This window comes from Schistocerca gregaria, chromosome 6 (assembly GCF_023897955.1).
Source record: "Schistocerca gregaria isolate iqSchGreg1 chromosome 6, iqSchGreg1.2, whole genome shotgun sequence".
Classification (NCBI taxonomy): Eukaryota; Metazoa; Arthropoda; class Insecta; order Orthoptera; family Acrididae; genus Schistocerca; species Schistocerca gregaria.
In genome coordinates, this window is record NC_064925.1 from 404,005,632 (window position 1) to 404,149,810 (window position 144,179).

The 144,179-nt window shown below is 39.6% G+C and overlaps 2 protein-coding genes across 6 annotated transcripts; one reads left to right on the forward strand and one right to left on the reverse strand.

Annotated features, from left to right (window-relative positions):
- Positions 1-36,257: 36,257 nt before the first annotated feature.
- Positions 36,258-43,183, reverse strand: LOC126278024 (coiled-coil domain-containing protein 97). Of its 2 annotated transcripts, none has more exons than XM_049977747.1 (4): positions 42,517-43,183; positions 41,861-42,036; positions 41,358-41,738; positions 36,258-37,539 (listed from the first exon to the last, which is right to left on the reverse strand). In XM_049977747.1, exons 1-4 carry the CDS (start codon positions 42,874-42,876, stop codon positions 37,299-37,301), a joined length of 1,158 nt encoding a protein of 385 aa, XP_049833704.1. In that variant the 5' UTR covers positions 42,877-43,183; the 3' UTR covers positions 36,258-37,298. The 2 variants fall into 2 exon arrangements, with proteins under 2 accessions (XP_049833704.1, XP_049833703.1); XM_049977746.1 differs by having other exon boundaries at positions 36,258-37,542; positions 42,517-43,100.
- A 58-nt stretch (positions 43,184-43,241) lies between these two features.
- Positions 43,242-103,646, forward strand: LOC126278025 (uncharacterized). Of its 4 annotated transcripts, none has more exons than XM_049977749.1 (7): positions 43,584-43,669; positions 55,395-55,575; positions 55,659-55,777; positions 84,689-84,932; positions 93,064-93,167; positions 101,739-101,833; positions 102,255-103,646. In XM_049977749.1, the coding sequence occupies exons 2-7, from the start codon at positions 55,459-55,461 to the stop codon at positions 102,329-102,331; spliced, it is 756 nt and encodes a 251-aa protein (XP_049833706.1). In that variant the 5' UTR covers positions 43,584-43,669; positions 55,395-55,458; the 3' UTR covers positions 102,332-103,646. The 4 variants fall into 4 exon arrangements, with proteins under 4 accessions (XP_049833708.1, XP_049833706.1, XP_049833707.1 ...); XM_049977750.1 differs by lacking the exon at positions 43,584-43,669 and adding an exon at positions 46,192-46,295 and having other exon boundaries at positions 101,739-101,844; positions 102,255-102,342; XM_049977748.1 differs by lacking the exon at positions 43,584-43,669 and adding an exon at positions 46,198-46,295.
- Positions 103,647-144,179: the final 40,533 nt, after the last annotated feature.

The following is a 144,179-nucleotide window of genomic DNA, read 5'->3' on the forward strand; positions in this document are numbered from 1 at the left end:
GAACACTCAGAACTGTACTATTACTACAAGTTACTCACATGTACAAAGAAGCTGAGAAGACAACTACTAATCAAATATACTCAGACTATCTCTAAGAATAAGGTAATCAAAGATGAGTCAGTTAAGTAAATAAAATACAGATTTGTACAGATGTACCAAGCATTGGTTCAGTGTTCCAGCCCAGAAATAATAAATTGAAATTAAATAGGATTTATGATTTATGCCTTGAGCATACATTTTCTCTAGTACGTGAGTAACGGTGTTTGGAGCCATTTGTTTATCGATGTTATGACAGTTAAGTAACCGAGAGAGTAAAATTGAAAAAGTTCTGTTAACTTTGTTCCAGTAACATATTGAAAGATAAAATGTATATATCCCCTTTCATTGTGACCCACCCTTAGATTTTAAATGAACAGAGTCTGAGGCGCTCTTTTTGTTTGTTCTACAGGACAAACCAGATAATGGCAGCCTGGTAGCTGTGTGAAAACGTGGAGTGACTTGGACACAACTCACAGTGACCCCACCCCTTTCTCCATGTAATTTAGAGTGAACGTGAAGGACGCACACCATAGCAACTTCCCCTCCTCTACCCTTGTGAATGGAAATGTAGAACGCCAGCCAAAGCTTCTACAACCACGTGTGTAAAAATGAAATTGCCATGATTGTGATATTTTCTTTCACGTTTAGAAAAGACTGCTAAGATATAATTATCTGTTTATGTATCATGAATAACTGTGTTATTTTCTTTGAATTTGTGTATGTAAAAATGTATTTAATGGATTTAAGATTTTCATAATTTTACATATTTTTATGTGTTTGTTTGTCTAAGGCAATATGTATGCCAAAGTATTTCATTGATTTTGCTTAAATTTTGAGTGATAATGTTGCTTAAGAGGCAGTGAATATGCCAGCAATTTAAATAATTGAAGTAGGTAATAAGTTTTCTTTTAATATTTCTACATGTTTACATTTCAATTTTAATGCTTCATAGGGAGTTAAGCTGTACTCTTGCTTCCCTTTTTGTAATTCATTTTTTCATTTAAATTCAAAAAAATTAAGTAGAGGGTGATGTAGGGAAGCAGCCTACTCACGCCGTATAAAATTCACAGCAGTCTTTCCATTGTGTGCCTGCCAGTCCACTGTAACTAGCTCCCCGTCATAAATGTTGCGCAATACTTCACAAATCAAGTAAATAACCTGAAACGTTTCTAGCATGTCAGGAGTAATACTAAATCAATATGTGTTGAATATCAGTTCAATAACTTGAACCATTTTCGAAATTTGGACGTTATTCTGTAAAAATCATTGGCGCAACAGAAACGAGCTAGAAAGTTAAAAATTTATATTTAGATTCCTTTTGCATAATAACTTAGTAGAAACAGTATTCTGCATCTCACAAATTAAAATTTTAGTTGAAATTCGTGATTTTCTGGTTTTTGTCTTAAAAATTAAGGAAGCAAGCTAGATTAAGTAGGCGAATAAATGAAGCTAGGATGTTTAAATTTAAGTAGAAGGGAGATCCGCTATAATCATAAAGATGAGAGAAGTTTCAACTGAATAACCATAAAACTATCGCTATAGCGTATCACCAACGGGCAAGTTCAGAGCTCGTCTACTGCGTGTAGTGTAATTAAATTAATTCTCTCGCTCAAAATATTGGACTTAGCCACGTCAAACTTTAATTATGATTAATTACCTGTGTGCTGATTGCACATTTAAATTGAGAGCTTCATCGGCCATCAGCAGAGGAAGCAATGATTTATGTGATAACTTAAAATGGTGCATTACTAGCCCAGCGGCTAGTCGGGACAGCGGATTTGATCAGGCGTTCCCTTAGCCGTCTGCACCGCAGCTTTATATATAATAACGCTGCGCGAGAAAGAAAGGCCCCAGTTCTCTCGAGACGCTGATCAGCGCACCACCTGCGCCGGGAGTCGCGTCGCGTCGGTATCATTGCTATGAACAGCCTCGAATGCCATAATAAGTTACTCGGGATACGCGTAGCCAAGAAATCATTTTCGAGTGAAGTGTTAATTCTGGGATGACTTTGATGATCTATCTTCAGTTCGCGTATGTCGTATTTTCACGTGCCGTCGCGGGACAGACATTCTACCATTATTTAGCATGGCGTTCGATGAACATTATCATCAAATTATGGCGAGCATTCACTTAAACATTTAATTGGAACAGTTATAGTTGCATGAGCGCATTACACTCTGAACTGCTCTGGTAGTTGGATTGTGTGGATTCTTTTTGGTCTGTGTCTTTCAGAATACAGTGAACCTTTTAGAGTGAATCGTTTTTTATTATGAATCCCAGACAATCTCGTAATTCCTCAGAGCTATAATCTGTAGCCATAAGTGTATTTCTCAGTTGAAGTGGGCACCAGGAATTCTAATTACAGGCTTCACGTTTTGCTAATCACTTTCTGGTTGCCAATATTGTAATTAGAGAGCCAGTGTTGAGAACGGCAAACAACAGCATTAATTAAATCATAGGAACATTTCAATAACAATAAATTCCATATGCCACCCCACAGGATCCAACATGGCGGCGATAGATATGGCAACATTGCAATGACATCATGGAGTGAAGCTCAAATTTAGGTAGGAAGATAGGTCAGTTGGACTACCTCCACTAACCTAACACCTCAATATTACCCTCTCATCCTGTTAATGCAGATGGGGGCTAATCTGGAACCTTTTGCCACTGGAGAAAGCGTCACGACTATTTTTAAATTAGATGCCACATATCCTGTGGCTACACATTGTTTGTCTTTACTGCATTGGATTCAGTCTCCGTTGATCACTGCTGAGTGTTCCTCCTTTCAGGGGCAGATTCTCACCCCAAGGGCAAGAGAGTGTGCTGCATCTCTATCTGCCTTTTCACTCTCTTTGACAAGGCCATTGACAGAATGTGGGTGATTCCTTATACCATCTGTTTTATTCAAATTATAAACAGCTGCTGGGTTCGAACCTGGGAACCAGAATAATTCAGGTTAGTTTCACAGTGAATGACGAAATGTTTTCACATGTTACTAGTAATATCTGTTACTTTCTTCAAATCGATACTGAACTGATATGTCTATCTGCCAGGGCAGTACACGACTTCAGTTTCTGAAGGTTTCCTCGTGATGCGTGAGGGCTGTTGCCCCTCTCTAGGTAAGCCATTGTCTGTGACACTCTCCCATGACTCAAACGTATTAGTGACCACACATGCTGCCCTTCTCTGTATATGTTCAATGTCCACTTTTAGTACTGTTTGCATGGGTTGCACACATTTGAGTAATTTTCTAGGAAGGACCACTAGAATGTTTTGTAAGCAATTTCCTTTGTAAACTGACTGCATTTTCTCTGTATCCCAGCAGTAAATCGAAGTCTGCCATCTGTTTATCCACGACTGCTCCTTTATGGTCAATTCCATTATGCATGCCCACAAATTGTTACACAGGTTTCTGCAGGAGTTGACTGGTTGAATTCGTGACTTATTATAATTACATTGACTCCTTCTACATTTCTGAACGTATAAAGTAAGATGCCAGTTTTTGCAGCATTTCGAATTCTTGTCAAGATGTCGCTGGATGTTTGTGTAGCTTTTTTTTTTAAAGATAGTATTCATTATAAATAACTGTTTCATCTACAAATAGACTGATGTTACAATTAAAATAGTCTGAAAGGTCATAAATATACAATAGCAAGCAGCACTATCCAGAAGCACACATTAAATTACTTCTGTCGCTGACCTTCCACGCAAGTTAACGTGGTGCGTTCTCCCTCAAATAAATGTTCAGTCCATTCTCAAATATTGCCTGACTCTCCATATGATCATAGTATTGTTGCGGTAATGACAAGTTATTTTCAGAGGTCAAGAAATACAGCATATGCCTGACTGCTTTACCTCATGGCAAAGGATATATGTGTGAAAAGCGTAATTCTGGTTTTGCATACCTGAGGTTTAATGAATCTATTAGCTGACAAATCAGGCATTACCCTGGTATTCATTTTGCCAATTTTCTATTACAAATGGAAACGAAACCTAAACTATGTTTGTAGTAAAGTATCGCTAAAAAATTTCATTTCCATGTATTCGTGAGAACACCTTTTGATCAATGAAACAGTCATACAAAGAAATATGCATAATGTACAAATGTTCAAGTACAGTACACAAACGAAGCAACATGATCCCCGACAGTTTCTCTACGCCGGACACAGTTGCTTCGCGTGTGTATCCAAACCAACCGCGCGATTTCTAAACGTCCCTTTGACAGCACCTCTTCGCAACTCAATAGAAGGCAGTTGTTTTCGTCTATAGCCATTTGTGCCAGGCGTTAGAAAGCTATCAGCAGCGCTGCAAGTCGTCAGGGATTTCCTTAAGTTGACTTAACTGTAGGACTCTCTCAGTTCGAAAGAATAAAATTGTATTAAAACTTCATGCACAATGCATCTCAGTGTTTAAGACGTCATATCTCTTGAACAATGTGTCGTACAATGATACATTTGTATAAGTGCATTCAGAGGCATTTGCAGATACAGTCAGAGAAATATGTTGCGAATAGAGTTAGAAGAAAAAAGTAATAAATTCAAACATCATGCATGATGTGGTAGTTTTTTATGCATCTCAGTTTTATGGCGTCATATCTCCTAAGCTATATGTAGTATGATGACGCACGTTTGTATGTGCATTTAAAAGTACACAGGGATACTGCCTTTCGAAACTTATTGCGAATGTAGTTAAAGGGAGGAAGTAATGCAGTTAAACGTCATGCATGATGTGGCAGTTCTTCGCGCAACTCGTTGTTTATAACATCAAATATCCTGAACTGTGATAGATATAGGTGGTTCTTACCCCTACAGCTACTATTGCCTGACAGTAAGGAATACGTGTACCAAATTTGGTTAAAATCGATCCAATGGTTTACAAGAGAATACATACATTTTTATAATATGTAAGGAAAGTGGTTGATATAAAAAATTATGTAACTTTGTTCGATGTACCTCATTACATTTGAGTTGTATTGACTAAGTTCTAAGATTCTACTAGAGATGGGAGTCAGTGACATTGGATGGTAGTTTTATGGATCATTTCTGCTACCCTTCTTGTAGATGGTTGTGCAAGTTCTTTTTCCCTACGGTAATGTACGGTATGTTATAATTAAGAGAGGAGTTACCTCAGTTGCTAATTCTGCATAAAATCTGACAGGGATACCGTCATTCAGTTTTAACGATTTCAGCTATAATTCAACTTTGCTGACATCAATATTATTGCAGTGGGGTTAATTTCGTTATGTTATAGTACGAGTAATAATTCTTCTGATGGCTAATCTGCATATGGAACAGATACGAAGACTGACGTACAGCCTGGTTCATGCCTCATCTCAGCGCTGGTTACGTAGAAATTCCAAGATTTTCGCATACTTGGCACAGGACATGCCATAGAAGTGAAGAATCCGACTGCGACAACCATACGCCTGCGCCTGGGGCTCGTGCGAGGTTCGTGACGTCACAGGGACTTTTCCGTTTCCCCTTTGTATCTGCTTCGCGCCTGCGCTGCACGCTCTCTCTCCCTCCCTCCCTCCCCCCATATCTCTCTCTCTCTCTCTCTCTCTCTCTCTCTCTCTCTCTCTCGACACGACATACACACAGGCAAGCGCGTGCCGTAGAACAAGAGAAGAAGGCTATGTGCAGGCAAAGGCAAATGAGCCCACATGAGTCGTTCGTTACTTGCGTGAATGAATGAGTCACCTCTATGCCAGTGTGGGTCGTTGGGACTTGGGAGCCCTATCAGCTTTAGTCGTTGCGCAACGAAACGATGTTTCATGATGGCGGACTGCGTTTCATGCCACCATTACTTCAACAGCGCGTAGTTGGAAATGAAACCAAATATGTACTACAGCCTGAACAACAATACGAAACAGACGTTTAAATTACACTTATAGACCGTGCTTTGTATATGTTAATTTAGTTATTGCTCACATAAGACAGGCTGAAGAGTACCGTCGGTCTCGTATTGCACACGAAGGTCCCAAGATACATAATAAAGCTATTTTTTTCACGAGTACTTGTTACGTTAAAATATTGAGTTCTACAACAGCCAGTATACGATGCAACTTCCCGCTAAAAGAGAAGTCTGTATTCCGAAATACGGAAGCATTATGTGTTATGATAATGCACAGAAACAATGCTTCTTTATAGGAAATTAATTCCCAGTTATTAGGGCAGATGCTAAGTACTCATTTGGTGAAGGCGGTGTCAGTGTGTGCTGCTCTCTAAGGGAAAGCTATATTAATGTACCTTTCCATTATAACTTTGAATCTAGCAGTTACAGTATGAGGCAGCCACCTAGTTGAGTGTAACATTCCGTCATTCAATCAAAACTCGTGCAAATAAAAATGCAACAACATAAAATCCACCACTGCACTCAATTTACCAGAAAACATGTTTATTGTAGTCCTTATTTCCCTTTTGTAAGATTTTGTTTCAGTGATTCTTGGCTAACAGTTTAATTTTTAATTCTTGTTTTATCCTTTGACAATTTTGCACAGTGGTGTTAGATGATTCAGGCACTTTACAGTTAATATTTGCATGTAATCATATATTATGAATAACATTCAAATTTACATTTACAGATAGTACATTACAACACTACTTCAATTCATTTTCAGCAATTACCTACAAAAGACTATAAGTTGATGGATGACTACCACTTTCATTTATTGCACATTCATTGAACCCAAGTATATAAAAGTTTGTTATAATGAGATTTACTTAAATGAGTACATTTCTAATCTGAATGAATTAATTGCACCCTGAACTTTTTAAACCCACATTAAACTAAAACTTCTTGCAGTCTGGTAAGACAAATTATAGCTATTCAGTCTCAGCATAGATTAATGTGGTTCACAAATTTTCTCTATATATTCGAAAATGTATTTCATAGCAGTCATAACAGCAGTGTTCACACATTATTTCATAAATTACCCACTGTTGCTTAATTATAGTAATGTCACATGAACCAACTTTGCATGAAGATGCTCTAAGAGACAAACAAAAAGGAAATGGAAACTTCACTACTCTTTCTTTGCCAGGCTTCCAACAGCACATTGCTGTGGGTTACATACAAACACATCTGAAATAAACAAACTCTAATGAAGGTATGAACAGTGTTGTGTAGAAACACACAGTTAAAAGTGTTCACTCACTATGTGTACGCAAATACATTTGGCAAAGGTATAGTATTAATCTGAGCTGATGTTTCTCAAGCATGAATATTTTAAATTTTGACCTGAATTTCTTCCCCTCTTATCTACTTATGGACATGCAGGTGAAAAAGACAGCCAACCAGTTGCAATAAATAGTGGTTTTCAATTAACCTTAACCATGGTTTCAATGGCTATAAACCCATCTTCTTCAGAAGGACAAGAAACAAACTTCACATTAACAAACAATCAGTTAGTGAAATGATCTAACATCTCATGAAGTGTGTCGGCAACAGTCTGTGCATCCTTTTGTGAAAGTTAAAGCCCCTAAAATTGAGGGATTGTCACATCAGTAAAATCAGTTACCTAAATTGCCAGAGCATGTTAAGAGCTAGATGCTGATTCATCATGGAAATACATTGTAAAATAAGATTCTGCAACAAATGGATGTCAAGGATATTAGATGGTAGTTTTGTGAATCACTCTGCTAACCCTTTTGTAGATGTGAGTAACCTGTGCTTCCTTCCAAATAATGAGTTTGGTCTTTTGTCCAAGGCATACATAATATATTCTGGTTAAAAGAAGTGCTAACTTAGCTGCAAATTCTGTACAAAATTGATAGGGATTCCATTGGGCCCCGGAGCTATGTTTAGTTTTAGGGATTTCAACTGTTTCTCAAAGCCACTGACACTAACAGCTGTGTCACTCGTCTTTGCAGTGGTCTGAGAATTAAATTGAAGCAATACTCCTGAATTTTATTTTGTAAAGTAACATTCAAAATGGAGGTCAGAATTTGTGCTTTTGCTTTATTATCCTCAGTTTAAGTTCCTCTGTTGTCCAGGAATGTGCAGCCACTAACTTCGGTACAACCAACAGCTTTTAAATATTTTTTTGGGTTGTGGCTTTCATTTCCATGAGTCTGTACAATATTTTTCAGTATATTCTGCTGCAATTATCGTTGAAGGCTTCACATATTGCCCTCCTGACTGTCAAAAAGGTTCATTCAGCACCTCTCTATCTATAGTCGTATACTTCTTTTTTTGCCTATTATGCAGTAGTTCATGTGGCTGAAGTTTCTTTGCAGTGACTGAATATGATGGAGGTTTACTCCCCATCATTAACTATTCTATTAAACACATATTTATCCAGTGCATGGCCAACAACGCTCTTAAACTTCAGCTACACCCCTTTTTGTTTCTATCCAGAGCTAAATATCTGAAATTCTTCATTAAAGATATGATACCACTGCCACTTTATCTAGTTTGCTGAACATATATGCCTTTCTACTTGTTTTAGTTGTTGCCATTTGTACTTTCATAATCATTACTACTACAACCACCTCATGGTCACTAACATCAGTCTCAACTTCAAGAAGGTCTTTCTATTTGTTGCAATTAGAACCAATATGTTTCCATCATTAGCGGGCTTCCAAATCATCTGCTCTAGTTACACACACTGACTGCATATGGTGATCCTTGCTATCCCTTGTTGACATTCCCCTATAATGGTAAGATAAGAGATTAAGGAACCGGATTTTAAACTGCAAAACATTTCTGAAAGAAGAATGGATGGTGGCCATAATTTATTATTTATGCAGTGCAAATGATAGCTGATGAAACTGCAGGAAGGTGAGAAATTAATACGATAATGTCTGGAGAGGTTGAAAGAATCAGCTTGTTATGTGTTTCAAAGAAAGTGTTAGAGAATGACTGACTGAAGTAAGTGAAATAAATACAATTGAAGATGACTGGGTAGCCTTGAGAGATGAAATAGTAAATGCAGTGAAGGAACATCTTGGCAAAAAGACAAGGCACAGTAAGCACCAGGGCATGACAAGAGGTATTAAATGTATCTTGAAGAAATGAGAAAATATAAAAATGCAGAAAATGAATTAGATGAAAGGGAATACAAGCTCCTGATAAATAAGACTGACAGAATATACAGAATGCAAAACAGGAATCACCAGAGCAGAAAGCTGTATAAGCATGAATGACTATGGGAAATATACATGCCACCTACAGAAGTATTAAATAAACCTTTGCAGAAAAGAGAAGCTGGTATTTGAGTATCAAGATCTCTGAAGTCAAGCAAGTATTAAGCAAAGAAGGGAAGGCTGAAAGATGGAAGGAATATATAGAATGATTATATAAAGGTAAGAAATGTTTAGACAGTATTGTGGAAAGAGAAGAACAAGTGGACAAAGAAGAGAGCTTAACATGATTCTTCAAGAACAAAGGACTGAAAGACTAAGTTTTAACAAGGCACTTGGGATAAACAACAATCACTGAGAGTTATCAAGATCCTTAGGAGTACCTATAAAGACAAAAACCACTTGGTATATAGGACATAAAGACAGGTGAAGTACCCTGAGTCTTCAAGAAGAATATAATTATCACAGTACCAAAGAAGGTAAATGATGATAGGTGTGAGTGTTACTGAACCATCATTTTAATGAGTCAAGGTTGCAAAAGACTAACAAAAACTATTTATAGAAATATGGTATGATGTAGAAGCTGATGTAGGGAAGGCGAGTTTGATTTCTGGAGAAATGTATGAACTTACAAAGTAATACAGAACCTATGAAATTTGAAACACACAGGGTTGCCATTTCAATGGCTGATGCCTTTGGAATGGAATGATTACCCAGGTGTTACATCACTACCAGGAAATGTGGTCTAGATCAGATATTCACACCCTGCAGGGAGGCTCCTTCCATGTCCCCTGTGTTTCAAAATTGCCTATATCAGGGCCAGCTTTGACTATAGTCTCTGTCAATATAGAGGGCTTAAGCAACCAGAAGGAGGAACTCCTTAAGGAGCTGTGCCAGTGCAGTAGTTGTGCCATACTCTGCATCCAGGAGGCACATCGGGGCATTCAAGACAGGTGCCCCAAAGTACTTGGCACGACATTTGTCACAGAAGAACCTCATAGTCAGTATGGCAGTACCATTTTTGCAAAATCCAACTTAGATATTAACTCTACTGGAATTACTGCAAGGAACAATATTAAAATCATAACATAATTTTGGAAACAGAATTAGTGTTCACACAGAAGTTCTAAGGACTATAAGGTTTGATTTTTTAACTCTCAAAGAGACAGCAAAAGACTTGGAAGATCAGTTGAGTGGAATGTATAGTTATAACAAAATATCAGCTTGAAATTAAACTATACATAGGCAATGAATTACTAAAAAAAGGATTCAGTGTAAAATTCCTTGGTTTAACAATTCAAAGCAATCTAAAGTGGGACACACATGTTGACACTCTAGCATGTAAGTTTTTTAAGAATATATTTGCAATTAAGATGATTAGCAAGTTATGCAAAGACACTGTTGTCCTAAAGACTGTATACCATGCACTATTTTTTTCCTCTCACCTGGCTTATGGAATAGAAATACTGGGAGCAACAACAAAAGCAAATCTAAATAATCTATTGCTACTTCAGAAAACGGCTATAAGAATCATCTGTGGAGCAAAATATAAGGAATCATGCCATGGCTTGTTTCCAAAAACTGGTGTACTGACCCCAGTAAACATGTACATTCTAAAAGCCGTATTACTTGTTAAAAGACTGCAACCCAACATTTGTTCCAATTTGTATCAGTACAATACCAAAAATAAAGAAAAAATTTACATTAGCAGCCACAGAACTGTACTCTATAAAAAGGGTGTGCAATATGCAGGTTTAAAGACAGCCAATGCACTGCCCAGTAAAGTTATGACCCTACCCAAGATGAATCTTAAATTTTATCTAAGGAAATTCCTGTCAAAAAATCCATTTTACACATTAGAAAAATACCATACTTACAAGCAGAATAAGAAGTGCTTCAAAAAGATATGTAAATAGTGTTAAGCAAACCATTTTATTTGTAATTTAATTGTTTTGTTAATCAATAATGTAGTCAGAAGAATGTATTATTGTGCTATGTATCTTTATCAATGACCTTCCATTGCATACTAGCTTTAAAACACACTTTACTCTTTTTGCTGGTGACACCTCTATCTTCATTAACAAAACTCCCAACCTCAATCTTGAGGAATCAGCCAATATTGTCTTTAGTGAAGTATGTGATTGGTTTTTAAGTAATGGGTTATCACTAAATGTTAATAAGACTCAGTTTGTGCATTTCCAAGTAAGGAAAAAAGCTGAGTATCAATTAAGTATTACATTGAATGGTAGTGAGTTACTACAAGTTGAGTCAATAAAGTTTATGGGTGTAAACATTGACAACAGTCTAAAATGGCCAGAACATATTTTGCACCTCCACAAAAAACTCAGCTCAACAACATTCGCTGTTGGTATTATTTCCACTGTATGTGACCTGGACACCACAACAACTGCTTATTTTAGTTATTTCCAGGCATTATTGTTGTATGTGCAAAGTTTTCTGTGGTAATCAGCCACTATCCAAAAAAATATTCATTGCCCAAAAGAGAGTTATTAGGATAATGAGCGGAGTCCAGCCTAGACATTCTTGTAGGAATCTTTTCATAAAATTAGGGATACTGACAACTGAATGCCAATACATCTACTCCCTGTTATGTTTCATTCGTAAAAATGAGGAATCATACAAAACCAATTATTCATACCATACCCACAATACCAGGAGGAAGATGGAGCTCCATTATGAATCAAAAACCCTTACTATAGTACAAAAAAGGAGTCCATTACATGAGCTGCAAGGTGTTCAATGCTCTCCCACCATCACTGAAATTACTTATCCACGAGCTTTCCTAATCTAAACAACAGCTGAAAAAGTATTTATTAGATAATTCCTTCTATTCGGTAGAAGAATGTTTCAGTAGAGTTAACTGTAATTGATTATTTCATATACTAAATTGATGTGCTGTTGTGCATTATGAAACACACAATAACTGTTAACATTACTGTGTCTTTCATTTAACTATTAAGATCAACCACATTTTTTAATGTAATTTTTTCTATACCTATTAATGTGCATTTTGTCTTATACTTTGCAAGAGGTACTTTTATGTATTCCTTTTGTATTATTTGTAATAATGCTTGCATGTCCTACGTCCCAGCGAATGCCTCACAGTATTGGATTTATGGGATATAAATAAATAAATAATTGTAACCTGTTTTTGCACATGCAATTAATCATTTGATGTTGCAATGTTGAATAAAGTATTATTATTATTATTATTATTATTATTATTATTATTATCTTTCCTATCTCAGACGTTATGTCTGGTTAAAAATGGAAAGTGAAGCGAACCTTGATCAATCGTGACTTCCTTTTAACTGTGCGGTATATGTTACATTGCATTTAGGAACTTACGGGTAATTGAACATGTATCAATAATTACAGATTTCTGTATCTGTATATGTACGTTTGGATGTAGCTGTATTGCGTTGATGTACTTGTGAATATTGTGTGGTATGACTCCTGTAGTTGATAGTATAATTGGTACAATGTCAACTTTGCCCTGATGCCACATGTCTTTGACTTCCTCAGCCAGTTGGATATATTTTTCAATTTTTTCACCTGTTTTCTTCTGTATATTTGTTGTATTGGGTATGGATATTTCGATTAGATGTGTTAATTTCTTCTTTTTATTGGTGAGTATGATGTCAGGTTTGTTATGTGGTGTTGTTTTATCTGTTATAATCATTCTGTTCCAGTATAATTTGTATTCATCATTCTCCAGTACATTTTGTGGTGCATACTTGTATGTGGGAACATATTGTTTTATTAGTTTATGTTGTATGGCAAGTTGTTGATGTATTATTTTTGCTACATTGTCGAGTCTTCTGGGGTATTCTGTATTTGCTAGTATTGTACATCCGCTTGTGATGTGATATACTGTTTCTATTTGTTGTTTGCAAAGTCTACATTTATCTGTTGTGGTATTGGGATATTTAATAATATGCTTGGTGTAATATCTGGTGTTTATTGTTTGGTCATGTACTGCAATCATGAATCCTTCCATCACACTGTATATATTGCCTTTTCTTAGCCATGTGTTGGATGCGTCTTGATCAATGTATGGCTGTGTTAGATAATACGGGTGCTTGCCATGTAGTGTTTTCTTTTTCCAATTTACTTTCTTTGTATCTGTTGATGTTATGTGATCTAAAGGGTTGTAGAAGTGGTTATGAAATTGCAGTGGTGTAGCCGATGTATTCATATGAGTGATTGCTTAGTGTATTTTGCTAGTTTCTGCTCGTTCTATAAAGAATTTTTTTAAATTATCTACCTGTCCATAATGTAGGTTTTTTATGTCGATAAATTCCCTTCCTCCTTCCTTTCTGCTTAATGTGAACCTCTCTGTTGCTGAATGTATGTGATGTATTCTACATTTGTGGCATTGTGATCATGTAAGCGTATTGAGTGCTTCTAGGTCTGTGTTACTCCATTTCACTACACCAAATGAGTAGGTCAATATTGGTATAGCATAAGTATTTACAGCTTTTGTCTTGTTTCTTGCTGTCAGTTCTGTTTTCAGTATTTTTGTTAGTATTTGTCTATATTTTTCTTTTAGTTCTTCTTTAATATTAGTATTATCTATTCCTATTTTTTGCTGTATCCTGGATATTTATAGGCATCTGTTTTTTCCATCGCTTCTATGCAGTCGCTGTGGTTATCCAATATGTAATCTTCTTGTTTAGTATGTTTTCCCTTGACTATGCTATTTTTCTTACATTTGTCTGTTCCAAAAGCCATATTTATATCATTGCTGAATACTTCTGTTATCTTTAGTAATTGGTTGAGTTGTTGATTTGTTGCTAACAGTAGTTTTAGATCATCCATGTATAGCAAATGTGTGATTTTGTATTGGTATGTTCCAGTAATCTAGTATCCATAATTTGTATTATTTAGCATGTTGGATAGTGGGTTCAGAGGAAGGCAGAACTAGAAAGGACTTAATGAGTCTCCTTGGTATATTGCACGCTTAATTGGTATTGGCTGTGATGTGACATTATTTGAATTTGTTTGGATATTAAGTGTGGTTTTCCAATTTTTCATTACTATGTTTAGGAACTGTATCAATTTAGGATCTACTTTGTATATTTCCAGTATTTGTAGTAACCATGAATGGGGTACACTATCAAAAGCTTTTTGGTAATCAATGTATGCGTAGTGTAGCGACCTTTGTTTAGTTTTAGCTTGATATGTCACCTCTGCATCTATTATCAGTTGCTCTTTACATCCTCGTACTCCTTTGCAACAGGCTTTTTGTTCTTCGTTTATAATTTTGTTCTGTGTTGTATGTGTCATTAATTTTTGTGTAATGACTGAAGTTAACATTTTGTATATTGTTGGTAGGCATGTTATGGGGCGATATTTAGCTGGGTTTGCCGTGTCTGCTTGATCTTCAAGTTTCAGATAAGTTATTCCATGTGTAAGTGTATCAGGGAATGTATATGGGTCTGCAATGTAACTGTTAAATAATTTATTAAAAACAAAGATTCCAAGACTTACCAAGCGGGAAAGCGCTGGTAGATAGGCACAATGAATAAAACACACAAACACACACACAGAATTTCGAGCTTTCGCAACTGGCGGCTGCTTCGTCAGGAAAGAGGGAAGGAAAAGGAAAGATGAAAGGATGTGGGTTTTAAGGGAGAGGGTAAGGAGTCATTCCAATCCCGGGAGCGGGAAAACTTACCTTAGGGGGGAAAAAGGAGACAAGTCTTGGAATCTTTGTTTTTAATATATTTTTCCCATGTGGAAGTTTCTTTCTATTTTATTTACATCATCATTAATTTGAACCCAACAATTACGTTTGTTAAATAATTTAGTTAGATGTGAATGTGTTGAGGTGAACTTCTTTAGCCAGAAATTTGCTATTTTATCTTTTCCAGGGGCTTTCCAATTGTGCGTAGAATTAATTGCTCGGGTGACTTCATGTTGCAAAATTATCACTTCAGGCATTTGTGGTATCATCTTGTATATGTCTGTTTCTGCTTGTATCTACCGTGCATGCCTGTTATGTTGTGCCGGGTTTGACCAAATGTTGCTCCAGAAGTGTTCAATGTCTGTTATGTTTGGTGGATTTTCTATTTTAATGTGTGTGTTATCTAATGTCTGATAAAATTTCTTTTGGTTTGTGTTGAATGTTTGGTTTTATTTACTTCTATTTTCACTTTTTTTTGTATCTTCTAAGTTGTTTGGCCAATGCTTGTAATTTCTGCTTCTTTTTATCTAATTGCTCTATCATTCTTGTTGTGAGATGTTACCTAACCTTTTACTTTTTTTTCCTGATATTTCTTTTCTTATAAATTGTGTAAGCTGTCCGGTGTCTTTTCTCAGCTTTTCTATTCTGATCTGTAGCCTGTGTTGCCATGCTGGTTTTGTGGGTTTCTTCTGTTTGTTGGTTGGTTCTGATCTCTGCCTGGTGTGTATATTTAGTGTAGTGAGTGTTCCTATTTAAACCAGTAGTTATAACCCTTCCATAGTTGTATTTTCTCTATTTTGTTGTGTATGATTGTGTTGATAGTTGTTTTGACTTGTTGGTTATTTGGTGGTCTATGCAAGAATGGTCTAATGTCTGTATTTGTGTCTTTGTATTCTATATATGTCAACTGAAATTTTTCTTCCATATCTAACATGTGTGTCACTTCGTGTTATATTTGTGCTTGTTCTGGTGGCTGTCTTAAGATTTCGTTTTTCTCTGATTGTTTAATTGATGCGTGTTGTTCTTTGTTTGTTTGCTCTGGGATGTTTGAGTCCATTACTGTATTTTCTTCTTCTTCTTCTGATTGCACATTATTTTGTTCCAGTATCTGTTGTACTTGTTGTTTGATATTTTCTAATTCTGACTGGGGTATCCTGTTATTTTTTATTATTACACGGATCTGATCAGCTAGTCATTGTTCTGTTAAAAATTTTAATTCTGGGAATCCCTTAATAAATGTGTATATTTGTGATCTGCATCCAGTTGTGTTGGTTCCTAAGTTTGTTGCTTGGTAATAACAGATCATGAGGTGTCTGTTAACTTCATCTGACCATCTCATCCTCTGTCTTTGTTTTCCTACTAGAGTGGAAACTGTTAACATTACTGTGTCTTTCATTTAACTATTAAGATCAACCACATTTTTTAATGTAATTTTTTCTATACCTATTAATGTGCATTTTGTCTTATACTTTGCAAGAGGTACTTTTATGTATCCCTTTTGTATTATTTGTAATAATGCTTGCATGTCCTACGTCCCAGCGAATGCCTCACAGTATTGGATTTATGGGATATAAATAAATAAATAATTGTAACCTGTTTTTGCACATGCAATTAATCATTTGATGTTGCAATGTTGAATAAAGTATTATTATTATTATTATTATTATTATTATTATCTTTCCTATCTTAGACGTTATGTCTGGTTAAAAATGGAAAGTGAAGCGAACCTTGATCAATCGTGACTTCCTTTTAACTGTGCGGTATATGTTACATTGCATTTAGGAACTTACGGGTAATTGAACATGTATCAATAATTACAGATTTCTGTATCTGTATATGTACGTTTGGATGTAGCTGTATTGCGTTGATGTACTTGTGAATATTGTGTGGTATGACTCCTGTAGTTGATAGTATAATTGGTACAATGTCAACTTTGCCCTGATGCCACATGTCTTTGACTTCCTCAGCCAGTTGGATATATTTTTCAATTTTTTCACCTGTTTTCTTCTGTATATTTGTTGTATTGGGTATGGATATTTCGATTAGATGTGTTAATTTCTTCTTTTTATTGGTGAGTATGATGTCAGGTTTGTTATGTGGTGTTGTTTTATCTGTTATAATCATTCTGTTCCAGTATAATTTGTATTCATCATTCTCCAGTACATTTTGTGGTGCATACTTGTATGTGGGAACATATTGTTTTATTAGTTTATGTTGTATGGCAAGTTGTTGATGTATTATTTTTGCTACATTGTCGAGTCTTCTGGGGTATTCTGTATTTGCTAGTATTGTACATCCGCTTGTGATGTGATATACTGTTTCTATTTGTTGTTTGCAAAGTCTACATTTATCTGTTGTGGTATTGGGATATTTAATAATATGCTTGGTGTAATATCTGGTGTTTATTGTTTGATCATGTACTGCAATCATGAATCCTTCCATCACACTGTATATATTGCCTTTTCTTAGCCATGTGTTGGATGCGTCTTGATCAATGTATGGCTGTGTTAGATAATACGGGTGCTTGCCATGTAGTGTTTTCTTTTCCAATTTACTTTCTTTGTATCTGTTGATGTTATGTGATCTAAAGAGTTGTAGAAGTGGTTATGAAATTGCAGTGGTGTAGCCGATGTATTCATATGAGTGATTGCTTAGTGTATTTTGCTAGTTTCTGCTCGTTCTATAAAGAATTTTTTTAAATTATCTACCTGTCCATAATGTAGGTTTTTTATGTCGATAAATTCCCTTCCTCCTTCCTTTCTGCTTAATGTGAACCTCTCTGTTGCTGAATGTATGTGATGTATTCTACATTTGTGGCATTGTGATCATGTAAGCGTATTGAGTGCTTCTAGGTCTGTGTTACTCCATTTCACTACACCAAATGAGTAGGTCAATATTGGTATAGCATAAGTATTTACAGCTTTTGTCTTGTTTCTTGCTGTCAGTTCTGTTTTCAGTATTTTTGTTAGTATTTGTCTATATTTTTCTTTTAGTTCTTCTTTAATATTAGTATTATCTATTCCTATTTTTTGCTGTATCCTGGATATTTATAGGCATCTGTTTTTTCCATCGCTTCTATGCAGTCGCTGTGGTTATCCAATATGTAATCTTCTTGTTTAGTATGTTTTCCCTTGACTATGCTATTTTTCTTACATTTGTCTGTTCCAAAAGCCATATTTATATCATTGCTGAATACTTCTGTTATCTTTAGTAATTGGTTGAGTTGTTGATTTGTTGCTAACAGTAGTTTTAGATCATCCATGTATAGCAAATGTGTGATTTTGTATTGGTATGTTCCAGTAATCTAGTATCCATAATTTGTATTATTTAGCATGTTGGATAGTGGGTTCAGAGGAAGGCAGAACTAGAAAGGACTTAATGAGTCTCCTTGGTATATTGCACGCTTAATTGGTATTGGCTGTGATGTGACATTATTTGAATTTGTTTGGATATTAAGTGTGGTTTTCCAATTTTTCATTACTATGTTTAGGAACTGTATCAATTTAGGATCTACTTTGTATATTTCCAGTATTTGTAGTAACCATGAATGGGGTACACTATCAAAAGCTTTTTGGTAATCAATGTATGCGTAGTGTAGCGACCTTTGTTTAGTTTTAGCTTGATATGTCACCTCTGCATCTATTATCAGTTGCTCTTTACATCCTCGTACTCCTTTGCAACAGGCTTTTTGTTCTTCGTTTATAATTTTGTTCTGTGTTGTATGTGTCATTAATTTTTGTGTAATGACTGAAGTTAACATTTTGTATATTGTTGGTAGGCATGTTATGGGGCGATATTTAGCTGGGTTTGCCGTGTCTGCTTGATCTTCAAGTTTCAGATAAGTTATTCCATGTGTAAGTGTATCAGGGAATGTATATGGGTCTGCAATGTAACTGTTAAATAATTTATTAAAAACAAAGATTCCAAGACTTACCAAGCGGGAAAGCGCTGGTAGATAGGCACAATGAATAAAACACACAAACACACACACAGAATTTCGAGCTTTCGCAACTGGCGGCTGCTTCGTCAGGAAAGAGGGAAGGAAAAGGAAAGATGAAAGGATGTGGGTTTTAAGGGAGAGGGTAAGGAGTCATTCCAATCCCGGGAGCGGGAAAACTTACCTTAGGGGGGAAAAAGGAGACAAGTCTTGGAATCTTTGTTTTTAATATATTTTTCCCATGTGGAAGTTTCTTTCTATTTTATTTACATCATCATTAATTTGAACCCAACAATTACGTTTGTTAAATAATTTAGTTAGATGTGAATGTGTTGAGGTGAACTTCTTTAGCCAGAAATTTGCTATTTTATCTTTTCCAGGGGCTTTCCAATTGTGCGTAGAATTAATTGCTCGGGTGACTTCATGTTGCAAAATTATCACTTCAGGCATTTGTGGTATCATCTTGTATATGTCTGTTTCTGCTTGTATCTACCGTGCATGCCTGTTATGTTGTGCCGGGTTTGACCAAATGTTGCTCCAGAAGTGTTCAATGTCTGTTATGTTTGGTGGATTTTCTATTTTAATGTGTGTGTTATCTAATGTCTGATAAAATTTCTTTTGGTTTGTGTTGAATGTTTGGTTTTATTTACTTCTATTTTCACTTTTTTTGTATCTTCTAAGTTGTTTGGCCAATGCTTGTAATTTCTGCTTCTTTTTATCTAATTGCTCTATCATTCTTGTTGTGAGATGTTACCTAACCTTTTACTTTTTTTTCCTGATATTTCTTTTCTTATAAATTGTGTAAGCTGTCCGGTGTCTTTTCTCAGCTTTTCTATTCTGATCTGTAGCCTGTGTTGCCATGCTGGTTTTGTGGGTTTCTTCTGTTTGTTGGTTGGTTCTGATCTCTGCCTGGTGTGTATATTTAGTGTAGTGAGTGTTCCTATTTAAACCAGTAGTTATAACCCTTCCATAGTTGTATTTTCTCTATTTTGTTGTGTATGATTGTGTTGATAGTTGTTTTGACTTGTTGGTTATTTGGTGGTCTATGCAAGAATGGTCTAATGTCTGTATTTGTGTCTTTGTATTCTATATATGTCAACTGAAATTTTTCTTCCATATCTAACATGTGTGTCACTTTGTGTTATATTTGTGCTTGTTCTGGTGGCTGTCTTAAGATTTCGTTTTTCTCTGATTGTTTAATTGATGCGTGTTGTTCTTTGTTTGTTTGCTCTGGGATGTTTGAGTCCATTACTGTATTTTCTTCTTCTTCTTCTGATTGCACATTATTTTGTTCCAGTATCTGTTGTACTTGTTGTTTGATATTTTCTAATTCTGACTGGGGTATCCTGTTATTTTTTATTATTACACGGATCTGATCAGCTAGTCATTGTTCTGTTAAAAATTTTAATTCTGGGAATCCCTTAATAAATGTGTATATTTGTGATCTGTATCCAGTTGTGTTGGTTCCTAAGTTTGTTGCTTGGTAATAACAGATCATGAGGTGTCTGTTAACTTCATCTGACCATCTCATCCTCTGTCTTTGTTTTCCTACTAGAGTGGTTGCAGGAAGCATATCCTGCAAAACACCTCTATTTGGATTTCAATCATTTTCCGTGTGGCTAGCAGTTTTATTATTATTATTATTATTATTATTATTATTATTATTATATAGTGCCTTGTAAACAGGTTATAAGGTGAATATCAAAAACAGTAAAATAAGGTCAATTGAATGTAGCCAAATTATATAAGGAACTTGTTAGGAAATTAATTTAGGAAATGAGGCACTAAAAGTAGTAAATGAGTTTTGCTATTTGGGTAGCAAAATAAATGATGATAGTAGCAGTAAAGTAGACATAAAATGTAGACTACTGATAGCAAGAAAAACTTTTCCTAAAAATGAGAAATATCAAACATAAATTTAAGTCTTTTCTGGAGTGCAGCCTTATTTGGAAGTGAATCCTGGACAATCAGCAATGTAGACAAATATAAAATAACATCTTTGGGAATATGAAGCTATACAAGAATGCTACGTAATGGAGTCGGTACGCAATGAAGAAGTTTTCAGTGGAATTGGGAACAAAACACCTTTACAGCACAACTTAAGTGTAACCATGGATGTTGCCATAGGTGGTCTCAGTGATACAGGTAACCATACTGTAGGTGCAACCACAATTGGGGGGGGGGGGGGGGGGGGGTATTGGTAGAGGCTAGACAAATTTGTGGTTCCTGATGACGGGCAGCAGCCTTTTCAGTAGTTGCAGGGGCAACAGTCTGGATTATTGACTGATCTGGCCTTGTAACATTAACCAAAACACCCTTGTTGTGCTAGTACTGCCAACGGCTGAAAGCAAGGGGAAACTACAGCTGTAATTTTTCCCCAGGGCATGCAGCTGTACTGTATGGTTAAATGATGATGGCATCCTCTTGGGTAAAATATTCCACAGGTAAAATAGTGCCCCATTTGGATCTCCAGGCGGGGAGAACTCAGGAGGATGTCGTTATTAGGAGAAACAAAACTGGCATTCCACAGATCGGAGAAAGGAATGTCACATCCGTTAACTGGACAGTTGGGTTAGAAAATATAAAAAAAGGGAAATGAATAGGTTAAAGTTAGATAAATGCACAATTGATCACCCCACAAACCAAACATCATCATCATCATCATCATCATCATAATCATCATCTGCAGGTGATGAAGAAATGTATGATGAGATAAAAGAAATCATTCAGATAGTTTAGGGAGATTTGAATTTAATAGCCATGGGGGGACTGGAAGTCAATGGCAGGAAAAGGAAGAGAAAGAGAAATGTTAGGTGAATGTGGACTGGGGGAAAGGAATGAATGAGGAAAGCACCTGGTAGAATTTTGCACAGAGCATAATTTAATCATTGCTAACTCTTGGTTTAAGAATCATGAAAGATGGTTGTATACATGAAAAAGAGATGGAGACACTAGAAGATTTCAGGCTGATTATACAGGGCTATTACAAATGATTGAAGCGATTTCATAAATTCACTGTAGTTCCATTCATTGACATATGGTCACGATACACAACAGATACATAGAAAAACTCATAAAGTTTTGTTCGGCTGAAGCCACATGTCAGGTTTCTGCCACCAGAGCGCTCGAGAGTGCAGTGAGACAAAATGGTGACAGGAGTCGAGAAAGTGTTTGTCGTGCTCAAGGACTCACATCAGTCAGTCATAACAGTGCAACGACACTTCAGGACGAAGTTCAACAAAGATCCACCAACTGCTAACTCCATTCGGCGATGGTATGCACAGTTTAACACTTCTGGATGCCTCTGTAAGGGGAAATCAATGGGTCGGCCTGCAGTGAGCGAAGAAACGGTTGAACGCGTGCGGGCAAGTTTCACGCGTAGCCTGCGGAAGTCGATGAATAAAGCAAGCAGGGAGCTAAACGTACCACAGCCATGGTTTGGAAAATCTTACGGAAAAGGCTAAAGCAGAAGCCTTACCGTTTACAATTGCTACAAGCCCTGACACCCGATGACAAAGTCAAACGCATTGAATTTTCGGCGCGGTTGCAACAGCTCATGGAAGAGGATGTGTTCAGTGCAAAACTTGTTTTCAGTGATGAAGCAACATTTTTTCTTAATGGTGAAGTGAACAGACACAACGTGTGAATCTGGGCGGTAGAGAAACCTCACGCATTCGTGCAGCAAATTCGCAGTTCACCAAAAGTTAACGTGTTTTGTGCAATCTCACGGTTTAAAGTTTACGGCCCCTTTTTCTTCTGCGAAAAAAACGTTACAGGACAAGTGTATCTGAACATGCTGGAAAAATTGGCTCTTGCTACAACTGCAGACCGACAGCGCCAACTTCATCTTTCGACAGGATGGTGTTCCACCGCACTTCCATCATGATGTTCAGCATTACTTAAACAGGAGATTGGAAAACCGATGGATCGGTCGTGGTGGAGATCATGATGAGCAATACATGTCATGGCCTCAACACTCTCCCGACTTAACCCCATGCAATTTCTTTCTGGGGGGTTATGTGAAAGATTCAGTGTTTAAACCTTCTCTACCAAGAAACGTGCCAGAACTGCGAGCTCGCATCAACGATGCTTTGGAACTCATTGATGGGGACATGCTGCGCCGAGTGTGGGAGGAACTTGATTATCAGTGTGATGTCTGCCGAATCACTAAAGGGGCACATATCGAACATTTGTGAATGCCTAAAACAACTTTTTGAGTTTTTGTATGTGTGTGCAAAGCATTGTGAAAATATCTCAAATAATAAAGTTATTGTAGAGCTGTGCAATTGCTTCAGTCATTTGTAATAACCCTGTATAATAGTAAGAAAGAAATTTCAGAACCAGATTTTAATTTGTAAGACATTTTCAGGAGCAGGTGAGAACACTGACCACAATATATTGGTAATGAACTGCATATCAAAACTGAAGAAACTACAAAAAGTTAGAAGTTCAAGGAGATGGGACCTGGACAAACAGAAAGAACCAGAGGTTGTAGAGAGGGAGCATTAGGAAACAACTGACAAGAACAGGGGAAAGGAATGGGTGGCCTTGGGAGATGAAGTAGTGAAGCAGCCGAGGATCAATGGCTGAAAAGATGGGGGCTAGTAGAAATAATTGATGAAAGATGAAAATATAAAAATGCAGTAAATGAAGCAAGCAAAAGGGGATAAAAACATCTGAATTGAATTTGACTGATGAAAGAAGAAAATATAAAAATGCAGTAAATGAAGTGGGTGAAAGGGGATAAAAACGTCTGAAAAGTGAGACTTACAGGAAGTACAGAATTGCTAAGCTGGAATGGCTAGAGGAGAAATGTAAGGATTTAGAAGCATATATCACTAGAGGAAAGATAGATGCTGCCTACAGAAAAATTAAAGAGATCTTTGGAGAAAAGAGACCCACCTGCATGAATATCAAGAGCTCAGATGCCAAACCAGTCTTAAGCAAAGAAGGAAAAGCAGGAAGGTGGAAAGAGTGTGTAGAGGGTCTGTACAACGGAGATGTACTTGAGGCCAGTATTTTGGAAATGGAAGAGGACGTAGTTGAAAATGAAATGGGAGACATAATACTGCATGAAGAATGTGACAGAGCACTGAAAGACCTAAGTCAAAACAAGGTCCCAGGTGTAGACAGCACTCCATTAGAACTACTGATAGCCTTGGTAGATCCAGCCATAACAAAATTCTTCCATCTGGTAAGTAAGATGTATGATACAGGTGAAATATCCTCAGACTTCAAGAAGAATATAATAGTTCCAATTCCAAAGGAAGCAGATGCTGAGAGGTGTGAAAATTACTGAACTATCAATTCAATAAGTCACAATTTCAAAATACTAACACAAACTCTTTACAGAAGGATGGAAAAACTGGTAGATTTCCTGACCTTGGGAATGATCAGTTTGGATTCCAGAGAAATGTAGGAACATGCAAGGCAATACTTGTATTCTTGTTGAGTCTCCAGCCAGAACACATCATCATCTGAACCCAATATTTTGGTGGTCCACCTGGCCACCATCTTCAGCTGGGTAGGCCATCACACTATCTTGCTGGAACTGAAAAGTTATGCTGGGAAAGTTTATGAAGCCACAACGAGGCAATGCTGACTGTGCGACTTCTCATACAAGTTAGGTTAAGGAAAGGTAGACCTAAGCTTATAGCATTTGTAGTCTTGGAGAAAGCTTTTGACAACTTTGACTGGAATACTGTCTTTGAAGATCTGAAGGTAGCAGGGGTAAAATACAGGGAGTGAAATGTAATTTACAACTTGTACAGAAACTAGATGACAGTTATAAGAGTTGAGGGGCATGAAAGGGAAGCAGTAGTTGAGAAAGACAGGGTTGTAGCCTATCCTCTATGTTATTCAATCTGTACACTGAGCAAGCAGTAAAGGAAACAAAAGAAAAATTTGGAGTAGTAATTAAAGTCCACAAAGAGAGAAATAAAAACTTTGATATTTGCTGATGACATTTTAATTCAGTCAAAGACAGCAAAAGACTTGGAAGAGCAGTTGAATGGGATGGACAGAGTCTTGAAAGGAGCATATAAGACAATAAGATGAACATCAACAAAAGTACCCACATCCTGCGACACCTCACTTTAGTGAATACTAACCCTTATGCAGAGATGGCAGTAGACCTATTGAGTTGGCCAACATACTGGTGTGGGCATGGAAGGGCTCCACCTAATTGGAAAAAAAAAAATAAAAAAATATATAAAAAAATCAACAAAAGCAAAACAAGTATAATGGAAAGTAGTCATATTAATCAGGTGATTCAGAGGGAACTAGATTAGGAAATGAGATACTTGAAATAGTAGATACGTTTTGCTATTTTTGGCCATCTTTAACAGATATTGGTTGGAGTGGAGAGGATATAAAATGTAGACAGACAGTGGTGAGAAAAGTGTTTCTGAAGAACAGAAATTTGTTAACATTGAGTACAGATTTAAGTGTCAGGAAGTCTTTTCTGAAAGTTTTTGTGTGGAGTGTAGCCATGTATGGAAGAGAAACATGGATGATAAACAGTGATATTGTGACAGAGAGGTTCAGCAATTTCCTTAGTGGTTTGCATCAGAATTTTATTTGAGAGGCTGTTTATGTCAGTGGAAACTTTATTTTTTAGTTTCTCTATTATTTTTATAATCTCTTGTTCATTTTCAGAATACAGGCACCATTAGTTTCTGAGTGACATTTGTTTAATTTCAAGTAGTTTTCTGCTTGCAGCGAAGCATTATTGTTACCCTTGTGTAAGCTTATGTCAGAAGCTAGTAAATTTTTCCGCAAAGCACTGTGAACTCCATGGCAGAGGTTACACCCCACTGTACCAGTTAGGACTTTTTCCTGTTCCATTCACATATGGAGTGAAGGAAGAATGATTGTCTGCTGTAATTAGTCCAATCCAGTCATCATCATCCCTAAGCAACCAATATGTAGCAGAGGTTTGTAATATATTCCTAGATTTGAAACTCGAAGGTCAATTCTTTCAGCATCTTTATGAGACCCTTCCACCTGTCAGGCAAACCTGTGATCATTCATACTGCCCTTATTATTATCCTACCATGTTTGGTATGGCCCCCACACATTTGAGCAGTATTCTAGCATGGGTTGCATGCATGTTTTGTATGCAGTCTCCTTGACAGATTGCATTTCCCTATAGGATTCCACAAATGAACAGCTGTCTACCACCTGTTTTGCCTACAACTGAGCCCATGTGATTTTTCCATTCCATATCCCTACAAATGATTACACCCAGGTATTTATATAAACTGAATTATTCCAGTTGTGACTCTTTCATGTTAGTCATACAATACTACTTTTTTTCAGTTTGTGACATTTTACATTTCTCGGCATTTAAATCAAGTCACCAATCTTTGCATCACTCTGAAATATTATAAAGATCTGATTGAATATTTGTGCTTCTTCTTTCAGACAGTGCTTCATTGTAGATAACTGCATCATTTGCAAAAATTCTAAGGTTACCATTAATATTGTCTGCAAGGTCATTAGTACACAACATAAACAGCAAGAGTACCAACAAACTTCCCTGGGGTGCACCTACTTGTATATGTGCCAGTGACTCTCCATCTGAGATAATTTGATGTCTCTTCCATACCAAAAAATCTTCAGTCCAATCACAAATTTTGCTTGATACCCCACACAGTTGTACTTTTGGTAATAAGTATGGATGTGGTATTGAGTCAAAGGTTTTTTTTGGAAATCAAGGAATACTGTGCCTACCTGACTACTGTGATCCATGGCTTTCAGTACCTTATGTTATGTGAGAAAAGACAAAACTGAAGTTCACTTGAACTGTGTTTTTGGAATCTGTGGTGGTTGGGATGAAGTAGGTCATCTTTTCAAGATACTTCATTGGATTTTTAGACATGTATTTTATACAGTAACGGTGTTTAGCTATACCACATGCTCTTCCCATTTTATGTATCCTTTCTTCTAAAGTAGCATTTTAAAACAAAAAAGACATATTTTTGCTTATCTCTATCAGATATTTAAATTTTTAACCTTCTCTATTTGGGCAGTACTTTTTTTCATAAAATTTGGTGCATTTTTAATGTGTTCTAAAAATTTTACTGCAGAAATTATTAAGCTAGTCTTGCTGGCTATTTCCTGTAAAACATTAATTTGTATTACAGCAGATGTCACATTTTCAGAAAGTTTACCGAAGTCACCTGCAAATGCAAGACAGTTTATTCCAATAGTTTTGTTTCCTCCAATTTATTCCAGTATCTTAATTTCCTCTTTCCAACCTTATTGGTGAAATTTTGTATTCATTCTGTTTTTTATGCCAACTGTTTTTTCTAGAACACAATTAAAAAGAATTGGGGACAGGCTATCACCTCATTGTACACCTGTGTTGTTCTTGAAGGACTGAGATATTTTTCCAATAAATTTCATTTTAGATACACTGTCTGCAGTGTTTCATAAATTAGATTTACTAATTTAGACTTTACACAAAATTTTCAGATTATTTGATCTGTAGTTTCTGTCAACAACCATAACTGAAATATCTTTTGAGTTCAGTATTCTGTGGTTAACAATTTACTACAGTTTAAAAATTTGTTCAGAGTGTGATAAAATGTCTTTCAGATTCAGTTAAACGATCATCCATTATTTTATGTATGCTATTTAGTTGAATCTTGACAATATTTTATATGTAACTGGTAGTTCGCCTGGTATTTTTTTTCCCTTCTGTTCTCCAAATTTCTTCAGAGTTAATTTTAGCTCATGTTTTATTTTTTGGTAGAGACCATTTCAAAAGTTTTGCTTTAGCATAGTCGTCTCCACTAGCTTCATTATTTTGTAATGTTTTAATTACTTATTCAATTTCTTGGATAGTTGTTGGGTAAATCTTGTCCTAGATTGCAATAAGTATTTGAGAATTCCAGCTTATGGATTAGTCATGGACAATTAAGAAGCTGATCAAAATATTTTGCAAGTACTTTGTAGTTTTCAGTGTTTTGTAAAACCAAACCTGCCATTTCATTTATGAAAAAGGCATTTGGGGTTTGGTATCCTTCCAGTCTGCCCTTAAATGTCTGATAAAAATCATGAGTAATATATATATTTTAAGATTTCTCAATTTATGCAAGTTCCCTCTTTTCAGAATCTCTTTTAGTTCTTCTAATTATGCTTGCCACGTCCTTTCTTTGCTATTGATATTCATCAGAGTGTTCAATTTTCTGTGAGAATTTCCACTTTTCCCATTCTTTAGATCAGAATGTTATGACAGAATTGTCTTCCAGAATGTGCAAATGTAGATAAGTGGTTTCCACAGGGACTTCAGTATTATGTCTGCCAGATGCCCTTTAACACTACAGAGAAAACATATGCAGGGAAGATATTGTGAGTTGTACATTATCCTTTTCAACACTACTGATTCAATCCAATGAAAAAATAAAAATGATGTTTTCAAACAATACATTTCAAATTTATTTGTGGAATCTCAGGCAGATAATTGCCAGGTTGTCTTCCTTTACAGACTGATAAGTAAAAACAATAGTACCAATTCTCTAGCATCCCAGTGAATGCAGCAAGGTCATATGTACAGCACATAAGATGCTATGAACAGTATGTAACAAATGCCAGAGAAATTGAGAAACTGCCTGGTCCTCTCTTGCGTACAAAGAATGGGGGAAGTTGTTAATTTAGATTGCAGCTGACTGGTAACTGGCAAGGACACTGCACCCAGGAATAAACAACCAAATACAAGTCAGCTATACTTACTTGTGTGAAAATTGCACACACAACCACCAGAGATTACTTTCAAAAATAAAATTCTAAAGAAACTACAGAATTCATTAGTTCATTAAAAAGTAACAATTCTGCTGGCTGTGATAGCTTTTCCAGGAGAATATTTAAATTTTGTGCTGACTTGGTATGATTAGCCTTAAAATATCAATGTAATCAGCCAGTTACTCAAGGCATATTTCACAGAGGCTTTTTTTTAAAAAAAATTTTTATGTTTTCATCAGCCTTCTTATTCGTCTGTTACATGCCATGAACACTTCTCCTGTGGTAGCCTCCTCATCTCATATTAGTCCTTGCACCCAACTTCCTCAATTATTTGTGGTATATATTACAATCTCTGTCCCCCCATCCCACCCCTTTTACAGTTTTTTTTTCTCTACAGCACAGTTCTCTCAAGTCCCTTATTCCTTTATGTCTTAACACATGTCCCATCATCCTGTCCCCTCTTATCAATGTTTTTTTCATGTTCCTCTCCTTGCTGATTTTGCGGAGAACCACCTCATTTCTTAAAGTCCATGTAATTTTCCAATTACTTCCACACTATTACATCTCAAATGCTTTGATTGACTTCTTTTCCACTCTTCCACAGTCCATGATTCATTACAATACAATGTGGTGCTCCAAATGTACATTCTCAAAAATCTCTTCTTCAAATTATGGCCAATGTTTGTTATTAGTAGATTTCTTTGTGTAAATAAAGCCCTCGTTGTTCGTGATAGTCTGCTTCTTATATCCTTCTTGCATCATCTGTCATGCATAATTTAGCTATCAAGGTAGCATAATTTTTAACTTCATCTACTTCATGCTCCCCAATTTTGAGGTCAAGACAGTCTTAAATATGTTGTAGTATCATCCACCTACAAAACTCAAGAAGAGCAAACCACCTCTAATTTCAGACCTATGTCACTTCTTCCAGTCTTTCCAAAAGTGAGAAAGTAGCCTATGATAGAATACAGGCAAATTTAAATGAGTAATACTTATTAACACCCCTTAGTTTGGCATTTGCAAAGTGTTACCCACACAGAAAGCAATACAGAATCTCAAAAATGCAGTGATAGCAAAGCTAAACAAGAAAAATTATCTTGTTGATGTAGTCTGTACGTTGCCAAAGCCTTTGATTGTGTGGATCACATAATCCTACCTAACAAATTGAAGTGTTGTGGAATTAATGGTGTCCTTTGTGCATGGATAATTCCTCCACAATAGAAAGCAGCGGGTCTCATTAATAGAGTCTATCTCAGTCATGAAAATAACATCAAAACATCGGAACATAGCATGTGGAATGTTACAGCAATTGTAGAGGGGCAACTCTTATTTTTGGTCTCTGTAAATGATGTTTCAGTGACTTCAAAGGGCAGCTACAAAACTATATTGTTTGTTGCTGCCACAAGCATACTAACTAAGGGACCCCAGTCAGTCCTAGCAGACACAGCTCAAATGATATTTAGACAGGCCTACAAGTGACTCACAGCGAACAGTTTCTGTCTTAGTCTCACACTCATATTGTGCAATTTCAAAAGCAATGATGACCTTCTGGCACCAGAAGCAGATGTTAACTATCATGTTTTGAAAGTACAGCAGTGTGCAAAATTCGTTGTTGTCCTGCTGAATAACACATTAAAATGGAGTCAGCACAAGGATAAACTAATAAAGAAGCTCAGTTCAATGCATTATGCCCTTAGAAGCATCTCTCATTATGTTTACCTACACACAGGAATGTTGGCTTACTCTGCACGTCTTCGCTATTGTTATCTTATGGACTTACCTACTGAGGTAGTGCACCTATAGTAAATAAAGTGCTTGTGCATCAGAAATGAACAGTAAGGACATGGTGTAAAGTAGATAACATACGCTTGCTGAATACTTTTTAAGGATCTTGGGAATTTTTATACTCATTTCTCAATATATTTACTCCTTAATGGTACTTGTTTCTGACAATAAAAATCAGTTTCAGATGAACTGTTATATATACAATTGCCTTCTTGTCCAGGGTATAGAACAGAGTTATGTACTCTGGTGGTTTGACATTCATTGAGTTCCCATCCGACATAAAGTAAGAAATTCAGGATCCCTACAATCAGACGGCTCCAACAGACCAGACACCTCTCATGATGAAGCAGCTGTGACATATACTGGGTGGTTATACTTAAACTTCCCCTATTTAATAAGTTATAACATGGAAACTAATTATCATACGAGTACCAAACTTGGTAGCATTAATGTCCAAAGCATGGAGTGCATGATTTCCATGCATCACAGCACCACTGTCCAGTTCCAACTATGGCCACCAGGTGCCATGATCAGTCATCGTGATTCATAATCTCACACACCTGACCAGTTACAGTGCACTTGTTGATGTATCAACATGAGCTTGGACAAAAGGAGCAGGGCATTATTGGTGAAGTTCCGTTATCAAGAAAACAGTAATGCTGCAGCTGTACTTCGAGAATATTGCTGACTGAAAGGATTTCAGAAGGGTCCTCTTTCTCCACCTGCTGTGTGGAGCATGATGAAGAAGTTCGAATCAGCTGGAGAACTGAGTGTCGCGACAGGAAGCGACTGATGAGTGGTTGCACCACAGGTGGTTGGTGAAATTGCTGTTGCTATGGCAGACAACGCTGCATGCAATTCCCAATCGTCAGGCAGTGTGCTTGCTGTGTCGCAACAGTTGACATCCCATGGTTCACTGTATGGAAGGTGCTTCGAACCATTCTCAAATGGTATCTATACTAAATGCATATCATACAGCGGCTTCTACCATAGGACACAAAACAATGTGTTGACTTTGCTCTCCACTTTCTCACAAGGAATGAAGTTGATGAGGGCTGGCACTGGACCATCCTATGGACAGATGGAGCTCATTTTTCTCTGGTGGGTGAGGTGAACACACAGAATTGCCATTTGTGTGATCTTCACCTCCAGTCACTGTGCATGAAGTTTCTCTACATGGTAAATGTGTCAGCATATGGTGTGGCTTTACAGCTAGTACATTCATCATTGGCCCATTCTTTTTTGAACAATTTGGCACTCAAGGACCAAAGATGTGCAGTGTGACTGGCCAGCATTACTGTGATATGATTCACCAGCATGTCATACCTGCCCTACGGCAGAGAGATGTTTTGAACTCAGTAGTTTTAATGCAACATAGGGGCCCACCGCACAGCGCTCATAAAGTTCACCTGCTTCTCTGAAACACATCTGGAAATGATAAAATCATCAGCCAACCATTGCCAAATGCTGGGTCAGTACAGTCATCTGATCTCACTCCTTGTGATTTCTGGTTGTGGAGCTACCTGAAAGACAAGTTTACCAGGGGAACATTCACACAAGTTCTGATCTGAAGCACAGCATATTAAGAGAAGTGGACATTACACCTACGGACATGCTTCGTTTTGCTGTGCAGAATGCATTCCTGGGCTTTTAGACTCATCTGGATACTGATGGTTGCAATATTAAGCTCCTTTTGTAGTAGTAATGGTACCGGTATGTTTTGGTATGAGGTACCACAGCAATACATTAAAAGTGTTTCAATTGAATTGAATTATGCATTATTTCTCTTCCCCGTGTTCTTGACATTAATAGTATTAAGTTTGGTACTAATATGGTAATTAGTTTCCATGTTATAATGTGTTAAATAAGGGAAGTTTAATTATTGTTCTTCCCCATGTCCTTGACATTAATGCTACCAAGTTTGGTACTATACGGTAATTAGTTTCCATGTTATAACATGTTAAAGAGGGGAAGTTTAAGTATAACCATACCTAACACAGTGTAGGGAAATTGTATGCATTCGAAACAATTTCCAGTGATCTTGGACTGGATAAATACAAGTCCTGTATGGCTATGAAGGGAATCTCATAACATTCTTCCTGCAAAATAGCAGCAAGTCCAGGTGTCAATGATGGAAGTGGATAGCAATCATGCACCCTTCTTTGCAAAGTAGACCAGAAAGACTCAATAATATTAAGATCTGGTGACTGGTGGCTATGTAAGATGTGGCAATTCACCATCATACTCACAAAACCAGTCTTGGATGATGCAAGCTAAGTGAGCAAGAGCCCTTGTCTGCTTGTGTCTGTGTATGTGCGGATGGATATGTGTGTGTGTGTGTGTGTGTGTGTATGTGCGATGTACACCTGTCCTTTTTTTCCCCTAAGGGAAGTCTTTCCGCTCCCGGGATTGGAATGACTCCTTACCCTCTCCCTTAAAACCCACATCCTTTCGTCTTTCCCTCTCCTTCCTGAAGAAGCAACCATCGGTTGCGAAAGCTAGTAATTCTGTGTGTATGTTTTGTTCATGTGCCTGTCAGCCGGCGCTTTCCCGCTTGGTAAGTCTTGGAATCTTTGTTTCTACAGAAAGAGTTTATAAGATACATTTAAAATGTCGGAGATTTACAGCTTTGTCTCCTTACACAAACTGTTAAAATTAGACAGGACACTTCCTTTTAATGCAAGCATCAAGCTCAAAGGCACAAATAACAATTCTTATAAGCTCTGTGGCATTAGTTGGGGATCATCAGCAGACACTCTTTCAGTATCGGCACTCAGATTCATATACTCGATGGCAGAGTACTGTGTGTCTGTCTGGTTTAATAATCCATTTGTGGAAAAGATAGGTGTACTACTTAAAAAATCCATGCTAGTTGTTAGTGTGTCAATTCAATCTACTTACTGGTTATCTATCTTGAGCCATATTCCACCATAGCAGTCAGAGGAGTTTGCTACTATGTGAATATCAAAAATCTGTTGATAACCCTGACCTTCCAAGACATCCCACTCTTATCAGAGACAGAATTCTTGCTGTTGGCAACATATCTGTCCTGCACAATGCCTGAAATTGTCCTGCATCCAGGAGAAGCCTCTCAGATTTAACCAGCCTCAGGCAATTTGAACTACTCTGAATCATGTTCGAACAAGCTTCTGAAGATGTGCAGACACACTCCAGAAATGGAGCCAATTTTCAGCACCGCCATACGACTCTGGTGCTGAACAACAGACAACTGCTCATGTAGTATGAACATGTCCCACACATGCATTCAAGAGTCCTTCTGAAGATTTCCTGGCGGTGTAATAAACTATATAAAAGAACTTGATATTCCACCATAGCTATTGTCATTTGTCTTGCATTATGCTGGAGAGCTGTGTTGATATGCAGTAATTTAGAAACCTTTGTATAATTATTCTTGCAATTTGAAGACTCTTAACGTATGCCCAACAATAAACACATGAATTAAAATTGTTGTGGTATAACAAAGCTCTTCACTTTTATTAGTTTGCAATCATAAATATAGGTTTTATAATGCTAAAAATATGTGAAACTGTTACGTACTTGTTCAGTTATTATTTTGCTTGTGACTAGTTCAGTCAATCCACAGTTCCTTCTTCAGATAAATAAATAAACCAACAACTTCAAATTACTTTTGAGTCTTTGAAACAATATTATGAAAAGGAAAGTGACCACTCACCATATAGTGGAGATGCTGAGTCGCTGATGTATGGTGAGTGACATCTTTCCTTTTCATAATATTGTTACATTCCATCCTGGATTTTCCACTGTTTGTTTTTTGAGTCTTTGACTTATGCGTCGATCACAAACAGGGACTAACTAAGTGCCAAATCTTGTGAGGTGCCATGCTTATGTTTCATCTACTGTGAGTTAAGTTCTACTCATGCTGTGTGACCCCGGTGAACAGTCTAGTCCTCTGTTTTCTACGCTGGAGGCAATACTACAGTCAGGCAATTATGTAAGTGTTCAAGAGGACACTGAATAAATTTTAAGCCACTTAAATCCAGTACCAGATTATTGTTGTTAGCACCTGGGGGCTCTAAGCTATCATTAGATCAGTCCAACATAATTAATAAAAACTCTGTTGAAATAATGCTGGGTAAATCCTGTGATTTCATTGTTTTAAATTTTTTAGAATATACATGTTTATTTAAGAGTATTTAATGAAACGTGTGACTGATCCACAAGCAGCCCACATCACGTAACAAGCAGTATTTGAGAAAGGCAGTAAACTTGATTTATGGAATAAGGAAATAAACTACACACATGCAAAACCTTCATAGCACCTCACTGACCAATAATAAATGCAATGCTTACATACAATCAGAAGCTCAAAAAAGGTGATTTAGTGACACAACAATCTGACATAAATCTTGTTGCACTAAGTGTGCAATGAGTGGACAATGCCTGCTTAGCTATGGCTTTAATATGAAAATTTTTGTGGTTGGCTTTGTGTCACATATTCTCATACATCTGGTGACAATGATTGTTTTAGGGTACCAAACAGCATTGTTGTCTGCACACTTGCACATATGTGGGAAGAGTACAGCAAACTATGATGTCATTGAGCCAATAATCACAAATTTACCATGACTGACCACTGAACTGTCGATGAGGAAAAATCTCAAAATCTCTCTCTCTCTCTCTCACACACACACACACACACATCATTCTTTATTGGTAAATAATAAAGAACTATAAGAGAACAGCAGCTACTCAAAACCTGGTTTATAGGCATTGTTTTTTAAGTAATTGTGGATGCTTTTGTGACCTACATTTCCATTTCCACATCCAGAAATTTATATTGTAAATCAATTTTTTAAAAATTATAACAGAATATTTCAGGCTTCATTTTTTATTTTTTCACATATCACTACCTATCCATTGATAATCTGTGCCCAGATAATCAGGAGTTTGTTGCATTTGATTTACTTAATTATTAGCAAGCTCAGAACAAAATGTGAATATATGTTGATTTTATGACATACAGTAGCAAAATAACGCTGACACCACTGTCCGCAAAACTTCAGTTTGTCAGATTATTTCGGTACTGCACCTCAATGATTTTGCCATGTGAGTGGCACAGTGATCCGCTTCTGTGATTCGACTTGAGCACTACCACACCTAGAACGTACTACCAGCACAATGCAAAGACAAACATAGTGAATGGAACATAATTCATGAAAGTATGCGTGGTTAGCTGGATGAACAGTATGATCATTGCAACATAACAGCACAAATGTCATATTTGTTTCTCTCCCAGTCGTGCCCCCCCCCCCCCCCCCCCCCCCCCCTCCAATACAAACCCAAAATAGAGGATTCTCATTTCTGGACATTCTGAACAGCCTGATCCGCCCACACCACCACAACATATGCTTAGTAGTCTAAATTTACAATAACCTCTCCTTCAATCCCTCCATCATCTGTTTCTTTCTTTCCAGATTTCCTTCTTTATCCCTTTTACAATCATTTCATAATTATTATGATTATGTATTTTGTTGTTCAGGCAAACTGACACCATGAAAAAACATAAAGGACTTATAAGCCACATCTCTAAAACATCTGAAATCATGTATCATACATATTCACTTTTTATTTCTTTTTCCCCATTTGTGGTCTCTTCCTCTTTTACCCACGTTTTCTAGCCCGCCCTCCGTCTTCGGCCTGGGCCACCTGCTGACTTTTCGCATTCCTGTAGGTCACTTGCAGAGCTGAAATTTCACTGTCAGTTATTCAGTTATTGCACTCCACTGACACTTTTCTGTTTGTCTTGGTACAGAGTCACATCTTTCTTTAAACTTTTATGAGTGTCAGCCTGCCTTTTCTTCCAATATGAGATATACTTAAGAATATTTAAAGATGGGAGCCAACTGATGTAATCTTTTCTTATTTTCTTCTTATACTTATTTTGTATCACCAACTGATAATCAGACAAAAGTATGTAAAATTATTGTTTTATTCATAATTTATTTACAATATTCACATAAAAAAGATTATGTACACTGTACATAGAATAACAGATAAAAAAGTAAATAAATACAGTCCTTTGAAGTGTGGCTAAAATTAGTGAGACTGAACTGAACAAAACATTATATTTCACTGCATTAATCTTTCTCTAAGAAGAAGTTGCAAAATTAAGTTTCTGAGTTACCAACAATCCAGTTAAATACCATTTCAGAAAGTCAAGAGATAGAAGTACATTATGGACAAAATTCATTTGGATTGTGAATTTTTGTGCACCAAATTACTTCTCTGTAGTTATTTGATATTTATCATGGATCTAGTTACAACAGAGACATTACTTATGAATAACTGTAACACCAATTTAAAGGAACACTAAGTGTGGACAATCACGCCATGAATGTCTTATTTATAATACACCTTAATTAACAAATGGTAAAATCGCTAAATAAAAAAGATTAACGCATGATGTGGAGATGTGAGAAAAGTACTCACAGTACTTTCATTTGGCTTTTGAAAAACTATGGTTTTAAATTATAGAAAAAGGGTAAATATGGAAGAGGACACATGTCCACAGTCCAATCTATATCTCAAAATTAGAATTAATCACACAAACATAAATAATTGTATTTTATGGGGAAAAAAAGAATGAAAATGCTATCAATCGAATGGATCTCTGCAGGTATGATTTAAATCATTTAAGTAAATGTGCGCAATTTCGCATGGTCATTGCAAGCCTAATGCCAATGCAAAAACTGAAGACATGCCACTGGGCAATAAATGTATTGAATGAAATCAAATCAGGCGAATGGTTACAGTTGAAACATTTATTGATTTTTCCAAATGTGGAAACAATAACTTTGGAGAACTTGTCAACAACATTAAACCTGTCTTAATAACAGTGCCTCAATCTTTACAGTCTCCATAACTTGCTGCCACACTCCTCCAATAATCTCTTTGTCCAATAGTAAACAATGAACTATTCTATGGTCTACATATATATCACAAAACTTCTGATTTATATTTTCTCCATTTCAGTAGCAAGGTCACTTGGTGTTGCTTCAGGTTTCAAGTTTTTCATGAATAAATCTAGTTCATCTTCTTCATCATCATCGTTGCAGCGATTACCCTGCTGCATGGCACAGGTATTGTCTTCATCTCCTGATAAAATCTCTGGTGATTCGGCATCAAAATACTTTTCTTCCTCATCCTGTGTGCGAACTGCCAGGCACTCATAGTCTGGATTACCATCCACCTTGCTGCTGTGTGGGGAAACATATGTATAGCGAAAGAAACAAAGTCAGTCTCTCTCTCTCTCTCTCTCTCCCTCATGCACCCCCCCCCCCCCCCCCCCATGCACGCACACTAAACGACGAGCCAAAACATTATGACGTCTACTTAACAGCATATCGGTCCACCCTTGGAATGAAGTACAGCAGTGGTTCAGTGTGGCGTGGGTCTGAATAATCCTTGATAGGTTTCTCGAGGTCTGTGGCACCAGAAGTCTACGCATAGGTCTCAGTAAATTAAGAGCTGTTGGTTTGTGAGCACAGAGATGGTGTCCAACAGCATCCCAGGTGTGTTCTGTTGGTTTCAGATCAGGCATTCAAGGCCAAGACATCAATGTGAGCTCACTATCAAGCATGATTCTGGCCTTTTAATATGGGCAGTTTTCCTATTGGAAAAACCACTGCTATGAGGAAGACATCAAGTATGAATTGATCTGCAATAATTTTCATGTAATTTGCAGCTGTATGGCACCTCTGATTACCACCACAGGTCTAATGGCAGCCGAGGTGAATAGCATAACACTGGCCCAAGTGCCCTGTGTCTGTGGCACAGAGCATGTTTCGAGCAACTGTTTCACTGGATGACAGGGTATCCGGACATGACCATCGACCTGGCTTAACAAGAAATGTGAGTCATCTGACCAGGTGACACGATTCCAGTGATCCGTGGTCCAGTCTTGATAATCCCTTGCCCACTACAACTGTAACTACAGTGTGAGAACACACAGGATTGTTTTATACAAAGTTCTATGTACAACAATATGTGTTGAAAGATAAGATGTGTAACACATGTGCCGACACTAACATTGTACTATGTTGTCAGCTTTATTACTGATCATTGTCTATCAAACAGACAAGCCTCTGACCTCCATATTCTGTGATGAGGCATGTGTGTCCAACACCTTGTCTCCTACCTGTGGTTTCAGTGTCTTTCAATCACTTTCCACATATGCACACAGCCGACCAACTTTGACTCTTCCGAGGTGCCCATTCAAAGGTGCCATGCTGTAACAATCCACCCTTTGTCAGCAGATTTCCCCATTTGTGGCCCATAGGGAACTAGAATGATTCCCATTTGTCTCTCCCCTGGTTATATTCTTCCTTTGTGGCATTATGGGGCCATAACACCATCAGGCAGCATTTGATCCTGCAGTGGGTAGTGGTCATAATGTTTTGCCCCTTTAGTTCATATAATATAAAACAGTATAAAAGCTCTAAATCTAACAGAAAAATAATGAAAAATCAAGTATGTTGAAAGAAAAAAACGAAATGCTACTGCTAATAGATGAAGTAGTCCAGAATGCCTCTTAACAAGGAACTTTATCAATTAATAGCAAGTTATCTAACAAGTTTTATGCTAAATGGTTTCCAGTTAAGCAGTTTCCACTACCTAAGGTTTTGGCCAAGTATCTCGAGATACTGTCAGACAGTAACTACTGATTGTGTAGCAGATCACAATATTACCCTGAGATAGCTTTGATGTAAGTGTCATCAAAAGTTCCTAGTCCATTGCCACAAATTGTATTCACACCACTCTCATTCCACCCGCTTCAGCATCCCAATGGCTGGCTCTCACAATTACTCAGTTGCAGGTTGTGAATGTTGTCAACTATTTTCATTTGCATAATGTCTTCTATGACACTACTCCAGTCACCACTTCCTCATATGATGAAATATTCTTCTTTATCCTAGAACCATATTAGATACACTGGTTGCATGGAGATGGACCTATGCAGGACCTCAGGTTACCATAATCTCCATTAATGCTGAAGACAAATCAGACAATAAACCAGGCCATATATCTTCACTTTCTCATGAGCATAAATGTAATCAGTAAAGCTGTACAGCATTGTTGGCTGAGAGACCCCAGTAGGTAAGCTGAGTGGCCTCTTCAAAAAGGGCTTTCTTACACCACACAAAATGGCCCCTTTCCTTGAGATGTGAGAGAGATGTACCTTATGAGTATTTGAGGAGTGTAGGTGAGTCTAATGGATGAGGCTAGAATATGGTGTTATGTTTGGGTTGTATGATGATGACGAGAGAAGAGAGAGGGTGAAATCCAGTACCAGCACATAGCTTACTCCTCTTGAATAGCACATTAGTCAAAGCACATTGAGACTGAAATGCTACACTACACATCTGCACACATACCTAATAGCCGTATGTCACAATTTGTTCCTTGTGCAAATAGCATCTCTAAAGAACCTTTGCCCATCAAGTCACCTTCATGGGAAGGAAATTCAATATGTGATACTAAATATAGGAGCGAGAGGCACAGTAACCTGACGACAATGAGTTTGAAGATCCCCTATGTGTATACAGCTCAATAAATGGAAGGTTATAAGTCTCTGAAGCTTCTTAGCAAGGGTAGTAACCACAACAACAAAGTAAACAGTAATAGCACATGCAGCTGCAAGAGTAATGGCAATAGCGATAACTGTTTTAATACACGTCTGGTTACTACTTGAAAGTCATTATGATTTAAACCGTACCTATCCCCACACCAATACTACCTCAATTTCCTGGATTTTGTGCAGCCAAAGAAAACTGCAAAATATACATAAATAAAATAGTTAACCAGTATTTTCAAGTTAGTCATGTACATGGTGGCTCCTTTCTTAACATACTTAGGCACTACTGAAGAATCCTCTTTACTCTACAAGAGAAGCTACAACAGCATTTTGAGCGAAAGATGATACATTTGGGTGTCCCTCCTGTGCGTCCTGAGGTACATTTTCTCTGATGTTTCAACAGCCATTTCAAAATTCCTCCTTGGAATATGTATATGGAATCAGCCGAAACTATTCATTACTTCTCTCATGAGACACTCAATTTTGATGAAAAGGGTTGCCTTGTTTGCTGTTACAAACACAATCACTTTTAAATTAGAATTTTATTTATCCATTCAACAGAACTGTCCCATATTACTCTAGTGAGACATTTGTTTTATTGACAGGTATTACCAGGGATATTAAACCACAAAGAAGAACCTAGAACTCTTGCTGTTGACAGAGCTGTGCTGCTGCATGGTGGTAGCAGTCAGTGTGGGCCAGGACAGAGTTGTCGCTGCTGGAATACTGGATATTTTTCATGTTTTCAAATGTATTCTCTGAACATTTTGACTTGCCCTCCCAAACGCGCTGTGCAGTCTAAATTTATGCTAGCTTCTTTTCCCATCCTTCCTACAGCTGCTTCTATCTTTCAATATTTCCTTGTTTTTCTCCTTTTATGATTATTTCAAAAGTATTAAGATCATGTGTATTGGGTGCTCAGGTGAAATGTTCCCATGGTTTGGAGTAACAGCGATTAGTATAAATTAACTTAGTATTAAGAAAACAGTCTTAATCCTTTTTTAATTATTATTTGGACTGAAACCAGTCAGCACTAAATAAATAAAAAACATGATTAAGACTGTTTTCTTAATACTAATACTAAATGAAATGATCCCATTAACGAACATAAGCCTATGAAATCGAGATGTCACTAAACACGCCCAGAGATGTAAAGAACAATGCACGAGCAGCACCTATTAGATGGAGGGGGTCTGACAGCCAATCAGTTCCAGTAATTCCACCAGGAAGGAGGTACACAGCTTGTGTTGTCTGACCATAATGGCCAATATTGTGGTTCAATCACACCTGCATTGTTACTTTGTGCCAGGAAGGGCTCTCAAAAAGGAAAGTGTCCTGGCGTCTAGAAATAAACCAAAGCACTGCCTTCCCCCCCCCCCCCCCTTCCCCTACTGATTGACTTAAAAGTATGACAGCCAAAACTGAAGCACACTGTACCTGTAATCAAAATCCTTATCATTCCCATCAAGAAAACTCTGATACATGCTGGTGACAAATTCTTCTCGGAGAAGCTCCTTCTCTTTCCTAGACAATTTCTTTGGCTTTTGAGAGCTATTTCGACTAGTCTCAGCCTCATTATCATCATTCTCTCTGTCACTCTGTGAAGGACTCATCTGATTATCACTCTCATCCTCCTCCTCCTCCTCTTCTTCTTCTTCCTCCCTCACTGGATCTTGTTCATTTATTTCATTATTTTCTTCCGATTCTTCATCACTGGTATCAACTTCCTCCACTGCTGCCTCCTCATCATCTCTTTGTTGTTGTTTCAGACGCTCTATTTCTTCTCTGTCCAGCTGATCCATCAGTACTGACAGAAATCTGCAACATTACACAAGGTGTTGAATAAGAATTCACATATAACAGAAGATATCATTAGAAATTAATTCAATTATTTTACAATTATTAAAAATACATCTCCATATGGATTTGCATAAACTTACGTTTTTGCATTTTCATCACATTTGTCCCTATTTCTTATTTCTTTCTTGGTGAGGAACTGCCCAATTAGCTGTTCATATAAAAGTGGATTTCGTTTCATCATTTCTGTCTCACTGAAGTATGTCCCTTCATCCAATAATTTCTTTAAGGCTTGGTATCTCCTATTTCGTATGTCGATCTACGAACAAAATTATATATATATATATATATATATATATATATATATATATATATATATATATATATATATATATATATATTGGGAGAGGGGGGAGTATCAAAGCATTTTGGAAATGTTTACAAAGACATACCATGAAACTAAATACCAATATTAGTAACTGCATGACATTAACTGTAGTGACCATGTCTCCACTTCTCAAATAATAGAAGAATCGTATCTAACAAGTACTGGACAAAACATCAACAGAAATATCATTATAAACACCGGCAACTGAAAACTTAAAGCAGTATAATATCTGAAAAGCACGAACATATCACCAAAAAAATAATATTCTGTTAACATACGGCATGAACGTTAACCTACTATCGCGAACAGATCGAAAATTCAAGCAGTTGCTTATGCAACGGTACATACATTCACGTTAAAAGTAATGACACTTCTGCGTCAATCAAAACAAACACTAAGCAGAAGACTCACCTGTTTCTTTTTCTTGCTGAGTCCTCTTCGCAACTGTTTGAGATGAAATTGGATTTCGTACGTATCAAATTTTACACCAGAAAAATAGTCTAAATGTTCTTCCTCAAGGTGGTTCCCAAACCTCGCAAGAAACTGTTCTGGGTTCCGTATTAGAAGCTCTTTCGCTATATCCCTCTTCTGTTGCGTGCTTAGTTCTGGTTCTCCCACCTGCTGACTTTTGAAATGCGCAAGCTTGTTAACTGCTACATGGTTTAGCATATTCTCACAGAGAATATTTTCCTTCTCATCGTTGAATGACCGTGTCTTTTCATTAGGTTTGCCATTTATTTCTCGTCCTTTTGAAACTTCATCAACTTCCATTTCAATATGATTTAAACAAAACACACACGTATAGATAGCATTCTGATATTCGTAAAACAGTTAAACAAGAAAAAACATTTACAAGTTGTGTTTACTGCTAACAGTACACCTGTTTGTTTTTGTGAAAGCAGAGATGGAACTATACTGTTTCAAAGACAAGACTGAGTCAAAGATGTTATTTCCGATCTTAACATTACGGCAACAATATCGACGTCAAAACTATTCCCGGGAATCGTTGATGTCCAGTCCTCTTGAAAGTCTGTGTGAATGCTGCCATCTGAAATGCACTGTGGAATGTTTTGAAGTTCTGTTAAGTTCCGTCAATTGTGGATTGACCTCCGCGGAAGCATCCGTCTAACACAAAAAAAAAAACTGTGGGTGGTGGTGTGGACATACTTTGCAGCTGGCGACGATGCATATCTTTGATGTAGTTGTTGTGGGCCATGTGTATTCGTATTATGTAGTTGACTATAAGCCAGATGGGTTTGTTTGTCACTTGCTAAGCTTGTCAACTCTTTGTACCATGTGAGCTCTATAGTAACATCGAGACCACGGTCTGTAACAGGAATGGAATAGTTCAGGTGTAGTTTTCTGAAATTTGAATATACCCTCTGTCATAGTCACGAATTTCTTATGTGAAGGCTTCAGCTCGAACTTTAAATCATTTGATGTGTCCAGTCGTAGAAAACGTGATCGTCACCGTTTATCACAGCCTTCTTTTTTGCTTGGTGAAAAAACTGAAGAATTGTGCCTTGCCTTTTGGAGGAATCAGAGACCCTGTCAATCATAAAAGGTATGGTATTTTATTTTATGTGGCCTAGTAAGTTTTAAGAGTACAATTCACCACATAAAGTATTGGGCAGTTCGTTATTTATACTATACTGAATTGAAATTTCCTAATTACAGTTGACCATCTGCTACATATAAATTATGTGAGTAAATGGTAACATGATATTTTTTTCCGGTAGTAATAATATTCTCCTCGGTTTTTCTCTTTTTGCGTGTGGAGGCTGTCTACCTCTGATGACCTCGATGTCGATGGAACGTTAAACACAATCATCTTGACCACAGGAGCTGTTAGCTTCACTACCTTGTATAAAGTTTGGGGTAGCATACCCTCATTAACAGTGTAGTACAGTTTATTTAGCCTATAAGATAAATTTTTCGTGGCACATGTAACATCTATAAGATATAAATAAGGTAGTGGTAAAATTTGCGAGTTCTTAAATAGTGCCCTCCATGAAATTCTAGAGAGCACCGTACGTTTTCTATAGTCTTTAAAATTCTTTTTTGGACAGTAAACCAACTTCTGCTTGCAGGCGCGCTTTCCAAAGGAATGATGCCACACCTCAACAGTGATTCCAACTGTAGGCCCTACAGAGTATATATTATCAGTTTCATACAGTAGCATGTAGGCCTAGTACTTGTTTTTTGTTGGTGAAGCTTACACGATTGTCCCATTTTACATGTTCTTTGACCCATGTTCAAAGAAATTTAGTGTTGTTTACAGTTTCTGATGTTCACTAGATAATATTACAGTAGGGTGTAAAGGACATATCCTTTGTGCAATATGTAAGTGGATGATTGTCTTTTTTGCATTTGATGACTGGCTCTACAGAACAGTCAGTGATGGTGTGTGACAGTTTGATTTTGTTCTTCAATTATTCTACAGTCTTCCCCCCTATCAGAACATTGTCATTTGCAAATTTTTCCATGTTCGGGAAGGGACTGCTGACATTCTTCAGTTGTTAACAAACAGTAGCCAGAAGACTGGACTTAAAATAGAACCTTTATTTTTTGTTTTTGTATTTACTTGCCTTCAGTAGCACCTGTAGCCTACAGCCAGTCCAAACACACAGTGTCTTAAAAAGTTAGAACAAGAATGGAATTCCTTGGTGAATAATACAGGAATCCATCTTGGATAGCTAAAACAAAATAAGTCAATTTCAAACAGTCCCCCCCCCCCCCTCCGCCACCCCACACATACTTAAACAGTTAAACTAAATTGCCCTGAGGAAAGCCTTAGTAATATGCTCAAAATATTGGTTTTGCATTTTATAATTAAAATCTTTTCTACAGTGACACAATACAACACCCAGAAGAATTTTATTCAGTCAGGCAGTTAAAATTTGATTTCAATCTTTAAAACTGAATCTCTAGTAATTTATATATGTCCAATACACTGCAACCGATTACTCGTGCCAAGGCGTGAGTAAAGTTCAGTATGGTAAATTATTCCGTATCTAACACACTTGGATTCACGCTTTTGCCAAGGAGTAGAACGTGGAACAGAAATCAACAATCAAAGACTAAATCACAGAACAAATGTCGCTTGTGTATAACGTCTCTGTTGTCCAGCAGGAAAGTTTTGCGGCATTGTACTTTCCAACACCCGTGCATCTCATGGTGCTGGGCAAAGACAGAAGACGCCACATCAGCCCCCATGGTGGAAGCAGAGCATCATTCCAAATAGCATGCTGGAAAATTAACATTTTGCCCATATCTTGAGGTGCGTGGTGGTGGGTCAACTGCGGAACCCCTGCTGTGCCTGTGTTGGCGATAACGTTGACGGAGTGGTTGCTGAGTGAGGTGCAAATTTTGGTAGGTCAGGCGTCGTTACTTCCAGAAAGATGTATGCTGGTGTCACGCGATCAATGGGGACTACTCAGGTTCCCATTGATCAAGATTTCCACGGTTTTGATTCCTCTGGTTACGACATGGTGTGAGCCGGAATATGGTGATTGGAGCAAGGGTTTAGTACATTCTGTTCATAACATGACGTGTGCAGGAGGATAGATCACGATGGACAAACGTGGCAGGAGTCCTGTGTCGGTGAGGTTGCTGCAGACAGAGGTGAGCCACATGTTGTCGGAGCAATTCCGGCTGGTTGCCAATAGGGTTTGGCATAGTGTCGGTAGCCATGAATTCACCCAGCAGGTGTAATGCTTCGCTGTAAACCAATTCAACTGAAGAAGCATCCAGGTCTGGCATGAATGTGCTTCAGAGTCCAAGTAATACCACAGGAAGTGCTTTGACCCATCCGGTGTCATGACACATTAGGGCAGCTTTTAGGGTATGGTGTTGTCACTCTATTAAACCATTGCTGGCAGGGTGATAGCTCATCGTCCAGTGGTGAAGTGTACCACAAAGTTTTGTCAACTCTCGAAGCAAATCGGAGTTGACTTTACTTACCCTATGTGTCATAATGTGCACTGAGCAACTGAAACGTGACACCAAGTGTGTGATAAAGGTGAAAGCGATAGTGTCAGCTGTAACATTGCCCACTGGTGCAGCTTCTGGCCATCGAGTATACCGATCAATCATCCTAAGTACGTAATGGTGACTATCGGATGATGACAGTGGGCCAACAATGTCAAGATGGACACGCGTGAATTGTGGTGTTGGAAAGCTTCCTACCGGTGAGTGGACTTGGCGATTTATCTTGCTACGCTGACATTTCAAGCAGCATCTTGCCCATTCGCAGCAGTCCATTTGCATTCCAGGCCATATGTAACACATTGTTACTAAGTGTTGTAGCTCGTGCGCGTGGGTGACACAAGTTGTGCAGCGAATGGAAAGCGTCCTTCCAAAACTCCAGAGGTAGGAAGGGTCTTGGCTTCGATGTGGGCATGTCACAATATAGCTATACGTTGCTTCCAGGAATGTCTACCAGCTGCAGATCCAGCGCTGATTCACCATTTGACAGAATCGCTTGTAATTCCACATCAGCTTGCTGTGCTGCAGCAAGTTTGGTGTAATTGATCGTATTGGCGATGCTATCGACTTTGGACAAACAGTTGGCCACTACAGTGTCGATCCCAAACACATGACATTTATCAGTTGTAAACTGAGAAATAAGTATGAGCTGGTTGTGTTGTCTGGGGGAACAGTTCATGTTGTTCTGGTGGAATGCATATCTTAGTGGCTTGTGATCCGTAAAGATACCAAAGTCACTTGCTTCTAGTTGTGGTCTGAAGTATTTAACAGAATTCTAAATGGCTAGAATTTCTCTGCCATATGCACGCCAAAGTCTTTCTGAGGTTGTCAACTTGTGTGAAAAAAGTAAGAGTGGCAGCCACGTGTCACTATGTTGTTGTTGCAACACAGTGCCGACTGCGGTCTGACTAGTGTCTACTACCAGCGCTAACGTGGCGGTAAGATCTGGATGTGCCAGCAGGGTGGCGTTGGCGATGCTGTTCTTGGCCGCTTGAAATGTGACAGTTATTTTGTGAGTCCAAGTTATGGGCGTGTTACCCTTGGCTTTCAGTCCAGTTAACATTGTGACTAAAGGTTCCTGTAGCTTAACAGAATGTGGCAAATCGCAGAAGAAAAAAATTTAACATCCCGAGGAAGCGCCCTAGTTCCTTGGTTGTAGCGGGCCTAGGAATGCGCGAAATGGCTTCCACCTTATCAGGTAGTGGTAGCGATAATGCCACAAAAATTCTATATCTGTAGTGTTCCAATCACTTGAATACTTATTAGATGGTGGCGATGTTCCTCAGGCAACAACGAAAAATCCAAAATGTCGTCCACGTATGCAAAAGCAAAAGGTAAATCCTGTAGCACAGAATCTATGAAGTGCTGCCATGTCTGTGCTGCATTCCTCAGTCCAAAAGTCATGAACATGCTCTCGAATAAACCAAAAGGAGTGATAATGGCTGTCTTTGAAATGTCATGTTTGGCTACAGGTACCTGTGTGTAGGTCTTTGCACAAGCTAACACAGTGGACACTACTGAACCACTGAATGCGTAATTGTAATCGCGCAACAAGCATACGGGATATCGACCGGGTATTGTCCGGGTGTTGAAGGCTCTATAATCGCTGCACAGCCTCCATGTACCTTCCGTCTTTTGCATTAGATGTAATGGTGAGGACCAAGGGCTGTTCAAAGGCTGGATTACACCTTCATGCTAAATAGTCATATTCTGCTTATGCTATTTTGAAGTGATCTGGTTCTGAACGTTGTGACCTACAAGAGTTAGGAGGTTCATCAGTAGTCTCAATATAATGGACGGTATCATGTCTTTCCTTAGGTGCTCCGGGTGGTCGCATCAGGGCTGGAAATCCTTGCAGCAGCTCCACTATCTGAATTACCTTGGTAGTGGGGACAGCGGCATCTCGATGGGATCCGGAAGTTGTTAGGCCAGTGGTGTTGTCGACCAGGCGAGAGTTCCTTTTGTCAGGCACCAGGTTGTAGTGGGCAAGGAACTTGGCTCCGATGATTGGTTCAGCGACGTCTGCAACGGTAAAGTCCCAAGTGAAAGCCCACCGCAACCCGAGGTCGAGTTCCAAGCGCATCGTGCCATATGTTGTAATCCACAAGTTATTAGCAGCTATGAGACAAATGGGTGTGGGCGGTCGCTCCCGACGTAGCATGGTTGGAGGAAAGATTGACAAATAGGAACAAGTGTCTACTAAGTACTTCCAGGTGGAATGTCGGTCACTCACAAACAGGCACCTGGATGTCGGACAGCAACCAGAGGAGGCACTCACTTCTGATTGCCTTTGCTGTTTGGGTAGGCACAGGGTGTCGTACACTTACGTGCTTGCTTGCCAAACTTGCAGTGGTACCAACAGATTGTTTGTTCAGTCACTGTCTTAGTCGAGGCTGTCGATGATGGGCTGCGTGAGCGACGACGGAATCGTTGTCAGCTCCTGTCGTCTGTGTCACAGCATTGTAACAGCTCACTGATTTGCTGTGATAATAAGTCCACTTTGTCAGTGAAAACATCATAATCCGTGCGTGAGACAGTTGTCGCTTTGCAGGTGCACACTGTGGTGGCGGAGCTAACTATAGACGGCATCATTGCCCCTTGGATCTTATTGGCTAATTTGACCACTGCATCTAAAGACGCATCAGTCTGCGACACCACGATTGCCTTCACTGGTAGTGGTAACTGGCTGCTCCAGATTGTGCGCAGTAAGCTGTCCGGAACTGGAACTGTCTACTTTACTCTGCAGATATCGTAGGTACTGTGAGGGTTTCTTATCACCGATGTCCTCTTCGGGTGAGTACCTGCCAGATTCGTTCTTCTTGCGAAGCGGACACAGGCCAAATTAGTTCAGCTTTCAATTGGTCATAGCTGTTTGTTCCTGGTGGGCTAATTATGATGTCTTGAACCTCAGTGGCGTACTGGTGATCCTGTTAGCTGACCACCAGTGTGAATTTCATGGCGTCAGCTGTGATACCCGTGTAGGAAAAATTTGTTTCGACTTGGGCAAACCACAGGGATGGATTGTGCGGCTAGAAGGATGGTAGTCGCACCGATAGACATGCCATAGAAGTATTTGTTGGCTCTGGTGGATTCACCATCTCAGTTTCTTGCAAGGACTTCTCGTAAATTTAGCGTGTACACGAGATCCTGTCGAGGTCACCACCTCGTCATTACCAGTTTGAATTACCGCGATCGACGGTTTAACATCTGCGTGTGCTTGTATGCTGAATAAGCGAAGTAGGCTTGTCTCAGCTTGATGTAATAATTTATTAATGACACCCTGCGGTCAGAACAGACAATAACACACTGCAACCGATAAGTCGTGTGAAGGTGTGACAAAAGTTCAGTACGGTAAATTATTCCGTATCTAACACACTTGGATTCGCGCCTTCGCCAAGGAGTAGAATGTGGAACAGAAATCCACAATCAAAGAGTAAATCACAGAACAAATGTCACTTGTGTATAGCGTCTCTGGTGTTCAGAGGGAAAGTTTTACGGTACTGTACTTTCAAACACCCGTGAGTGTTACGGCGCTGGACGATGACAGAAGGCGCCACAGTGAATAATACAGAAATCCATCTTGGATTGCTAAAACAAAATAATAGTCAATTTCAAACAGCCCCCCCCCCCCCCCCCCCCCCCCCCCCCCCGCCGCCACTGTTAAACTACATTGACCTGAGGAAGGCCTTAGTAATATGCTCAAAATGTTGGTCTTGCATTTTATAATTAAAACCTTTTCTCCGATGACACAGTACAATACCCAGAATAATTTTATTCAATCAGACAGTTGAAATTTGATTTCAACCTTTAAAACTGAATCTCTAGTAATTTATAAATGTCCAAATTATTTGTAGACAAGAGGATTAACGGATAAGGAGGAAGTGGTTGATACATATGGCTCAACTCTGTAGTCAACCGATCACACTCCCAGCTGTATTGAAGGTAGCCACTGATGATGTGATTAATTTCCTCGAGCTTCCGACAGTCCAATATGGAAATGATATGAGATGGAGTCTATAAAGTTGTTTGGTGCCAATCATGCTGTAATTCAGCTGCATTGATCCTCACAAACTGGATCATTGCGTCCCCACGACTGCTTTGTTTTCCCTCATTTTCAGTCAGTCCGATTTGATCTGTTGAAGGCACTCCAGCACATGGAGGCCTCATGATTCTTCTCCATGATACTCTCCATTATCACCCAATCCCCTTAAACAGTTACTTCCAAGTTGTCGCTGTCCGTCTTTCGCTTCTCTCTTTGTACTGTATACATTCCATCGTCCATACAAATGGCAAGAGCAGATCTTCTTCATCTTCTTGGTCAGCTTCTGCTTCTCTGTTTGCTGGTTGGGGACTTCAATGCCCACCACCTGCTTTGGGGATCTCCACGTCCTTGTCCGCGTGGCTCATTATTGATAGATATCTTCCACCAAGCAGATCTTGTTTGCCTCAACACTGGGTACCCTACATTTTTGTCTGCCTCCACAACAAATTTCTCTCACTTGAACCTCTCGGTCAGTACTGTTCCAATAGCTCGGCGCTTTGAATGGTTCGCTCTTGCTGATACACACTCCAGTGACCACTTCCCATGTGGCCTTAGATTGAAGCCACGACTGCCGTATATGCGTCCGAGATGCTATGAATTTGCCCAAGCCAATTGGACACTCTTTTCGTCTCTAGCGACATTCAATGACCGTCACTTTCCTAGCGTCGACGATGAGGTCACTCATATTACAGAAGTTATTCTTACAGCTGCGGAACGTTCAATACCTCGCACCTCCGAATTGCCCCAGTGCCCCCCAGTTCCTTGGTGGAACGAGGCATACCAAGACCCAATATGTGGGCTGTGGTGTGCTCTTCGCGTTTTCCGCACCATCCTACTTTGGTCAACTGTATCCGCTCTAAGCAGTTCAGTGCGTGATGCCGTCACGTCATCCGCGATAGCAAGAAGGCAAGCTGCAAATTCTTTAGTAGCTTATTTAACACCTTCACTCCCTCCTCGGAAGTTTGGAGTCAGATTCGAATGTTATCTGGCGCACCTAGTTTCTCCCCGGTCTCTGGACTGACTGTCGCGCATGATAAATTAGTGGACCCTGTCGAAATTTCTAACTCATTGGGTCAACACTGTGCTGAGATTCCGAGCTCTTCAAATTACGCACCAGCTTTTCTCCCACAGAAACATGCAGAGGAAGTGCTACCTCTAGCTTTCTCTCCTCAAAATCGCGAAAGCTATGGTACAGTTTTCTCTATGCGGGAACTCCAACACGCACTCTCTTCTTCTCGCCCTTCCGCCCCAGGACCGGATGGTATCCACATCCAAATGTTGCTGCTTGTATCATACCATAGTCTGTGTTACCTCCTTGGCATTTATAATCGTATTTGGACCGACAGTACTTTTCCCAGACGATGGTGGGAAGCTATCATTGTCCCTGTTCTGAAACCTGGGAAGGACAAACATCTCCCCTCTAGCTATCGCGCCATTTCTCTCAGTAGTCGTGTATGTAAGGTTTTGGAGTGTATGGTCAATAGCCGTTTAGCCTGGGGGCTGGAGTCCCGCAGTCTTTTAACGCCTGCCCAATGCGGTTTCCGAAAGCATCATTCTGCAGTTGACCATCTTGTGCTCTCTCCACTTATATCATGAACAATTTTCTCCGGAAACGCCAAACAGTAGCAATATTTTTTGATCTGGAGAGAGCATACGATACCTGTTGGAGGACAGGCATTTTCGCATACTGTTCTCTTGGGGCTTTATAGAGGATGGTTGCCCCTTTTTCTTCGTCAATTTATGGCAGAGCGCACATTTAAAGTGCGGGTGAACACTACTCTCTCCCCTACTTTCTCCCAAGAAAACAGGGTACCCCAGGGCTCCGTGTTAAGTGTTGTACTGTTTGCCATTGCCATCAATCCAATTATGGATTGTCTCCTTCCTGATGTCTCGGGCTCCCTCTTTGTGGATGATTTTGCGATCTTTTACAGCTCTCAACGGATCAGCCTTCTTGAACGTCGTCTTCAAGGTCTTGATCGCCTCCACTCTTGGAGCATCGAAACTGGCTTCCGCTTTTCTCCCAGTAAGACCTTTTGTGTTAATTTTTGGCATTGTACGGAGTTTTCTTCCGCCTTCCTTACATCTAGGCCCTGTCAACCTTTCGTTCGCGGATGTTGCAAAATTCTTGGGTCTTATGTTTGACAGAAAGCTGTGCTGGTCCTCCCACGTCTCCTATCTTTCGGCTCGCTGTCTGCGATCCCTCAACACCCTCCATGTCCTGAATGGCACCTCCTGGGGAGCAGGCCGAGTGGTCCTTCTCCCCTCTATCGCGCCTTAGTGTGATCGAAATTGGGCTATGGAAGCATAGTTTACTCCTCTGCTCGGCCGTCTGTTCTTTGGCGTCTCGACTATGTCCACCACCGTGGATTACGTTTAGTGCCTGGAACTTTTTACACCAGCCCTGTGAAAAGCCTTTATGCTGAGACTGCTGAACCTCTGCTGTCCAATCGGCGAGCCGTCCTTCTGAGTCGTTATGCTAGCCATCTGTCTCCCACTCCTGCAAATCCAGCCCATGAAATTTTTTTCGACGCCTCCTTGGATTTAGGGTATGCAGGCCGCCCATCCTCCCTGCTACCACCGGGAGTCTGCTTCAGTCAACTGCTCCATTCTCTTTCGTTCCACTTTCCTAAAACTTTCTTGACAACTTGGGATACAGCACCGCCTTGGCTCCGGCCCCGGACCTGCCTGCTCCGTGACCTTTGTCAGTTTCCCCTTCTCTTGTTTATCGTCGGGCATTTGCTGCTCTATGCGCACAAATGAAGGATGCCACATTTATTTACACTGGTGGCTCAAAAACATCGTTTGGAGTTGGGAGTGTCTATATTGTTGGTGACACCCCCAATCGATTTCGGCTTCCTGACCAGTGTTCGGTTTTTACTGCGGAGCTTTACGCTGTTCTCCAGGCTGTCCAATACATCCGTCGCAATCAGTGGATACAGTATGTTATCTGCTCAGATACGCTCAGCTCTCTCCTCAGTATCCAAGCCCTGTACCCTTCCCACCCTCTGGTCCACCGGATTCAGGACTGCCTCCAGTTGCTCCACTTGGGGGGCGCGTCTGTGGCATTCCTCGGGATCCCAGGACATGTTGATATCTGTGGAAAAGAGGCAGCAGATATAGCGGCCAAGGCTGCAATATATCTTCTTCAGCAAGCCATTCGCATGATTCCATTCGCCGATCTGCGGAGTATTTTATGTCGTCGTGTTGCTCTTTTATGGCACGCACTTTGTCCGACACCTGCCAATAATAAATTGCGCGACGTGAAAGCTCTTCCCTGTGCTTGGACCTCTTCCTCCAGAACTCGTCGAGAGGAGGTAATTTGAACCAGACTCCGGTCAGGGCACTGTCTTTTAAGCCATCAACACCTTCTAAGCGGCGATCCTCCCCCACTCTGTCCCCATGGCTCTTAGCTGTGGACGGTGAGACACCTTTTACTTGAGTGCCCCTATTTTACTCCATTACGCACCCATCTACAGCTGTCGCCTGATATATCTTCCATTTTAGCAGATGACTCGCGCTCAGCCGGTCGCTTTCTCGAGTTTATTAGTGCCAGTTAGATGACGTCAGTCATTTGAAGCTCATTTTGGGACAAACAACCCCCTCTTCTATAGTGGTTTTTTAAGCTTTCCTTCTGTTTTTAGTTTCCCCAATTTTTTTAGTTTTGTTCCCATTGCTGCTGGTTTCCAGTTTCATTTTTTTTACCTTTTCCTAAGTCACAGGCCGGGGGCTAATGACTGTAGCAGTTTTGTGGGGTGGGGGGGAAAAATGACTATGTCAATTGAGCTGAATTTCAGAGCTGTCTCTTCTTTGTGCCTGGTGCCCTTGTGCAAACATTGGTCTCCCAAATCTAGTTCTGTTCGTTTTTGCCCATATTTCTAAGTGAAAATTTAAGATTGAATTTCTTTGGACCGACATTTCCAGATGCCATTACGTGAGTTTGATAAGACTATTTCATAAAAAATGAATTGAAGGATTTGTAAAATATTCTTTCGAATATTTTAGACACACCAGACAGCAAAGTCATTGGTCTGTTATTTTTATGTCTGCTCTTTGCCCCTTATTAAAACTGTGGTCTCACATTTGCTATTCTCAGTTTTTCAAGAAAGATCCCAAAAATGCATGAGGAGTTACAGATATCCACAAAGGGCTTTGCTGTTGCTTTTACACCTTTATGTAACTTACAGGAAGGTATTTTACCAATATCAGATGAAAATTTTGATTTTAACCCTCCAGTAACATTTCATAATTCTTTCTCATCTGTTGGAATTACTTTAATTGGTGTGCAGCCTAGTCTTTCCCAGCCTTTTCTGTTACGTCTGTAAAATAGGAATTAAATTTATTGGAAACTTCATTTGTGTCTGATGTTTTGTTTGAGCTTTCGAATAGTTCAGTACATGGTGTTCTTCACATGATTTTTCTCGTTTCTTTCTCAGTATATTCTATATCAGTTTCATTTTCTTTGGGGTACTTTTATAAAATTTTCATTTGTCAGTTTCTAAGAAACTTTAATCAGCTAGTCATATTTGTCGGTGGCTAATTTTGGTAAGTAATTTTTTTGTTTCATTTGTTTTTTAATACGTTGTTTATGAGTGATTGTTTTGGTGTATAGTTTGTTGTCTGTATTTTAATTGGTCAAGTGTATGTGGGTGTTTGGGTTTTTGATTTGTGTGTGGTATTTGTTTTGTGATGGATCTGTTTTTCATGTTGTTATATATTTAGTTTGCTTGACCTACTTCTTGCAGTTATCCTGTTAGTTTCATTTTATTACTGGAGTGAAATATTCTCAGGTAATTTTTATTTTTGTTTGCTTGTGTGTGTAGTGACATTATGGTCAGCAGGCTATATAAGCAGGAAGTAGGGTGTCCACAATGTTGGTGATATCATGGGTCAAAGCAGACAGGTCAGTGTGCTTCTGTGATGCTACAGACAGACAAGAGCCACAGCTTCAGTTAATGATTCAACTCCAAACATCTCTAAAAGTCTTCCTTTGGCTGTATCTTTTGGGAAGTGAACAGGTGCAAGTTTTATACCGGGGAGGGGGGGGGGGGGGATGGGGAATGGAGCTCATTTCACCACAGTGTGCTGTGACGAAATGGAGTCGTCTAAAAGCACTTTTTCTCCTACACTTTTCTTCTGCTCCTTGGAAATGACGTACCATATGTTTACACACAGAAGTAATCTGAATGAAGCCAATGCAAAATTTTGACTACATTACTGTAATTAATTGTGTTTTGCTGTTAACTCTTGTAAAATTTTCCAGATTTGGTCGATGTGTTACCACAAGTAGATATATAATTTAGACTGTAGCAGAAAACCATACGATCATGATGAGTGCCACAGGGAAAGATACCAAGAACTGTGGAGTTAACATAGAGAATAGGAACTTGACTGCTTCAGCCATGAACTCGCCGCCAGTTACTCCTTCGAAAGCTTCATCATCGGTAAGATATCTTCACTAAAGGTAAACTCCAGTTGATATCCACATCAAGGACTTTTGTCAGCAGTAGTTATGGTGTCATTACAGGGTATATCACAGAATAAAACTGGATCAACATCAAGCGTACTTCCAGTACCGCATTCATTGATGAGTCCTGTGGCTGTACCAACTCCAACACTAGAACAGACAATCACACCTACATTGCAGTGAGTTCTTTTTCATTTGTGTTATAGCCTAAAAATATCAAGATGTTCTGCCAGACAGTGCAAATATAAAGTTATATGTTAGTGTGTATATATTTTTAGACTGCCACATTTGTCAGACAAAAAGCTGGGCAGAATCATAAGAACCAAAAACAGTAGAGTCTCGTAGATGTGTCTGCAAGGAGCTCATGCTGTGCTGTATTAACCACATTGTTGTAAGGATTTTGTCTTTTGTTAATGTATTGCTCTAAGTGGATGAACAGTGTTTACAGTTTGGTTTGTGAACTGAGTGTTTTGTTTGACAGGTGTATCTCACCCCCAAGAAACATAGTTCCAACTCAAGGTATGCTGTATCTGTTGTTGGATCTTTATCCACAAAAATTGGACAAACTGATGCCATTTTTCCAACTCTCAACCAAACTTTCAGCTTTGAATCTAACCTTGTCCTTGGACTGGTCACCACACACACACACACACACACACACACACACACACACACACACACACACACAAATGTAAACAAAAATAAAAATTGCACAAGAATTTCCCATCCAACAATAAAATGAAACTAACAAGACAACCATAGGAAATAGGGAGTGTAGGGCAGGGGCAAGCTAAATATAAATCAGTGAAAAAGACCACACCATCCCAAAACAAATATTATAAAAGATGTCTCAACTCAAAACATAACACTACAGCCACAAAAACAACAGGAACTGTACACTTCACTCACCCTATATAGCTCAAACGAAGCTGTTGATACCACAACAAAATAACCAACACCACCAACTTTGAAAAGTGGAATTGGACTTTTACTTTTCCCATGTCCTATATATCTCAGACGCAACTCTAAATACATACTGGCAAACCACAAAAAAAAAAACCACAACCACAGACTTCACACACCTACATAACTCACAAAACACCACCAAAACCTGGACAACTCAGAAACCTAAAAAATTCCATATCCACTAGATCATTTAAAAACAACTGAACTGCCATAAACCAGAACTAAAATTACTGGAGAGAGAGAGAGAGAGAGAGAGAGAGAGAGAGAGAGAGAGAGAGAGAGAGAGAGAGAGAGAGAGAGAGAGAGGGGGGGGGGGGGGAGGTTGGGGGTGGAAGGGAGGGGGACAAACAAACACCAAACTAATCAGAGCCAACAGAAAACCTAAACACCAAACAAAAGAAAAAAAACATAACTCCCTGAAAACAAAGCAAACCCTTCCAAATCCATCTTACAGCACTTACTATCTAGGCTGAAATAAACCCACATGTTCAGTGATAATCAAGACTCAGATAAGCCCAATACCACACATTAAATTAAACACGTCAGTATCCACCATGAGAGGGCACCATCAAACATAACATGACATCTATAAACTCGAACAAACTCAACGTAGCACGTCATAGTGATGTCACACACCCATTACCTCAAAGGTCGAAGTAGACAGATGGAATAAGATGCTTTCAATGAGCCAAAGCTTTTGTATTCTCATTCATTGACTTCGCCAGTCCACAACCAAACTGTCACTTCTAAGCCTAACCTACACTTCAAGCTACGATTGTACTTCTAGACTTTCTGATGGCTAAGTGCACTTGCAGGACCGAGGGCTTGTCAGTTGCATGTTGCCATTGGTAATTTATCGTCACCTGTTGGAGCCAGTTGGGTAATAGTACATGATAGCGTATGAGAATTGCCCAATCTAAACATTTTTACCTCATGTGTGTCGAGATTTTTCAAGGTTGTGGTTAGGTGGTGTCTGAATTGCAGTCAGCTCCATGTTGGTTCCTAACATCCATTATGTCTGATCTGCGTCTTCGATCAATCAATATATGGTCCATCTGATTTCTGGTTTGTCCATCAGGTCAAATCCGTGTTTCTTTGTGTACTTTGGGAAACATATACTGCTGACAGTCATGCTTTTACTTGTAGCAAAATCTACAGTCGTAATTCAATTGCTGTTTGATATTTCATATGTCTTCCTATAGTTGGCTGAAAGGCGTCTTCTTTTCATATTTCTGCATTCAGGTCTCCTATTAATATCTTGACATGTTTGGGAGCCTGATAATACAGCTGTTCTATTTTGCTATAAAACTTTTCCTTTTGTTGTTCATCTGCCTCCTTTGTGGGTTCATGTACATTTATCATTGTAATGTTGAAAAATTTTCCCCATAATCTTAATATGGACATCTGTCTATTGATTGGTTGGAAGCACATCACCGCATGTTTCAGTTCTTTAGCGACCAAAAAACCTGTTCCAAAGGTATTCATCGTCCTGCCACTACAGAAGATAGTGAAATTTTCTGTGTCCATTATGTCACTCCCCTTCCACCTAATTTCCTGGAGAGCCAATATTTTTATATTGTAGTTGTTTACTTGCGTTAGCAGCTGACATAGTGCTCCAGCTTGATATAGGCTCCGCACATTCCATGTTCCTATGTACGTACCTCTTATCCTTTTTTTGTTTGCTGGGGTCACCATCAAAATATCTGTCCGGCTTATTCCTTTGCTAGCATTCACAAGAATTGATTTTTTACTGGGGCATATTGTTAATCTTCCGCCCAACCATTTGGGGGGGTTGCCCCTTACGGCTCGCAGGTAGCTGGCTCCATGTTCAGGGGAGCATCCTTGGCTTTCCATCCCTCTATTAACTGCAAGGCAGCAGGTGATATGTATCGGGTTTACTCCCTTAGGGAGACTGTCTTCACCACACATCTAGAGCCCTCCATGCCCTATTGAGTAAAACAAAAAGGCCACAAACAAAAGAGGTCTGACATGAGGGCACATGTCAAATGAACATACAGAAGTAATGTGGAAACAATGTAAGACTGAAATCCTCTAGGCAGCTGGAGGGGTTTAAGGACATGAACGGGCTCAAAGGAAGGAAGATTGGTTTGACGAAGAATTTATGAGAACAACTGCAATATAGCATGAATGAAATTATTGCAGAGAACAATTCGAGCAAGTCTGAATGAATATAATGAAAAGCACCCTGTACCAAATAGAGTCCGCAGACAGAAGAAAAGAGCTCAAGAAAAGAAAAAACTGGAAGAAACTAAACTGCTAGGAGAAGAGAAGCAAATTCGTGAAATTTATCAAAAGATTAAAGAAAGACCGACCGTGTTCAAAGTCGGAACAAATGTGTGTAGGAACAAAGAAGGGGAGTTGACAGGGGAGAATAATAAAATACTTGGCAGGTGGGCAGAATACTTCTAAGAGTTTCTGAACCCAGAAGTAGAAGGGTTAGAATGAGAGGAACTAGTGGAACTAACTTACTATAGACCAGAAGTCTTAACACCAGAACCTACACTGGGGGAAGTGACGCAAGCTATTAAGACCTTAAAAAACAATAAGGCGGCTGGAGAAGATCAGATCCAGGCCGAACTTCTCAAATATGGTGGGGAAACGCTTTGGAAAACAATTTGTAAAATAATACTGAATATCTGGCATGAGGAGAGCATGCCAATGGAGTGGAAAACAGCTATAATATGCTCCATACATAAAAAATGAGATAAATGAAACAGCCTGAACTATTGAGGAATCTCCCTGCTAAATACTACATAGAAAGTTTTCTCCAAGTTTCTAACCAACAGGCTTACTCCATATTTGGAAGAGAAAGTTGGAGACTGTCAGAATGGCTTAAGAAGAAATAGGTCAACAACTGACCAGATATTCACATTGTGCATAATACTTGAAAAATGTTATGAACTTCAAATTATCATACACCAGCTTTATATCGACTTTAAACAAGCCTATGATAGCCTCTCAAGAGAGGCATTGTGGAATGTAATGGAATCACTTAGACAAATGACATTGACAGCAAGGTGAAAGCCAGAATAGGAGCAGGTAACAGATGCTACTTTGCTGCATTACCCATGGTTGGGAGTTCGCTTCTATCACGAAAATCCAAAATCCTCATTTACAAAACAATTATAAGAGCAGTTGTTATGTATGGTGCCGAAATGTGGACCATGACTGTAAATGAGGAAAGAATCCTTAGCATTTGGGAGAGAAAGGTGCTACGTAAAATATATGGCCCAATACATGATCAAGAAGGATGGCACATTCATACAAATGCAGAACTAAAACACCTTTTTGAAAATCCTGACATTGTCACTACCATTAAAATAAGAAGACTGTGTGGGCAGGACACGTGGTCAGAATGGAAGAAGACAGAACATGTAAGAGGATTTTTGATGGCAAGGCTGGAGGCAGATGGTGGAGCGGACACCCCAGAAGTAGATGGGGAGATGGAGTGGAAGAAGACATGAAAAATCTGGGTGTCAGAGGATGGAGACAGAAGCCATGGATTGGATAGAATGGCAGGATATTGTGATGCAGGCCACGGCCCTCCAAGGGCTGTAGAGCCGAGGAGTAAAGTAAAAAGGTTAGGTGTTGACCTAATAGACCATTAATAATGTGGGTTATAGCAAATATTTGGCTGTGTTTTTGTATTCGCAATTTCTGAGGAGTGCTTAGGTGCGACTGAACTGTGCAGCTTACATTGGTGAGAGGTAACAAAACACCAACGAACTTCATTTACAAAGCAGAGGAAATCGCGTACAAACAACTTTAGTGGCTACTCACATCCGAGATACAATTTGTTGTGTTCACTTCATATCATTTCTCTTAGCAACAATTACCAAAAGTTAAGTAAGTCTTGATGCTATTTACATAGTGAGATGTGCCATTTTCAAATTATTTACACAGCTTTGCATGAAGAATCAGTATATACTGTATCATTGAAGATGCCTGTTGCAGATGAAAATGGGCATGAGGAAACCTCTTTTGGTGGGGTGATACAATTTTAGTTTATAGCATTCTCATCAGTGACTTACAAGGAAAATAGGTTTGAGGTAGTGGTGTCATGGAGACAAAAACTTCGAAACATGTAAATATATACGTCTACATATATACTCTGCAAACCACCTTGAAGTCAAGGCAGAGGGTATATTTCATTATCCCAGTTGTTAGGTTTTCTTGCTATTCCATTCACTCCCCCAGGGGCTCAGCATTCACTTGCTGAGTATGGGCTTGGCGACCCCGAGGTCCTGAGCTGGGGACTGGTCTGCGCCGCCAGTGTCCTGTCACCGTAACCCCCGGACATCCTTCAGCGACCACCGTACGGCGCGGCGGTGAAATGTTGTGTGCTGCGGGGAATGGTAATCTTGGCTTGACCGCCTGGATTGCGAGGAAGGCCAACCTCTATAAAAAACCCTCAATCTTTCGGTGTGCTCCGCGCCTAGAAGATGCATGGCTGTTGGGGTGGAACAGTCGCAAGCGGGCAACCTCTGGGGCACCTGCCCCACCCCAGTTGTATAAGGCTTACTCAGGCACGTGGGGCTCTGTCTGAGCGGACTTTTAGTTCCCTAGCTGCTCGTGGGACCGCAATGGACCCTTCGACCTCTACATTTCCCCCTACCAGTGGCTTGGGTGGGCCGCTGGTAGGAAAACACACCCCATCGAAAAAGCGGCTATGCGCTGCGAGTCCTCCTGCGCCTGGTGTTGCTAGAGATTTAACAGAATGTAGTAAACGGTGCACATGCTGATAATCAGAGAGTGTTTTTGATTATTTAAAGGAAGGAGGGTAGCTTTGAGAGGGTTTCTCCCTTTTACATCCACAAGGGTCTTGAGGGAATTGCAGGAACACTGAAATCTGTAAAGCGACTGCGCAATGGGACTCTGTTAGTTGAAACTTCTAGTTCCCGTCAAGTCGCTGCCCTTCGGAAAGCAGCCTGTCTAGGAGAGTACGCTGTCGCGACCGAGCTCCACTCCACTTTGAATTATAGTAAGGGTGTTGTGACATGTAGGGACTTGGTGAATATCCCCATAGACATGTTAAAATCTGAGTGGGCTGTCGAAGGAATTGTTGACGTGCAGCATATTATGAAACAAGTCAATCGGGACCTCGTCAAATCTGATTCGTTTATTCTCACGTTCAGTTGCCCGAGACTCCCAGAGCATGTTAAAGCGGTGTTTTTACGTTTGCCCGTATGGCCATATTTCCCCAACCCAAGGCGCTGTTTTAAATGTCAGCGCTTTGGGCATACTACGTTGGGGTGCAATGGGATAGCCACTTGTGGTAAATGTGGTCAGCCTGCCCATGACGGAGCCGATTGTTCATCGCCTGTGAAGTGCGTGAATTGCTCTGGGAGTCACCCTGTCTGGAGCCGGATCTGCCCCATCTATCTCGAAGAACGGAAGGTACAGGAGATTAAAACATCTAAGCGCATCCCCTATGGTGAGGCCAAGAAGCTCCTTAAGGCCATGCAACCTCTTGTGTTTTCAACATCTTTCGCTTCCGCTCTCAAAAAACCGGTACAACTGGCCACTGTTGCTATGCAAACAGAGGTTGCTAGTGTTAGCACTAATACCTGCGCTTGCCAGTGCACTTGTGCTGCTGCGGTTGTTTTGCAATCTGCGGCTCTCCCCGCTACATCGGACAAGGCCGTGGTTGCTGACATTAAGGTACTTCCTGCCTCTCCCCATATGGCGCCTTCTGCCCAGGCGAGTCAACCTCCAACTGTTGACAAGGCTCTGCATTCCAAGCCCCCCAAGACAAAGCCTCAGAAGATGAAGGTTCTGCCACCTGAGGAGACAAGTCAGCGTCGGTCCGATGACGAGGCCATCGTACTGTCTGACATGTCCCGTGGGTCGTCATCGGAGCTTATGGACATTGATGTCGAACGGGGGCGATCTTCTCGCCCCAGGAATAAATCTCCGGCCAGTATGGTCTCTCCTCCAAAGCACAGAGGCAGGGTGAAAGTTCAGCCATCCTGATCACTGGCTCCCATATTACAGTGGAACCTGAATGGGTTCAGGACGCATGTGGCCGAATTAAAACTCCTTATACGAGAGTGCCCCTTGTGCTTATGTCTCCAAGAGACACATTTTCAGGCCACTGATTCTCCTTCTTTACGGGGCTATACCGTATATCGAAAAGATGATCTGACGGGGCAAAGGGCAAAGGGTGGTGGTGCTGTTTTTGTCCATAACATGCACCCCTCATCTGAGCTCCCTCTCGTCACCGACTTGCAAGCAGCTGCAGTTGACATTCTTGTGGGTCAGAGCCTCACAGTCTGTTCAATTTATTTACCACCTCCGGATGCGATAGACTCTGAGGCTCTCACGGACCTTATTAGCCAACTCCCCCGCCCATTTCTTCTTCTGGGGGACTTCAACGCTCATAATGTCTTATGGGGCTCTCCAACTACTTGCCCCAGGGGTCGCATTCTGGAAAGCCTCATGATGACGTCTGAAGAACTGTCCATTCTCAACTCTGGTGCTCCCACTCATTTCTGTACTGCTTCCGGGTCGTCATCAGCTATTGACCTTTCCTTTTGCTCTCCAGCACTCACGGATTCTGCTCTGTGGGAGGTTGCAGCTGACCTCCATTCTAGTGACCACTTCCCCCTTTGGATTCGCCTCATGGATGAGGCTGTGGCATTACCAGTGCCGCCCCGGTGGCACCTCTGCAGAGCTGACTGGACACTTTTCAGCCAACTGGCTGTTTTGGAACACCGTGCCAGCGTCCACGAATGGGTAGACCATGTTACAGCCGTGATCTTCCATGCTGCTGAATTGTCAATCCCACGGTCATCCGGTCATCCCAAGAGGCGACCTGTTCCTTGGTGGACCACTGAGTGCCGCTCAGCCATCCGCGCCCGCCGTGCAGCACTGCGCCGCTTCAAGTGCCGTCCCTCAGCTGAAAATCTTGCGGCCTTTTGGGTGGCAAGGGCCAGAGCGTGGCGAGTGATTAAAGAGAGCAAACGACGGTCATGGCAATCATTCTTGAACTCCATCTCTCGCTCCACTAGTTCTACGAAAGTATGGGATGCCATCACGAGGATTTCCAGGAAACTCAGCCAGCTCCCTGTCACGCCATTGCTACATCAGGGATGTCTCCTCACTGCGTCGAGAGACATTGCCCAGACACTGGCCATGCATTTTGTGGACTCTACCGCCACTATTAACTGTGATCCAGATTTCTGCCGCTACTGCACTGCCATCGAAAGGGGTCACTTGGACTTCTGGTCTCTAAATTCTGAACCCTATAACTGCCCCTTCACAATGTGGGAACTGGATTCTGCGCTGTCTGTGGCTCATGATACTGCGCCTGGTCATGATCAAATCCGGTACAGCATGCTGTGGCACCTGTTGCTGCCATCCAAGGAAGTTCTGAACTGTTTCAATATGATATGGTTATCCAGCACATACCCTGACTCGTGGAGGGAGGCGATTTTGATTCCCCTCCTCAAACCAGGGAAGGACCGCACGCATCCCAGTAGTTATCGGAGTATTGCTTTGACGAGCTGTGTTGGGAAGACGTTGGAACGCATGGTCAACCGCCGCCTGGTTTGGCTGCTCGAGACCAGGCAGCTCCTTAGCCCCTCTCAGTGTGGCTTTCGGAGATGTCGTTCCACTATAGACAACTTGACCCTGCTTGAGGCCGCCATCCAGCAGGCCTTTCTACGTAACCAGCATTGTCTAGGGGTCTTCTTTGACATTAATAAGGCGTATGACACTACTTGGCGCCGCCTTATCCTCAATCAACTCCATGAGTGGGGCTTTCATGGCCGTCTCCCCATCTTCATTCGGTCCTTTCTTTCTCACCGCCTCTTTTGGTATCGGGTTGGTAATGTGCTATCGGATTTGTAAGTGCAGGAGAATGGTGTTCCTCAGGGCAACGTTTTAAGTGTCACCCTCTTTGCCGTCGCTATTAACTGTATCATGTCCACTATCAGGAGTCCTGCCCAATGTTCCTTGTTTGTGGGCGATTTTGCTGTTTTCTGTTCTTCCTCCAGTCTTGTCACTGCTAGTCGGCAGTTGCAGCTTACGATAAAGCGCTTAGAGGCATGGACTGCAAAGACGGGTTTTACCTTTTCTGCAGACAAATCTGTGTGTGTTCATTTTAATCGTTCTCGGCGTCTTTTTACCTCCCCTGAATCGCGTCTGAGGGACACCGTTCTTCCTTTTAGAGACACTGTGAAGTTCCTGGGCCTCACTTTTGATTCCAAGTTGACGTGGTTGCCTCACCTTACAGACCTCAAGGTGGGGGCCCTGAAGGCACTGAATATTTTGAAGTATCTGAGCCATCAGTCCTGGGGAGCAGATCGGGTTCGTCTGCTGCAGTTTTATAGGGCTTTCGTCCGATCGCGTCTTGACTATGCTTGCACCGTGTATGGGTCAGCAAGGCCTTCGTATCTGAAGATCCTTGACGCAGTACACCATGAGGGTATCAGGCTGGCCACTGGTGCCTTCCGTACCAGTCCCATCCCCAGCCTGTGTGCTGAGGCAGGGGAACCGCCGCTCGCCATCTGGCGGTAACTCCTCATGGTGCGACGGGTGTGTCATTTCCTTGCCTGTCCTACCTCCGCTGCGTACCCTACCGTTGCCCGACCGCCTATGGAACGTCTCTTTTCCAGTCGTCCCAGGGCAACGAGAGCATTTGGGATTCATGCCAAGTATTTGCTTGAGACCCTTGGTGTGGCGTGTGTGGCCCCCAACGACAAGGTTTTACTCGCCTGCCTCCCTGGTTGCTCCAGAGGCCCAGCATCCTTCTAGACTTGTCGGAGAACCGGAGGAACTGCACTCCGGCATTTGTTTTTACCTCCTTATTTTACGATATTTTAAACCAGCATCCGGACCATGTACCTGTATTCACAGATGGCTCTAAACAGGGGGACTCTGTTGGTTGTGCTGTTGTTTTCCCTGATCGAGTCGTCAAGTTACAGCTTCCTGCGGCGTTTACCATCCTCGATGCCGAATTTTTGCAATCTTGTGGGCATTGGAGCAGATGAAATGTGTTCCCAGTCTTAAGTTCCTCGTCTGTTCTGACTCCCTGAGTGCCCTTCAGACCATGCAACACTTGTACCCAGCGGATACGGTTGTCCAGAACATCCATGATGCCCTACTCCACCTGCAACGGCAGGGGAAAGAGGTTTCTTTCTGCTGGGTGTCGGGGCACGTGGGTATTAGGAGAAACGAACTGGCGGATGTGGCTGCCAAAGATGCATGTTCCCTCCCTCACGTTGTTGAATGTGCCGTCCCCCTCCATGCTGTAACCTCCCTTTTGCGTTTTCGTGTTATGCATCAATGGGAAGTGGAGTGGCTGGCAGTTTCTGACAATAAGCTGCGTCTGGTAAAGGCCACTACGCGACTATGGCGTACGTCCTACCAGTCATACAGGCGGGATGAGGTTCTCCTCGCTCGCCTCCGCATTGTGCACAGTTCCTTCACGCATGGTTTTTTACGCCGACGGGAGGACCCCCCAATCTGCAGTGCTTGTGGCGTCCAGATTACTGTCCGCCACATTTTACTTGACTGTGTTTTATTCTCTGACTAGAGGGCGGCTGTTTTGTTGCCACCGGATTTGCCCTCTATTTTGCAAGACGACGCAGCGACAGTGGTTAAGGTCTTACGGTTTTGTGTCCTGTCCAATCTGTTGCCTCGGATTTTAGGGAGAGGGTTTTAATGTGCTGCTGGGTGACTGGCTCACCCAGGTTTTAGTTAAGAGGTCCGCCAGTCACGATTACCTCCTTGTTGCCCTTCGGTATCTGTTCTCTTTTCCTTGTGTTTCCTTTCCTTTTTAGTGTGTTTCTTCTCCTCTTGTTTTGCCTCTGTATGTGAGCATTTGGAACTGCGTCAGGCCTGTGTCTTTTAGCCGTTCTCCTTCTTTGGTGTCCGTCTTCGTCCCTTCACCGCATGTGTTCCTGTTTCTATGCGTTTGGGCGCTGACGACCACGCTGTTTAGCGCCCGTAAACCTCAAACACACACACACACACACACACACACACACACACACACACACACACACACACACACACACACACACACACTATTCCATTCACTATGGAGTGTGGGAGAAAAGATTGTTTGAAGCCTCTGTGTATACTGCAATTATTCTAATATTATTCTCACAATCTGTTCGTAAGCAACATGTAGGGTGGTTGCAGTATGCTCCTAGAGTCATCATTTAAAGCCTGTTCATGAAAATTTGTTAGTCGACTTTGTTTTGGATAGTTTGTATGTATCTTCAAGAGACTGCCAATTCAGTTTCTTCTGTATTTCTGTAACACACTTCCATAGATCAAACAAACCTGTGATAATTCGTGCTGCACTTCCCTGTGTATGTTCAGTACCCCTGTAAGTCTTACTTGGTATGGGTTCCACACACATTAGCAATATCCTAGAGCCAGTCATAAGAGTCATTTGTAAACAATCTCCTTTGTAGACTGTTTGCACTTCCCCAGTATTCTACCAATAAATCAAAGTCTACAACCTGCTTCACCCACAACTGAACCTATGTGATCACTCTGTTTCATATCCCTATAACATGTTACACCCAGGTATTTATGAGTTGCCCAATTCCAACAATGATTAATTGATATTGTAGTCATAGGATACTATGTTTTTGGATTTTGCCAAGTGCACAATTTGACATTTTTGAATATTTAAAATAAGTTGCTGATATTTGCACCACTTTGAAATCTTACCAAGATCTGACTGAATATTTGTGCAGCTTCTTTCAGACAATGCTTCATTGTAGATGATACCATCTGCAAAAAGTCTGAGATTACTGTTAATATTGTTTCAGACATTATTAACTCTGATTTACTACAAATCAGATTATGCATGACACAATGGTAGCTTCCCAAAATTCTCAAACATGCACATTTATTTAATAGATATTCAGTGGAATTGGGGGGATGATCTATTCTTCGGTGCGTTGCTATTGCCAACTCAGGGTGATGAAGACTCAAGGTAGATGTAGAGGTGGTAACTGTGAACCACAAACAATGATTTGCTGCAAAATAAGTTACACATCCAAAACACTTGTACCAGTAACTATATGAAAATATAGTTTTGTAAGCATCCGAAAGTTCTCAAAAATTACCTATTTCTCATGTAATTATGCAGTTGATCCCCACTCTTCCAAACTAATTGGGACCAAACACTGTTCAATATAGTGGGAATTTGGAGTAAGTGGATTTCATGCAGATTATCAATATATTGACTTAATAATTAAAATTAAGTAACTTTTGACAACCTGTAACCCAGACACCGTACCTATCCCTCTCTCTCCTACGTTCCAAGCACATTATTGTAAATTTATTGTTAAACTTTGTTCTGTGAGGGCTGAGTGACTTTACCAAGTCACTATTCCTTTCTGTTAAACATTAAACATGGCAAGTAAACAGTTGTTCTCTCCGTAGTTTAAAATGGAAACTTTAAGTATTAAGAGTGGACAAGGGAGAAAGTGCTGCTAAATCATCACTTGAATATGGTGTCAGAGAAGCAACAATTAGTGACTAGAAAAAAGTCGCTTTAAAATTAAGCAGTTTTGTTCTGTTTCAAGTAAAATAACTCTTGAAAAGCACCAAAAAATGACTTGTCTTTAGTTGCAAAATTTGATGAGGCCTTGTTCTTGTGGGTCACTCTAGAAAGACAGAAAGGAATCCCCATTTGTGCTCCTTTGGTAAAAGAAAAGGCACATCAACTGAACAAGCTTATGGATGGTGACCGGTCATTTTCAGCGAGCTGTGGTTTTTTGCATCATTTGAAGAAAAGACACAGAATTAAACAGCTCACAATTGCTGGAGAGAAGCTGTTGGCTCACAATGAAGCAGCTGCTAATTACCTAAAAGAAAATAAAGACCTTGTTTCTTCTCAAAAGTGCACACTTCAGCAAGTTTACAATGTGGATGAGACTGGACTGAATTTTGAGGCCGTACCTACCAAAAGACGTGCTTCGCAAGAAGAGAAATCTGACTTGCTTGCAGCAATGCTTCGGCACCAAACAAACTTGGGCTGATGGTAAGAGGTAAATAAGTGAAATCACAAGCGTGCAAAAACATTAACATTGACTCACTTCGTGTGTATTGTGAGAATAAAAAAATGTTTGGATGGAGCCAGACTTATTCAAGGAATGGTTTGAGCGCCAATTTGTCGCTATAGGGCTGCATTCAGTAGAGAAAATGGATTGCCTAATTGTGCTCTGCAGTTTATAGATAGTGCTCTGTCCCACCCAAAAGAAACAAACTTGTTTGTCGAGACATCAAAGCAGTTTTTCTGCCACCGAATGTAACCTCAATTATTCAGCCTATGGACCAGGGTGTGTTGCAGGCCATTAAACAAAAATATAGAAAAATGCTGCTTTGCACCTTCCTTGAAGAGGATGAAAGTGAAAACACAATCCTGAAAAACTTATCACAATTACAATAAAATATTATTGTATTACAATTACAATACAGTTACAATAAAAGATGTAATTTCCCTTTTGGCTGAAGCATAGGATAACATCACTAAAGGTGCATTACAAAAATCATGGGAAAATCTCTGGTGTACATAGGAATTTGCTGAAACAACTTTTACAGCAGTGGAAGACTGTGACATTTTCCCACTAGTTAAGAAAATCCCTGGCTGTGAAGACACCGAAGAAAGCTGTGTTGAGGAGTGGGCTGCTGTTAACAGCAATGACCACCAGGACTACAGAGACAAAGACATCATAGCAATGGTTCTGGGCTCATTAGTTCAGATCGACTTGGAGAAAAGTGAGGAGGAGAAGGAGGAGGTGGTGAATGCTCCTGAATTCACACCACATGCAAAAGGGGCAAATGCTCTTGACCTCGCCTAATGCTGTGTCGAACAGCACACTTCATCATATTATGTTCATGCGGCAATGATGGAACTTTGCATCCTTGAGTCGGTTCAGCACTCTTTTTTAGAAAAAAATGACTGACTTTCTTAAGTGTGTTTGAATTGGTTATTTTGCATGTTTAGCAATAATTAAAAATGATTGTGCAGAATATTATAAATGGAGCCAACCAGCTTTTATTTAGATTCGTTGTATAATAATAAATGCATGTTTTTTCACAAACATCTGTTTAATTTTTCCCGTTTCTAAGTTTAAAAAAATTGGTATTTTTTCCTGGAATCTGTTTCAGAATAGGCAGATTTTTGGAATAGTGGGACTCTACTGTACATTGAAATTAGAGAACAGTTGTTTTGAATGAGGATAGGCCTACTTTCCTCAAATATTTTAAAAGAGCACAAATAAGTTCAAGTCTACAGTTGACAACAACAGTAAAAGTTTATCGCAGCATTTATAATTGTTCGAAATTTCACAATATATCACTATACAAATGGGTATTGATACAGTCAGTGAAAGGTTCTGCAGAAGTTATGAGAACAGTAAAATATTTGAATTTTGAATTTCAAATTAGCACATGAATCTTGTACACGAAGTGGAAATTCTGAAGTCGGCTTTTATGTATAAATAAATGTGAGAGTTGCACATATTTTTCACGTAACTGTTTCTGTGACAACTACTACACTGACTTGCTGAAGAAGAACAATGCAGCATGAGTTTCTCTATCAAAATCGTTAAATGTGCAGCACATGACTATAAAAATGTCTTGAAGCTAACTGATAAGCAGTTCTAACAAGGTAATGGGAGCAGTTTGGTCTCATGGCCACAGTGTATGGATGGACTTGTACAGTCACAGAAGCTGCTTCTGGCTTCAGAATATATTCTTTTACTTCATGCAGAGTATGTGTTGCTTGGGTAGTACGCAGAAAATTATATGATGGATCCCTGCCTTTTGTGAATAATGCCCTAACAACTATGCAGTCCAAGCATTTAAGCTGGTCAGTTTTAGCAACTAAATTGGACAAAATGTGTGCCACAGTGTCTCACCACTCTTACATCCTACCTTTTTCCTGTTAACCTTGCACACCATAGTGCCATGTGACAACAACCTAAGTGGGTATCAGTCAGTGAAAAGACAGAAGGGCAGCTGTCCAACCCACATCACAGTCAGCATTGACAGGAAGTGTCTGCAATGACTAGTGACGCTGATGAAACATAACTGGATGATCTTTTGGTGGCATGTGATCAGCATGGAAACTTGTCATATTGTTATTTGTCCTGTGAGGCTTTCTCAACTGAAGCCTAGCTCTAGACGTGTGACTTTAACAAAGGCTAGTGCCCATAGGTGTGGTTGTTGGAGACCATACTGCTTATTCCTGTGACATTAGTATGTGGCCTGGGATTAAAGTGTTTGGCAATAGACTGAGGCAACTTGGGCAGAGCATTTGTAACAGATTGCACATCCAGCTACTTCTGCACCTGCACCTTGCTAGACAGTCGGATTGAAAAAAAGTATCAAATAACAATTGTGACTGCTTGTACCACATTCCTTTCAGGGATCATGAACTGCAGGTCACTTTGGGATAAAGATAGACATCTGGAACTAGAGTTGGAACTAAATAATACCAAGTTGGATGTCTTTGTGGTATCAGAGGTACAAACCAAAGGAAGGATCAGATAGAGTTGCAGTCAATAAGCTAACCAGAAGTAGTTCTTATCACTAACAAGAAAATTAAATTCAAGTTATAGTTACTGAAAGTATCTCAGGCCTAATAGTGAGAATAGTATTATGTATAAATAAGAGCTACATAATCTAAATACTACATCCAAGTTTATGCCCTAACATCACATTAGAAGATCTTTATGAGCTGTTAAAAGAACTGTTAAACAAAAGTTTGTCAGAATGTAGGATAGTAATAGGTTACTTAGTGTGAAAGTAGGGCTAAAGCTGATATTGCGTGTATGGAAACAGCCCTCGTGTAATGTATGACTGCATTCAGTAGTAGTGTCAGAACTAGGGGAACCAATTCAGTGTGTTGGAAGAGGGAAAAATCAAGCAGGAAAGATGTGAAGAACTCTAGACTCGTTAGTCTTATGTCAGTGGTGTATTATTTTTTTTTTTTTTTTTACGAAAATTCTCACTAATTACTAAGAAAAACCATGGAACAGAAAAAGCAGTGGAAAAGAACAAGCTGGCTTTAGAAGCGGAGTTCAGCACAGTCGACCATCTAAAGGTTGTCAATGAAGTTACAGAAAGAAGCAACAAACATAAGCTACAATTTTGTATTTTACAGATTGATAATATTTGACCATGTTACTATAAAATACATGCTGGCTGCACTTGAGAACCATACATTTAATGTACCTACATCAGTTTGTAGAAGAATATGTACAACAAGGCTAAAGTTTGTATTTGATTACATCTGTGTTTGTTTGCTGATGATGCTGTGGTGTACGATAAGGTGTCAAAGTTGAGTGACTGTAGGAAGATACAAGATGACTTGGACAAAATATCCAGTTGGTGTGATGAATGGCAGCTAAATATGGAAAAATGTAAGTTAGTGCAGATGAGTAGGAAAGTAGGAAGAACAAACCTGTAAAATTTGGATACTATATTACTAGTGTCCTCCTTGACACAGTTAAGTCATTTAAATATCTAGGTATAATATTGCAAAGCAGTATGAAATGGAATGAGCATGTGAAAACTGTGGTAGGGAAAGCAAATGGTCTTCTTAGATTTATTGGGAGAATTTTAGGAAAGAGTGGTCCACCTGTAAAGGAGACTGCATGTAGGATGCTAGTGCAACCTATTCTTTAGTACTGCTAGTGTGTTTGGTATTTGTACCTGGTAGCATTGAAGGAAGACATTGAAGTAATTCACCCCGAGGTGGGCTGCTAGATTTGTTACCAACAGGTTTGAACCACATGTGTTACGAAGATGCTTCAGGAACTCAAATGGGAATCCCTGAAGGGAAGGCAATGTTCTTTTCGAGAAACACTATTGAGAAAATTTAGAGAAACAGCATTTGAAGCTGGCTGCCAAACAGTTGTACTGCTGCCAACATACATTGGACATAAGGACCACAAAGATAAGATATGAAAAATTAGGGCTCCCGCGAAGTTGTATAGACAGTCGTCCCCCCCCCCCACCCCCACCCCCACTGCCCCCCGCCCCGTTCTATTTGTGAATGGAACAGGAAAGAAATGACTGGTAGTGATACAGGGTACCATCTGCCATGCCCTGTATGGTGGCTTGCAGAGTATCGAAGTAGATATAGAAGTTCAGAGTTGAGAAACAATTTAGGCAAGGGAGTCCATTTCACCAAAACTACAGTCTGCACCCTTGCAAGAAGTCTCCAGATCATTAACCCATTTACTTACACAGCTGACTCACAGTCAACTGCAGGTTTCAAGTCTGTTATTATATTGCCAGCTGAGAGACGGGCTGAGCAGCTATAGCTTCTTCTTTGTGTGTCTTCTTCTCAGTTAGGTGTACACCATTGGAAAGCTGAGCAATCGATCTATTGAGTAACATATAACACACTTGATTTATTTAGATATTTTCGAGTTATAAGCAATTGTTTATAGGTTTTGTTAGGTACATCCCCCCACCTCTGCCCCCAATCCCACCAAGAAAATACCCTCCACAAATTGTGTGGTATGCTAAGCAAGGAAGATGAAGTGATACACACTATGAGCGTCTGAAACGTCTAGTGGCATTGTACATGCCTTTATTTTTTAGGATGTACCACAGCAACAAGAACTTCTATAGCAGTTGTACCTTCCCTCAGCACTACAGTAAATAGTAAAGCAAGATTAAGAAAAAAATTTAAAAAAAATGATTTTGAGAAAAGTGTGTACAACAAAATATGCTGATTGTGGTAGATTTAAATAGTATGTATGGGTCGACTATGGGGTAAAGTATTAGTAAGTCAGTGGGCTAAACTTGGATAGAGAAAGATGATGAATATATGTTACAATCTTTAAGCTATCACTTCCCACCATTGTAAAAAGCAGTCTGTGTAATGATGTAAACAAGAACAGCACCTCAGTACTCCATTGCTGATGTTGTTACCCATTAGATGATTACTGGTGATGTGATAGTTGTCCAGTATGCATAAAATAATCTTCCTTGTACCATCTTCCATTTGCAGATGACTTACTTTTCTTTTTTTTATCTGAATTCAAAGCAACTTAAAACACCAGATGGAGGAACTGAACAGAGCAAGTATGACAGTAGGCATGACAATCACAGTTTAAAAAAAAAAAAGTATGATCAGCGTGCTAGTAGCAGTAAAAATTAATAAAGTTGACGGCAAATGAAAAGAAGTGGGTGGCCACTTACAGGAGAGAGGGGAAGAAAAAAGAAAAGTGGTCAACTGTTTTGTGAAATGATGTGTCTTGTAAGGAATAAAATAGATAAGAGTGAAATCCCACTACACAAATCTCCTCTGGTATTGTTTTAAAATTCTAAGTTAAACACTGAACTTCAAATTTTCACTCAGAACCTCATTTGCTGTATATGATTTAGAGCATCATTCAAAGGCATGTCAAATGTTTTCTTACTTTTAGACTAATCATTTAATAAAACATTTCAGTTTTTTTCCAAAAAGCATGAGGTTTAATTTATTTAAATATCAGTTAGTATTCTGTTATTAAGAATATGTAAATTTGGAGAGCAGAGAAGTCTTAATTTATGCTGTGCTTTGATGGTTTTATCATTTCATTTACATAGCAAGTGGCAGCTTATGGTGAAATATTTCGAGTTTCCCCCTTATCATTAAATTTTTCTTAATTACCTTAAAGCATTAAAAAAAAGATAAAATAATACCTTACACTGTTTGGTTTGATACCTGTTTGTCCATTTTCCATTCTTCGTCTGTCTTTGAAAACTCGTACGAAAGTCCATTGTATAGTTTTCACTCAAATAATTAAGCTTGTCTTAATTATGCAGATTACTTTCAAGTAATGAAATATTTTTTGCAAAAGTATACCTCTCTTTGATAAATTTGATACCAATTTGTCCATTTCCACTCTCCTTTTGGCTGTGAAAATTGGGACACAAATTATGTAATTTGTAGAGACCAATAAACTGGAGGTCTTGGATTACATTTGCTAAAGTAGGTGCTTTATTCAGGAGTAAATTCTCAATGAACCTTAAACAGAATCCATTGTACTCTGCCAGCACTAACTAGTGGAAATGAAAGGTGGGTGTTAAATATTCAAACGTTTCACAAATTGATGATCGCACAGTTAAAAGATGCGTTTTGTGCATAACAATGACATAAACATATTAATATATTAATAAGAGAAAATACAGGAATTGAGGACATTATAATGTTATGACAGTGTGTATTGAAATGACTAAGGAGATTCGGTGTTGAAGTCCTTGTTATAAGGAAAGACCAAGAGGATGAACTAATGGAAGATGGATTTATGTCATAAACAAGCATGCAGAACAGATTTGAATGGCTGTAGCCTGTAATTTATAGAGAAAACTGGAAGAGACTTTAATCTAGATAAAGTGGTAGGCCTAAGTGGATGGGTGGTGGTGGTGGTGGTGGTGGTGGTGGTGGTGGTGGTGGTGAATGCATATTGTGATACATATCCTCACTTGGGGACTTTTCTTAATGCTTACTCTTGTTGTGACATTAAGGTTCAGATCTTAGATTTGGCAAGATAAATTTATTCACTATCTGATTAAAAGTACCAGGACATTTAGTGGGCATTAATATGGGCATCAATCAATAACAAGTTGGAGGTTGCTTGACCATCTGAGGAGAAATATTTACCAGGTGAATTCCCTAATGTTTAGTAGACTTAAAAATATATTTTTTTTTACTTTCTATTATTTGTCATTTAGAAATAGTGGCCATTTTTCTTTCAGGTTGCAAACAGTTTTTTTAATTACTCTGTACCGAGTTGCCCAAGGTGTTACAAATAAAAAGCATTTAATTTGCCACCATTGGTCTACAAATAAAAACCATAATCATCTAGCCGAATGTATTCCTTAATATATTTTTAGTAGCTCAAGGTGTCGGTCGCAAATTAAAAAAAAAGGCCCCTCGAGTTTTCAACAGCAGTTTTCCAGAGGAGGAGTACTTTCTCAGCCTTTATTATTATTATTATTATTTTGCAATCACAATGTGTAGTATAGTTACCTTCTTTGAGTATCAATGGTGAGAAGCTTACACTTAAAAATGACTATTTTAAAATGGATTTTTAAAAATTTTTCATTTTTTGGCAAGCAATATCTTTGTTAGGGGACCAGATAAAAATCTAAAAATTACGTACTTAAAAGACTTCTATAATGTCAAACTTCAGCCTAAATTTCAGCTTTAAGATTTGATCGGAAATAATGAAAAAATACAAATATGAGTCAAAAATAAATCTTTAACATCTGCAGTATGTAAGCTAATGGAATAAAGTCTGTTAATTATATGATTTAAACATATCCATGCTTACTAGTTATTTTTTATTGAAAATGAGATAGCTTGTTCTCATCTTATTTCTTTTTACTACATTGTTCACTGAACATCTGAGATATTTCGTCACTCAGTTTGGGCATTAGTTTAAAAGTTTGCCCAGTCACATTTGTAAATTCCAGGGGAGACAGCTTCAGTACATTTTTAACTGGCATCCAAACTTGATACTTCTCAACTTTCTTAAATGAGGTCCTTGGTCCTGGTGGATGGTAAAATGTAACATGCACATCTTGGTTTTAACAAGCAATATCATCAACTTTGGCAATCCACCCTTGTTCATTGTAAATAGGAACCAGAGTACCTTTATTTTGAAGTGTCAGTAGCACAAGTTTTCCATGTTGAAGTTCACTATCAGGGGACTGCACTTGAACACACTATCTGACAGATATAAAACAATGAAAAGATAGTGCTTTTAGTCTTTTGACAAGTGTTGAATCTTTCCTTCAAGACACTGGTATGGAGTTCTTGTATTTCTTCACATTTTACAGAAGGACAGGTAATTCCTTTTACATGTTCTTTACAGAATTTAAACATTTCTGATTCCCATAGGACCACTGGCAGTTCACTTTGTTCAACCCCTGGCACCATCACATGCATTTTTCCCATGGCATAATGCAAATAAGGGCCGTCCTATATCTAGTTCAAAATCTTGTTGGTTAAAGGAGATGTAAAAAGTATTTTTACTAATTCTTATATTTCGTTTCAGCACCATAAGAGAAGTAGATCAAGTTTGTTTATGGAGGGGTGTTGTTGTTTTATGCATAGTTTAACTGCAGTTGAAAAGTGTGCACTGCTGTAGTGTTCAAAGTGGTCACTTATGGCACAAAAACTGTGATTACTCTTCAGTTTATCTTGAAGTTTACAGTGGTCTTCAACAACCAAGGAACAGTTTCCAGGGAAGTCAACATTAATTACGCATTCATCAACTGCCAAAGTTTGCTTTTTGTCTTCCATAAATTTACCTTGCACTTGGCAATAAAATGATGTTTCAAATGGCTCTGAGCACTATGGTACTCAACATCTTAGGTCATAAATCCCCTAGAACTACTTAAACCTAACTAACCTAAGGACATCACACACACCCATGCCCGAGGCAGGATTCGAACCTACGACCGTAGCAGCCCCGCGGTTCCGGCCTGCAGCGCCAGAACCGCACGGCCACCGCGGCCGGCAAAATGATGCATTTTCAGATTTTCAAGGTTAGTTACCAACACTTCAAAATACCTTTTCTTGTGGGTTTGTGATTTTCACCATTTCCATTCTGACTTGTCACCCATTGTTTATGTTCGGTATTGTCATTCATCAAGTAGTCTTCTTCAGATTCTTCAAACATGTCAAGTAAAGCCTGTATACCTGGACAATCTTGACATTTTCCCATGATCGTACAATTGTAACTCAATGTTTCTTCCAAAAGGTCTTCATAGGCAACTGTAAGATTGGACCCACCTATCATCAATTTCACATTCTTGTGAGACAAACCAATGTTATGGGTGCCAGACACCTCTTCGACAATACCCCATTTTGGTCTCAATTCACAAAATTTTGATCTTTCCATTTAAATGTCAGGATTTCCTTTATTGAATTCAGTAAGTAGTTCATTTAAGTTGCACAGTATTAACCTTTTTTTGTGTTTGAACCTTAATACCATTTTCTTTCACAGAAAAGTAGGCTCTTTTTGCCAGGCATCAAAAACTGTTATTCTCATTTTCATAAAGACAAATTACCTTTTCGGTCTCATTTTCTTCTATCAAATTACATGCATTTTTCTCTTGTAAATTTTACTTAATTTCTCCATTAATTTAACCAAATGTTCTGGCCCATCAAATTCATCACTAATTTATGCTTGACTCCTCGAATTTGAAAGTAAACTGATAATCTTAATTGTATATCATTTGTTTGAAATACAGCATTTAGTTTGTAGCTTTTCTTTCAAATCATCATATACCAATGAAAATAATGAGTTTTTGGTAATATAATGTAAATGGATAGATAAAAAATCTACTCACCAAATGGTGGCAGGGGAACACACACAAAATGATTTGACATTTGCAAGCTTTCAGAGCCAGTGGCCAGAGCCAGAGGTTTAGGGAAAGGGGTATAGTTAGGTCACCCAGAATTGTGGGTCAGGGGATACTTACCGGACAGGATGAGAAGGAAGGACTGATTGTTGGGGAGTGCACTGGACTAGATTTGAAAACCTCTTATTTGGTTGACGAAGTTTTAGAACTTCCATTGGGTACAGTACAAATTGGCTTTTGAAATGAAACTTCCAAACTCTTTTTGAGTGTAGTTGTCAGTTTCTCAATTTTTCAAGGCACAGGAAATGGTTTTTTTTTCTTCACTTAGTTTTCTAATTTTATTAGCATGCAATACAACAAAGATTTTGGAAACTGGAGTCTACTTTTTTTATTGTTTTCGGTAAGTCATAAGTCTTTGCCTGAATTATCACTATCCGTTTCTTTGTTAATTACAAATATTGTAGAACAGCCTGTTAGACGCAATGATTTTTGTGGTATTATATTGATAAAAGGCTTTTTTTTTTAGAATAATGATCATATGTTATTTCTCTCAGACCTTTAGTTATAGGCATCTTACACTACTTACTAGGGTCCAAGCAAGGCTGACCAAATAGTATTTCGTTACTTGGTATTTGCAGATTAACCTCTAAGTCAGCTCTCGTGTAAAACAATAATTTTTTTCTTCAATGTAATTCTCATTTAAAGTAAGGTCTTTAGGAAACACTCTCTACCTACTCGTATGACAAACTTCATTAATAAGAACACCGAGAATCCATTTTTCAACTGCACATTTCAAGGCCTCATAGTTAACTGAGTGCCAGTGTACAGACAATGGGTGTAAGGGGCAAGACAACACACAAGACTTTTACAGGCTTGTAGATGTTGTCTGCTAGCCTGCTGAAACTTTCAGCAGAAGATTGTGTCTGCAAATAATCATTAGTTACCTTAATTTGATGTCTTTAAGTTATATAATGGATATACTTTATTCCATTAGCAGAGATATCGCCAATGTTAGTAATGTATTTTTGACTCATACTTGCATTTTTTTCAGTAACTTTCAATTGAATCTTAAGCTGAAATTTATAATGAAGTTTGATATTATAAAGGTCTCCTAAGTGTGTAATTTTTAGATTTTTAATTGGTCCTTTAACAAAGACATTGCTAATCAGAAAGTGAAAAATACATATCTGTTCTTTAAAACAGTGTTATTAGAGTGCAGCCTTCTCATGATGGATACTATATAAAAATTAACTATACTGTATAGTGTAATAGCGCAGATAATATTAAGGCTGAGAAATTACTCTTGTTTTCGAACACAACTGTTCAAATACTGAGGTTTTTAATTTGTGACCAGTAACTTTGAGCTATTAAAAATACATTAAGGAATACATTGAGCTAGGTGGAGATGGCTTTAATTTTTAGGCCAGTGTGTGCTGAATTAAGCACTTTTTATTTGAAATACTGAAGGCAACCCATTGCTGGATATTTTTTTCAAAAAACGCAGGTGCAGGCAAATGTGAAAAAATGCGTGTGAAAGACAAATAACTGCTGTTTCAAAATGATAAACAGTAACTTTTTTTTAAAAAAAAAAGTATTGAGTTCATTACACATTATGGAACTCTAACAAGTATAAATTTTTCTGAGATGTTCAAGCAACCAGCTAGTTTCTTTTTTTTTTTTTTTGGACCACTTTGTATGGAACCTCCCATGGTGTGTGTCCACCCTTCACTTAGTGTGGCAGTCTGAACTCTGCAGGGGACATTTTAAGTGTGGTTGACATTCTAACTAATCCCAAAGACGTTCCATTGGGTGCAGGTCAGGACTCCGGTCACGTCAGACCATTTCAGGAATGTTACTGTCCACAAACCATAGTCCCACATATGCTGCTGTATGACAGGGTGCATTGTCATGCCGATACTACCAGTCATCTCCAAACTGTTCCTCTATTGTACTCTGTACAAACTGCAGTAAAATGTGTTCATATCCTCCTGCATTTCTGAATAAGGGGATCATACTATAACTACTAGAAACTCCCCAATGCCATAACAGTACCTCCTCTGTACTAAGAAGCAATAATGCTGCGAATGGTACATTTCGGCTGTTGGACCAATTATGCCTCCTTGGTAGGTCTGGGTGAAAATCAGACACCTCTATGGACACCAGTTCTCTGTAAGTGTACTTGATATATCCTTGAACGGTGCTGTTTTCATTGACCTAGATGCTGTAGCCAAAAATTTTGCTTTGCATTGTGCTCTAGCCTCTGCATTTGCAAACTGTCAACCTCCTTTTCATGTCCTTAAACCGTGGATTGAGCAATTGCAATTATGTTTCACTTCATGCCACCTGGAGAAATATAATGCTCCATTTAGTGAGTGGGAATTCTTTAGTGCCTTGCCTCTTTGCCCCTGATATAGCCCCAGGATTGAAACTCATGCCTGGCCATCCTGATTTAGGTTTTCCATGATTTCTCTAAAAAACTGGGTAAGCATATCTCAGAGGTGGTCAGCTATTGCCCAATTAATCTCACCAACGTTCTCTTTAAGTTGCTTGAATGCATGCTGAGCCAGAGGCTGTGTTGGCACCTAGAGTCTTGGGGCCTTTTCACTCCATCCCAGAGCAGTTTTTGCAAAGGCCTTTCCAGTGCTGTTAATTTGGTTTGCCTGAAGTCTATAGTCTGGACAGCTTTTGACTGATGTCAACACCTTATTGCTGTCTTCTACTTACAAAAGGCTTATGACATCACATGGGAATACTATATCCTTGCTATCTTACTTGACTGGGGTCTCTGGGGCCCACTTCTGATTCTTGTACAGAACTTCTGATTCTTGCACAGAACTTCTTAAACACCTTACTTTCTGCATTTGAGTTGGTGCTTCCCACAGTACCCTCCACACCCAAGAGAATGGGGCCCTGCAGGGCTTTGTATTAAATGTCCCTCTTTTTAGTGGCCATCAATGGTCTAGCAGTAGCTGTGGGGTCTTCAGTGTCACCCTTGTTGTATGCTGATGATTTTTTGCTTTTACCGTTGCTGCTCTATTGTGGGTGTTGCTGAACACCAGCTGCAGTGTGCCATTTGAAAGGCATAGTTGTGAGCCCTCACTCATGATTTCCAGTTCCCCACTGTCAGGACTCACCACATACACTTCTGTTGCTGTCGTACTGTTCATCCACAACCAGAATTTTACCTCGACCACCAATTACTCAATGTGGTTGACACTTTCCACTTTTTGGGACTGGTCTCTTAGATGCCCAGTAGATGTGGCTTCCCTTTCTTCACCGATTTAAGCAAAGGCGCTGGCTAAACCTTAATATGCTTTGCTGCCTCAGCTGGGGGTGCAGATCGCAGTACTGTCCTGCACCTTTACAGAGCACTGATATTTTGCCATTTTGACTTTGGGAGTCTGGCATGTGGTTATGCATTGCCCTTGGTGTTGTGGTCATTGGACCCAATACACCACTATGGTGTCAGACTTGCAACAGGAGCCTTTCAGAGTAGCCTGTGAACAGCCTACTCATGGAGGCTGGGGTCCCTCCAGTACAGATCATGTGCCAACAACAGCTACTCAGTTACACTACATATATTCGCAGCTTCCCTAAGTATCCAAACTACCATGCCCTTTTTCCTAGTAGAGAGGTCTACCCCCCCACAATAGACCCAGAACTGGACTCAAAATTGCAGTTCGACTACAGTGTCTCTGCCCTGAACTCTTAACTTCCCCCCAACGCCATCTCTTTCAGAGAACAATCAAGTACGCTCTCATGGTGTGTGTCCTGAACTCAGATCTGTCTTGATATATCATTTGTACTGAAAGATTCAGTTGACCCCATTGATGTTTCACCATGTGTTCCTGGCTGTCCTCAGTGCATTTGCAGGTTTGGTAGTGGCATACACTGATGGCTCAAAGGTCAATGGATGAACCGATTTTGCATACACACATGCAAGGTACAGTGACCTATGCTCCTTGCTGGATGGATCCAGTGTCTACGCTGCTGAATTGATGGTCATCAAATGAGCCATTAAGTCATGTTCGTTCTTGTACCAGCAAGATGATTCTGATCTTCAGCAGCTCCCTGAGCAGCCTTCAGGCTATAGATCAGTGCTACACTCCTCACCCATTAGTCACGTCAGTCCAGCACCTTTCTGATCACCGACAAGTTGGGCGGCCAGTCGTCTTTGTTTGGACCCCTGGACATGTTTGGGTATCAGGGTATAAACATGCTGACCATTTGGCAAAGTTGGCTAACAGAGTACTGAATTTGGAAATGGGGGACAGAACTTGACCTTCAGTCGACTCTACGCCATTAGTTGTTGGATGTCTGGAAGTTGAATGGTTTTCCCTGGACACCCCAAACAAATGTACATGTGGAAGTTTTCCCTTTGTGCTTGTCTCAGGGAATCCACTATCCTCTGTCAGATGCCACACTTGGCTGACCCACAGCCATATTTTCTGATGTGAGGACCCATTTTACTGATGATAGAGTAATTGCCTGACGGTGGCCCATATCCTACTAGGCTGCCCAAATTTGACTGCTTTGCGGCGATATCTTAAACTTCCTGGCACACTACCTCTGTTGCCAGTGGATGGCGCCAAAGCAGCTGACCTAGTTTTACATTTCACTGGCGAAGGTGGTTTCTACTCATTTATGAGAGATAGGGCACTTTGACCTCATTGGCCACATGAAGGTTTGGAGGGGTGACCCTTCCTGCCTTGGTCCAGGGGTCCCAGGGTGGCCCTTGCTCAGCAGTTTGGTGTGACCCATGCCCTTTTTATGTTATTTGTTCTTTCTTGTTTGCCATTTTTAATGTTTTATGTTCCCTAAACTTTTATCATCTTGTCTGTGTTGCGTGTGAGGTGGTGAGATGGTGCTGGTGGCATGCAGAGGGTGCATCTCCCACTGCATACCATGCTCTGGGAACCTCAAACTGCATTCTGGGCAGAGGGGCCAGTGATAACACAATACTCCCCACCTCCTTTTATACTGGCAGGTTCACCTGTTGTGACATCTAGTGGACAATCTTAGTACATGAGGGTGTCCAGATACACTATGTGGTCAAAAGAATCAGCGACCTCAGTAGTCATTAGATATCGTGAGAGAGCAGAATGGGGCACTCTGTGGAAATCGTGGACTTTGAATGCGCTCAGGTGATTGGGTGTCACCTGTGTCATACATCTGTACACGAGATTTCCACACTCCTAAACATTCCTAGGTTCACTGTTTCTGATGTGATAGTGAAGTAGAAACGTGAAGGGACATGTACAGCACAAAAGCATGCAGACCGACCTCATCTGTTGACTTACAGAGACTGCCGACAGTAGAAGAGAGTCATAATGTGTAATAGGCAGACATCTATCCAGACCATCACCCAGGAATTCCAAACTGCATCAGGATCCACTGCAAGTACTAAGATAGTTAGGCAGGAGGTGAGCAAACTTGGATTTCATGATCAAGTGGCTGCTCATAAGCCACATATCACGCAAGTAAATGCCAAATGATGCCACACTTGGTGTAAGGAGTGTAGACATTGGACCATTAGGAAAAGCGTTGTGTGGAGTGACGAATCACGGTACACAATGTGATGGTCCAGTGGCAGGGTGTGGGTATGGCGAATGCCCGGTGAACGTTATCTTCTAGCGTGTGTAGTCCCAACAATAAAATTTGAAGGCGGTGGGCTTCTGGTGTGATAGTGTTTTTCATGGAGGGGGCTTGCACCCTGTGTTGCTTCGGGTGGCACTATCACAGTGCAGACCTACATTGATGTCTTAGGCACTTTCTTGCTTCCCACTATTGAAGAGCAATTCGGGGTTGGCGATTGCATCTTTCAACTTGATCAAGCACATGTTCATAATGCAGGGCCTGTGGTGTAGTTGTTACACCACAATAACATCCCTGTAATGGACTGGCTTGCACAGAGTCCTGACTTGAATTCTGTAGAACATCTTTCGGATGTTTTGAATGCTGACTTCATGCCAGGCTTCACCGACCAACATTGATACCTGTCCTCAGTGCAGCACTCAGTGAAGAATGGGCTGCCATTTTGCAGGAATCCATCTAGCACCTGACTGAATTTATTCCTGTGAGAGTGGAAGCTGTCATAAAGGCTAAGGATGGGCCACCATCATATTGAATTCCGGCATTAACGATGTAGGGTGCCACGAACCACTAAGTCATTTTCAGCCAGTTGTCCAGATGCTTTTGATCACATAGTGCACTTTTGATCAGGTAGTGGAATGGAAGCCATTTTCTGCAGTAAATGGTCATAAAGATGAATTCACCATGGAAAGTAAAATATAAAAAGAAAATAAATTGTGAAGAGAATGTTTTTAGTTATAGTTAATGAGTTGTTTGCCACAGTATTGGATAGATGGTGGAGGAAATGATACAGAAATGAGGAAAGGCGATCAGATTACTTATGGGTAATTCTTGTGCAGCATGCGACACTTTAAAGAGCACATGGACATAATTTGTTATAGCAAGTTACCTTGCATTTTTAGTGTGTGTGTGTGTGTGTGTGTGTGTGTGTGTGTGTGTGTGTGTGTGTGTGTGTGTGTGTGTGTGTTGGGGGGGGGGTCGTGCACACACACTCCCTCCCCCCCTCCCCCCTCCCCCACCATCCCCCCTCCCCCCTCCTTCCCACACTGCATGTTTGACCTTTCAGTTGTCATTTATGTAATGTTTGACACACAAAATCCGTGTAGACTTAACAGTGTGTGAATTTGACATTTATGCTGTGACCTTTTCTTGTTCTTTTGCAGGAATGTTGTTTCCACAGTGAATTTGTGCTGCCAGCTAGATCTCATGCAGATAAATTTTCGGACTCGAAATTCTGAATATAATCCGCAACGCTTCACAGGAATAGTTATGCGGATTCGTGAGCCTCATACAACAGCTCTAATTTTCCGCTCAGGAAAAATGGTTGTAACCGGTGCTAGAAATGAGGCTGATTCACGTCTTGCAGCACGTAAATTTGCAAGAATAATTGAAAAATTAGGCTTTAAAGTAAGTTGTAGTTTACTCATTGATTTTATCATGTTAGCTATGGCTTTTTTAATAAAAATAATGATGCAATACTGCTGATTATGTGTCAGCAGATGTACAAATGAACAAAGGAAGACACGAATGCTTTCAGGGTAGGATTTCTTCTTCTGTTTTTTGTGTATACCTTATACCAGATAACAAGGAAGAAGACAGTAGCACTGAAATGAAATGGTGGATGTAGAGACAAAATTTGTCACTGCAACTTGAAAATCTTATTCTGAGAACAATGTTGGAAATTAACACGAGAACAAAATTTTTAAATGCCTGAGAACCAATCACTGTCTCAGAGACCTCCGTTTCAAGAAAAAATAGGAGCATGCTATTTGGGCACAGGGTATTGATGACGCTGGAGGGTTAACAGGCAAGTGGCAACTGTCAACCAAAGGAAAGTTGTGCAGTGGTTGATGTAGAACTATCATGCAAGAGGGATGGCATTCAAATCCCCTGTCAGACATAGGTTATCCATGGTTTCCCTAATTGCACAAGACATTTGTCAGAATAGTTCCTTTGAATATGATACTGTTGATTTCCTCCCTGGTGTCCGGCCCCGGTAGCTGAGTGGTCAGCGTGACGGAATGTCAATCCTACGGTCCCGGGTTCGATTCACGGCTGGGTCGGAGATTTTCACCGCTCAGGGAATGGGTGTTGTGTTGTCCTCATCATCATCATTTCATCCCCATCGACGCTCAAGTTGCTGAAGTGGCATCAAATCGAAAGACTTGCACCAGGTGAACGGTCTACCCGACGGGAGGCCCTAGCCACACGACATTTCATTTCCTCCCCGGTGTATACTCAATCGGGCTTTGGTACCATCACTGCTGACATCATTGAAGGACTACAAGAACCTAATTTTTTTTTTCCTTCTTTGACAGTAAGTTTCTCATTCTAGCACTAGACGAGTCAAATCAGGTCTGAGCTACCAGCCCATCATGCTGTGCCAGTGACATCATTAGATGTGGTATGGATGGGCACGTGGAAAGCACACTGCTGTTCTGGTCCCTGTCCAGTTTCTTGATGTCAAAACTGGGTCCATTGATTGGTAGTCAGCCATGCTGATCTCTCAGCTGCAGAGGAGGACTTCTCCAAGAAGTAGTAGGCGAATATGTATCACGTTAATATGAAGAAAGAGGTGAAGGTAGTTTTGTTTCCTTGTGTCAGAGAAGATGCAAATGGTTTAGGAAAGGAAAAAAATATAGTCTTTTTATTAACAACAATGTTGTATTCACTCCCACATTTGAATAAAAATAATGCAAGGACATACAGCTTTGAGTGGAATATACATAGATAGATAGATAGGTAAAATTCCATGGTGAAATAGAGTAGGTAACACAGGAATGAAAGTAAATAAATACAAGCAGAAGAGTATTTGTTGCAAAGTAGGTTTATCAATCATTTTATACACTAACTTGTAAAGAAAGACTGCAGCAGGTACTGCACATGTTTCAGCATTGGAAAGAACTGTCTTCATCTACATCTACATCCATACTCCGCAAGCCATCTGACGGTGTGTGGCGGAGGGTACCCTGAGTACCTCTATCGGTTCTCCCTTCTATCTTCTTATCTTCAGTAGTAACGAAACAGGTGTAAATATTCTAATGTTGTTGTACAGTGAGTGTCACAATGATTGGCATTGGGTAGGGTTAGGATAGCTGTTGTTTGCATGTGGATTATTCCATGTCAAGTACCTAGGCCTCCGTGCTCGACCATCTTCGATTTTGTGAAAATTTTATGTGAACATTTGCACATGTCCCTGATGAATACTGGTAAAGTTTAACATTCTTCGCAGCAATACTGGCCAAGATGTAGTCATATGTTTGCCTGCATTCGCAACTTTGTGTAGAGCTAGTGAGAATTTCTGGTGACTATAAACTATTATATTTCGCGCAATATTTTCTTGAAAGAAGTTAAATTTGCTCATCTTGTAAAATTGTATGCATTTTCTTTGTATCCTGCATCCTTATGCTACTGAGCTATTGCATATGGTGTTTCATGTTCAGTACGCGTTCACTCGGAAGTATAAGAATCCGAAGTTTACAGTTTTACCTCACTGTGATTTTCATTCCCAAATATGATTAAAGTTGTGTAGCATTGTTAGCCCGTGATGGGTAATAGGATATTTTGTTTTGTGGTTCTAACCAGGGTCTTTCTAATGAGCCCAGCATGGACAGTTTTAAAGGAAATAATTCTTAGCAAAATCAGATTGCAAATACCACAGTTTTGACAGCTTTATACAAAATCTTCAACTTTTCACTTAATTTATTCAGTACTGGAAAGTGATACATCAATGAAACTTCATATTTCAGAACCTTGTGTTTTTTGGTTATTATATGTCAAGTTTTGTGTTTACCATACCTGTATACCCTGAGAAATAAGAAGCCAAACTTTGAAATTTTTGCAGGCGGTGATTTTTTCAAGCAATTTTGCCTGAAGGTTACTGGTGGAATACCATTTGTAAAATTCTTTTCATTGTTATTATTAAGAGTCTCATAAAGTTGTACAAGATGGCCAAATTTCATTTAGGCCCAAAGTCGCGCATGGTGTCAAACAAGTAACTATAACTTGGCCAGTGTTATTTCAACAAACATTATACATCACCAATGTTCAATGAGGACATGTGCGAATGTTAAAGTAAAATTTCTTTGAAATCCATAATGGTGGAGCAGGAAAATGTTCTGAAATCAAGCGATTTAACATGGAATGACCCATGTTCCACTTACAATGATGATGGTATCTGACTGTGAAGAACATATCAGTTTTACAGTAGTACACTCCTGAGTGAAAAATATAGCAAACTGCAACCCATTTATATTACTGTCTTTTCACACATGCGTCCATGGTCCAAACCCCCCCCCCCCCCCCCCCACACACACACACACACACAAACACATTATTTCAGTTTGTATATGAATTCAATTTTATTATTGGTAAAATTCCTTATATAACTGAATAAATAGTCAGATTTTTTCAGATGAATATGTCATTCCTCACTGGGATCGATTGTTGACACAAACTGCATAAATAAGCAAATATACCACGTGACTGTTGTCAGTAGGCCGAGCAGTTTAAAGAGCTGTCTACAAGAGGTTCTACAGTGGACAACACATAATTACATACTTATTTGCAACAAGTACTTGCTTCCTCACTGACCAGCTATCACAGAATTATGCTAACGGGCCTGGTGTTCTGGTACGAGCAGTCTTCAGCCGGTCTAGCATCAGGTCCTTGACTTGTCATTCATCCCATTTCTTGACTTCTAAAGATAAGTCTTGAAGATAGCTTTTCTTCTGGTATGGTTTTCCTGTAAAGACCCACGTATGAGGAAGACTCCTACCAATTGCCTGTGTACACAGCTTTACTGTTATTCTGGCCTCTTCATTGCCAGAACTTCTTATAGGAATACTACTACAGCTCATCGAGTGACACATAACATTTGACAACATATCAAAATAGATAGGCATCTGATTGGGGTTGCTCAAGGGCCTAGTAAATAATTGTAATGTTTCCATAGATTGGATTATATGATGATGCTGATATGCACATTACATTTCCTTGGGTTACTGTGGAAGTTACCTTTGCATCTGCTGATTTTATTCTGTTAAGAGCAAATGTTGAGTTCTGTCTGCAAGGAAATCATTTATTCACTCTGCAGTTGGTTATCTCAATATCTGCAATTTCTTTGTCCATTTGATGATTGAAGGTAGGGACTGTATTATGATCTTTCACAGTGAAACAATTCTGAAAGACTGAATTCAGTATTTTGGCCTACTCTCTGTTGTCCTCAATGTCAGTGCCAGAATGGTCATTGAGTGAATGTATAGAGGATTTTGAACCACTTAATGATTTTACATAAGATCAAAACCTCTCTCAGAGGTTTACTCAGATCGATTGACAAAATTTTACTTTCAGAGTCAGTGAATGTTTCTGTCATTGCTCTCCTTATGCTCATTTTCGCTTCATTCAGCTTTCGTTTGTCATCTATGTTTTGACTTTTCTTGAATCTGTGGAGAAACACTCTTTGTTTACATTGCAGTTTTCTAACATGTGTATTAAACCTGAGTGGACCTTTCCTATCCCTTATGAGCTCACTTGGAACATAATTGTATAAAGCATATTGAGTGATGCTTTTGAATTGTTCTCATTTGTGCTCCTACTTCTTGGTCCTCAGCACCGAATATTTGATTGTGCCTACTCGCATACTCTGCAATTTGTATCATGTCACTCTTGCCAAGCAAAATTATTTTCTTACCTTTCTTAACATTCCTTGGAAAACTTGTGGTCATAATTTCTACCACAGCCTTATGATCAAGGATACCTTCATCTACATTAACTGATTTGATAAATTCAGGTCTGTTGCTAGGAGGTGAAGACATAACCTTTAGTAGTTGGTTGTTTAATTATCTTTTGAAAGTAGTTTTCAGACAAACATTCAGAGGAACATCACATGAATCCTGTTTCTGGCACCAGATTTGATTGTACACTCTCCCAACCTATGCCTGGTAAGTTTAAGTCACCCCCTAAACCAACAGAATTAACAAGAAAGTTATTGGCAATATTCTGCAAGTTGTGTTTGAAGCACTCTACCAGTACAGCTCCAGATGGAGTATAAAAGCAACCTATTACCATTTTTTACTGACTATTGATGCTAAACTTCCCACACATTAATGCATCTGTGATAACATTGCTAGATATTTTTGAATTTTATACTGCAATAAATAATAAATTTGATTTATTTTCATGTTTACCAATGTACAGGTTATTAGCCAATTTTTTTGCTGCCTGTACAGATTTTTTGAATGTATTCTTATCTCTTTACATACCCCACAAAGTCAGCATATTTGTTATGTTTTAACTCATTCTGAAGCTGTATTTTCCTGGCACTAGAAACTTTTATTCCTGGTGTAATCCAGTTTATTTTATTGGCCACTCTCTGTCAGTTGGCTTGAGAGGGGGGGGGGGGGGGGGGGAGTTTCATTGGAAACATCTAGGAACACTTTACACACTATTATGTAGAGGCCATTTCATGGTTCTCAGTTTGTTATGAAATATATTTATTCTCTTTGCTGAAGTTCCTTTTAAAATGTCCTTTCACATATTCTGGCTTCCATATTTTTGGAAGCTCTATGAGCAGTGCTGAATGATGTGGTATGCCTAAATCTAAACAGAATTTGCTCCCATCTTCAAACTGATAATTTTACAGAATATTGTTAATAGATGTTTCAGAGTGGCTGTTTCTTCTAGTGCAGTCAGTGAAATTTAAATTAAAAGTATATTTCTTAATACAATTATATTAATCTGCTGCAATTACTTTTTTTTCTTTCTGTCTTTCTGCAGTCTTCCTAATAAACATTTACATTTGGATAAAAATAATTTTCTTACAGCACTTCAAGGAATTCTGTACAGAGATACAATTACAGTGTGTAAATCGATTAGCTCCACTGTACAACTTTAAAAATTACCTTCCTCATTCAAACAACTGAACTCAGTTCTCTCTATAAAATTTGTTGTCATTTAGAAGGATTCAGCAGCCCCACGAGATCTGTTACCCCTGCAAAAACTACTGGCAACTGTAAAATGTTCAGTTTTATTCAGAATTCCTGTACTGCCTTTTGTCACCCAATGTTCATTTAAAAATACAGTTTTTAAATTTGAACATTCAGAAAGTAAAACTTGAAGTTCACCAATTTTTGAATAACTTGGTTTGCAAAAATTTGAGGCTATACCATTTATATTCCAATGCATTAGAAAATGTTTGTCACTGTTTTGAATGATTTTAAGTAAATCATTTGTTGGAATATATCTATATTTTTTTTAATTTTCAGTTGATTCTTTTATTTTAACATCCCTTCCACACTTCGTTAGTTTCCCTGATTATTACTCAGATTCACTGAGCCTAGCCTATTTAGATGAACGCCAACTATACCCAGACATTTGTTACTTATAAATTTATTTGGGTTTGTAAATACCATGCCAAGTTTATTACACTGGTTTATATTTCCATTGTTTATTTTATCTGTGCAAGAGTCACTCACCAATCTCCTGTGCAAAATACCACATATAGCACTAGCTATGTTTAATTTTTAGATGAGTATCTTATCCAGAAAAAATAATGATTTGTCTACCTCCTCCACTGTGTTGAATTGAATCCAGTTGTTTTTATGTTTCCATGGTACAAAAATTTTGTCCACATATTACAAACATATGTTTGGTCTATTGAGTGATGGTTTCCAGGGCCCGTTCTTTAACCTTTGAGCAGGCTTGCCGGTTTATTATTATTGTTATTATTATTATATATTCGCAGGAGAGCTTCTGTAAAGTTTGGAAGGTAGGAGACGAGATACTGGCAGAAGTAAAGCTGTGAGGACGGGGCGTGAGTCGTGCTTTGGTGGCTCAATTGGTAGAGCACTTGCCCGTGAAAGGCAAAGTTCCCGAGTTCGAGTCTCGGTCCGGCACACAGTTTTAATCTGCCAGGAAGTTTCATATCAGCGCACACTCCACTGTAGAGTGAAAATATCTTTCTGGATTATTATTATTATTATTATTATTATTATTATTATTATTATTTCATGATTATGTGCATGGGGTATTCAGTACCTCACCTTCCATGGTAAGATGGAATTTCATTAGGAATCAGTTAAATATTTATATTTTGGAGTAATATTATTATACATTTGTTTCAAAAGCTTTAATCAGCACATGAATAAGGAATTCATGATACAAATATGTAACAAAGTGAAGTAATACATTACTTAATTTATTTATGACAGACAGTTAACTTGTTAGTACTATAAAAATGACAATGCGTTCTAATTTTAATCATTTTATGTTAACTCTTTACAAATATATTGTACATAGAATAAATCAACAACAAAAACATAATAAATGATGTATCAGTCAGTCTCCTCTTAATGACATGTAACACACACAGGCTCTATAATCAGATGTGCTTCACAAGTAAGCTTATCAAACAATGGAAAATCCAGGATGGAATGTAGCAATATTATGAAAAGGAAGTTGCCACTCACCATATAGCAGAGGTGCTGAGTCGCAGATAGGCACGACAAAGACTGTCACAGATAAAGCTTTTGACCAGTATAAGGCCTTCGCCAAAGCGGACACACACACACACACACACACACACACACACACACACACACACACACATACACATACACACACACAAAAAATGGGTGCACACAAATGCAACTCTCACACAGGAGTGCAGTCTCAGGCAGGGCTCTGCACTGTGCTGCAGCACTACAAAATTCCTCAGTATATACTAAATACCCCAGTGCACCCTCTCAAAGGTAAAAATGTTTCCATTAAGTCATTTGCCACCACCCTGACACGGGTGGGGGAGCTAGTAGTCACTGTCCTGTGTGTGTCATTCATGAAACACACCACACAATTGTTTGACAGTAGTCATACATTTCTGTAATATCAGCAGGTAAAGAACTTGATTCAGTTGATCCAACACCTTTTAAAAAATCGTTAAATTTGCACAGATTTAAGCTACAGTGAATATTGACAAGTTGTCAGTGAGCTGCAGCATGCAACATCCAAACATCAATCACCGCAACTGTTCTCTCCCTCTCCCCTTTGAAGATGTCTGCAGATCAGGATGATATATCAGTATTTTTTAGAGAATCTGTGGGAACACAGTGTAAACACTAGGAACTTTTTGATTAATATACCAAAAAAATGCCTTGCAGTGTAAATGGCTTCTGTTGGTTGACAGATAGTAAAGTTTTTTATTTAGCTACTATTTTAGACTTCATTTTGTCACCTTAATTCTGTTGTATTGGTATTTGAAGACAAGGAAACATAAAAATAGTTCAGTGTGCTTTAGGGCAAGTGTTCAGTGAATTTAGGTCAGTGTGACTCAAATTGTAACAGTGGTTGCAACATACAGGTGCTGAATTGTTCATCCTCACAGCCACATCCACTCTAAAATTTAATACTTTCATAATCATTTCATAGATCTCAGTCATAATTATTTGCAAAAAAATTCCGAGAGATGCTGCTTTATTTGTGGCAACAAACATTATCCAAAATGAGTCTTGGTTACAAGCATTCTGTGCTATTATTATTACAGGTTTCCTTCAAAGATTTCAAGGTTCAGAATATTGTGGCCACATGTGACTTGAAGTTCCCAATTCGGGTTGAAAATTTGAATCAGATGCACGGCCAATTTAGCAGGTAATATGTTCAGCATTGTAGAATTATCACTGTGAGACGAACTCGCATGCTTTTAGTATTAATTTAGAAAATCTTATTTGCATTGAGTAATAACATTTTACATTTCTTGTAATAAGTCAGGTAGAATGTAATTAATACAGTGAGATGGAATATTTTTAGAATTTACATTGTTCAGATTATTTGTGAAAGTTAAAAAAGACAGTGGGCCAGACTGACATGAAGGTGCTGCAGCAGCCAAACTTTGTATGTCCATTTTCATTGAGGTGCTGCTCATACATTATCAAGGGAGACCGTCTGCAGAATATGTAAGAAGTGGAAAGCTATGTGTCAAATTTGAGTGTTAAAGCAGTTTATGAAGTGTTCTGTGGAGAGTTAACAATATATGATGTAACAGGCCTTCTTTGCTTGTAAACAAACGAAAATGCATGGAAGCATATGAGTCTTATGCAGGGATTGGTTTAAGTATGCATCTACCAAGTCCAGAAGAAGAAGAAGGAGAAAAAAAAAGAAAGAAAGAAAAATTGTGATGTTAATAGGATTCATTGAAGGTTGAAACTATGGTTTAACCATAGCTGTAGTCTTTGTCAAAATCAAATTATTGTATGACACTCAGTGCCAGATTTTAAGCTGTATTCAAGTAGTACTAACAAACTTGGCAAGTAGCAGTGTTTTTTTTTTTTTTTTATAAAGCTATATGACAAGTAGTAAGGTGCTGTAAATATAACTCAGTATTTACATACATAAAAAAGTTTATTTGAAAAATACTATTGTAATCAAGTAAATATTAAGCCACTAATTCATCGGATCAAACTTAGATTGCATAAATGTGAGTGGTACTAAGCAGTTGTTAATGCAATGTACAGTTCAAGTTTCTGTGATGGCCTTGTCTTACTTTAATGTAGGTATAGATTTATTTCACAACCCTGAAGATTTTCCTTCTTGGTAGCATCCATGGAACTTAAGGAGTGAATGAATAAATGAATGAACATGTATCAACCAACACTGAAACTCGCGCACCTGTGTGACAGTTGGTATATATTTGGAACATGGTTCTAACATGTCCTATTGTTGTTGTTTTTGCTTTGGACCTCATATATTAGATGTAAAGCAGAGTGCTTTATTTACACTACTAATAATCATCAGAATACTCTTTAGTTAAATAAAAGTTTTTGGCAACTAATTCAAATATCTAGTCCTTTCAGTGAAGGAAAATTATGGAAAAAATTGTTTAGTCACAAATTTCTGCGTAGTGTCAGGAATCAACATACAGAATCTCTACCTGATGCATGTGACAGTTGGAGTGGGGGCATTTACAGGTCACTTTATTTTTCTTTAATAGTGCTAAAGCTGCACCTTATAGCACAAATGTTTCCTAGTACAAAAATAAACTACCGTGGTGTCTACGAACCGCAACAACCAGGAGATCCGGGAAAAACCCGGAAATTTTTGCATCTGGGGGAAAAAACTGGGAAAAACCCAGGAATCTTTTTGAGTTCTGGGAATTTTTCATTGTTTTAGTTTTCAGTTAAATTTTTGTGATTTTGACTGGTAAGAACCAATACTCTAACAAAAAAAATTTACTGTATCCTGCTTCTGCAGAATAATACTGCAGCAACAAAACTTGAATGAGAGAGAGAGAGAGAGAGAGAAAAAAAAACAACTTAAGTCGCAAAGAAAATGCGCCATATACAACAACAAAATACAGTGTTCGTAAAAGTGTCTGCCAACAGCTAAGTGTATCAAAGGCTTTAGGCAGACGGTGCAGTGCTTCTTAACAACAAATTGCCTCCAATGAGCGTGACGTGACAGTTTCTTACATTAGATTCATTTTAATGCAAGCTCTTTTAATGTTTCACACGCACGAACATGCGAGCTTCCTGCGTCATTGTAGCTGCGCAAGTGCAGTGGCACCTGTTATCTGGCACTCTGTGGCAACTGCTGAAATGTACCTTTCTAATAGGTCACGGAAAAATATTGCGAATATTGCTTTGAAAAGAGTTACTTTCAAAGTAAATTTCCTTTTATGTAAGATAAACTATGTGAGAGAATGTACGATGAATTTCTTAAATCACAGAGCGTTAGACTCTCATTTAAAAATCAACTCATTGGGGTCGACCACATGAAGAATTTCAAGCTCAGAAGATCAGACATTTACGTCATTATTAAAAAATTTTACTGGTACATTTATGTGATGTATGATGCGCAAAAAAGATCAACAATATATGTGGAAGCTTAGCTTCTCTTGCAGCTTATTAATCTTATAGACCAATATTATATGTGATAGCTTTGCTTTTCTTGTAGCAACAATTGTACATTAATTTAAGCCATTAATATTTCTTATTTGTGTGTTCATGCTACTTAAGAGTGATCTTGCTATTTTCTGACTACATCACGTGTCAAATGCTGTCATCAGCTGGCGAGATCAGGTGACATGAGCTGTGACTGGCGTACAAAAGCGCATCGCAAACTCCATTTTAATGCTTCGGAAAGTAACATGCGATGTTTGGTGGAATTCGAATTTATACCTTTGTAACATGGAAATATGCAGTGTATATGTTGCTGCACAACAAAGATCTTTCTAAAACACGTTTTTTTCCCCAAGTTTAATTTTCTAAAGTGCATGGAAATTCTATGCCGGTGTATAAAACCATAAAAGGATTGATAAGTGCCGAGAAAAAGTATACTGTCACTTAACACAGAAAAAGTGTATTTTCTACTGGGAAATCGGGGAATTATTTTTCCTTCTCCATGTAGACACCCTGACTACATTAAATTTCCTACAGAAAAGAGCCCATTACGTCACAAGAAGCAGCTACAGGATGTTTTACAAAGTTATAGGACACTACACAATGTGCCTTAAGAGTTACTGGTGATGCAGTGCACAAACATGCTCGAGGAGTGTTTATTTTGCACAAAATGGATTAATCCTACACAGAGTACAGGTATAAATTATTAATAATATTAACACAAGAAATGGACGTGGGTAGAATATACATAAATCTCTGCCAGAGGGGAAATTGATTCTTTGTTGTCCTGTGTGGCAGCTGTAGTGTTCCTCTGGAAAAGTGACTTTCTCTGCTCATAGTGACTTCCCCTCTATGAGTGCTGCTCAGTTATCAGTTTGCAGACAGGCTGTAGTACCTCCTCAGCATTTCCTGTCCAGTTTTAATATGTGAATAGAAAAAAATAACGTTACCGAGCATGTGTTCATATAGTAGTTATTTTCAGTTTATTGAATGAATGACTACTTACTTGTAGTTGTTAAATAAGCTTTTATGTAAAAAAGCTGTCAACTGTCTATCACACCGAAGAAGAGCCCTTTCCATGTGTAACATGCTTTTAATATGAATTTGGCATTGATGATTTCATTGTCTACTATCACTATCCGGAATATTTTTCAGAGCATGAGGATATCTAATGCATCACCCCCAGCTCTCCAAAAATCTGAAGAGGCCCAGAGGGTTAAACTGTGTAACAGAAGTGAGACACCTAGGTGATATAGAATTTGAGATATTTTAACATAGTGAAGTGATACAACACAACAGATTACTTTTTTGGACTTGGACATCAGACATACTCACACTCTTGTGTAATAAGTGGCTTCAATCAGTGCAGCCCATTCTACAAGTTGCAGAAATTCCTGAATAGAAAAGTATCTTGGAGTACCACACTGCAGTGTATTTTTGGTCATTCATTAATTCACCACCAATAACACAACTTTACAATATGTCGTCAGTGATGGACAGCAGCAGCGTGCCACATTGATCAGTCCAGTCCCTTTCCCTTTCACACTAACACTACATAGGTCAGATACAACATCACACTTACAAATTGAACACAGGAACATATTTTACATCAAAGCTCACTTAACAACCGTTAGTCGTTCAACAAAGTGAAAATAACCACACTATGTAAATGAGTGTGCAGTGAAGTTACTTTGTGTATTCACATAATAAAACTTGACAGAAAATGCTGGGGAGGCATAGTCTGTAAACTGACTAGCACTTATAATGGAGGAAGTAACCTTTTACAGAAGAAAACTGCAGCTCCCATACAGTGCGACTAATAATCACTTTTTACTCCAGTGTTGTAGAACAGTGTGCAAAGATTGATGTAGATTCTGTTCATGTGCATTTTTTGTGCTAGTATTATTAGTGTATTCTGCATAGTGTTAATGCATTTTGTGCAAAATAAACACTCCTCGGGTGTGGTGGTCATTGTGTCACCAGTGATTCATAAGGCATGCTGTGGAGGGTTATAACTCTGTAGTTGCTTCTTGTGACATAATGGGGTAGATAGAGTGGGGAATCACTTGCTTGACATTCAGTTTTACCTCGTGCTTTAACCCCGCACACTGGCCTCCATCGTCCTATTACACTACCGGAACGCATCTTATCCTTAATACAACTCTACTGCACTTAGATATGGTACACTCATTTAATGTTGTTTTTAACCTTCTCCATTTAAAGATAAAAATTAATTTTATACCATTACAGAATTTTTTTTAATAATCTGCATTTTTTTCTTTTCCTTGAAACACTGAAACTATTAGTACTAGAGAAGTTCAATTTTGTAAGGGGGTACACTCTTGCTAGAAACTAAAGCTTGAGTTATTAAAGAAAAATACAAAAAATTGTCCCCACCCCAATGCTCATATCCCTCCAGTCGGGATTGTTAGTTTGTTCTTCTGAAAATTCACTGCTAGTACCATGCAGAAATGTGAAACTACACAATTCATCTCCGCATCCTCCCCAGTTGATATTCCTTTTGGTTCGTTGACTGGGTTAGCCTGGGTACAGTGTGTCTCAAAATAGTTTATATTTGATGTGTTCGAATAAAATAGAGCTTGAACTCTAGTGACAAAATTTTTATTTATCATTGAAATGTACAGTTCAGTAATATATTTCTTAAAAATAATGCCATTTAAGTACAATCCAGCACACTTACTGCACTCCTTTAAACAGTGAACAAGATTTTACAAGACGGTTCGTCTTGTAGACACTAAGATTGCTGCCACTTCACGATGGATATTTGCTTTCAGTTGCTCTACAGAAGTTGGATTATTAACACACACTTTAGATTTGACATATCCCCATAAGAAAATATCCATAGTGCTCAAATCTGGACTGTGTGGGGCCACTTTGTCACTCCTCCTGGAGATCAGTTTGCCAGGGAAAATTTCGTGAACTCGCAGTATAGATGCATTGGATGTGAACTCGCAGTATAGATGCATTGGATGTGTGTGCTGTGACTCTGTCTTACTGCAACCATGTTCTTTGTTTACAACCAGGAAAGTTTTGTAATTTAGCACCAAAAAGTCATTTATTGTCATCACATAATGTGCTGAATTCGCTTCAACTGCACAACTGCTCTTCATCCTTGAAAAAGTACAGGCCAGTTATTCCTCGGTCCAACAGTGCAGCCTATACAATAACTTTTGGTGAATGAAGAGATTTCTCATGCTTCTGTGTAGGATTCGTTGCACTCCAGTAGTGGCAATTTTGCACACTGATGTGACTGTTCAGGTGAAAATGAGTCTCATCAGAAAACAAGATGTTGTTAAATGAAGGGCGCTAACTCACATCATTAATGAATTGGCATCTTGAGGCTTTTATTCTTGCTCCAGTTGGGTTTTGGAAGGGTGCAGTTTCAGGTCTTTTTGCAGATTTCAGTGTGGCGATGACCTTTGCACATTTGAAGAAATTGCACACTTATAAATGGAGAGGTTTGGACCATCACGAACAGACCGATCTATGCTCTTCACTGATTCACCTGTTCTTGATGACCTTGTTTGCCCCGATTTCAGTTTGGCCAGTGTTGATCTGGTCTCCTCAAACATTTTGATCTGTTTCCAGATCAGGGGAACACTTGGAAGAGCATCATTACATTACGCAATCCACAATCACTGTAAAATTTCCTCAATGCTACTCTTGCTGACTCATAATTTTTTGTAAAATTCTCACACCCAGAACAAGCGGTCCATTACCGAGAAGCATTCCATATCGACTGATTTCTTAAAGGCCAAGCAAGCAATGAATGTGTTCCCACTCCCTCCTAATTTGTTGTGCGTGCTCAGAGAGCTCTTCAGATATAAGCTTTCTTTTGAGACATCCTTTATAACAAGTTATAGGGATATGTAATGGAATGTCCACATTGGTGCGATTGTAGGGAAACACTTTGGTTCATTGGTAAGACTTTGCAAATAAACTCTGGAGACAAATGAGATTGCTTACACAGCACTCTGTGGCTCATCCTAAAATATTGCTTCAGTCTTGGAGACCCGTACCAAATGGAACTAACAAGGTGTATTGGACATATACGAAGAAGGGCAGCATGAATGAACTCTGGTATGTTTGATCCAGAAGAGAGAACATAACAGAAATGGCGAAAAACTACATATACTACAACCCTCTGTTTAAGTCCCGTAGAACACTGTTCTAAAGGTCCTGTTTTTGGGAAATGGCCTCTGTGGACATCCTGCAGATAACTTTGCAAGTTCCCTTTGTATTATTTTTCCTGCATCTTTAGTCAGTTCTATAGAAATACTGTCATCTTCAGGCACCTTTCCTTTCTTAACATCTCAAATGGCTTTATGTGCTAAATCAGGCATTTATTTTCACTACTGACTATCTTGTCTCTGATTCATCTCTTGTAGCATACAAATGCTCAAAGGAAATTTGTCTTTGTTCTTAGTTGATGTGCCATATTAAATGATAACATGTGGCACCTAAACATTGTAAGTTTTTGTTTCTTTTTCTTTATGTTCGTTGTTTCCAATCATTTGTCTTATAACATTTTCGTTGTACAGTTTTGAATAGTTGAATTTTAGTCAAATTTTTTCCTGTCATATGTCAGCAATTGTTTGTTGAAACTGTTTCTATTTAACAATTGTCTAATCTATTTAAGATTTTCTTTAGTTCTTCATCTTTATTCCTGCAATGTGTTGTGCTGTTCATCATCATAACTGTCTGTGTATGTGCAGGTGTGTGTGTGTGTGTGTGTGTGTGTGTGTGTGTGTGTGTGTGTGTGTGTGTGTGTGTACACCTGTCCTTTTTTCCCCTTAAGGTAAGTCTTTCCGCTCCAGGGACTGGAATGACTCCTTACCCTCTCCCTTAAAACCCACATCCTCTTGTCTTTCCATGTCCTCCCCTCTTTCCTGAAGAAGCAACCGTTGGTTGCGAAAGCTTGAATTTTGTGTGTATGTTTGTGTATCTATCGACCTGCCAGCGCTTTTGTTTGGTAAGTCACATCAACTTTGTTTTTTGAGATATATTTTTCCCATGTGGAATGTTTCCCTCTATTATATAAGTACAGAGCAGCATTTTTATGTTTTTGAAGCATCTGGTGATTTTAAATTTTCCTCGTATTATCATTGGAAGCAACTTTCCTCTTCTATCACTATTTGCACAATATTGTCATCATCCTTTCTTTACTTCTTTGTTGCCTCCATGGCTTCTTTATCCCTTAATAGAATAAGATTTTGCAGATGACCCTGCAGCCTTTCCTTCTCTTGCTACACTTTGCGAGGAGAGCCAGGCTCACTGTATTGGAATGAAACACTTTCACTGCTATCTGGTTTGTACTAGGATAGATGGGAAGATATTCACTGCAACAAAGCCTTTGTGTTTTTTTTTTTTTTTTTTTTAAAGAGAATATAGAGGACAAATTTGGCAAAGTGAAGTCTATCTGTAAGATGTGGTCGGGCTCCGTGTTGATTCTGCTACACAGTCTGCAATCCTTTGCGCTTGTGATTGCCCTGGTGACATTCCAGTGTCTGTTATCCCTCACCTGTCTCTGAATGTGGTCCAGGGAGGGGTTTTTCCTTGGGATCTCATCTTGCAAACTGTTGTGGAACTCCGGGCTAATGTGGAGCGACGTGGCATTAATTTTGTTCGATATGTGGAGAAGGGTCATAAAGACAACTGCACTGATACTGGTGCCTTTACTGTGGCTTTTGGGGTGGGGGAGGCACAGTTGTATTTTACTAATGCGACGTGAAGTTGTACATTGCACCATTAGGGTGGGGGGTCGCGCACGCACTGGCTTTTTACACTGGACTCAATTTCAGGAGAACTGGCATTCAATTCTGTATTCTGCCATCTAGATGTAAGTTTTCTATGATTTCCTAAATCACTTGAGGAAAGTGCTGGGATGGTTCCTTTGGAAAGGATGCAGGCGAGTCGCTTCCTTTTCCTTCCCCTGTTCAAATATATGCATCACCACTACTGATTTTGTTGTCAAGGCATTAATCTCTAATCTTCCTTAAAGAAGTTAATCGATAGCTCTTTTTTCTGTATCCTTATTCTCCAGGGGGTGTTGTCTTTAATTGATGCTTTCAATGGTTTTACTTTATCTAGGAGAACTATTATTGATCATCTCCATCTCACCTTCTTCTTCTTCTTCTTCTTCTTCTTCTTCTTCTTCTTCTATCTTACTCTTCCTCCTTTTTCTCTCTGATCATAACAGTGTTTGAAAACTGTAATATTACTGTTACTGATAAATTGCATCATCAAAACCTCTTCAGTAATTCCATATATGACAGTGGTATTTGACATATTTTTCTTCATTTAGCTATGAACCTGAGCTGTTTCCTGGACTTGTGTATCGAATGGTGAGACCACGTGTTGTACTGCTCATATTTGTGAATGGGAAAGTTGTCTTGACTGGTAAGTAAATCGTAAGTATTTTTTTTCTTTCTGTCTCTTGTGTTTCACAATATTTTTTTCTATTGTTCCATTCCTATCTCCTCTCTGCTTTCATTCTTCCACTTCTGCAGTCTCACCCCACCCCTGTTTCCTTTATTGTGGACTATTTTGGGATGACGAAGGGAAGTATGCTTGCTTTCATAATAACTCTCTCATAAGTGTATTTACTAGAAACCTGAGCTAGCTTTTTGCATTCTGTATGATTACTGACAGCCACATTATAAGTACAAAGTCCTGTGCAAACTATACAAAACACATTATCTCCAGTTTTCAGATTTAGTTATGGTGTAGCCACATGAAAGCATTTCTGATGTGCATATGTATCTCATTTTTTTAGTGTTAAATTTATTGCGTAACTAAGAGTGTATTCTCTTTATAATAGGTGCCAAAAGTCGACAAGATCTTCAGGATGCTATGGAGAACATTTATCCTATCCTCAGGAGTTTTAGAAAACAGTAGTTGTGGTTAATAATATTTCAGAGTGAACGACGGTGTTTGAACTCACTGTGCAACTTTGGACCAGGATGTTGCTCAATGCCAAGTTTTGTTGCTGTCGTGATGTGACAGTTCCAAATGGGCACAAGGAACAAATTCTCTGTAAAATATTATAGCTCAGTATTGAAAAGGATAAGATTTGAATGCATGTGTAATGCATTTTTAATGCTGATGTCTTTAAAAGACTTTATTTATACATGACCTCATGTTGAGGTCATAAAAGAAATTTAAATTTGCTACCTGTAAGATAAAATATATGTATTTTATATGGGTTATTTATGCTATGGCTTCATTGTGATGAAGTATATTTACTACCTCATAGTTTTTTTTCTGTTAACAATTAGTACTTTGTTAACCTTATATTTTTAGATCTTATGGTAATATACAGGGTGTAGATAAAAACTCTTAAAAATGTATCACAGTTTTGAAGCGGAAGTAAAGACAAATGATTTGATGCAGGACAGTTCTACTCTATCAAGGTGGGAAATCACCTCAAATTAGTCTAAAAAAATTGTAGGGATTGCACTCCATGCGAAACTTTGGAATATCCTGTCGCACTCTTAGTCAAACATTTACAAATTGTAAAAATGATGTTTATGTAAATTTTCCTTCACAGTTTTGCAAATGTTAACAGTGTAAAATTAACAATTTGATTTGTTTCTCTGTCTTTGTTACTACAAGACTAAAGTGCATGTTAAGATAAGACTGAATTGTAAATGTAATTAATTTTTGCATCACATGTTTAAGTCTTTTTCATTTCAGTACCCATTAACTCACCAATGTTCATGAAAGCCAGTGGCATAAAAGGATGAGAGGATACTCAACATCTCATGCTGTGTGAATGTGGTGTAGCTTTGGTGGCTTTTGTAGGTTAATTTGAGGGTGTTTCATGGCTTAATAGGTCACAATGTCTTACATAAAATTATTCATCACTGCTTCCCCTATGCCTCTTAAAGTATGTTGTAAACATTCATTGTTTAGAACCTGGAGTTTCTTGTTTCCCAAATTGTCAAGCAGCTCATATTGCCAGAGGTAGTTCCTCACACTACTAGATTCAGCATTTCTTTTTATTCCTTGCATATGATATATTAAATGACTACTCATTCTAATAATTCTATGAAAATCAAATTCTAGTCAGTTTCTGTCTCTCTTGTAGGATGTGTATTGGTTTCATTCTGTCTCATTTGTTAATAAATTTTCTTGCTTATTGTGTAGATTGTGTAAATATTACTTTTATTAATGACAGCCCTTCTGTATGAATAAAAGGTTTAAAAATCTACCTTTTTGCTCAGTTGTCTAAATTTGCGTGACTGTTTAGAGCAGCGTGTTTAACAAACATTGTACAAGAAGCATGTAAATTTTGATTAAGAATTTCACATTAATGACTGAAGTATTGAACAATGGGAAGTCTAGGTTTCATATTTATGATTGAAGTATTTCACAACAAACATTTATTTTTGTAAATTGGTAACATGGGTTATGATCAATTGTCATACAGCAGATACTCAACGTGAATTCTAATGAAACTTAATTGAGGGTCTGACCATATCAGATTGTCCAGAGGTTTGGACCTTGAAGCATTAGACACCCTCCATGGGCCATGGACCTTGCCAAGTTCTGGGGTGCTGGGGCAACAAACTGTCTGGTTAACAAATCTAGGCTTGTATCATTAGTTAAGATGGCCCTACTGTGCTGGGCCTGAGAACAGCTGAAAGCAAATGAAAACTGCAGCTGTTCATTTTTCCTGAAGGCATGTAGCTCTTCGGTATAGTTAAAAGATGATGGCAACCTCTTCAGTAAAATATTCGTGAGATGTAAGAGTCCCTCATTCTGACCTCTGTATGGGGACTACTCAGGAGGATATTAAAAGGAGAAACAAAGATGGCATTCTGTGGGTTAGTGTGAGGTATATTTGGTCCATTATCAGGTAGAGGGGTTAGAGAATTTAAAAAGGGAAATGGATAGGTTGAAATTCGATGCAAAAGGAAATAATGAAATGCCATGTCAGAAAGAACATAATGCAGTGTTATAAATACAATTAAATAGGGGTAATGAAGGAGTGGGTTTAATAATGAATAAGAAAATAGGAATGTAGGTAAGCTACAATGAAAATCGGAATGAATGCATTATTGTATCAAAGATAGACATGAAGCAAACACCCACTACAGTATCATAAGATTATATGCCAACAAGCTCTGTAAATAATGAATAGTTTGAAAGAATGTTTGATGAGATAGACGGAATTTTTCAGATAGTTGACAGGAATTAAAACATAATTGTGATGGGGGGCCTGGAACTCCTAGTGGAAAAAAGGAATGAAAGAGGAACCTGCCTGGTAGAATTTTTGCACAGAGAATAATTTAATTATTACTAACATTTGGTTCAAGAATGATGTAAGAATGCTGTGTACATCAAAGAGATCTAGAGACATTAGAAAATAGATACTGCCCATAGGAAAAGAGTAGCAACTATCTGAATATCAGGAACTTGGTTGCCAAGCAGGCTCTAAGCAAACAAGGGAAAGGTGAAAGAAATATTTAGAGGGTCTTTACAAGGGAAATGAACTTGAAATTGTTATAGAAAGAGGAGCAGAAAAAGTGGAAGTAGAAGATGACGAGGAAGATGAGATATGAGATATGATACTGCAAGAAGAATTTGTCAGAGCAGTGAAATATCTAATTGGAAACAAGGCCCATAGAGTAGACGACATTCCCTCAGAATTATTGAGATCCTTGAGAGAGGCAGTCATGATGGAACTATTCCATCTGATGTGCAAGATACAGGAGGTGGGTAAATTGCCCTTAGATTTCACCCAAAATGTAATAATTCCAATTAAAACAATAGATGTTGACAGGTGAGAATATTACTCAACTAAAAGTTTCATAAGCCATGGTTGCAAAATACTGACTCACATTGTGTACAGAAGAATGCAAAAACTGGTAGAAGCTGACTGTGGTCCAGGTTGGGTTCTGAAAAAATGTAGGAACATGTTTGCAATATTTACAGTACGACTTACCTTGGAAGATAGGTTAAGGAAAGGCAAAAATATGTTTACCGCATTTGACTTAGCAAAAGCTTTAGACAATGTTAACTGGAAAAGCCTCTTTGGAACTGTAAAGACAGAAGGGATAAAATACAGAGAGTGACAGCATATGTACAGTTTGTATAGAAAGCAGACAGTAGTTATAAGACTTGAAGGACATGAAAAGCAAGCAGTTGTTGAGAAGGGAGCAAGGTGGAGTTATAGCCTATCTCCAAAGGTACTGACTCTGAACATCGAACAAGAATTTAAGGAAACCATTGAAAAAATTGGAAGGGGTTACAGTTCAGGGAGAAAAAAGTATTAATTTGAAGTTCACTCATAATATTGTAATTCTGTCGGAGACAGCAAAGGACTTGCGAGAGCAGTTGAACTGAATAGATCGTGTCTTAAAATATTATAGGTTTAACATCAGCAAAAGTAAAGCAAGGTAATGGAATGTAGTCAAATTAAATTGGTCACTCCTGAGGGAGTGAGATCAGGAAATGACACTAAAAGTTGATGTGTTTTGTTATTTGAGCACCAAAATAACTGATAAGGCTGAAGTGGAGAGGATATAAAATGCATACTGGCTCTACCAAGGAAAGATTTTCGAAAGAGAGGAATTTGTTAATGTCGAATATAAATTCAAATGTTAGGAAGTTGTATTTCAAGGTATTTCTCTGGAGTGTAGATTCCTAAGGATGTGAAATGTGATTTGTGAACAGTTCATTGAAATATGGTGCTATATAAGAATGCTGAAGATTAGATGGGTGTATCATGTGATTAATGAGAAGTTACTGGGTGAAAGAGGGAAGAAATGAAATTTATGGTGCAATTTTATTAAAAGTAATGTTCAGTTAACAAGACACATTTTGAGGCATCAAGAAATAGTGAGTTTGGTATTGGAGGAAAGTGTGGGGAGTAAAAATTGTAGATGGAGACCAAGGTATGAACACTGTAAGCTGGTTCAAATGAACGTGGGTTGTAGTAGTTCTGATACTTGGATGGGATAGACGAGTCTGTAGAAATGCTACATAACAGTATTGCAGAGCATGACTAAAAATGTCTATGTTAGAATCATGACATGTGAAAATATTAGAGTACTTTGAATTGTAGAGTCTAGTTTTGAAACAAATATTGTGCCAAAGACTAATTTCTAATTTTATGTACCTGGATAGTATATGATCAAACAATTGCTCTAAGTACAATAACGCTGTATGTCACCTCTGAAGAATGTGCTGCACTGCTGCATGTAGTCACATGATGTCCCACTACACTGTTCGTGGAAAGAAAGGTTGTTGGTATGCCTCTGTGTGGGCCCTAATCTAACATGTGCAATAATGCCTGCCTTGTGGCACTCTCTGACAACCACCCAGATGAAACTGTTTCTAACAGGTTGTGGGAACATACCTCAAATTATGGTTTGAGAAGTGTTAGTTTCAAACGAAATTTCCTTTTATGCAAGATGAATTGTGTTACATGTGAGCATGTGCAATGAATTTCTTAAATCACAGGGAATTTGACTCTCATTCAGAAGTTAACTTTTGAGGATCAGCCACTTAGAAGAACATTGGGTGCAGAGATAAGACTAAAGATGCAGCTTGTCCCTAACATGAACTTTGAATTTCTTTGATTGGTGGTCCTCTTAAGAATGTGAATATCCGCTACCATCTTTGAGGATGGACACTGTTGATTAAAGGAGTTGTAATCAGTCCAGCTTCAATGATATCATCTGAGTAAGTATGCTGTTCATAAATGGTTTGTATACTTGATTTACCACACAAGGAATATGGTTTAATATGCTCCTGAAATTCAGACAATGGAATGAGAGGGTGTAGTATTCGTCTCTTGGATGATTCTGTATTACTGAATCAGGACAATAACTGCAGTAGAATCAATTACTGAACTATTTGGGGGACTTTGGTATTTGGAAAACTGATTTATTCAGATAATTGGATTGTGTACTTTTATTTACCAATAAAAACTAAATGCATTTACTGTAACACGAATCTCCTTTATTATTACAAAGGCGAGTAGAGTAGGAATATATGTAGAACAGCCTAGTGAACAAAAAATAAGTAATACATACACATTTTGCATTTACCATTCAATGCTTTAAAAATTGTTAATTCCAGTCCATCTAAGAAACCCAAACTGCTTACAATCTGCCAGGTCAAATACTTTCTATGTGGCAGTTGTTTGATACTGGTTACTTTCTTCTTCAATTTCAGACCATCATAAGGCAGTATCTAAAGACACAAATGTTTCATAAATGACTTGTATATTTTCGTCTTCCTGTTCTAGATCTCTGGTTGATGAGATATGCTGTTGACATCAGCTTCATCTGCGACTAGGTTTACAGTTGAATCGGTCATTGCAGAAAGGCTGTGAATCAGCTTCTTTATAAGAATGGGTTATACATTGGAACTGCGAGATGAAGGGTAGCCAGATTAATATGTAAAAGAAGGGCTATAATGAACCATCAAATGGCATCATTGTGGGGAGTTTGAAATCTTCGCCCCATGTAGAAAAATCACGACTGATTGACTTGTGCCCTTTTTGCAAGGACTGTATGGAAGTGTCTTGAAAGGAATGACATTGGTGTCCTGTCACTGCTTTCACCTTAAGTTCTTGTTATGTTTTATCAACTGTATCAACGAGTTAATGGATAACTGCAGAAGGTCCAAAACACTGTACACTAAAATTACGTTTGAAAAAGGCACAACTATTTTTTTTTACATACATATTTCGAAAAATAAGTGCTCACAATAGTATGGGTATAATAAAGGTGAAGCAACGAAAGTGGAAATGAAATTTGCACATTTTAATACCATTATATCTCCAGTGATTCACTTTTGTTTAACACTTGTATCAATTGGGAGATTTTAAATGATGAACTTTGCTTCCATATACACAGTGTTCTTCCAACTGATAGAGATGAGACTATAAAGAAGTTGGGGAGCCGTTGTGGCAGGATCTATGTGATGCTATAACTGATGAACTATGGCAGAAACTTCCATAAACCATTCTGTGAAAATCATACTATTTTTCCAAGTGCTCTTTCTGCAAGGTGTACACAATAGGCATTGTAGACATATTAATGTGTTTTAAACAACACAGTTTCTTGCTTTTACCAGTGATGTCATAGACTATTGGTAGCTACCAGCAGCGCCAGCACAAGTTAAAGAAGTAATATGATTCTTGGTTGTTTTAGGACCAGATGCTGCTAATTTACGACATGGAGCAAGACTTTTTCTTGGTAAAGTTTTCCAATTGAGGCCAATTTCCTCAGCACTGTGAATGTTTTGGAGAGTGTAAGCTTCTTCCCTCAATATGTTCCTTAGTTTGATTTTGAGAGTCCACTGCTGAGGAATTCGCAGACAGTTTTTCTCTTTGTATTTGAAGCCCATGAATGTCGTGTATTGAGTTAATGTTTTAATCAGCCGAAACTTGCTTTAAAGAAGGTGGCTCTCAAAGATTATCACTAAATTTAATTGCCTCTTCACAAAGAATGGAATGAGTGATAAGTTTTTCTTGTGATCTTTTTTTGTGTAAACCACTTGTAAACAGCATAATGCATATCTGTGGTCATGGTGAGCTTCATAGTTTTAAGACTTACTGATTCGTCTGTAGAATCTTGCTTCATATTCTTGATGAAATAAACTTATTTCACAAAGCGCCTAGCATCCAGCACACGTTGGTCTATCGATTATTCGTATGACTTTGAAACGTATCCCTGTCAGTTTTTGAAAATTGTTGAATACATTCTAAGTTGATTTCTGAATGAATCATAGTTCGATTTGTGAATGCGTGTATAGTGTAAGTGATGTCTGTCAGTGGAATCCTCGTCACATCTAGAAATAAACTTTCCTGCAGACAAAAGGGGCTATACAAGCCGAGCAGAGTATAGCTGAATGAAAGAAAGCCAACCACTATCCAATTATGGGTTTGATTAGGTTTGCGAATGATGAGCATTGTTATGATTACCAGCAAAATCTATTGATTCAGACTACCAGAGTGCGAATAAACTACTAACAGGAATAACAGATAAGAGAGATTACATACTATCCAAGAAAATGAAATTTTGACAGAAAATTTTTGGCCAGATCGATATACTAGCAAGGGCCAGTTCTACAGTCTCCGGCTAGCAGCCGCTTCAAGGTCTATTCTGGAAGCAGCGTGGAAAACGGGTTGTATGAACACGTAATAACGCCTAACCCGAGAATAACTGCGGGATAACTAAACTGGTGAAAAAAAGAGGGGCAGGATGTCAAACTGTCCTACTGGAAGCAGGAGAGGCACCATAGGACACTTTAATTTCCACTGTCCTGAATATACGAGGGTTATTTTTTAAGTAAGGGCCGTTTTTATTTTTTAAAAAAGATACAAGTACTTTTGTAAAAAAAACTTTTATTTTCTGATTCTACACACTTTTACCTATTTTTCTACATAGTTGTCTTGTTTATTTAAGCACTTGTCATACCGTACAACTAAGTTTTTAATTCCCTCTTCAAAGAATTCGGCCGCCTGCTCCGATAGCCAAGAGTTTACGGCCGCTTTCACTTCATCGTAGTTATTGAAGCACTGCCCGCCAAGATGGTGCTTCAGGTACTGGAAAAGGTGAAAATCACTAGGAGCAAGGTCAGGGCTGTATGGTGCATGGTCCAAAATTTCCCAGCCAAAAGAATCAATCAAATCCCGAGTCTTTTGAGAGGTGTGAGGCCTAGCGTTATCGTGCAGGAGCAAAACTCCTTTTGTCAGCATGCCGCGCCTTTTCTTTTGAATTGAGCTGCAGAGCTTCTTTAGAGTTGGACAGTAGGCATCTGAGTTGACTGTCGTTCCTCATGGCACCACGCCGGTCCCAAAACACAGTTGCCATAATCTTGCACTTTGACAGCGTCTGTTTGGCTTTGACCTTGACGGGTAAGGTTGTGTGTCGCCATTCCATCGATTGTCGCTTGCTTTCGGGAGTGATATGGGATACCCATGTTTCATCTCCAGTGACAATTTGACTCAACATGTCACCCCCTTCTTCCTCGTAACGAATCAAAAAGTCCAATGAAGTGGCAAATCTCTTCCCTTTGTGGTCCTCTGTGAGGAGTCTGGGTACCCACCGAGAACACAGTTTCTTAAAGTTTAGGTTTCAGACACAATTGTGCAAAACCGATCTTGAAACTTGTGGAAATTCCAAAGAAAGAGTGGAAATTGTGAATCTTCTGTCCTCACGAATCTTTGTTTCAACTGCAGCCACCAAATCATCAGTGATCACGAGGGCCAGCCTGAGCGTTCTTCGTCATGGATGTTTTGACAGCCATTTTTAAACTGTCTAACCCATTGACGCACTTTACCTTCACTCATTGCATTCAAGCCATAAACTTCTGTTAAATGACGATGAATTTCTGCAGCTGATAGGCTTCTCGCAGTCAAAAAACATATCACTGACCGTATCTGACACGCGGCGGGCGATTCAATAATCGTAAACATTATAAAGTAGCACAGCGATGCGTACACGTCAGCTACAGAGCTGCAACTTGCATCAGTGTGAACGGGAAGGACGCCGGCAAGTGGCGCAGTGGCTTGTTGCGGTGTCCGCGCGAACTACTGGACTGTACGCGCGAACTACGGGACTGTACGCGCTAACGGCCCTTACTTAAAAAACAACCCTCGTAGTTTGATGGCTTCCAGTACAAAATATACACGTTTCAATTTCACAGACTGAAATACAGTGACGTGCGATAGAAGAATGCTGTGTGAAGAGGCGTGGCGCAGTGCTATGGCACACTTTAACATGTCTTACAATTCCTCGGACACGCATGTTTTATGTATCAGAGTCTTCAGAAAGATGTGTGCTACAAAATGAATGTAGTTTTTAAAATTTTTTTTTTTTTTACGTCCTATCTCAAACGCTCGAGGGACGCCAGTATTTTCTATTGACATGGTTCGGAAATATTGTAGATACGGGTCTGATGCGCTGAGCAGTCTGAGATATAATAGGGAAGTGGATAGGCTCCATGTGACCCGTGTTTACATTGAGTGATTTTGCTGTTTCCTCTTTGTTTAAAGCACTCACATCAAATGAAAATAAAATTGATTTCTTTGGCTGGGAGCTACCATGTGAATTAAAATACATTCATGTAATTATGGAAGGCTAAAATACGTTATTAATTTCAGATTTCATTTTATTTCCACCTTTCTGTCAGTCAAGCATTAATTGCCATGCAGAAAAATGTTTTTTTTATCAGTTTGCTGAAGAAATTTTCTTTTATTAATCTTCTCCGCTGAGGAAGTCAATATATTTGAAACAAAGTGTTTAATTTCAAACTATTGGCTAGTTTCAACTGTTCACTGCATTTCAAGTGTACGTTTTCATCTTCTAGCATGTATGGCATTATGCCATAACAAAGAACCAGACATGAGATAACGTAAGTACTGGTACCTAAGGAAATTTACATCCCGAAACCACATTGAAAAGTTTAACATCAGGTCAATGCCTACTTCACTGGGAATCTGGGACTCATTTAAAAATCAGCTCTTTGATGACAAGAATTTATAGCCCAGAAGATGTCGTTATTAAACAATTTACTAGCATATTTGTATGATATATCTTAAAATGTAATATGTGCATAAAAGACCAACATTGTATGTGAAAGCTCAGCTTGTCTCGCAGCATATTGGCCTTAGAGACCAATATTATATATGAAAGCTTTGTTTTTCTTGTAGCAATATTATATATATTAATTTAAACCATTAACTTTTCTAAGTCAAGAGACATTGTGAAGGTATCTTAATTTTTCTTAAGTCTTGCATCTATTGTCAGGTGCAGTATCTTAACTGCCTCCCTGCTGCCTTTACATTTCCTAAAGACTAATCTGCCATCAGCTAAGAGCAGCTCAGAAGTTTTTTCCACTCTTATGTACACTCCTGGAAATGGAAAAAAGAACACATTGACACCGGTGTGTCAGACCCACCATACTTGCTCCGGACACTGCGAGAGGGCTGTACAAGCAATGATCACACGCACGGCACAGCGGACACACCAGGAACCGCGGTGTTGGCCGTCGAATGGCGCTAGCTGCGCAGCATTTGTGCACCGCCGCCGTCAGTGTCAGCCAGTTTGCCGTGGCATACGGAGCTCCATCGCAGTCTTTAACACTGGTAGCATGCCGCGACAGCGTGGACGTGAACCGTATGTGCAGTTGACGGACTTTGAGTGAGGGCGTATAGTGGGCATGCGGGAGGCCGGGTGGATGTACCGCTGAATTGCTCAGCACGTGGGGCGTGAGGTCTCCACAGTACATCGGTGTTGTCGCCAGTGGTCGGCGGAAGGTGCACGTGCCCGTCGACCTGGGACCGGACCGCAGCGCGCACGGATGCACGCCAAGACCGTAGGATCCTACGTAGTGCCGTAGGGGACCGCACCGCCACTTCCCAGCAAATTAGGGACACTGTTGTTCCTGGGGTATGAGCGAGGACCATTCGCAACTGTCTCCATGAAGCTGGACTACGGTCCCGCACTCCGTTAGGCCGCCCCAACATCGTGCAGCCCGCCTCCAGTGGTGTCGCGACAGGCGTGAATGGAGGGACGAATGGAGACGTGTCGTCTTCAGCGATGAGAGTCGCTTCTGTCTTGGTGCCAATGATGGTTGTATGCGTATTTGGCGCTGTGCAGGTGAGCGCCACAATCAGGACTGCATACGACCGAGGCACACAGGGCCAACACCTGGCATCATGTACACCTCTGGTGATCGTCGAGGGGACACTGAATAGTGCACGGTACATCCAAACTGTCATCGAACCCATCGTTCTATCATTCCTAGACCGGCAAGGGAACTTGCTGTTCCAACAGGACAATGCACGTCCGCATGTATCCCGTGCCACCCAACGTGCTCTAGAAGGTGTAAGTCAACTACCCTGGCCAGCAAGATCTCCGGATCTGTCCCCCATTGAGCATGTTTGGGACTGGATGAAGCGTCGTCTCATGCGGTCTGCACGTCCAGCACGAACGCTGGTCCAACTGAGGCGCCAGGTGGAAATGGCATGGCAAGCCGTTCCACAGGACTACATCCAGCATCTCTAGGATCGTCTCAATGGGAGAATAGCAGCCTGAATTGCTGCAAAAGGTGGATATACACTGTACTAGTGCCGGCATTTTGCATGCTCTGTTGCCTGTGTCTATGTGCCTGTGGTTCTGTCAGTGTGATCATGTGATGTATCTGACCCCAGGAATGTGTCAATAAAGTTTCCCCTTCCTGGGACAATGAATTCACAGTGTTCTTATTTCAATTTCCAGGAGTGTATATTACTCTTTCCAGAAGCTTGGATGCATGAGCAGTTACTCTCTTAAATTTATATCCCCTTTATATCTTTAGGTTTTTGTAAATGACATTCTTCTGAAAATCTGATTGTACATCTCCAGTCTCATAGATTCTACCCAATAATTTGTATAGTAGTTTGTTTACCACTTCCTGCAATGTTTTTTATAAACTGTGAAGGAATATTATCTATCCCTTCTGCCTTATTTGATAACAGGTCTTTCAAACCTCTTTTAAACTCTCACTCTAATACTGGATCCCCTATGCGTTCAATATCAACTCTCATTTCTTCTTCTATCACATGATCAGACATGTCTTGCCCCTCGTCGAGGCCTTTAATGTACGTTCCGCCTATTTGCTCTCTTCCCTGTGTTTAACTGTAAAATTACCACTGCGCACTCTTAATGTTGAAGTTCTTGTTTTTAATGCCACCAAAGGTTGTTTCGACCTTTCTGTATACTGAATCAATTCTTCTGATGACCATTTCTTTTTAGATTTCTTCACATACTTACTTTAGCCGTTTCTCCTTGGTTTGCCTGCTCTTCCTATTTATACCATTCTCAAGTGCCATGTTTCTGTGTTCCTGGATTTCCCTGAGCATCTTTGTATGTCCTCCTTTTGTTGCTTAATGGGAGTATTTCTTCAGTTACCCAAGTATTCTTTGCAGTTCCTTCTCCTAGCTAACCTATGTTTGTCTGTCCAATTTTTGTGATGGCCCTTCTTAGAGGTGTCCCTTCTGCTTTAACCTATGACAGCTGTAGGAAACACAGAAGTATAAGTGTATGTTTGAAAGAAATGCCTCCCACAGGTGAGAATATTAAAATCCTGAGGGTAAACTGCCAAAGCATTTGCAATAAAGTACGAAAAGCGGTGAAGGTCACATAATACTAGGTACAGAAAGCTGGTTGAAACCTGAAATTGATAGCAGTGAGATTTTTGGGGAAAATTTAAGTGTTTATCGAAAGGATAGACAAATGGGAAATTATGGTGTATCTGTCACAGTAGGCAAGAGACTCGAATCCAATGAGAGAGAAACTGAAGCCGCATGTGAGACTGGACAACACTCAGTATCAGGGATGGACATGAAATGATAATTGGCTCCTCCTATCACCTACAAGACTGACCTCCTGATGTAATGAAAAACTTTAGAGAAAACTTCAATTCACTTGTATGTAAGCTCCCCAATCATACTTTAATCACGTAGCAATGAATTGGGAAAATTACAGTTTAGTTAATGGTGGGCGTGATAAGATATCCTGCAAAACTTTACTAAATCCCTTCTCAGAAAAATACCTAGAACAGATTGTTAGGAACACCACTCACGATGGAAATACATTGGATCTAATGGCACCAGTGAGACCTGACCTCCTCGGGATTTCCACAGTGAAAGTGGTACAATGGACAACTAAAATAAGCAGTATGATATATATGTTCAGTAAACTAGATAATGAATCAGCAGTGTCATATTTCAAAGAGGGACTTGAAAGTTTCAGCACAGGACAGGATCCCGTAGAGGAACTCTGGTACAAGTTTAAAGGAATAGTTGACCATGCACTGGACAGTTATGTACCCATTAGAAAAGTTCACAACAGAATGGAATCTCCATTGTATGTAACCACTGTAAAGAAACTTCTAAATAAACGATTACTGCAAAATAGGTGAAAAACAAAGCATAAGGCTATAAACAGAAAGATGCAAAGTGAAATGTGTCTAGCTGTCAAGAGATCAATGGGTGATGCGTTCATTGATTACCATAGCAGAATATTGCCAAATAATGTTTCACAGAGCTCGAAGATATTCTGGTTGTATGTAAAGTCTATTAGTGAAACCAAAGTTAGTGTCTAGTCTTTAGACATGAACTGAAATTGAGGGTAACAAAGCAATAGCTGAAATGCTTAAATCTGCTTCAAATGTTCCTTTACAAAGAAAAACCCAGAAGAGCTGCCCCAACTTAATCCATGTACCACTGAAAAGATGAATAAAATAAATATTAGTGTCAGTGGTGTTGAGAAACAGATGAAATCATTAGTACTGAACAAAGCTCCAGGCCCTGATGGAATCAGTGTCAGATTTTATACTGAATTTGTGGCTGAGTTAGCTTCTCTTCTCACTATATTCTATCGTAGATCCCTTGGGGGGGGGGGGGGGGGGGGGGGGAACAGTTCTTGAAAAAGGTACAGGTCACACTTGTCTACAGGAAGGGTAGGAGAAGTGATACACAAAACTGCCATCCAATGTCCTTGTCATCAATTTGTAGTAGAATCTTAGAACACATACTTAGCTCAAACATAACGAGTTATCTTGAACATAATGACTTTCTCAAAGTCAACCAGCATGGATTTCAAAAAAATCGATCATGTGAAATCCAACTCACACTTTTCTCACATGACATACTGAGAGCTTCGGATCAAGGCAACCAGGTAGATGCAGTTTTTCTTGACGGCACCTATGTTTACTGTCAAAAGTACGATCGTATGACATATCAAGTGAAGTTTGTAACAGGATTGAGGACTTTTTGGTAGGGAGGACACAGCATATTATCTTGGATGGAGAGTCAGTATCAAATGTAGAAGTAACTTCAGGTGTGCCCCAGGGAAGTGTGTTGGGGCCCTTGATGTTCATGTTGTATATTAATGACCTTGCAGACAACATTAATAGTAAAATCAGGCTTTCTGCAGATGCAGTTATCTCTAATGAAGTACTATCTGAAACAAGCTGCATAAATATCCAGTCAGATCTCGATAAGATTTCAACGTTGTGCAGAGATTGACAACTTGCTCTAAATGTTCAGACATTGTGCATTTCACAAAATGCAAAAACGTAGTATACTATGGCTATAATGTCAGTGAGACACTGTTGGAATTGGCTAACTCATACAAATACCTGGTTGTAACACTTTGTAGGGATATGAAATGGAATGATGACATAGGTTCAGTCATCGTTGAAGCAGGTGGTAGACTTTGGTTTATTGGTAGAATACTGAGGAAGTGTAGTCAGTCTGCAAAGGAGATTGCTTATAAATTGCTCATGTGACCAGTTCTAGAATATTGCTCAAGTGTGTGGGACCCATACCAGACAGGACTAACAGGATATTGAATGTATACAAAGGGGGCCAGCACAAATGGCCACAGGTTTGTTGTTTAATCTGTGGGAGTATGTCACATAGACAATAAAGGAGCCGAACTATAGACTCTTGAAGATAGAAATGAAATATCCTGAGAAAGTCTATAAATGAAGTTTCAAGAACCAGCTTTAAATGATTACTCTAGGAACATACTACAATCTCCTACATATCGCTAACATAGGGATTGTGAGGATAAAATTAGAATAATTACAGCACACACACAGAGACATTAAAACAATCATTCTTCCCACACTCCATACATGAATGGAACAGGAAGAATCCGTAATAACTGGTACAATAGGACATACACTCTGTCAGCCACCTCATGGTGGTTTGTAGAGTAGGGATGTAGATGTAGATGTATTCATTACCTCAGTATGCATAACTTCAGAGAACTTGAAACACACATTATCATTCCTGAGCAAATCAGTATCTCATGTCTTTATACACTGATTCTTCCTGATAATTCTCTTAAACTTCCGCTCTCTTCATCACTACTATATATCTGCTGGGTAGAATTAGATATATGATTTTGGAATGACTTCATAATTGATGCCATGTCATAGGAACAGTGATTTCTTTTGTTATAATAAATAAACGAACATTATCTGAATCACTTATCTTACACTGTGTGTACAGGTCATGAAAAACCATTACAAAGTAATGAAAATAAAGAGGTGGTCATGAAAGTAATGAAAAGGCAATAAAATTGAATGGGTGGTCTTGAATTTTGTTTCGTGTATCAGTCAGGTGGGGATGGAGAGATTTGGAGATGTGGCTTTGTTTAGCTATTTGTGGCTATTTTCAGAAATGAGTACTCAGGTATTTTGCAAAATCTGCATTTAACAATTACTGAGAAGAGAGTTCTTTGAAATTACAGATGTCAAAGGTGGCTTATGTTTATCACCCAAAGTTATGCTGAGCTGAATTTTGTGCATTTTTTGAGTGACAGTTGCAGTGGATTAATTTGTGTCAAAAACATGACCCATCAACAGCTGATGTATTGAAGAGAGAATACTTTAAATTTTGTAAATATTATGAAAAACAACTGAAACAATTCAACACTAAGGAGGACAAACTCCATCACTTTTTGGTGAATTTCCTGCAAAGTGTGAACTGTGATTTCATGAAGTTCATGCAGAAGCTGAAATTTCAGTTGAAAATTTAGAAGAAGATATAATTGTTGCAGAAATAAGTGTTCACAATGCAATACAGTCAGATGGTTTACTTAATAGTGTGAAAATTACAAAATGAAGGATAACAGCTACAAAGAATGCTTCATCAAAAAGAGAAGAAGCCTTAAAAAAAAATGTGATGAAAATAAAGTGGCCACTCTCAAAATAAGAACAGTTCAAGAAATAAGAGATCAAAAATAAAACAAGAATTATTTACAGAAAAGGCACATGAAGAAGCTGAAGTTTTATATCTTGAAATTTTAAGTTTAGCTAAGAAATTTAAACACTGAAGCTTGTACTGAGAAGTTTGACATAAATTTGTAGATTCAAAATTCTTGTATTGTCTAAGGAAAATTGTAAGTTTTCACTACATTACTATGTTAAAACAATTTTAAATGATGTGATGATAAATATATCTGAAAATAGTCATATCCGATCTTAAGTGAGACTAATATTTTTTATAGCATATGAGGGATGGTACACTGGAAGTCATACATAGTTACATTATTCATGCTGAGGTACAGTTTAAGTGGTATAAAAAAAGTGTTTTTGTCATTGCATCACACACATTTTTGAGAGGTCATAAAAAGTCATGAAAACCTCATAAATTTGATCCTCTGAAAATCTGTAGATGCCCTGTCTTACTACCAACTATGGGTAGTCTGTAATGAAAGAAGTGATCCAGATGATGTTTGTTTGTTTATTTGGAATAAGTGTCTATACATGATATAATCCAGCTGGTATCTTTCCATGTCTCGAAATGTTTTCAAAATATACCTCTTCCTTTTGTGATTCTTGAACAATTTATTTGATATTACTGTTTAAAATTTACTGCAGGACTCCAGGAGTCTGTCTACTGTCTCATTCCAGCTACCAAGCCCATATTTTCCTCTAACTCTGTCTCATATTCCTTCCCTTACAATAATATTCAATTTCTCTATGATTATTAAATTTTCACCATTCTTTACATGTTAACTTAACCTTTTTAATGCCTTAACATACTCTATCTCCTCATCTTCTGCTTGGGATGTTGGCATGTTTATCTGTACTATCATTGTGGTCAATAGTTTGCTGTCAATACCGACAAGAATAATCCTGTCACTGAACTGTTCACAGCAAATCACTCTTTGCCTTACCTTCTTATTTACAACTAGCTGTATACTCAGCATTCCTGTGGTATGCATTATTTCACTTCTGTTTGTCCATCTCCTCCTTCCCCCTCTCTCTATCCATCTCCCTTCCTCATGTCTCCTGAATTGTGTGTCGTACAGTGATATAATTTTGTAGATACATTCAGCAGTATATGTGGCTACTGTCTGTTAAATGCGTTGCAAATAGAGGTAGTAGCAAAAGGAGCAATACATGTAAACATTAAGATTCGTACCCGGTGTGACATTTTCCTGCATGAACAGTGAAAATATAATAAGCAATAAACTTTCTTTCTTTCATCATTTTGTGGATATTGTCAGTGGGAAAAAAATTTCATAAAGGTTTGAAATTATGTGTGAAGTTTGTTGCAAGTCACTAAATCCCCTCGTTCTCAATTAGGGGATAGTGGGCATAATAACTATATATTATTGAATGTGTACATTATGCAGGAAATAACGTGGGAGTAGAGAATCAATGCATCGAAGATTGAAACTTCCTGCAGATTAAAACTGTGTGCTGGACTAAGACTCAAATTTGGGACCGTTGCCTTTCACAGACATGTGCTCTACCAACTGTGCTACCGAACATGAATTATGATCTGTCTCTACAGCTTTACTTCTACAAGTAACTCGCCTCCTACCTTTCGGACTTCACAGAAGCTCTCCTGAGCACTTGTTCACAAAAGGCAAAGGTCCAGAATTTGAATCTCAGTGTGGCACACAGTTTTAATCTGCACGGAATTTTCATATCAGTGCACTTTCCACTGCCGAATGAAAATTTCATTCTGGAAACATCCCATAGGCTGTGGCTAACCCATGTCTCCACAGTATCCTTTTTTCGAGGAGTGCTAGTCATGCAAATTTCGCAGGAGAGCTTCTTTGGATCTGGAATGTAGGAGACGAATTACTGGTGGAAGTAAAGCTGTGAGGACACGTTGTGAGCGAAGCTTGGGTAGCTCAGTTGGCAGAACGCTTGCCCATCGATGGCAAAGGTCCTGAGTTTGAGGCTCAGTCCAGCACACAATTTCAATCTGCACAGTCCGCTGCACAGTGAAAATTTTATTCTGGAAACATGAAGTCTGAATAAGGATTTTGTTCATAGCTTTGAATTGCATCATGTAACAAAATCACTCAAGAAAAGCATTTTTACAAGTGTAACACAGTTCAAATCTCAACGAGTGAACAGCTTTTTCAAAGAGCTAATATAGTTACCTACGTTGCATTATGTTATGATATCTCTTATTTCTGTGATCTGATTGCAATGAAAAAAAAAAAAAAAGCCTGTATGTTGCCTCAGACTAAGCTCAAGTTACCTGGGGAAAAGCCCATGGAAACTTGTCTAGTAGTTTTGGAAATTAGTGTGTTAAAAGATACAGACAGACATGACAGTTTTACAATTTTATTATTACTATAGACATAAACAGTAGTGGGGAACAAACCCATGACCAAGAATGTCTTGACTATTAGTATAAGGTGTTAATTCTCAAAAATGCTGAATCAAGTGGACAGAATAAGCCCCTATATTTTCTTCTGTTGTTAGTGTTACGTGTTCTTTAAGATATACACTTTAACAAGTTTATTGTGTCACACTGTGACATAGTAAACTTTCCACTTTATTAATTTTAATTTGTATCTCTGTTCAATCTGCAGTTATTTCCTGCCCTTACTGAGGGTTAGCTAACTGTATAAATGGGCATTACATGTTCTGTGCCATGTTCATAACTTGGAGGAATCAAGGATGTGTAGGTTTTAATGTCTGCATTTGAAGGGAGTCCACTTGGCTTTGACAAGAATGGGACAGACAGTTTTCTGTGGCCTTTTGAAATTAGCCAAGTTATTAGGTAAACTACATAAACATAATTGTGGTCAAACAGCTGGTAACCGGAATCCTGCTCCTCCTGAATGTGAGTCCAGTGTTTTAGATTTTGCACCACCTCACTTAGCTTCACATTACACGTCTTCACTGGTTGATGTTTGAACAATGGCTACCTTTATGTATCACTAATAATGCTAATAATAATAATAATAAAAACCACAAACCCAATGGTGTCTGTTAAGCATCTGGCGGCCAAAGGTCAGTGTCTGTTCCTCTAGTTGAGGAACTGAAAAATTGAATCATATACCTGTGCTCTCAACAGAGAGCACCACAAAAACCAAAATTCAACTTGAATGTGTGATGGAAAAGGTGACCACAGAGTCACTACCCCAGGCATCAGTCGATACCCTGAATTTACCTGATCATCGGATTCTGGGGGATCACGGACGCCATGTGGAGAAGAATCGGAGCTTCTCAAAGACTTCTCACACTTTTAAAGTGAAATGTAAAAACTTTATTGGCACAATTAATGTTAACACCCTCACCAAAACAGGCAAACAGAAGCAACTCACCAATGCAATGGGAAAATTTGACCCGAAAATCACTGCACTGCAAGAGACAAGATTCATGGATGAAGGACACTTTAACACAGAAAATTACAGGACCCACAAGGGCAAACCTGCCATAAAAGTAAGAGACAATCTACCACTTTTGGAACTGGATTCACTGTACACACTTGTGTACTCGACTCAGTTACTGAATTAACATCTTCCAATGAGAGTCTCCCTGCTTTCAGTAAAATCAGCTAATAAAGCCTACACTTTTATCAATGTGCATGCCCCCACACATCACCACAGTAAAATTGACCCTGAAACAGTAGACAATTTCTGGGACTACTAGAAGAAACAACAAATAAAATACCAAGGCACCATGCGACAATCTTATTAGGTGATTTTAACTCCCAGTTAGCCAAGGAAAAAAATTCAGAGATACCACTGGTCCCCATACCAAACACAAACGTACCAACAAGAATGGTGAAAAACTAACTGACTTCTGCAGAAACTTCAGACTTAAAATCATGAGTACACTAACTGACTTCTGCAGAAACTTCAGACTTAAAATCATGAGTACACAATTTCAAAAACCTGCACATAAATTAACCACATGGAGATCATCCAGTCTTAGACAGGTTGAATATCAAATTGACCATGTTGCAATTTCCAAGGAAAACAAAAGAAACTGTAAACCTCAGAACCTACAAAAGTGTCCTTGAATCAGATCATCATCATCTCCAAATAAAAACAAAATTCCAACCCAACAGAATGCTAAAAAGGCCACCCAAAAGTACCAGACCAGATCCAGAGTATCTGAAATTCAAAAAAGAAAAAATCAATAAGGAAAATTCAACAGACTGGAATAAACTAACAGAGAAAATTCAGGAAGCCATCAAATTAGGATAACCCCCTCACACCAGGAAATATTGCTGGAGGAACACAACCTGCGATCAGGCAGTCGACAATTGAATAACTGCGTGGAAAAAAATTAGCAGTCACAAAACTGAAGAAAACTGGGAGAACTTTCTTAAAACCCAAAAACGGACCTCAAAAATAATTAGAAAAGAAAGACAGGTAAGTGAACATACAAAAGGCTACAGAGATCTTGACCATATCATTTTGGGATGTTCCAAATATGCTTCACATGAAAATAACGTATGGGAAAACCCAGCAAGAATGACAATTCCCCTTACCAACAAATATTAAAACATTAATGAGTGAGAACAACCTGAAAATAAATAGTTTAACAGTATTCTGCCTACAAGAGGTGGAGTTAAAGCTCTGACACAAAATTGGTGAATTTGTAATTGTAATTTTGTAATTTTATATATGTGTAAAATGGGTGTGTATTTAAAATTTAACTTAAGTCACTAACAAAAGCAACTATCATGGCTGTACTGTTTGCTACAAAAGACATATAAAATATTAATTAAAAAAAAAGATTATGCAGTCATAAAATGTAGAGCTTGATAAAGTGTGTAGTCTTGTTCAGAATGTAGCTGATAAATTACCCTGCTATCGGAACAATTTTGAAGAAGCAGGCAAAGAGATGGGGTATTTCACCACAAATCGAAAATAAAAGAATTCAAAAAATGGAAAGAGGTTTTGATGGGTTGTGTTAGGCAGGATGAGCGGCTAGTGGATTAAAATATGTATTTCAGAACCACCTTTCTTAATGGCTGTTGGGACATTATTGTAGCCTGTTAAAAATCAGATTTTAGGAGGTCTACAATGTTAACCATTTATTCAAAATTGAAAATTGTTTTTCAAACTTTGCTAAATTCTGCTTCTGACAGAGAGTTTCACAATGCATCAGTAATTCTTAGACAGGGAATTCTCAGAACAGGTATTAGGTTTCAAGAACGGTCTGAAAAAATAAATGGCCTGAATAACCTCTGTGATTGACTTAAAAACTGTTATTAACCTGTTTCTTCAACTGAACCCTTGAACTTATAAAAACTATCTGCAGAATTCTATGACCCATGACAGAGTTAGTGAACTCGGCCTCCTCAGTATCGAAGGTGAAAGCCAATCCACTGATGTCAGTGATATCATAAGGGAGGACTGTTTTTTATTATTCTTGCATATCCAGATTTCAAGTTTAAATATCCATCTTCAGTGCTTTGAGTGAGTTATAATCCAACAAATTCCCAGCAGTATGTGTCGCAATAAGATTCCACTGGTATGCAGGCAGGAGGAAAGCTTCCACATTGAATCAAAGTTGGCCAGTGATATCATCAATGCCTTCAAATATAGTTTCACTAAAAATCAAGGTGAGTGCAGTGAGGTTTTTTAAGTAGAAGTGCATCAAACAACTGATAGAAGTATAAGTCTATGTTTATTGACACTGAATGTCAGTCTCTATAATGTACTTAATTTTTAATAAAATTTACCTGTATCAATAACTTTGTTTAATATTTTGAAGATAGTGAACCAATAATCACTACGTTTATATTACATGGGATTATACAACACATTACATGAAATTTCAGCTTCTATCTGCTGTAATTAAGTTATTTTATTTACTGATAGGTTAAACATTTTGTTTTAGTGGGCCTTTAGTTGTGTTCATTGCGTGTCTGGAAATAGGGCAGTTGCAGATGTTGTGGGGGATAATTTTGTTGCCATTTGTGGGGGACAGTTTTGTTGCCAGCAGCATTTTCATTCATCAATATCACCAAATTCATTTTCAGCAAGAATCGTGGCTGTGGTAAGAGTAGGATGTCTTAATCTAATTCTTTTCCACTCCACAGGGAATACCTCAATCAATATTGGAAGGGCAGGGTTGTCAGTAATCTCCGGATGAGGGTGTAGAGCCTGATGCAGAAGTAGATGTTAATGTAGTACCACATTCTTCCATCTGATAAAGAGGTGGAATAGATTCAAGATAGGTGACCATTGTAAATCTACATCTATAACCGATGTGAGGTACATGGCAAAGTGTACGTCCCATTGTACCAGTTATTAGGGTTTGTTCCGCATCCATTCACGTATGGAGCACAGGAAGAATGATTGAATGCCCTTGTTTGAATCCCTACATGAATGATATGTGCGGGATTATAGTACATTATTAGAGTTGCTATTTAAAGCCGGTTCTTGAAACTTCATTAATAAACTTTCTCGGGATAGTTTGCTTCTCTCTTCAAAACTCTTTCAATTTAGTTCCTTCATTGTCTCTGTGACACTCTTCCACAGATCAAACTTGTGACCATTTGTACTGCCCTTCTGTGTATACACTGAACATCCACTGTTAGTCATACTTGGCATGAGTGCCACACACTTGGTCAGTATTCTAGATACCGGTCACATACGTGATTTTTAAGCAGTCTCCTTTGTACACTGGCTACACTTCCCCAATATTCTACCAATAAACTGAAGTGTACCACCTGCTTTATGCACGACTGAACCTGTGTGATAATTCCATTTCATATCCCTGCAAGTTGTTACACCCAGGTATTTGTATGATTTGACCAATTCCAACAGTGATTCATTGATGTTATAGTCATAGGATACTACATTTTTTTGTTTTGTGAAGTGCACAATTTTACATTTCTGAACATTTAGGGCAAGTTGCCAATCTCTGCACCATACTGAAATCTTATCAAGATATGACTGAATATTTATGCAGCTTCTTTCAGATAGTGCTTCATTGTAGGTAACTGCATTACTTGCAAAAACCCTGGTTTTACTATCAATATTGTCTGCAAGGTTGTTAACATGCAACATGAACACCAAGGGTCCCAACCCACTTCTCTGGGACAAAACTGAAGTTACTTCTACGTCTGATGATGACTCTCCATCTTATGTAACATGCTGTCTCGTCCCTACCAAAAACCATGATGTGGGGGTAGATCATAATGATCCACTAACAGTGCACCTGGATTCGTTAAGAAGTACATCAATCATTTTCGTATACAGGGTGTTACAAAAAGGTACGGCCAAACTTTCAGGAAACATTCCTCACACACAAAGAAAAAATATGTTATCTGGACATGTGTCCAGAAACGCTTACTTTCCATGTTAGAGCTCATTTTATTACTTCTCTTCAAATCACATTAATCATTGAATGGAAACACACAGCAACAGAACGTACCAGCGTGACTTCAAACACTTTGTTACAGGAAATATTCAAAATGTCCTCCGTTATCAGGGATAGATGCATCCACCCTCCATCGCATGGAATCCCTGATGCGCTGATGCAGCCCTGGAGAATGGCATATTGTATCACAGCCGTCCACAATACGAGCACGAAGAGTCTCTACATTTGGTACCGGGGTTGTGTAGACAAGAACTTTCAAATGCCCCCATAAATGAAAGCCACGAGGGTTGAGGTCAGGAGAGCGTGGAGGCCATGGAATTGGTCTGCCTCTACCAATCTATCGGTCACCGAATCTGTTGTTGAGAAGTGTACGAACACTTCGACTGAAATGTGCAGGAGCTCAATCGTGCATGAACCACATGTTGCGCCGTACTTGTAAAGGCACATGTTCTAGCAGCACAGGTAGAGTATCCCGTATGAAATCATGATAACGTGCTCCATTGAGAGTAGGTGGAAGAACATGAGGCCCAATCAAGAAATCACCAACAATGCCTGCCCAAACGTTCACAGAAAGTCTGTATTGATGACGTGATTAAACAATTGCGTGCGGATTCACGTCAGCCCACACATGCTGATTGTGAAAATTTACAATTTGATCACATTGGAATGAAGCCTCATCTGTAAAGAGAACGTTTGCACTGAAATGAGGATTGACACATTGTTGAATGAACCATTCGCAGAAGTGTACCCGTGGAGGCCAATCTGCTGTTGATAGTGCCTGCACACGCTGTACATGGTACGGAAACAACTGGTTCTCCCGTAGCACTCTCCATACAGTGACATGGTTAACGTTACCTTGTACAGCAGCAACTTCTCTGACGCTGACATTAGGGTTATCGTCAACTGCATGAAGAGTTGCCTCGTCCATTGTAGGTGTCCTTGTCTTTCTAGGTCTTCCCCAGTCGCGAGTCATAGGCTGGAATGTTCCTTGCTCCCTAAGACGCCGATCAATTGCTTCGAACGCCATCCTGTCGTGACACCTTCGTTCTGGCAAGCTGTCTCGATACAAACGTACCGCGCCATGGCTATTGCCCCGTGCTAATCCATACATCAAATGGGCATCTGCCAACTCCGCATTTGTAAACATTGCACTGACTGCAAAACCACGTTCGTGATGAACACTAACCTGTTGATGCTACGTACTGATGTGCTTGATGCTAGTAATGATGATCCACATGAGTTCCAAAAGAAATCCGTTGGAATTCGATTACTCGATAAATAGTACAATTCTCAAGGCTGTCAATTCAACTAAGTACCTGGGTGTTAAAATTACGAACAACTTCAGTTGGAAGGACCACATAGATAATATTGTCGGGAAGGCGAGCCAAAGGTTGCGTTTCATTGGCAGGACACTTAGAAGATACAAGTCCACTAAAGAGACAGCTTACACTACACTCTTTTGTCCTCTGTTAGAATATTGCTGCGCGGTGTGGGATCCTTACCAGGTGGGATTGACGGAGGACATCGAAAGGGTACAAAAAAGGGTAGCTCGTTTTGTATTATCACGTTATAGGGGAGAGAGTGTGGCAGATATGATACATGAGTTGGGATGGAAGTCATTACAGCATAGACGTTTTTCGTCGCGGCGAGACCTTTTTACGAAATTTCAGTCACCAACTTTCTCTTCCGAATGCGAAAATATTTTGCTGAGCCCAACCTACATAGGTAGGAATGATCATCAAAATAAAATAAGAGAAATCAGAGCTCGAACAGAAAGGTTTAGGTGTTCGTTTTTCCCGCTCGCTGTTCGGGAGTGGAATAGTAGAGAGACAGTATGATTGTGGTTCGATGAACCCTCTGCCAAGCACTTAAATGTGAATTGCAGAGTAGTCATGTAGATGGAGATGTAGAGCAATGAGTCGCATGTCAACACAAGCACCGAAGTCAACATTACCTTCCTTCGGTTGGGCCAACTGGCGGTGAATCGAGGAAGTACAGTACATACTGACGAAACTAAAATGAGCTCTAACATGGAAATTAAGCGTTTCCGGACACATGTCCACATAACATCTTTTCTTTATTTGTGTGTGAGGAATGTTTCCTGAAAGTTTGGCCGTACCTTTTTGTAACACCCTGTATAGGCTGTCAAGCTGGACATACGCATAATACTCTGCTGTTGACTCAACCAATCTGAGTAGCAACACTTGAAAAAGTGTCTATTGGCTTATGGAGAATGTTATTTCTGCTTTAGAGCTTATCAGATGTTCATGGCTAGTGCTCCTTAAAAGATAGTGTCCAGTGTAATGTGATCTCAAGCTATTTCAGATCCATGTTATTACGAAGTTTGTCTCCCGCAAAATAGACACCCAAGGACTGCGTGTGCCAGGTTGTTGGACAGATGAAATCATGAAACATCTGTTTTATGTAAGTTGTGCTGTAACTTCCATTTAGGAAGTATTGGTTTAATATGGGCAGTTCAAAAGCTAGAATTTTTTTTTATAGAAAGTCTTGTGTCGGGTAGGGGAGAATGGGGGAAATACATGCACCTAAGAAAAAATCGATGTGAACCATTCGTTACGTCATTAAAACCTACGAAAATAAGTACATACAATTCAATGGACATTTCCCCACATATTCCAATCGTCTATAAGTAGTTATAAACAGTACCTTAATTTTGAACATTAAAATAAAAAAAAAGCAAATGCGTTGTATTCCCCACCTCTGAGGGTAATGACACGCAAAGTATTGGGTAATAACACGTAAAACAAACAAACCCTAATAATGTACAATACTTGCTATTTTTATTTGTTTATTAGTTACTACAAACAGTAAACTATATTTAAGAACGAAATAATGTAATTCTACAAACATCTCTTATAATTTTCGTTTTTTACATTTTTTTATGTGAAAAGGGTTCATTTTCTCATACCATACAGCAAAGATCGCACTTATAACCTTTTGGAGTGTTCCAGCCGCTACATTCTTCATGACTCCATCTGCTACAAGAAATACATCGGTACCATAGTTCTCCATGCTTCCCAAACTCTCTACAAACAAAACAGACATCTTCTGAAATTTCCACGTTTTTACCCCTTTCCCAAGACGTGGCCCCACCTTTTTGTTTAACACCTTTAGGAGCCAAAATTCTCTCGGGCTTTTGTACAGTATTTATGCCCGTTTCATTGACGTTGAACACTCGTCCCTCTTTAAATTTACATTTATCAAAGACATGTTCTAAGTTTTTAAAATATGCATTAACCTCTTCTTCATTAAATGCCTGTATTCTGTTAATGCTAGTTACTTCAGGTTTTCTCATGCTAATACTAGGCTTTCTTTCCAGCTAACCTAGATGACTTATCAAAATTGTTTGCAATGTTGTTAGCCTCTGCACACTCAAATGCAATCTTTCGCAGCTGGATGCATGTAATGCCATTGTAATAACATGATCCCTAATCTCATTTTCCTGTTCTGTCGAGAATGTTGGGTTTCTTCCACGTTTTGGACCTTCGGTATCTTTAACGTTCATTCTCGTTCGCAGAGTAGCTTCATCAATCCCGAAAACTCTTGATACTTCTCTTATTTTTCTTCCAGATTTGATGGCATCAAGAGCCTTACAAAATTCCTCTTGCGTCCATTTTGCTTTCTGGGATTTTCTTTTATAAAGTCTACCCATCTGAAATTAAAAAAAAAATCGTTATTATTGAAAATATAACCTGCAAGGCCTCCCCCCATGAACCATGGACCTTGCCGTTGGTGGGGAGGCTTGCGTGCCTCAGCGATACAGATGGCCGTACCGTAGGTGCAACCACAACGGAGGGGTATCTGTTGAGAGGCCAGACAAACGTGTGGTTCCTGAAGAGGGGCAGCAGCCTTTTCAGTAGTTGCAGGGGCAACAGTCTGGATGATTGACTGATCTGGCCTTGCAACATTAACCAAAACGGCCTTGCTGTGCTGGTACTGCGAACGGCTGAAAGCAAGGGGAAACTACAGCCGTAATTTTTCCCGAGGACATGCAGCTTTACTGTATGATTAAATGATGATGGCATCCTCTTGGGTAAAATATTCCGGAGGTAAAATAGTCCCCCATTTGGATCTCTGGGCGGGGACTACTCAGGAGGATGTCGTTATCAGGAGAAAGAAAACTGGCGTTCTACGGATCGGAGCGTGGAATGTCAGATCCCTTAATCGGGCAGGTAGGTTAGAAAATTTAAAAAGGGAAATGGATTGGTTGAAGTTAGATATAGTGGGAATTAGTGAAGTTCGGTGGCAGGAGGAACAGGACTTCTGGTCAGGTGACTGCAGGGTTATAAACACAAGATCAAATAGGGGTAACGCAGGAGTAGGTTTAATAATGAATAGGAAAATAGGAATGCGGGTAAGCTACTACAAACAGCATAGTGAATGCATTGTTGTGGCCAAGATAGATACGAAGCCCACACCTACTACAGTAGTACAAGTTTATATGCCAACTAGCTCTGCAGATGATGAAGAAATTGAAGAAATGTATGATGAAATAAAAGAAATTATTCAGATAGTGAAGGGAGACGAAAATTTAATAGTAATGGGTGACTGGAATTCGAGTGTAGGAAAAGGGAGAGAAGGAAACATAGTAGGTGAGTATGGATTGGGACTAAGAAATGAAAGAGGAAGCCGCCTAGTAGAATTTTGCACAGAGCACAACTTAATCATAGCTAACACTTGGTTTCAGAATCATGAAAGAAGGTTGTATACGTGGAAGAACCCTGGAGATACTAAAAGGTATCAGATAGATTATATAATGGTAAGACAGAGATTTAGGAACCAGGTTTTAAGTTGTAAGACATTTCCAGGGGCAGATGTGGACTCTGACCACAATCTATTGGTTATGACCTGTAGATTAAAACTGAAGAAACTGCAAAAATGTGGGAAATTAAGGAGATGGGACCTGGATAAACTGAAAGAACCAGAGGTTGTACAGAGTTTCAGGGAGAGCATAAAGGAACAATTGACAGGAATAGGGGAAAGAAATACAGTAGAAGATGAATGGGTAGCTCTGAGGGATGAAGTAGTGAAGGCAGCAGAGGATAAAGTAGGTACAAAGACGAGGGCTGCTAGAAATCCTTGGGTAACAGAAGAAATATTGAATTTAATTGATGAAAGGAGAAAATATAAAAATGCAGTAAATGAAGCAGTCAAAAAGGAATACAAACGTCTCAAAAATGAGATCGACAGGAAGTGCAAAATGGCTAAACAGGGATGGCTAGAGGACAAATGTAAGGATGTAGAAGCTTATCTCACTAGGGGTAAGATAGATACTGCCTACAGGAAAATTAAAGAGACCTTTGGAGAGAAGAGAACCATGTGTATGAATATCAAGAGCTCAGATGGCAGCCCAGTTCTAAGCAAAGAAGGGAAGGCAGAAAGGTGGAAGGAGTATATAGAAGGTTTATACAAGGGCGATGTACTTGAGGACAATATTATGGAAATGGAAGAAGATGTAGATGAAGACGAAATGGGAGATACGATACTGCGTGAAGAGTTTGACAGAGCACTGAAATACCTGAGTCGAAACAAGGCCCCCGGAGTAGACAACATTCCATTAGAACTACTGACAGCCTTGGGAGAGCCAGTCCTGACAAAACTCTACCAGCTGGTGAGCAAGATGTATGAGACAGTAGAAATACCCTCAGACTTCAAGAAGAATATAATAATTCCAATCCCAAAAAAAGCAGGTGCTGACAGATGTGAAAATTACCGAACTATCAGTTTAATAAGCCACGGCTGCAAAATACTAACGCGAATTCTTTACAGACGAATGGAAAAACTGGTAGATGCAGACCTCGGGGAGGATCAGTTTGGATTCCGTCGAAATGTTGGAACACGTGAGGCAATACTGACCTTACGACTTATCTTAGAAGAAAGATTAAGAAAAGGCAAACCTACGTTTCTAGCATTTGTAGACTTAGAGAAAGCTTTTGACAATGTTGACTGGAATACTCTTTTTCAAATTCTAAAGGTGGCAGGGGTAAAATACAGGGAGCGAAAGGCTATTTACAATTTGCACAGAAACCAGATGGCAGTCATAAAAGTCGAGGGGCATGAAAGGGAAGCAGTGGTTGGGAAAGGAGTGAGACAGGGTTGTAGCCTCTCCCCGATGTTATTCAATCTGTATATTGAGCAAGCAGTAAAGGAAACAAAAGAAAAATTTGGAGGAGGTATTAAAATTCATGGAGAAGAAGTAAAAACTTTGAGGTTCGCCGATGACATTGTAATTCTGTCAGAGACGGCAAAGGATTTGGAAGAGCAGTTGAACGTAATGGAAAGTGTCTTGAAAAGAGGATATAAGATGAACATCAACAAAAGCAAAACTAGGATAATGGAATGTAGTCAAATTAAATCGGGTGATGCTGAGGGAATTAGATTAGGAAATGAGACACTTAAAGTAGTGAAGGAGTTTTGCTATTTACGAAGTAAAATAACTGATGATGGTCGAAGTAGGGAGGATATAAAATGTAGACTGGCAATGGCAAGGAAAGCGTTTCTGAAGAAGAGAAATTTGTTAACATCGAATATAGATTTATGTATCAGGAAGTCGTTTCTGAAAGTATTTGTTTGGAGTGTAGCCATGTATGGAAGTGAAACATGGACGATAACTAGTTTGGGCAAGAAGAGAATAGAAGCTTTTGAAATGTGGTGCTACAGAAGAATGCTGAAGATTAAATGGGTAGATCACATAACTAATGAGGAGGTATTGAATAGGATTGGAGAGAAGAGAAGTTTGTGGCACAACTTGACTAGAAGAAGGGATCGGTTGGTAGGACATGTTTTGAGGCATCAAATTTAGCATTGGAGGGCAGCGTGGAGGGTAAAAATCGTAGAGGGAGACCGAGAGATGAGTACACTAAGCAGATTCAGAAGGATGTGGGTTGCAGTAGGTACTGGGAGATGAAGCAGCTTGCACAGGATAGAGTAGCATGGAGAGCTGCATCAAACCAGTCTCAGGACTGAAGACAACAACAACAACAACAACAACCTGCAAGGGGGAATACCACGCACTTCAACAGCTGCGTGGCATTACCCCACTGTAAGTTCGATGACTAACCTAGGCATAACTGGGCACTTAATTCAAATAGCGGGGCAAATCTACAATTAAATTAAAGGTTTCATCGAGGGTTAGTAGTTGATACGCAAGAATTACACTAAAGCAACTTATAGTACCACTTACCTTGCAAAATACACCTGACCAAAATTACACGAGACACGCCGTAAATAAACAATACTTCACTGCTCCAACAATGCCACTGGAAAATGCCTGGCATAAGCCATATAGTAGTTGTTACTCCTGCCGGCAGGGTGTAGCACCAACTGGGAACAGCTTGCGCCATTCAAACTGCGTAAATCAGCCTGCATGGGATTACCCACACGCACGTAATTCCCCCACCTTCCCCTACTATTGCTCAGTCATCCACATAGCCAAACTTTCAGGACTACCTACGTTGGAGGAATATATTTATATGTACTGACGGGAAAATATCCTAGCACCAGGAACGGGTTGTGGGAGATAAACGTAAGTTGGTTGGCGTGTTTCTATATCTGAATGTTGACGCCTATTCACATTTTACGCCAGTCAATAATGGCACTAGTAGCGGCTCTATGAGGATGAAAATAGGTTTACTTTAAATACACGCTTAGATTGGACTTAGTTAGTCAACAATGCCTTTAAGACGACGAAGACGCTATTATCAACAGTTCATTGAGTTTGAACAAGGTCCTGTAACAGGGCTACGAGAAGCTGGATGTTCCTTCCATGACACTGCAGAAAGACTTGGCAGGAATATAGCCACTGTACAGGATTTCTGGCAGCAGTGGTCACAGGAAGGTATGGTCGCAAGAAGACTGGACTCCGGATGATCACGTGGCACTATCATGAGGGAAGACTGTCGTGTACAGTGTATGGCTGTGGCACACGGTATGTTGCAGCAGCAATTCGAGTTGCAGTTGCCATACAGTGACACCACGAACTTTTACAAATCGATTAATTCAAGGACAGCTCCGAACCAAAGTCCCTGTAGTTTGTGAACCACTGACTCCAAACCACCACCGTTTATGACTTCAGTCAAACAACAGCTCATTGGAGGACGGACCGAAAGCCTGTTCTGCCTAGGTGTCAGTGATGGCCGTGTGTTGGTTAGAGGGAGACCAGTTGAGCACCTTCGGCCAAATTGTCTGTGGCATAGACACACTGGTCCTACACCTGGAGTTGTGGTCCACAGTGCGGTTTTGTATGAGAGCAAGAGCACTGTCGTAGTTATCCCATGCATCCCCACTCTAAATCTGTCCATAAGTTCGATGATTCGAACTGTTGGGCTGCCATTCATGAAGAACATTCCAAGGTGTGTTTTCCGACAGGTTGACGCTCGCCCTCATACTGCTGTAACAGATTGTCGACATGTTGCCTTGGCCTGCTCGATCACCAGATCTGTCTCCAATCGAGAACGTGTGGGGCATCATCGGACGGCATCTTCTGTGTCATTCACAACAATTGTCTCTATATTTACCGCCAAAGCGTAACAGCATGGAACTCCATCCCATAAACTTGCGTCCGACACCTGTGAGATACAATGCATGCACGTTCGCATACTTGAATTCAATATGCACCAGTTATCAAAGTACCAGAAGTTCAAATTTACAGTGGTATTTCTCGTGCTTACGCTAAACTGTGACCTTATAACGTTAATCACATAAATATGTCACCTAGACAAATTCATTTCCTAAATTTCATTACTCTACATTCATTGTTTCTTGGTGTTGTGATTTTTTTCCGCCAGTGTATGTAAAAAATAGAGAAGAGAGGTAAAAACCGGCAATAAGTGATTATTCAAAATTTTTAGTCAGGTAGTGTCATTTCTGTAGTTACAGTAAATATACTTCCAGCTAACACGCTGTTGATTAACTGCAGATATGTGTTTTAAGGTCATAAACCTATTGCCCAAGGCATAATTCTCTGTCTGACATTTCGTCTTCCAATGCTATAGATATCATGAGAAGCTTTAACGAACTCAGAAAACAATTACAACAAGCTAAGCAAGTCTAACAGCTAGACTTTCTGAGGTTGTTCAAGTCTCTAACTGCTTCCTGAGTTTTCGTTAAAGCCTCTGATAAAATTTACAACATTGGAAGACGAAACTTTAGGAAGAGAATTAGGGGTTGGAGCCTGGCCTTCTGCCCAAAAACAAATTTATCATATTATATTATTGATCAGTTTTGGTGTCTGTCTTGAGTAATTCAGCTGTTTACAATTCTTTCAAGAAACTTACAACCAGTGCTCGATAATGCAGTTGGAAGATAATTCTTTGGCTGGTCTGACATCTTGCCAGGTTTGAGTATGGGCTATGATACTCAATTGCTTCATTTTTATGAAACAGAACTAGGTAACATATTGTCAAAGAAGAATTCCGCCAGCCATTTGTTTGCGTAGTTCTCATAGTACAGAAATAATTCGGTATAGATTCTATAAGTTCACGATGCCTTTTCAGGTTTACAATTCTAAGAGCAGCAAAATGGTTCAAATGGCTCTGAGCACTATGGGACTCAACTGCTGTGGTCATCAGTCCCCTAGAACTTAGAACTACTTAAACCTAACTAACCTAAGGACATCACACACATCCATGCCCGAGGTAGGATTCGAACCTGCGACCGTAGCAGTCGTATAAGAGCAGCAGAAATTTCAGATGCAGAGAAGGTTCTTGAGGACTCAGTCTGCTCATTACTCTTCCTCTCTTGGTGCCCTGGATGTAGGCAGTAAATGCCCTGTAATCTTCTTAGCTGAAGTGTGGGTCTTGTCTCTTACTTTTATTTCGTTTCCACTGAACTTCCTTAGTAATGAGCATGATTCTCTACTTGATGTTTGAAAACTGACTCAGCAGTCTCTGTCCACCTAATAAGTCTGGCAGCAACGGGTTTATGAAGTAGGCTGTCCCCTAGTTCCGAATCATCTCTCTTTAGAAATTCGCCATATTGTTTCCTGACTAAAATGAATATGTCACAAGACGTGGATTCACACATTTGTTTTCAGGACCGTCCAACTTTAGTCTTTGAACCTGTTATCAAGATTTGTCCAATCAATATTGAAGGCATAAGCGAATCAAGTTTAGAATAATAGTTGAGCATGCACTTGATAAATATGTCCCTAAAAGAACAATTCATGATGGTGTAGGAGTCCTGACCCCAATCCTACAGTCATCAGGAAAGAGCCTACCAAGGTGCGGTGGTGAGGTCCTAATTACGTTCGAGAGCGCCAAGAAAACATTATGGTCAATAACACTCGTATTAGACAGCAATACAGGATTGGCTTCCAAAGCACTGTGCCGCAACCGGGTTGACGGAGCAGCACTTCATCAGCAGTGGAAGGCCAGCATAGGTCAAGCCTCCAGCAGACCTGCAGGATATTGGTGGCCATGCCCCATCAGTGTGATCTAGACGCTGTCCGTCACCTGCCTCTGAGTGGGTGGGTAATGCTGCTGCTAATTCCGTTCCTATGCCAGACAGTGATGCTGTTTGCTTCTATTTCTGAAACGGGGGCTGAGAGCCGACCCCAACGAGTATTTCAGGTGGACCTGGGGTGAGACTCCTGAGTGCTAATCTTCGGCGTCATCGAGAGCGCTTTGTGGAGATTGATACATAGAGCTGGAGGCCACCGGATTTCGCGGTCGATGGTCGCCTGTAATTCCGTGGGTAGACGCGGCCGCCACGCGATGTAGCAGCTGCTACATGATGCTTCGCTGGGTCAGCGATACTGCAACACGAGCGCATATTGGCGTTCCACCGCTGACGAAGTGCTACCCTGCTGGTCGGCCCAATTGTGGTACAGCGATCCCGTATTACTGCTTTATAATGTTTTATTGACAACGATGTTTTCTTGACGGTCTTGAAAGTAGTCAGTACCTCACCATGCATCCCACCCGGCTCTCTCCTAACGACTGTAGGAATCTGGGACTGGACTCTGATGTCAGCCTGTGGTTGCCTATAGCAGATACGTCTATGACTGGCGCCACATCCACACATCTACGGCAACAGCAGCTGACCGTCTACGGAAATCCGACTTGAGGTCAACAGCTACAAGTTGAAGTCCGTAACAATGCGGTGTGGTGAGCGATATTCGTTGGTTTCTTCTGTATTTTTTGTTATGGCCATGTTGAGGGCACGCTAAAAGTGTCGTTTGTTAGACCACAGAAACCCCAAGACCTGTCTCAGTTCCATGGGAAAACAAGAGAACTTCACTTGCGCCAGTGAGGTGTACGTACTGTGATTTATCTGGACATGATTTTCCAAGTGTTAAAGCTGTGTAAGCTGCCTGTAGTCGTTGTAGAAGGGTTGGTCGAAAAGGACACCAGTGCACCGAACCTCGATGGGCTATGATGCGGCTTAAAGATTACGTGTAGTTAAATTTTTTTGTCTGTTGTATATGCAGTTTCCTTTTGTTGTGGTATAGTGGCAGATGGAGTTTATACAAATGTCAAAAACAAGAGCAGCGACTCTGAATTAAAGGATGGAACCTTCGAAAGGGCAGATAGCCACATTGTTACAAACTACAACGCAACAGGGGTGAGACAATGATGCATTGCATAGGAGAATAGAGCAAAAGGAAGCCGTTGCAGGGTAAGGACTCCTTGGGCCAGGAGAAAATAAAACCGTGTTGAGTGTATCCACCCATTCCATCGATTGCGTGGCAGCTAACCTCATAGTGCCATTTTCTGGGAACGCAACAGAGGTTGTATCAAATTTTATTAGTGATGTAATGGCTGCCGCCAAATTGGGAAAATGGTTAGAGGAAACATCCTTGAACATGGGTAGTGAGAGACGCGAAGACATTAATGAAAAACTCAATAGACTATCGTAAAAGCACGGCGAATCTGTGGAATTCTTGTATGACAAGATTAGGAAACTGAACTCGCAAATGTATGAACTAGCGCAAGATGCAGAGTCCGATAGAGCGATTCTGGGTGAGGCAGAGAATAGGGCTCTGGATGCGTGTGGTAGGTAGCACAGAGGGTGTTGCCGATCTTGGCGGGTCTTAGAGGAACCCTTCGCCTTTTTATTCTCGCACACACGTGTCAACGTTGTACCCTTCCGTGATCACGCCATACGAGGGCGCGAAACAGGAGGGCTGCAAAAGCATAAACACCATTTTCTGCTTCGGATCACATTCAAATTTCGTCGAATGGTTTTTTTGAATGGCCCTAGTGGTTCCACCCTGTAATACCAGTGCAAAAAATTGCGGTCGCACTGGACTTCAAAGGGATCAGATCACGTTTGATAGGACTGCAGCATCATGATGTCCTTAGATCAAGGCTGAATAATCTAGTGGTTGTCATTAGCGTCGAACACCGTTAAGGACGTCGTACTGTTGCTCACTGCATTGCTTACTGTCATTTTCTACCGCAAAATGTGTGGGAATCAACGTTCCAAGGGAAGGGGCTATTTTATTGACACACTTCACGCCACCTCATGAATACCTTTAGTGTCGATTGTGAGTGGAGATGTGTCTAAAATGTTTTCGTCGGGCACCAACAAGAAAATCGCATTATTCCTACGCGGGGTGTCTCAGTTCTGACCTCCACTGCAGGTGTGCCAAGAAAATGGGTGAAATGTAGGTAAGGCGAGGTGTGACAACTTTACGATCACGTGACACGTCCACGATGGCGTTGGCAGAATTTTGGTGAAATTTGGGGCCAATGTGACGTCAGCAACTCACCATACACCTCACATAAACTTATGAGCTGTGGCATCCTTTTTTGCGTGTGAGTACACCTTGCTGTCTGAAGTGTCACCGAGCCAGAGGTTAAGGTCGCAGGGCGCCACAGTTTTACAGAGGAAGGCTGTAATTACGTTTGAGCAAAATTTCGAACTTACGCTTCGCAGTGGAAGACAATTATAGGGTTTCACAAAAGTGACAATTTTTTAAATTTTTGTTTTGACAAGTGTAGTTACGTTACACACCGCCATGTTACACGGCACAGTTCGGAGCCTTCTAGGGCAGAGGGTTGCAACTTGCATCAGCGAAGCGGTAAAGTCGACAGAGCAATATGCGTGCCTCGTACTACCTCAACCGATATTGAGAACGGAGTAAAAAATTGGGAACCCCAGCCTGCGCTTGTAATATCACATACTTTCTCAACCTGTGAAGTTTCATTTGTTTTTTCCTCCCCTTCTGGATGCTTCATTTTCTTTTTTTGTCAGGTAGCGTATTTTGGAGCAATATTCTTAGCTCAGATTCATCTGCGGTATCAGTTAGCGATCTTCGTGCAGGCCATTAATCATGTGTCTATTAATTCTAACTCAGCGAGCTATACAGGGTGTTACAAAAAGGTACGACCAAACTTTCAGGAAACATTCCTCACACACAAAGAAAGTAAATGTGTTATGTGGACATGTGTCCGGAAACGCTTACTTTCCATGTTAGAGCTCATTTTATTACTTCTCTTCAAATCACATGAATCATTGAATGTAAACACACAGCAACAGAACGTACCAGCGTGACTTCAAACACTTTGTTACAGGAAATATTCAAAATGTTCTCCGTTATCGGGGATAGATGCATCCACCCTCCATCGCATGGAATCCCTGATGCGCTGATGCAGCCCTGGAGAATGGCATATTGTATCACAGCCGTCCACAATACGAGCACGAAGAGTCTCTACATTTGGTACCGGGGTTGTGTAGACAAGAAATTTCAAATGCCCCCATAAATGAAAGTCACGAGGGTTGAGGTCAGGAGAGCGTGGAGGCCATGGAATTGGTCTGCCTCTACCAATCTATCGGTCACCGAATCTGTTGTTGAGAAGTGTACGAACACTTCGACTGAAATGTGCAGGAGCTCAATCGTGCATGAACCACATGTTGCGCCGTACTTGTAAAGGCACATGTTCTAGCAGCACAGGTAGAGTATCCCGTATGAAATCATGATAACGTGCTCCATTGAGAGTAGGTGGAAGAACATGAGGCCCAATCAAGAAATCACCAACAATGCCTGCCCAAACGTTCACAGAAAGTCTGTATTGATGACGTGATTAAACAATTGCGTGCGGATTCACGTCAGCCCACACATGCTGATTGTGGAAATTTACAATTTTATCACACTGGAATGAAGCCTCATCTGTAAAGAGAACGTTTGCACTGAAATGAGGATTGACACATTGTTGGATGAACCATTCGCAGAAGTGTACCCGTGGAGGCCAGTCAGCTGCTGATAGTGCCTGCACACGCTGTACATGGTACGGAAACAACTGGTTCTCCCGTAGCACTCTCCATACAGTGACATGGTTAACGTTACCTTGTACAGCAGCAACTTCTCTGACGCTGACATTAGGGTTATCGTCAACTGCACGAAGAGTAGCCTCGTCCATTGTAGGTGTCCTCGTCGTTCTAGGTCTTCCCCAGTCGCGAGTCATAGGCTGGAATGTTCCTTGCTCCCTAAGACGCCGATCAATTGCTTCGAACGTCTTCCTGTCGGGACACCTTCGTTCTGGAAATCTGTCTCGATACAAACGAACCGCGCCACGGCTATTGCACCGTGCTAATCCATACATCAAATGGGCATCTGCCAACTCCGCATTTGTAAACATTGCACTGACTGCAAAACCACGTTCGTGATGAACACTAACCTGTTGATGCTACGTACTGATGTGCAATGAGTCGCATGTCAACACAAGCACCGAAGTCAACATTACCTTCCTTCGGTTGGGCCAACTGGCGGTGAATCGAGGAAGTACAGTACATACTGACGAAACTAAAATGAGCTCTAACATGGAAATTAAGCGTTCCCGGACACATGCCCACATATCTTTTCTTTAATTGTGTGTGAGGAACGTTTCCTGAAAGTTTGGCCGTACCTTTTCGTAACACCCTGTATACACAGGGTGAACATTAATAAAAACAACGAACTGCAGGGACGTATTCGTGACTGAAAATGGAGGAAAAATGGTCCTGTGAACATGTGTCCGTATTCCTCTGACCCCGTGCCCTGTGTTGCTTGTGCATTGTAGGCTGTGTAATTGTTGCAGCGTACTGTAAGCAGCACACTGGTCCGATATTCATGTCGGGAACAAGCCGAGATGGTGTCTGTGTATGGCCAAGCAGATGCAAACGGTCGAGAGGCTCACGGCTGTACCAAAGCAAGTGCACTCACAGACGCCAGCCTCATCACAAAACATTTCAAGCCCTTTTTGGGCGTATGTGTGCAGGGAGGCGGTGGGCTGATCAGGAGTACACCTGATCAGGAGGACTGGGTTCTATAGAATATTGTTACGAACCCTAGTAACAAGCTCCAGGCAAGTGGCCCGCTAACATGGTGGTGTAAGTCAAAGTACGATTATGTGTATCTTGCACGACCACCGCTATTATCCCTGTCACCTGCAATTGAACGTTTGTTGTGACGTGAATGCGATGCAGCTCTGCACTGTGGTCCGGAACGATTTGTTATCGTTGCAGGCACACCATCCATTTCTGGACACATGTTCATAGGATCTTTTTTCCTCCATTTGCAGTCAGGAATCCGTCCCTGAAATTTGAGGGTTACATTGATGTTCATACACTATATACCAGGTGATCAAAAAGGCAGTATAAATTTGAAAAGTGAATAAATCATGGAATAATGTAGATGGAGAGGTACAAATTGCCACACATGCTTGGATGGGGTTTTATTAGAACCAAAAGAAACAACACAAAAGTTCAAAAAAATGTCCGACAGATGGCGCTTCGTCTCATCAGAATAGCAATAATTAGCATAACAAAGTAAGACAAAGCAAAGATGATGATCTTTACAGGAGATGCTCAATATGTCCACCATCATCCCTCAACAATAGCTGTAGTCGAGGAATAATGTTGTGAACAGCACTGTAAAGCATGTCCAGAATTATGGTGAGACATTGGCGTCGGATGTTGTCTTTTAGCATCCCTAGAGATGTCGGTCGATCACGATACACTTGCGACTTCAGGTAACCCCAAAGCCAATAATCGCACGGACTGATGTATGGGGACCTGGGAGGTCAAGCATGACGAAAGTGGCGACTGAGCACACGATCTTCACCAAACGACGCGCGCAAGAGATCTTTCTCGCGTCTAGCAATGCGGGGTGGAGCGCCATCCTGCATAAACATCGTACGTACCAGCAGGTGTTTATCAGCCAGGCTGGGGGTAATGCGATTCTGTAACGTATCGGCGTACCTCTCACCCGTCACGGTAGCAGTTATAAAACGAGAATCACGCATTTACTCGAAGAAAAATGGCACGATAAGTTTTTTTGTTTGTTCTAATAAAACCCCATGTCATTCCAATCATGTGTGTCAATTTTTACCTATCTATCTACATTATTCTGTGGTTTATTAAGTTTTCAATTTGTACTGACTTTTTGATCACCCGGTATATTGCTGATGGTATTGACACATTCAGAAGAAACTGCAAAATTCATTCAGTGAACCCTAGACAGAAAAACGATATGTATTTGGATAACACTTCTTAAAATCATCCACACAATTACCAAGATCGCAAGAGCCAACAAGTGCGAGAATTATCGCATAATCAGGTTAACAGCTCTTGCATCCAAGTTGCCGACAATAATAATAATATACAGTAGAAAAGAAAATTGAGACGTGTTAGATGAATATCAGTTTCGCTTTAGGAGCGGTAGAGGTACCAGATAGACAGTTTCTATATTGCGGCTGATAATGGAAGCAAGACTAAGAGAAAAATCAAGACACTTTCACGGGATTCGTCGACCTGGGTAAGCATTCGACAATGTCAAATGGTGAAAGATGTTCCAAATTGGAAGGAAAATAGCGCAAGCTATAGGGAAATAGGGGAAATGTTCAATATGTACAAGAACAAAGAGAGAAAAATAAGAGGCGAAGAACAGGAACGAGGTGCTCGAATTAAAAGAGCGTAATACAAGGATGTAGCCTTTCGCCCCTACTGTTCAGTCTATAGTCAGGCAGTAGTAGCCAACCGATACAGACGCATCAACAGGGAAGTAACCGCTTTTGCGACATTTACGAGTTCCTAACCTGGAGTGAATTTTATTATATCATCTGTATGCTTTAATAGTTTAGTTTTTTGAGTTTCTGCGTGTAAATTTAATATCTAATAGCCACAGTTCTCGCGCTTTCGTTTGCGTCGTAAAGTAAACCGATTTTGTGACATATTCCAAGTTCCTAATCAGGGGGGAATTATTTAGTTTCGCCTGAGTGCTTCGGTAGTTAGGTTTTTGAATATCTGCGTATTATTAGACACAGTTCCTGCATGTTCGTCAGGATCTACAGGAGAGTTGCGCAACACATGCCGGTAGTCCGTTTATCTGCATAGTTTTCCACGGTCCTTAGCATGGACAGGACCTGCGATTGTCGTGTGCGGATGCGAGCCGAGTTGCTAACACTTCGCTCTCAGCTTCAGGCTGTGATGGCTTCGGTTACACAGCTTGAGGCTGCAGTGAATGGGCACCACTGTTGTGGGCCGGCCATGGGGATCCAACGGACGTCCAGCACGTCCGAGTCCTCCTATCGGTCCTAACCAGTGGACAACCCAGTTACTGCTCGCACTGAGGTTGACCCTCACCTGTGGTCGAGTGTGAGGTCGCCCCAGGACGAAGCAGGTGGCGAAAGACTTCCCAGGTGGCCGCACGTAAGGCATCCCCTGTTTGCCTGACAAACAGGTTCCAGGTGCTGTCTGTGGCTGACACTGTCGCTGAGCCAGTTGCTGTCGCCTGTCCTGTTTCAGAGGAAACCACTCAGCCTGCAAGATCCAGGCAATCACAGAGGGTGGGATTATTGGTAGTTGGGAGCGCCAACGTCAGGCGCTTTATGGGGCCCCTTAGGGACTTGGCTGACAAGAAGGGAAAGAAAACCAATGTGCACTCCATGTGCATACCGGGTGGAGTCATTCAAGATGTGGAAAGGGTCCTCCCAGATGCCATGAAGAGCGCAGGGTGCAGCCAACTGGAGGTGGTTGACCATGTCGGTACCAATGATGTGTGTCAATTTGGATCAGAAGAGATTCTCTCTGGTTTCGAGAGGCTAACAGAAGTGGTAAAGGCTGCCAGTCTTGCTTGCAAGATGAAAGCGGAGCTGATCATTTGCAGCATAGTCGACAGGACCGACTGCGGACCTCTGGTACAGAGCCGAGTAGAGGGTGTGAATCAGAGGCTCAGACGGTTCTGCTACTGTGTAGGCTGAAGATTCCTCGACTTGCGCCAAAGGGTGGTTGGGTTTCGGGTTCCGCTGAATAGGTCAGGTGTCCACTATACGAAGGAGGCGGTTACACGGGTAACAGGGACTGTGTGGCGTGGACTCGGCGGTTTTTTAGGTTAGAGGGTCTCGGGAAAACAAAAGAAGAGCTTCAGTCACAAAGGGTACAGGCTGAACACAGGAAGAACGTAGATACAGTCTCCATTGGTATAACAGATTTAAATTGTCGTAGCTGTGTTGGGAAAGAATCAGAGCTCCAAGCGCTAGTAGAAAGCACTGATACTCAAATGGTTATATGCACTGAAAGCTGGATAAAGCCCGATATAAGCTCAGCCGAAATTTTTGCGAAGAACCTAACGGTGTTCCGAAAGGATAAGCTAAACACGGTGGCGTGTTTGTTGCTGGTA

Coding starts and splice junctions, on each gene's coding strand:
- LOC126278024 (XM_049977746.1), bottom strand. CDS start 42,876: ATGGAAGTTGATGAAGTTTCAAAAGGACGAGAAATAAATGGCAAACCT. Junction 41,739..41,860: donor TGTGATGAAAATGCAAAAAC/GTAAGTTTATGC, acceptor GTAATGTTGCAG/ATTTCTGTCAGTACTGATGG. Junction 37,543..41,357: donor GATAAGGATTTTGATTACAG/GTACAGTGTGCT, acceptor TTCCCCACACAG/CAGCAAGGTGGATGGTAATC.
- LOC126278025 (XM_049977749.1), top strand. CDS start 55,459: ATGATGAGTGCCACAGGGAAAGATACCAAGAACTGTGGAGTTAACATA. Junction 55,576..55,658: donor CTTCGAAAGCTTCATCATCG/GTAAGATATCTT, acceptor GTGTCATTACAG/GGTATATCACAGAATAAAAC. Junction 84,933..93,063: donor TTGAAAAATTAGGCTTTAAA/GTAAGTTGTAGT, acceptor TTATTATTACAG/GTTTCCTTCAAAGATTTCAA.